At 49.2% G+C, this 141,361-nt stretch overlaps 4 protein-coding genes and 1 non-coding gene across 13 annotated transcripts in view; 4 read left to right on the forward strand and 1 right to left on the reverse strand.

Annotated features, from left to right (window-relative positions):
* Positions 1-5,471, forward strand: part of GNA15 (G protein subunit alpha 15) — a 21,453-nt gene extending 15,982 nt beyond the window's left edge. For 2 of the 3 annotated variants that reach the window (XM_090289274.1, XM_090289276.1), the window contains 3 exons: positions 228-357; positions 1,509-1,662; positions 4,553-5,471. In XM_090289274.1, coding sequence (XP_090145400.1) covers positions 228-357; positions 1,509-1,662; positions 4,553-4,779 — 511 coding nt within the window. In that variant the 3' untranslated portion in view covers positions 4,780-5,471. The remainder of the gene's footprint in view (positions 1-227; positions 358-1,508; positions 1,663-4,552) is intronic. The other variant, XM_090289275.1, reaches the window with a different exon arrangement.
* A 9,879-nt stretch (positions 5,472-15,350) lies between these two features.
* S1PR4 (sphingosine-1-phosphate receptor 4) lies at positions 15,351-16,996 on the forward strand. The gene has a single exon (XM_090288721.1). The coding sequence runs from the start codon at positions 15,445-15,447 to the stop codon at positions 16,600-16,602; it is 1,158 nt and encodes a 385-aa protein (XP_090144847.1). The 5' UTR covers positions 15,351-15,444; the 3' UTR covers positions 16,603-16,996.
* Positions 16,997-21,726: 4,730 nt separating this feature from the next.
* On the forward strand, positions 21,727-41,752 carry NCLN (nicalin). 5 transcript variants are annotated; one of them, XM_090289285.1, is made up of 15 exons: positions 21,727-21,798; positions 27,491-27,681; positions 28,555-28,699; positions 30,695-30,789; positions 32,229-32,309; positions 34,192-34,295; positions 35,430-35,518; positions 35,605-35,744; positions 36,160-36,338; positions 38,000-38,087; positions 38,175-38,213; positions 38,294-38,457; positions 39,629-39,682; positions 39,791-39,869; positions 40,936-41,752. In XM_090289285.1, exons 2-15 carry the CDS (start codon positions 27,565-27,567, stop codon positions 41,062-41,064), a joined length of 1,503 nt encoding a protein of 500 aa, XP_090145411.1. In that variant the 5' UTR covers positions 21,727-21,798; positions 27,491-27,564; the 3' UTR covers positions 41,065-41,752. The 5 variants fall into 5 exon arrangements, with proteins under 5 accessions (XP_090145411.1, XP_090145409.1, XP_090145410.1 ...); XM_090289283.1 differs by lacking the exon at positions 40,936-41,752 and adding an exon at positions 40,032-40,855 and having other exon boundaries at positions 21,739-22,062; XM_090289284.1 differs by lacking the exon at positions 40,936-41,752 and adding an exon at positions 40,032-40,855 and having other exon boundaries at positions 21,739-22,062; positions 38,297-38,457.
* Positions 41,753-54,629: 12,877 nt separating this feature from the next.
* LOC149999653 (U4 spliceosomal RNA) lies at positions 54,630-54,770 on the reverse strand. Its single transcript, XR_016513797.1, has one exon. It is a non-coding gene; the product is annotated as a U4 spliceosomal RNA (small nuclear RNA).
* Positions 54,771-58,847: 4,077 nt separating this feature from the next.
* Positions 58,848-99,196, forward strand: CELF5 (CUGBP Elav-like family member 5). Of its 3 annotated transcripts, none has more exons than XM_090289288.1 (13): positions 58,848-59,133; positions 74,903-74,985; positions 84,267-84,318; positions 86,047-86,175; positions 87,233-87,312; positions 89,011-89,157; positions 89,832-89,973; positions 90,058-90,204; positions 91,690-91,752; positions 92,236-92,322; positions 94,550-94,693; positions 97,042-97,209; positions 98,551-99,196. In XM_090289288.1, exons 1-12 carry the CDS (start codon positions 58,875-58,877, stop codon positions 97,167-97,169), a joined length of 1,461 nt encoding a protein of 486 aa, XP_090145414.1. In that variant the 5' UTR covers positions 58,848-58,874; the 3' UTR covers positions 97,170-97,209; positions 98,551-99,196. The 3 variants fall into 3 exon arrangements, with proteins under 3 accessions (XP_090145414.1, XP_090145415.1, XP_090145413.1); XM_090289287.1 differs by having other exon boundaries at positions 58,875-59,133; positions 84,267-84,315; XM_090289289.1 differs by lacking the exon at positions 98,551-99,196 and having other exon boundaries at positions 94,591-94,693; positions 97,042-97,131.
* The last annotated feature ends 42,165 nt before the right edge of the window (positions 99,197-141,361 follow it).

Genomic DNA, 141,361 nt, shown 5'->3' on the forward strand with positions numbered 1-141,361 from the left:
CCCCTCTCCTCTGTGTACCTCAGTTTCCTCATCTGTATAATGGGTGTAATAGTGATACCATGGGGGGTGAAATGCAATACTACACGAGAGGTGTGGTGCAGTGGCTGGCCCCTGTGCTTGCTACTTGTCATGTTGATCTTGGCATGTCCCAGATGTGACTGGGGTCTGGGGTGCCATGCTGTGGGGTTCTGATCAAGCTTGAGCTCTGAAAGGGGGCAATTTGGTAGGATTGTTGATGTCGGGGGCCAGAGGTCAGAACGCAAGAAGTGGATCCACTGCTTTGAGAACGTCATCGCCCTCATCTACCTGGCCTCGCTGAGTGAATATGACCAGTGCCTGGAGGAGAACAACCAAGAGGTGAGGGGCCTCTGAGGGTGCAGGACTGCCGTCTTCTCTGCTCTTCTCCTCCCATTGGCCCAGGGACCCACAGCTGGCAGGAGGCCTCAGGGCCACTCTCGTGCAGGCCTGTGTGGGTCTGGTGTGGCTTTGAGCCTCACTTTTCATTCTTTCATGATCGATCATTGAGCCCTGAAATTCTGATCCATAAGCATTTGTGTTGCCAGAGACACTCACATGTGCCATGCTTGCACACACAAACACACACACAGGGACAGTTGTGTCCTGAGACAAAGAGCCCTGGAAATATTGTCACAGTGCAGGGACAGCATCACACTTTTATTCAGAAACGCTGGTGAGGATCAATCTTTTTTTGTGACCTCTTCTCCTAATTGACATCCAGCACGAACGTTGGGCACACTGTCCTCTCTGACATGTGCACTTTTAGTGGGTGAAGTGTCACATAGACAGTTTGGGCATTTGGGAGGGAGATATTATAATTTTGACTTTCAGACTGAATCAGAGAGGACGTGTTTGAGGTCGTTTTGACAGCTCTTGCTTGAATCCAGCTACGTGAGATGTCCTAGTTTGCTGAGGTGGCTGTAACAAATGACCACAGACTGGGGGATGAGACAACAGAAAAGTATTCTCTTCCGGTTCTGGAGACTGAAGTCTGAGTTCAGGGTGTCAGCAGGGCCGGTTCCTCCAGGGCCCTGAGGGAGAATCTGCTCCACACTCCCTCAGCTGCTGGTGACGCTGACGGCCCCTGGCATTCCTTGCCTTGTAGATGCATCACCCCATCTCTGCCTCCATCATCACATGGCATCCTCCTTATATGCGTCTGTGTCCTCATTTCCCCTTTTTATAAGGACACCATTCATTGGATTTGGGGCCACCCAATTCCAGTATGACCTCTTCTTAACGAATTACATCTTTAAAGACCCTATTACCAGATTAGGTCACATTCTGAAGTTCCAGGTGGACATGAATGGGGAGCGGGTAACTAGTCAAACCAGGTGAGGCACAAAACCACGTTGGGCGCACATAGGCAGCTGGGCGCACATAGGCAGCCAGCCACACCTCCTCAGACCCATCTCCACTTGGTGGGAGGGCTCCTGTTTGGGCCAAGCTGGCCGACCTGAGCAATGAACTGCCTGTGTCCCCCAACCCAGAACAGAATGAAGGAGAGTCTGGCCCTGTTTGGCACGATCCTGGAACTGCCCTGGTTCAAAAGCACATCCGTCATCCTCTTCCTCAACAAAACCGACATACTGGAGGAGAAGATCTCCACCTCCCACCTAGCTACCTACTTCCCCAGTTTCCAGGGTGAGTGTTCTAGAACTTTCGATACCTACCTCCCAAAAGCAGTTCCAAGAGAGATGCTCGTCCAGACCCTGCCCCGGGCTGGAGTCAGTTGTTTCAAATACGATTGGACAGGCCTGAGTTCTAGACCCAGATCTTTTCCTTGCCCAACCTCTCCCTGTTCTCGTTTTTCCCATCTGTAGAATGGAGATAAATAACAGATGCCTCATACTCGATGTAATTGCTTAAAGTGGAGGATTCTCAAAAGACATATATTGTAGATCTTGTGAGGGTGGGTCTGCTGGATGGAGTTCATTGTCATAAAGCATACCCAGAAGGCATCAACAATTATTTCCAGAATCTGCTTCGATTTTTGACACTTTTCTTTTTTTAGCTTTTGTGATTGGCTCATCTATACTTAATTGTAGAGCAATTTTATTTTTATACCTGTGACTGACCTCCAAACAAGTCTTTCCAAAGCACACGGCTCAGTTTTCAAAAATACAACAACCTTCTTTGATGCTGTGCTTGTAGCTAATAGATTTGTGTAAGGTCTCATTAAGTGTTTTAATCGGAAGGAATACAACAGGTCTGGGAGCAAACCTTTGGTGCAACCTGAGGCCCTAAGGGCCCCGCTAACTAGAGCAGAGTACAGTAAGTGCTGGGCACCATGTATTTCTCTTCCAGGGGAGACGTCGGGTTTTGGTGAATCTGGGGAAAGCATGTGTTAGCTGGCACTTTTCCCAGAGTGCCACTGTGAAGGTAAAGAGAGCTGCTAGAAGAATTCCAGCTGAGTATCACTTGTCCTCCAAAGCTAGGGGCTTACCAGCCATTTCACTGTGCCCCTCAATCTCTCCCTTCCTCCTCCTCCTCCTTTCACTGTGTGTCTTTCTCTCCCTCCCTCTCCATCTCTATCTTTCTTCCTCTTTCTTCCCCTCTTCCTCCCCGCCACCTGGTGTCTCCTAATCCAGGGTTAGCTCACAGCATGGCTGTCTCAGGCTGGTCGGACTTCAGCCCAGGTGGAAGCCTCTGCTCCTGACCTTGCTTCCGAAGTCCCCATTCTATTAGTCAAGAAAATCACTCAGGCCAGCCCAGACGGAAATGGAGGCAAACAGAGTCTACCTTATAATGGCCCAATGACATTCGCCTGCAGGGAGGGAAGGAAGCAATGGCAGCCATCTTGGAGACAAGCTTTCTTGTTTCCTTGGTCTGCTGGGACAAATGGCCACAGAAAGGGGGGCTGAAAACAGCAGGCATTTATTCCCTCACAGTCTAGAGGTGAGAAGTCTGAAACCAAGGTGTCAGCCAGTGAGTGGCAGAGGAGGGTCAGTTCCTTCAGGAGGCTTTGAGGGAGAATCTGTCCCAGGCCTCTTCTAGTTTCTGGTGATTGCCTGTAATCCTTAGCATTCCTTGATTTACAGATGCATCACTCCAGTCTCTTCCTCAGTCATCACATGGCCTTCTCTGGTCATCTCTCCTCTTTTTATAAGGACACAAGTCATGGAATTTAGGGTCCAACCTAATTCAGTATGACCTCATTTCAACTTAATTCATTACATCTACAGAGGCCCTATTTCCAAATAAGATCATATTCTGAGGTTCTCAGTAGACATGAATTTGAATGGGGGACACTATTCACCCCAATACACAATCGAACATGGTAGAAGAAGCCCTTAATTCACATGTACTAAGCTTTGGTGGCATCACCATGGGTATGTGACCCCCTGACCTTGTCAGAGCCCATGTAACCAATTTCAGCCAATTATACCCACAAGACTCGATCTGGGTGACAGATGTCAACTTGTTCCAGGATGGTGGCCTGGACACCCCTCACCCCCATTCCTAGCCCAGCAGCACTTGGAAAGTTTGGGAACAGAAATGAAGTAGATAGTTTTGAATATTGTTTGCTTTCCTTAATGTCAAAAGGAACCACCACGACTCATCCTTTTCTCCCAGCCAAGGAGGCTGGAGCACCTAGTATACTGAACTTCTGGCTCTTGGCCTTTCCCTCTTGTGTACTAAATAATACTGATGACAACAATAAACCAATGACAACTAACACATATAACACTGATGGAAGCATCCTTATGTAGTGACTTGCTTAATCCTCATTAAGAAAAAACAATGACCCTGTGAAGTAGAACTTATTCTTCTCACCACCCTAGAGATGGGGAAACTGAGGCACAGAGAGGTACAGTCACTTGCCAGAAGTCATAGAGCCAGTGACAGGGGCAGGATTCCAACCCAGGCTATCTGGATTCAGATATGGCAGGTCTTACCCACTATGCTAACCTGCCTTTTTGAAAGAATGATGTTAGCACACACTTGTGAAGCTTTCTGATCATTGAGCACGGAGCCCTGGACATGATTGCATTGAACCCTCACAACTCTGGGAGTCCCGAGACTGTTCTGATCCCGATTTTACAAACGAGGAAACTGAGGCTCACAGTGGATACATGGATTAACATGTAACCAGACCAGAAAGTAGCAGAGCCAGGCGTTGAACCCTTAACTCACATTATGCTTTCAACACAGTGGCCCATGTACTCACCAGTGTATCCATCCCTCCCCTCCTCTTGGCTTCAGTATCCTGTCTGCACCAGCCTCTGTCTTTGCTGCTCACGTTGCCCTCCCTCCAGCTCCAAACCCAGTAAAGAAATAGGGTCATTGGTACATCCCAGGTCATGTGACTCATCCAGCCTGATGCTCCCAAAGTCTGAGCTGGAGTCATGTGGCCTGCTAGATGGTGTCCACGAACTGGAAATGTAGTGGGTAGGTGGTTGCTGGGGTCTCTGCTGCCCTGAGTGCCCATATTGGGAAGAGGATCTACAGAGCCCCCCTTGGTCTCAGGAGGGAGGGTCCCCACATGACTTAGAAACCTTAGGCATTGACTTCCCTTACCTCTGCCCCGTAGGCCCGAAGCAGGACACAGAGGCAGCCAAGAGGTTCATTCTGGACATGTACACCTGCATGTACACCGGCTGTGTGAGCGGCGCTGATGAGGGCAGGAAGGGCTCGCGGTCCCGGCGCCTCTTCAGCCACTACACATGTGCCACGGACACTCAGAACATCCGCAAGGTCTTCAAGGACGTGCGGGACTCTGTCCTGGCCCGCTACCTTGATGAGATCAACCTGCTGTGACCCAGGCCCCGCCTCCCCCAGGCTGGGATGAAAGTGTGGCAGGCAGGACCTGCGGGCAGAGACAGAGCTCAGAGAGCCCAGATACCTCAATTGTCGCTTCAGGCCCAGGTGGCAGGAGGGCCACGATTGAGTTTGGGATGGAAGGCCAGTCGCTGCCCCTCTCCATCCAGGACCGCCCCTGAGGTCCCCTCTCGACTCAATTTACCTCCTCAAAAAGAGAGCACAATGTCCATTTGGGATGCCAGGGTGGAGAACAAGGTGAAGAGAGCAGGAGATGGAGGACTTGGGTGAGTGGGCTTTCTTAGGATCCCCACCTCTGGGTGTGCCCCTTCCTGGGCAGGAGTTTGGACCCCTCTGGGGGTGATGCACAACCCCAGGGATGGGGCTGTGGTTCTTCAGGCCCAGGAACCAGACTCTGGCGCCCCCTAGCGGACAGGAGACGGTATCTCCCAGCCTGAAGTCTGGGTAGCTCAGAAACCTCCCTTTGGGGTGTGTCTCTTTAAGAGTCTGGTGGCTCAAATGTGTCTTGTTCGGGTTTGCAGACAAGGGAAACAGGCCCACAGGCATTTCCCCTTCCTTTCCAGGCTGGGGGCCGAGTGCACTGCATCTTAAAACCTACTGTATTTATTCCCTCACCTGCAGAGCCACTTGCAGGTTGAACATTAAAGAAAAGACATTCTGGAGACCTGTGATTTCTTAGGGGTGTCCTGTTTACCCACCCGCGGTCCCTTCTCAGGTCTCCTGTCCCAAGTGTGGTGGAAACATGGAGAAGGAAGGGAAAAAGTTCTACTTGTTCACACACTGGTGCTGGGTAAGTTACCCAGAGCTCTCAGGGAAGGTGTGCACTTTGAGCCAGGAGGTGGAATCCAACCTCTGTCCCTGGAAGGGGGGCACATTTAAACCCACCCCATGTTGCTGTTCACCAAAATTCCAGCAGCTGCTCCCACCCATCTCTGATGAAGATGAAAATAATGGCTCCACTTATGCCAGATCATAGTGTCCCAACATCCTCAGGGATGCTCCGTGTAGCACAAACCCTATCACTCCCATTTTTAATTTTTTAAATTTATTGATTTAAAAGAGGGGGGGGCATTGATTTGTTTTTTTCCCCCCTTATTTATGCATTCATTGGTTGATTCTTGTATGTGCCCTGACCAGGGATGAAACCCGAAACCAGAGGATGCTCTAACCAACTGAGCTACCTGGACAGGGCTCTATCACTCCCATTTTACAGATAAGGAAACTGAGGCATGGAGAAACAGAACAATTTGACTAGGGTCACAAACCTGGGAGATCACAGAGCCAAGATTCTAGTCATTAAGTAGGTTTTTTTTTTTTTTTAACTTAATCTTTGTATTTAGAATAGTTTGATTTACAGAAAAATTGTGAGGGTAGTACAGAGAATTGCTTTATAAAAAACTGTCCCCAATTTCCCCTACTATTAACAGCTTACATTAATATGGTACTTTTTGTTTTACAGTTAATGAACCAGTATTGACACATTATTAACTAAAATTTGTACTCTTCAGATTTCCTTGGTTTTTCCCTAATGTCCTTTTTTTGTCCCAGTACCCCATCCAGGACCCCATATGACATTTAGCCGTCACATCTTCTGAAGCTCCTCTTGGCTGTGATGGTTTCTCTGATTTTCCCTGTTTTTGATTACCTTGACAGTTTCAAGGAGTGCTGGTATTTTTCCTGGGGTTGCTATAACAAAGTACCACAGACTGGATGGCTTAAAAGAACAGAAATGTATTCTCCCAATTCTAGAGGCCAGAAGTTTGAGATCAAGGCATCAGCAGGGCCACACTCCCTCTGCGGGCCCTAGGGCAATATCCTTCCTGCTTCTTTCAGCTTCGGATAGTCCCAGGCACTCCTTGGCCAGTGGCCAGCGGAACCTCTTTGAGTGGGTTCCTCAGTCCCCTTGACATGACCCCAGTGGTCTTAAGAGTTCATAGTTCTGGCACAGGGACATGCTTTTTGGCTTGTCCTATACTTTCCCAGCACCAGCTCTGCATTTGGCCATTTCTCCGAGAAGCCCTGATTTCTTTTAACAGAAGATATTCAGAGACCATACTCTGACCACAAAGTTAGGAAATCCATATTTTCTTCATTTATCTTTTTATTTTGAAAATAATTCAAACGTACAGAAGTTACAAAACTATTGCAATGAACTCCCATCTACCCTTCATCTAGGTCAGGGTTCAGCAAACCATCTGCTCTATGCCTGTTTTTGTAAATAAAGTTTTATTGGCACACAACCACACCTATTCATTTACATATTGTGTCTGGTAGTTTTTCCAATGGGACCAGAGTTTCTGCAGACACTGTCTGGCTCTCAAGCTGAAATTATTTGCTCTTTGGCCCTTTGCAGAAAAAATTTGCTGACCCGAGCTAGATCTGTCCATGGGTAACTTTTGCTTTATATTTCTCTATAAACATAATATAAAAGAGTGTTATATACTCCATAGAGAATATACACATTCTTTTCTTAATTTTCTAAATAATTTGAGAGTAAGTTGGACCTTTACTCCAGAACACTATATATTTCTTATGAAAAAAAACTTCTGTTACATTAGCAGAGGGCAATAGTCAAATTCAGGAAATCTGTCATATATACAATAATATCTCATATACAGTCCATGTGAAAATTTCCTCAATATTGTCTTTTACAGCAACTCCCCCTCCCCCATCTGATTATCTAGTTGGGGATCACTCATTGCATTTAGTTTCATGTGTCTTAGGTATTCTTTTGTCCAAGACAGGCTTAGCCTTTTTTGTCTTTCATGACTTTCATGACCTTGACTCTTTCAAAGTATAGGCCAATTATTCTGTGAGATGTCCTCAGTGTGTTTGTCTGATGCCTCTTCATGATCTGATGCAGGTGATATACTTTGACAGGAATATCATAAAAGTGATGTGTCCTCCTCAGTGTGTTGTATCAGGAGGCCAGCCGTGTTTATTTATTGCATTTCTGGTGATGTTTTAACTTGGATCTCTTGGTTAAGATGATATTCTTAACCAAGGGGTTTCTCAAGTAGGATATTTTTTCTCCTTGTAATTAATGTGTACTCTGCTCCCCAACAAAACTCCATTTTAGCACTCATTGTTGATTCTAGCCTGGATCAATTAATGCTATGATGATTACAAAAGAATGATTTTTCTGCTATTGGAAAGATGCCTAAGAATGGAATTAATTGCTAGATCATATGGAAGATTTTTTTCCATTTTTTTATTGTGGTAAAATACACATACTATAAAATTGACCATTTTAACCATTTTAAGTGCACAGTTCAGCAGCATTAAGCATATTCGCATTATTGTGCAGTCATCACCACCATCCATCCATCTCCAGAACTTTTCGTCTTGTAAAACTGAAACGGTCCTCATTGAACACTAACTGCCCATCCCCCTTCCCCAGACCCTCTCACCCACCATCTACTTCCTGTCTCTCTGATTTTAAGATCATTCATGGCTGGTGCTGAGAAAGCTCCAGGTTTGGTCAGCAGCCCCTCAGGCTGGCTCCTGCATCTCTGTGGCAGGTCCCCATCCTCCTGGGAGCACTTTCTTCTTTCCTGACACACCAACATGTCCCAGGCTCATTTTGCAAACTCCCTGCCTCACTCCTTCCTTCCTTTCTTTCTTTTTTTTTAAGGAGGTGATATTCAGAAGCCAAGATTTGGTGTCTGATGCTTTCGTTGATGTTGGGAAGTTTCAGTGGAGAGTCAGGAAACAGATTTTTTTAAAAAATTTTATTTATTTACTTTTAGAGAGGGGGGAAGGGAGGGAGGGAAACATCAATGTGCTAGAGATATGTCAATGGGCGGCCCCTTGCACGCCCCCAACCAGGGACCCAGCCAGCAACCCAGGCACGTGCCCTGGTGCCCTGACTGGGAATCGGACCGGTGACCCTTTGATTCCCAGGCTGGTACTCAACCCACTGAGCTTCAGCAGCCTTTTTTTTTTTTTTTAATTTAATTAGGAAACAGATTTTTTTTAAAAATAATTTGTTTGTTGATTTTTTGTTTGTTTTTAGAGAGAGGGGAAAGGAGAAAGAGAGGGAGAGAAACATCACTGTGTGGTTGCCTCTCACTTGCGCCCCAAACTAGGGACCTGCCGTGCAACCTAGTCATGTGCCCTGACTGGGAATCGAACCAGTGACACTTGGCTCGCAGGCCGGCGCTCTATCCACTGAGCCACAGCAGCCAGGGCAGGAAACAGATTTTTGTTTAAACCATGAGTCCACCCTGACGCTTGAAATCGTGCTGGATTCCAGTGGGGTTCTTCTGTGTGCTCCCATTCCATAGTTACACCTTATCCCCTAGGGAAGACCTGGCTTTTAATGTCAATACACTTACTACTGTGCTCATTCCCACAATGCACATGATGATAGCTTCAGAATCATTACCCCCATTACATTCCCCAAAACAAATCTCCTAAACAAAGTTCAAAATCTCTTTGCAGTTTCTTTTTGTCTTTAGAGCTAGGACTGTGTCCAAAGGTTGTATGGGCTGGTTCTTTTCTATTTCTGTGTGATTGTTTTTAATTTGAAATGCAATTACGTTAATTAAAAAAAAAAAAAAAAAAAAAACCTCCACTGCCTTGCGGCATACCTCTTTAGGGGAAGGCTAGGGGAGTAAACCCCGACAGAAAATCCGGAGCCGGAGTCCCTAAGGCGGTTTGACGTTGTAGTCAACGCCGGCAACTCCTGCGGCACACCTGAAGCCAAGCTGTATTGACTCCGTCTTTCCCTTGGACCCTTCAGCTGCGAAGAGAGGGGGGGTCTGCTGCATGGGCAACAGCAGACCCTCCATATCACCCTGCCCAGGCTCTGTAGCTTCAGCTTCTCAACACGGGAGGAGACAGATACCGTGTCACTCCCGAGTCGGACTGCACAGCCATTCTCGGCGGTGCAGAGAGACTCTTAAGAAGCTACACCATTGTCTCTCGAGACGGACGGCTGCCGACGAATTACGTTAATTTCTATTTCTAGCCCATCTTAAAGCTCTTTTTCTCCAACCTCGTTGATTTAATTTCATTGTTGACTATAGGAAGCATTCACTGAGTTCAAAAACTTCAAAGAGGGACACTCACAGGGTGTCATTCCCTCTTGTCAATTTCAACCCCACCCCCCACCCCCTACCCCCCCCCCGCCATAGGCAACCAGTCTTACTGGCTGGCTCCTGGTTTACCTTTCCTGTGTTTGTATTGCAAAGGCAAACAGATATGTGTATATTTTACCCCCCCCTTCTTTATTACACAAAAGGTACCATATGGCCTAAGCTCTTTTGTATCCCACCCCCACCACTTAATAATATGACCTGGAAATCACTCCATTCCATTCACAGAGATCATTCTCATTGTTTTTCACAGCTGTGTAGTGCTCTACTCTGGGTGCAGCATAATTTATCAGCCTCTTTCCTGTGTACATGTTACAGAAACAAGGGAGTCCAAAAAATCCCCAGAGCTTGCAGCTGGGGGATGGGGAGAAGGAAGCAGCTTTTGGAATGCCTCCACATGCCTGAGGCTGGTGGCTAGTGTCTTTCTTATGCAAATGGTTTAATGCATCCAAAGCCTCAGGCAGATGGGAGGAGTCTTCAACCAGGGGACGGTATGGAGAAAGCACACAGAGCCTACGTAAGGACCTGTGAATGGTCAGAACTGTTTGCAACGCCCACTGCGTCAGATGACGCAGTCAGGGATATATAAGCAGCTGCAGACATTTTAGCTGAGACTCTCTCTGGCTCTCGCTCGTGCTCTCACTCTGAGACTCTCTCGCTCTCTGACTCAGGCTCTCACTCTTGCTCTCTCTCTGGCTCTGGCGCTCTGACTCGCTCGCTCTCGGGCTCTAGTTCTCTCTCTCTCTCTCTCTCTCTCTCTCTCTCTCTCTGGCACGCTTGCTCTGGAGCTCTCGCTCTCTCGCTCTCTCGCTCTCTCGCTCTCTCATGTGCTGCTCCCTCCACGGGGCTTGGTGAAGGGGCCTTCTCCATGTGGCTTGGAGAAGGGGTCTCCAGGCTGCTTTAAGAGGCTCTCACCATACGGTTTTGAGAAGGAGAGAAGATCCACGTGGTTTGCAGGAAGAAGGCAGTTTGCAAGGAGGCTGAGAATCCAGGTGGTTCTGCATTGAGAGCTGGAGGGCACCACAGCACAGAAAGGACCTCCCCAATCAGATTGAATGATTGGCAGCTGCTGGTAAAGCTGAACTGTGTTGGGAAAGTAGGGAAACGGTTTCTCTGACTTCCCTAAAACTAACCTGGTTTGGAAGGGGGGGGAGGCAAGGATATGTGTTTGTGAGTATTTTAAAGAGCATAAGACTTAACAACAGAAATCCGCAAATAACTAAATCTATATAACTGTTAAATAAACAATTCTTTTTCTTTTCACCAAACTCTGGTATTGAGAGTTATAATTTTGGCGGCGGGCAATCGCGCCCCTAACTAAAGAGCCCGTGGGTTTGTTTTCAACTGGAGCAGCCCAGGGGTTCTGTAACATACAGACACTTGGGATACTTTTATTTTTCATTTACAAACAAGAATGGTGACCTCCTGTGAATGAACTTGCATATTGTTAGAGCTGTGTCTTCAGGGCAGGTTCTAGAGGACGCTTGTTCTTCTGCCACACAGAGATAACTGTGAGATTAAATAAGCTATGATGTGTTTATGTCCTTCTCCCATGCAGCCAGCAATTCATGGGAGAGGTCGTTGTTGGACAGCTCTGCCTTGTTAGTCAAACTGTTACAGAGCAAAAGGGAGGGGGTTCTTTCACATGGCGCCTTGGTATAAAACCCAACAATTAGTGTTGAGGAAAACAGGTCTTTATTTACAGTATTCCTGTGAGAAACGCTCACAATAAAAACTGGGACACAGGACTTAAGCAGTAAAGGGAGGCCTTTATTCACGAGTCTGCAGAGCCGGGCGCATCCTCACAGCCAGGAGAATTTGCAAATGTGGGCGCCAAGTAGACAAAGGAAACTGGTTTTACAGTCTTAGCTTCCCCACCCTGAAATTGCCACCCTAAAGGGATTATCTTCCTTGCCCTAAAGTGAGAGCGATTAGCTTCCCCGCCCTAATGCAATTAGCTCCCCCTCCCCTGTCCTTCCCAGTTTCTCCATTACTGGTTACTCCCGAGTTACAATCTAACACGGTTATCTAAATGCCCCTTCTGTGGTTTGTAGATATGCCAGTGCTGTCAGCTCCCTTCTCAGAGACCCTCTAATTACATTTACCCTTAAGACTCTTTCATTACATTTGCCCTTTGTTACTAATGACTTTCTACTGGTTTGGGAGTCACTATGTCCTTGTTTCTAACATTCCCACCTGGGGGAGAGGGGGCTGTGAGCACTTCAGCTCAGAGCCCTGTTCTGCCACAGGACCCAGCACTGCCCTTGCTCCCCAAAAAGCTATAAGCCAAAAATATGCCCAGAAGTTCCCCATCCCTTATCTGTCAGCTCTCTCCTTCAGGATCTGGGGTATGATGTCATCAGCCTCCTTATAATAGTCCAGGAAAGCATGTGCCATGTTGTACTGGATTCTGGTGAAATCCAGTAAAGGCACAAGTCCCAATGTTACAGAGTGAGGGTATCCAAAAATCCCCAGAGCCTGTGGGTTGGGGGATGGGGAAAAGGGAACAGCTTTTAAGATGCCTTTGCATGACTATGGCTAGTAGCTAGTGTCTTAGTTATGCAAATGATTTTGGTTCTTCCAAGGCCCCAAGAAAATGAGAGGGGTTTTCACCATGGAATGGTGTGGAAAGAGCACACAGAGCCTGCACAAGGTTCTGTGAATGGTCAGAACTGGTTACCACATCCACTGCCTCAGAAGATGTAGTCAGAGGTTTAAAAATAGGCGGCAGACATTTTAGAAAGGAGAGAGAGAGGAGATCCATGTGGTTTGCAAGGAGGACAGAGGAGAACTCCATGCGGCTTGGAAAGGGAGAATACCATGAGGCTTTGAAAGGGCAAAGCACATGTTTTCCTAGACTGTTATAGGGAGGCTGATGACATCGTACCCCAGATCCTGACGGAGACAGCTGACAGATAAGGGATGGGGAACTTCTGGCCATGCTTTTGGCTTCTAGCCTTTTGGGGAGCAAGGGCAATGCTGGGTCCCATGGAAGAACAGGGCTCTGAGCTGAAGTGCTCAATGCCCTCCCCGGGTTGGAATATTGTAAATAAAGACCTGTTTTCCTCAACACTAGTTGTTGGGTTTTACACCAAGGTGCCATGTGAAAGAACCCCCTTTTGCTCTGTAACACCAAGAGAGTCCTCTCTGCATGTAAAAGTTCTGAAAGTCCAGGTGGGCAAAGCGGAGTCCTTTGTGGCTTGGAGTCCGCTGAAGTCGGCATGATTAAAGCAGCAGCCTGCTTGCTTTTTACTAGACAAGGCCGCATGGCCGAATCATCCCTATGAACTGCATAACTGCTCCTTCCTCCTCAAACCACATGGCTTTCTCTGGCTTAACGGCTAACACCTTATTTTTAAATACCTGAGTGAGGCCTGTGACACAGTGGGTGTGGTAACCTGGTTCTGGCCATTAGCAGAACTTTGTGCAGCACACCCCCTTCAAGCTCTTTCATCACCATTCTACTGTCAAAACCCCTCCCATCTCCTTTGTGCCTTAGAAGGATCATGACTATTTGCATAACTGGGACATTAGCTACTCACCATAGATCTGCAAAGGCATCTCCTAGGAAAAAATGGCTTTGCTCCACTGAGTCCTGTCCCCCAAATTTTGGGGCTTCCTTTTTCCACCCTGTAACAAAACTGCTGTCTCATAGTGGACATACATTACTCCTGAATCTACTCTCTAGGCTAGAGGTCTGGGGCTCAGCTGGGGTTGGGGTTTAGTTGAGGTTAGGGCTCAGCTAGAGTTGGGGCTCAGCTTGGGATTAGTGCTCAGTCCAGGGCCGGGTCTCATCCATGGTCATGGATCAGGGTCATGGTCAGCTTATGGTCACAGGTTCAGGGTTCATCCTGGAATCAAAGCTCAGTCTAGGATTAGGGCTCAACCTGGGACCAGGGCTCAGCCAAGGTCAGGGTTCAGTCTGGGATCAGAGCTCAGCCTAGGATCAAGGCTCAGCCTGGGATTAGAGTTTTGTTCAAAGTTCAGACTCAGTTTGGAATCAGGACTCAATCTGGGGTACAGGCTTAGCCTCAGAACACACAGTGTGTCTCTCTGTTAATGTGCTCAAGTCAGGTGCTCCCTTGTAAGGCCAGCAATCACGGTCAACTGTCTTACTGCACAGAGTGGTAACTGGGAAAGATTTGGCTGAGTTTCCCACTTTACCCCTGGCCTCAAACCCCAGCTGTCTGCACAGCTGCCAGTGTGGCCCCTCCTCCCAAAACCTCTGCTTTAGGACCATTTTTGCTTGTCACCTCCAGTGACAATATGCTACCGCCTCCTAAGGCAGTGCCTTAATCTGAGCTTCCCTATAATGGTCCTGCTACCAGAGGTGTATAGTGAACGAAGAGAGGAAGGCTGGTCAGGGGCCACAGTCACCCGGACTGCCCTCCCCGATCTCCTGCCCACCCTGCCTCTCATGGGCACACCTGCTCCCCTTGTGGGCCTGGCAAGGGAGCCTGACTCACCCTTTCAGGTCCCCCAGGACTGCTCTACTTCCCCTAATTCTCCCCCTCCCCCCAAGAGAGGGGAAGGGAGGGAGAAAGAGTGGGAGAGAAGATTGATCAGTTGCCTCTCATATGTCCCCAACTGAGAACTCAACTTGCAACCCAGGTATGTGCCCTAACCAGGAATCAAACCGGTGACCTTTCACTTTGTGGAAAAATGCCCAACCAACTGAGCCACACGCATCAGGGCTACTCCTCCCATTTCTCACCCCCACTTGTTGCCCATACCTCAGTCCTCAACCATTTCAGGTTGAGTCAGCTTGAGCTCAGTCAGATGGACATGGGTGGGGGTGAAGGGAGCTCCTCCATTTTTCCTGTGAGCTCTTCCCAGAGGTGAGGGACTGCTCTGGGAGGAGGTTCCCAATTCTGCTCCTAGTAGGGTCTAGCTCAGGGAGCGGAAGAGACAACTGAAAACTCTGGTGAGGGGGGGGTCCTGCCTGTAGGTGGTCACCACCCACTTTGTGACCCACGACAGCTGGTTCCACCTCTTCAGGCCTCAGGTTCCCCTCTTGTGAACAGGTGTACTACAGGTCTGTTCTGGCCCTGTCATGGGGATAAAATGGGGTGTATTTGCATCTTCAACAAGGAGGCCAGCAGTGCTCATGCTCATGTGTGTGCAGTTACTTTATAAACGCTTATTAAGCACCTACTGTGTTCTAGGCACAGTTGGAGCAACTGGGGAGACAGTGATGGAATTGCTCAGTCCTGGAGGGAGTTGCCTAGCCAGTAGGGGTACCAGATGCTTTTGGGGGGTGCACTTTCCCTAACTCTGGGTCCCTCACCGCTCAGGCTTTCGAGGAACAGAAGCAGGACATAGGCTGGAGACTTGCTGCAGGGGTGGCTACAGCGCCCTCCTGGGTCCCCGGGTTAGAGCAGACCGTTGGGATGCTCCTCCCCGCCCGGGCCTCACCCCCACCCTGGGGGTACCTCGAACATAACAGGAAATTTCAAATAACAGGAAACCAAGACAAGGCAAGGCAGCAGCTCCACCCTGCCTGGGGCCAGCCACCCTGGGCCTCAGTCTGCCCCAGGGGACTGCCATGAATGCTACAGGGTCCCCATTGGAGGCCTATGATGCCTGCCAGCAGTTGGCAGCCGGTGGGCACAGCCAGCTCATTATCCTGCACTACAACCACTCAGGCCGGCTATTGGGACGGGCTGAGAGCGAGGACAGGAGTCTGGGGGTCCTGCAGGGGCTCTTTGTGGCTGTGAGCTGTCTGGTGGTGCTGGAGAACCTTCTGGTGCTGGTGGCCATCGTAACCCGCATGCAGTCCCGGCGTTGGGTCTACTACTGCCTGGTCAACATCACACTGAGTGATCTGCTCACTGGCTTGGCCTACCTAGTCAACGTCCTGCTGTCTGGGGCCCACACTTTCCACCTGACACCGGCCTCCTGGTTCCTGCGGGAGGGCATACTCTTCATGGCCTTGGCTGCATCTACCTTCAGCCTGCTTTTTACTGCTGGTGAGCGCTTTGCTACCATGGTGCGGCCGGTGGCTGAGAGCGGGGACACCAAGCGGGGCCGCGTCCTGGGCTTCATCGGGCTTGGTTGGCTGCTGGCCGCCCTGCTGGGCCTGCTGCCCCTGCTCGGCTGGAACTGCGTGTGCTCTTTCCAGAGCTGTTCCAGCCTGCTCCCACTCTACTCCAAGGCCTACATCCTCTTCTGCGTGGTCATCTTTGCCTGTATCCTGGCCACCATCATGGTGCTCTACGGGGCCATCTTCCGGGTGGTACGGGCCAATGGGCAGAAGGCCTCGCGCCCCCCAGTCCGCCGCAAGGCCCGCCGACTGCTCAACACAGTGCTTATGATCCTGGTGGCTTTCGTGGTCTGCTGGGGTCCACTCTTTGGTCTGCTGCTGGCTGACATCTTTGGCTCAAACATCTGGGCACAGGAGTACCTGAGGGGCATGGACTGGATCCTGGCACTGGCTGTGCTGAACTCAGCCGTCAACCCGCTCATCTACTCCTTCCGCAGCCGGGAAGTGTGCCGGGCCGTGCTGGGCTTCCTCTGCTGCGGGTGTCTCAGGCTGGGCCTGCGAGGGCCCGATGACTGCCTGGCCCGGGCTGCAGAAGCCCACTCGGGAGCCTCCACCACCGACAGCTCTCTGAGGCCTAGGGACAGCTTTCGTGGCTCCAGGTCGCTCAGCTTTCGGATGCGGGAGCCACTGACTAGTATCTCCAGTGTGAGGAGTGTCTGAGCCACGGCTGGGGAAGATGGTCCACCCACCAGTGCATGCCCACACAGGTCCTCCTCCTGGCCTGGAGGAGGCCCAGGATGGGTGGGCCAGGAGCCACAGGGAGCATGCAGAGGCAGCGGGCAGGCCCAGATGGAGAGGACAGAGCAGGGAACCAGCCAGGTGTCCCAAGGCCCTGTGTTCCTCCTAGCAGCCTCCAGGTCTGTGGGTATTTCACGGTCTTCTCTGAGAAGGAAACAACTGCTCATTGGAACAGAGAGTGCTCTGGAATGGGGATAAATGGGGTTACTATGTATGCCCCAGTTCCTCTCTGGATTTCAGTGGAACTCCCAGGCGACGAGGGGCAGTCTGTGGGGTTAATGCCTTGGCAACATGGAAATACAATGATGGTATGAGATATCTCAGCCTTCTTCTTATTCATGTTATGCAGAGGGACAATAGCATGGGGGCTATGGGTCTGTTGGGAGCCTGTATCCTTGTCTCTGTCCAGGGAAGGCCTTGGGTCTGTGTGCTTGGTGGGGCGTGGGGCTGTGAGGGCAGGTGGGGTGTGTGTGTGTGTGTGTGTGTGTGTGTGTGTGAAAGAGAGGAAGGTGGGGGGAAGAACGTTGTGCTGTGAGCATAAGCTGCGCTTCTGTGTGTGCACAGACATCTTGTGTGGTAGGCCTCTAGCCTGAGGGTGTGTGTGTGCACACACCTCTGTGTGACTGGATCACTCTGCTGAAAGTATTTGAGCATTACAAGGCTATCAGGGTGGAGCACAGCAAGAGTTGACACCTGCCCCTTCTCACTTCCCTTTTCCCACCCTATCTTTCATCTTGGTCCCCCGGCAGCCTCCTTCTTCCACCTCTGGGCTCTGCATCACTTGGGAACCCAGGCTGCAGGTCAGCAGAGGGGTAGCAGTCTGATTTTTCTGACCTTGGGAACCTTGCCTACTCTCTAGAATTCCCTTTAGCACTAACAGCCTCGTCCACATCCTTCCCCGTCTAAAGTGGGCTGGGAACACAGAATCCACAGAATGAGATTGTTGTTACATGCTCAGTGCTTGCCACAGAAAGGGGCATCCATGTGTCCGCAAAATATCAGGTGATAGTGAAAGATTCTGCACGTGTTGGCCACTACAGGAGCCCCATGTGGCTATTGAGCATTCAATAAGTGGCCAGTGCAACGGAAGAACTGAACTTTGAATTAATTTGCATTTAAATAGTCCATGGGACTTGTGGCAGCCATATTGGACAGTGCAGGTGCACACCCTCAATATGTGGCCACCTTTGACTGGTAGGTTGTTCTCTTTCTCCGTCCTCCCAGGACTGAGCCAGTGCCCGTGGGTCTTCCTGTCTCTGTCTTTCTAAGTTCTCAGGGCAGCCCCTGACCTCTGTTTTACCTCCGCGTGATGGAGGGCACAGTGACTAGAAACCATTTATCACACTGTCCAATATAGCAGCCACTAGCCATGTGCAGCTATTTATAATTTACTAAAATGAAATGAAATTTGAAACATCAGTTTCTCGCCCTGGTTGGTGTGGCTCAGTGAATTGAGCCCCAGCCTGTGAGACAAAAGGTCGCCGGTTCGATTCCCAGTCAGGGCACATGCCTGGGTTTCAGGCTGGGTCCCCAGTTGGTGGCGTGCGAGAGACAGCCACACATTGATGTTTCTCTCCCTCTCTTTCTTCCTCCCTTCCTGACTCTAAAAATAAACAAAAATTTAAAAAACCCACTAGTTTAAAAATAAATTCAGTTTCTCCGTGTATTGGTTTGCTGGAGCCACCATCTCAAAGTTCCATAGACTGGAGGGCTTAACAGCAGACATTTATTCTCTCCTGGTTCTGAAGACTGGAAGTCTGAAATCAAGATGCCAGCAGGGCTGGCTTCTTCTGAGGCCATGAGAATTCTGGTATTTGCTGGCAATCTTTGCTGTGCCTTAGCTTGTAGACCCATCATTTTCATCTTTCCCTTCACATTTACACCACATTCTCCCTATGTGTGTGTGTGTGTGTCCTAATTTCCTTTTTTTTTTTTTTTTTTTTTTCATAAGGACACCAGTCATATTGGATTAGGGCCATCTTAACTCATGACATCTACAATGACCCTATTTTCCAAATAAGGTCACATTCAGGGTTTTGGGGGTTAGGACTTCAACATATAAATTCCATCCACGGCAGTCATGCTATCACATTTCAAGCACTCAGTAGTGACATGTGGCTCATGGCAACTGTTTTGGACGCTGTAGAGGCAGAATGTTTTCATCATCATAGGAAGTTCTGCTGGACAAAGCTGGAAGAGTTCCTGACATGTATCTGGGTGCACAGTAAGCTGGAATGATTCTTACATTTTCCCAATGCCTGTTTCAGATGTGTTTATCTGAGGTGGCAGTAGGCAGGTTGGGGGCTTGGTGAAATTTGAGGTGAGTGGAGCTTGGACTGCCCCCAAAGCTCTCAGCCTGCATTCTGGGCCCATGTTGAGCTGGTTTAGTTGCCCCATCTGCCCTGCCTATTTTTGTTTTAGCTTTAGCATCACCTCCTCCAGGAAGTCTCTTCTTTTTTTCTCCCCCCTCCCTAATCCTCCTCTGAACTCCCACAGCTGCTTGTGAATCCCATTGTAGCCCTGATCACCCCTGTACTGGGATCTCTGTGATGATGGAGATTGTGGTAATGTCCGGGAACCACTCTGTCCCCAGCACTTGGCACAGAGCTCAGCATACAGCAGGTACTCAGTGACCAGGAATTTTGGAAGCACTGGAGTCAGCGGCATGCCTTCTGCTGAACCTCGGGAATCTCTTCCCTCTCCTTTCCTACCCCAGCCTTCCTCCCTGACAGTGGCATAATCATTCCCAAGAATCCTTGTCTTCTGCTTGTTAGATGGCTCAGACATCCATAACCCATTACTATTCCTCAGCTCTGCCAAACACCATGAACCTTAGCTTCTTCATCTGTCAAATGAGGACAGTGATAGCCCCTGCCCTCCTGAGGTGTTGATAACTCAAAGCATAAAAAGGCCCTTGAATTATTATGTACATATTCATAAATGAATAATAGTAACAACAATGCTTTATATATCACTCGGTCCCTGGTGTGTAATCAACTTCATATTAACTCATTTAAATCCTCACAAAACCTCTCCATTATCTCCAATTTATAGATGGAGAAACTGAAGCCCAGAGATATTAGGTGACTTATTCAAGGTCACACAGCTGGGAAGAAGCAGAGCTGGGATTCAAACCCAGGAAGATGGCTTCTTGATCCCTGTGTCTTGCTGCCTCTTCAATGATTGATTGAATGAACAAATGAATACCAGTCCTTGGCTCCTTGGAAAACTCAGAACAAATGTTACATATCACTCTTTGGGTTGCCCATGGTTTCATTTCCACAGATAACACTCCACATTTTAGACAGAAAAACCAAGGCTCAGGAGAGGAGGCAGGATGAGGAGCTCTAGGGTTCAAGCCTCATTGTCTGACCCATATTCAGGCCCCTATGTTAGCCTGTCTCTGGGTGTGTATGTGTGTGTATCTTGTGTGTTCATAATGTGACCTGGGAGAATGGGAGGCAGATGGAAAAAGCAGGTAATAAACATTTGCTGATGAAGAGCATGTGGGCCAGGATGACTTCTCATCTCTTTCTCTACTTTGACAGGGCACTCCTGACTCCTCAGGCCTAGGATCTCCCTGGACAGGCCTGAGGAATGGCTGATAGCAAGGGAGTAAGAAGAATGGCTAGGAAGGGTGCGCTGGTGTGTTGGAGCTTTCACTACTCATTAGTTCATTCACTCACTTATTCATTCACGTAACCACTGTACGTTAGGCTCTATTCTGGGCACCAAGGTTCCAGCTATAAACAACCTGGTTTCTGCCCTTATAAAGCTCCTACTTTGGCGGGGGTGACAAACACTGAGCTAAGAAGTGCCCAACAACATTTCAGTAAGGAATTAACCATGCAGCAAAGCTGGGGAGAGTGTTCTGCAGGCAGAGCAGATGCAATAGTCCCGGGACTGCACGAGTGGGTGCATTCTCATTATATCAACACTTATTGAGAGATTTATGTGTGCCTTCCTCTTTCTGAGTTAGTTCATGTGGATTATCTGATTGAATTATTACACACCGCTGCGGGGTGCGGTAGAGTTTTTGAATACATATCGTATTTGGCAGGTGAGGAAACTGAGGCTCAGAGAGGTGCCCAAGGTTACACATCTGGGAAGTGGAGCAGGTGGGACTTGAACCCAATGCTGTTAATCAGCACAAATGCTACCATATTGGAGCCTGGGATGTCAACTCGCGGTGGGCCAGGGCTGTTGTATTCTTTACCCTGGTTGTGACCTCAGTCTTCCTATCTATAGAAGGGGGTATGAGTTACTCATGATCGTCAAGATCTCTGACCTGAGACAGGGTGTTCTTAGGGTTTCCAGATTAGAAAATACAAATCTGAGACACGCAGTTAAATTTCAGTTTCTGATGAATAACAAATAATCTTTCAGTATGAGTGAAATGAATAAGCATGTCATCAACCTCCGCACGAACGCCAGGTCCCAGACTACAAGTCCCATAATCTATTGCGTCATCCTTTTAGGAACCTTCTATCATGATTTCTACATTCATTCATCCCAAAATTGTATAGCCCAGCCACTGTGTGCCAGGCCTTGTGTTAGGTTCTGGGGATACATAAATGCACAAAGCAGACCAAAGTCTTTGCCTCTCGTGGAGTTTAACATTTACATTCCTTGGAAGTTTTAAGTGATTTTTTTTTTTTTTCCGGCGTTCTACCAGGAAGACTACAGCTCCCATGATCCCTTGTGCTTGCTCTATGGGACTACAATTCCCAGGAGACCCAGCTCACCAAACAGACCTCTCTCTTCATTTCCAACGATTTGCTCAGTTGCAAGGTCAAGTTTTACATCCACAGTTGCCTCCCCCTCCTCCCACAACAAAGAGAGGGTTTAAGTAAGTTCCACTGTAAATAGTTTTATTTTAAGTCTCCATAGTTTCTGACGGGGAGTTTATGTGAAACTTTAGCAGTTCAGCCGAACAGCCAACTACAGCTTGCACTCTGGAGTAATTGAATGGACAACTCCTAGGTGGTGCCGCGCGTCATGAGAACTACAGCTCCCAGGAGGCAGCGCGGCGAGTGGGGCGGTCCGCAGCAGTGCCTGTAGGACCCCGGGGCTGTCCGGCGCAGTGGCCGCAGGACCCCGGCGGCTACCCATGCTGAGGTGAGTCTGCTAGAGTCTCTGCTGTCGGTGTCCCTGTCCCATTTCCGTCGCCGCCCCACGCGGCTCCCCCGCCAGCCAGGATGCTGGAGGAAGCGGGCGAGATGCTGGAGAACATGCTGAAGGCGTCGTGCCTGCCACTCGGCTTCATCGTCTTCCTGCCCGCAGTGTTGCTGCTGGTGGCGCCGCCGCTGCCCGCTGCCGATGCGGCGCACGAGTTCACAGTCTACCGTATGCAGCAATACGACCTGCAGGGGCAGCCCTACGGTGCGTGGACCCCGGCCTCCCTCCTGGGCCTCCCTCGGGCGCCCGCCTCCCTCAGCCCCTACTCCTCGGCCTCTGGCCCAGCCGGCCTCCTCCCAGCCTTGCCCAGGCCCAGCCTCCCCGAGTCAAGATGCCCCTTTCTCTCAGCCGGTTCCCTGCCCCTCTTTCCCTAGGACCCGCCACTCCGGCCTGTTCAGAAGCCAGACCCTCACCCAGGCCCAGGCAAGTCAGAGCCTGGATGCCTGGACCTCCGCTCGGTCCCTAGGTCTCCGCTCAGTACCCCCGGGAACTCTCCACCTCCCCGCCGCACTGGCTCCCACATCTTCCCGTCCCAGACAAGGGCTTCATGTCCCAGAACCCATAGCTCCGACTCTCAGGCCAAGCTTCTCCTGCTCCTGGACTCCTGGGTCCTCTCTCCAAGTTCCCAGCTGGGCCAGAGACTCGTTCCCCAGGCCCCTCCCTGGGACACCACCCTGGTGCCCGTCCTCACTGGGTCATACTCTGCACCCAGAACTTCAGCCTCTGACCTGGTTGATTTGGAGGTGAGCCTGCCTGCTCAGTGTCTGCCAGGTGAGCAGCCCAATGTGGTGTTCCAACCAGCCCTGGCTCCGCACAGCCCCTGGGTTTCCATGGTGCTCTTTGTGCAAGGCCTGGTCCCATGTCAGGGCCCATTTCTGTCCAGGCTCTCAGCTCTGCCAGGTCCCCAGCTCATCAGCCAGATCCCTCAAAATTCCTTAGCCAGTTTAGTCCCTGTGCCTTCAGGTTCCTGAGGATTCCTTGGACCCATGTCTTGTTCTCTTCTTTGGGGAATACCCCCCTCAGTCTATCTTCCTATACCCAGTTTCTTGGAACACCACTTGCTCCCTCCCCAGGATTTCTGTATTGTCTCTGACCCCCGGACCTGGGTCCTGCGCAGCTCCTTGTTCCTCACTCCTGCTTCTTCACCTGCCTGTGGTAGTTCTGACTCCAGTGCCCAAGTAATCTTAAATTCCTTTGTCTCTGTTGTTCCAGAACCTTCTGGTCTCTAGGTTTCTCTTACAGCTCGGTGCCTAGGTTCCCCTTGAGTCAAAGCCTGATTTCCTCATAAAGGAGCCTCCCTCTCCAGTTTTCCTTGTCCCTTCATCTCTGAGGGGTCTGCCTCAGTTCTCTTCGACTGACCTTTCCTTTTAGAACATCTCAGACAACCTGAGACCCCTGATTCCTGAGCCACTGCCAGGCCTTTGAAGAGCCTCAGGCTCTGGAGATATGTCCAGACTTCCCCTGAGATCCCACCTCTCCACAGAGTTTTGTCGTTTCTGTTCAAAGCAGTGGTTATCAACCCAGGGTCATTGGGTGATGACTTTATGATTGTCACATTGAGGATGTTCCTGGTTTCTAGTGGGTGAAGGCCAGGGGTCCTGCCCATCACCTCACAGTGCCCAGGATGGCCCCCCACAGAGAAGGATCCAGCCCCAGTGCTTAGGGGAGAAACTCAGGGTTACAACGATGGTTCTGAACCTAAAGCCTCAGGCTCTGGAGGGGTGGGGATGGGGGGCCAGGAGCCCCTAATATTGTGGGCATGTTTCTGTGCAATGACATTTTCCTGGGAGAAGGATCAGTGCTGTGCACTGGAACTTTCTGTGACTGTCAATGGGTTTTGTATTTTCACTGATATGGAGGCCGCCAGCCACAGCTGGACACTGAGCACGTGAAATGTGGCTCATGCAACAGAAGAAGGGAATTTTTAGTGTTATTTATTTGTAATAAAGAGAAATAGTCATGTGTGACTGGTAGCTGCTGTCCTGGTCTAGTTTTTCTTGGTTTCCCAAAGGAATCCATAGTCCAAAAGGCCCAGATCCTAAAACTCGATATAATGAATTTTTCCAGATCCTGAGTCTCAGTTCCTTCATTTACTCCTGTCATTCAGTCCCAACTCAGATGACTTACACTCGGAAGCCTTACCAAGAGCCTCTTGCCCTGCTCCTCCCAGCACACCCAGCTTCTCTTTCTGGCCCCTTTGACAGCTGTAATCCGCAGCCTGGATCCCCCCAGCTCTCCTTTGTACCTCTCAACACTGTCCTGCTTGCACCTGGTGTGGCCTCCTCTCTTTCCTCCAAACCTGCCCAGGAAATGCTGGCTGGATTTGTGGAGGAACCAGGTGCCAAGTGACCATCTTTCTGAATGCAGAGCCATGTTCTCCCTTTATTGCAGATCCTTGGGCATCTTCTCTGTCCTTGATCTCTTCTCTCCTTTCCCTAAACTTTTTTTCCCCCCTTTTCCCTCCTTTCTTTGAGTCCTTTGCTCCTGATCCTGGGATTCCTTCCTATTTTTCTGACTTGATCTGCACCCCCACATGCCCTCCTTCCTGGCCCCCCCATTTTTGTTGCTCCTTGTTAGAAACCTAAACATAGCCTGCTCTACATGGGGCATTTATAGAGACTTTAGGTTCCTGGGGTGGTCAGAGGGGGCCTGGTGGGGCACCCACCCATCTTAGCCAAGTGCTTCTTGTCTGCAGAGCAGGGAGACAGAGGCCTGGCTTGAGAAACTTTGATGAGGCCCCACGAGTGGGGCTTGCATATTCACACTGGTCATAGCAAGCGACCAGCATAGATGTGGGGTGGACCATTGCTGCCTGGGGAGAAGCTGGTGGGACAGTTGGTGCTGTGGAGGAGGCTTGGTTATTGGAAGGAAGGCCCCTCAGGGGTCTGAGGCGTTGCTGCTTGTTCTCCAGCAACAGGAAGACCCAGTGTGGCTGGAAGAAGTCCCGGGTTGCTCTCTGCTGGTGGTGCCTTTGAGAGCTGGTCTGCTAGGTCACTGCTGATTGCAGTCTCCCAGGTATCTTTGACACCCTCACCTAGAGCACACGCCCCAGGCTCCCCACCTCTGGTGCAATTCTGACTCTGGGTCTTTGGTTTCCCAACTTCCTGTTCACTCCTGTTGAGAAACAGGGCTGGGCAGCTGCCCAGGAAGGAAAGGCGTGTGCTCTTTGTGCTGTGCTGTGAATTGTGCTGAGGGAAATACACCAGGTACAGGGAGGGCTGCAGATGTGGCCTTGCTCCCCTACCAGGTGGACTCTGGCCTTCCTGAGGTGACTGCTGCTTCAGTGGCGCTTGCTGTGTGCTCGTGTGCTGTGGTTAGCAGCCCGCTCATGCCTATCTCAGTCTTAATACCATAGGCTCAACAAGGCCCTAGGAGGTGGGGGTGTTAGCACCCCAGACTGTCAGGGCTTCCTCACCTGGGATTGCCCTTCAGCCCTTGTAAGTAAAGTTTTACTGGCACGCAGCCACACCCACTGGTTGATGTGTCTCTGACCCCAGAACTAAGTAGTCATGACAGAGCTGGTGTGGCCCAGTCAGGCCAGAGGTTTGATCCTTTGGCCCTCGATAGAACAGTTTGCAGGCTCCACTCAGGTTTGGTCCCACTGTGGGAACCAGCGACTTCTGTGTCCAGTGCTGTCCACCGAGCCCGAATCTCCGCTGGTATGGAGTGGGGGTGTGGGAGTCACATCAGCAAAGATGACCTCTGCCCTTGGGGCACTCAGAATCTGGGGGACAGTCCCTGGCTTGCTCTTTTTCCCTTCCTTCTCTGGCCTTGCCTCCTCCCTCTGGAAATCAGGGTCCTGATTCCTGCCCTGCAGAAGCACCAGGCCCAGAGGGAAGGTGCACACAGTTGACTCCATAGGCTGCCCTCCATGTTTTCACCCCTGGGTGACATTTGAGGCTGTGGGCCCCTGGGAGACTGAGGGCCTGAAACAAGTGGGGCATGGAGGAGGGGCCTTCCAGGCATTCCAAGACCTTTAAGGGCAACCTGAAGGTCTTTGTTGCCTTCTCCCTGCCTAAAGTAGAGAATAGTTTGTTAGAGGATTATGGCCCACCTTTATTCCTTGGTTGCAGGCCGCCTGCTGCAGAGATGGCCTCCCCCTATTCCCACATGGGAAGCGGTCCCTACTGTGTCCTTCCAGCCTCCTCTCCCCACCATCCACTTAGGGCACTCCAGTGGAAGCAGCTTTTCTCCCGTCCGCTCACTTTCCCAGAGAGCTCATTCCTGGAAAGCAGAGGCAGGGATCTAGGCTCCTGGCCCTGAGCCTGAGGCTTAGTGTAGCCTAGCATAGGTCCCCATCTCTTAGTATATGGATGACGCCTTCCCTGAGCTTCCACCTCCAGGACGGCGCGGGGGCTGGCTCCCCGGGGAAGCCAGATCACTTCTGTGTCCTCCTCTGTGCTCACTGCCTAGGTCTCAAACTGGAGGCCCTGGGGGCCCCATCTAGTCCCCATATGGTTAGGGTTTGCTCGCTTGCTCAGCCTGGGTCAGCCTGCAGTGTGCGAAGCGTTCTGGACCCCTTGCTTGCCTGTGCCAGTGGTCCCCATGTCCTGCTGCTAACATCATCAGGGCTCCTCCGGGGGTGCCTTTCTCCCCCAGAACTCTCAGGGCGGCAGTGTTTGCATGCTGTGTGCCCAAGGGGACCAAGCTCTCTGCGACATTCTGGCTCTGACCCCACCACTTTTGGTTAGGTGCGGGGTGGAGAGATTTATTTGCCTGGGGGAAGCTTGTGAGTGGCCGGAGTCCATGCGCGTTCTGGGACTCAGGCTCTTCCGCTCTGAGTCTCTGGAGCTTTCTCAAGCTCTTAAAAGAGAGGTAGAAGTTGGCACTTGGGTGTAGAGCAGGGAGAAGTTTCTACCTGGGGTGACTGTCCCCAGGGGACTCTTGGTGATGTTTAGGGACATTTGTGGTTATTGTCTAGGGACATCTGTGTTTGTCTCAGCTGGGGTTGCTCTTGCCATTGAGGGGTGGAAGCCAGGGATGCTGCTCAACCCTTGGCAGTGCCCAAAATACCCCTCCACAGAGGATGACCGGGACTGGCCTGTCTGGAGCTTTCTGAGGGTCACTGAGGGAACTTAGTGTTTGCTTATTTGTTCTCCCGGCTGGTGTTCATCAAGAATCCGTGGGGTCAGGAGTAGCTGTCAGTGCTAGTTTTACACTGCAGTGAATGAGGCCTCTGCCCCCAGGACCCCACTCTAAGTAGAAGAATAGATAGGCATAAACATTCTAGGTGTTGCTGAGGGAAATGACCAAGGCAGCATTAGAGCCCTGGAGGGCAGGGGGCACCTGGCAGGAGCGGCCAGAGAGAGCAGGACAGGGCCACCAGGCTCAGGTCAGCCAGGCTAGGGTTTGGGTTTGCCCCAGGGTTCTGGGAGCCTTGGAGGGCAGGCCTGTGAACTTGTGCAAGAGGAAGGGTCTCAGCTTTCCTTCAGGTCTCAAAAGGTGCTGCAACTCTCCAGGGTTCAAGTGGGCACTGCATTCATGGGCAGTGGGATGCTGGCCGTGGTAGACACATGTTGGGGTGTGTGGGCAGAGGGCTGGTGGGACTCTGGGGGTTTCTGAGTCAGTGGTCTCTGGGCAAAGGTTTTGGACCACACTGAGGGAGTGGCCGCCTTCTTTGTTCCTCCCACAGGCACGCGGAATGCAGTGCTTAACACAGAGGCACGAACCATCGATGCAGATGTGCTGAGCCGCCGCTGCGTGCTCATGCGGCTGCTAGACTTCTCCTACGAGCAGTACCAGAAGGCCCTGAGGCAGTCGGCTGGTGCTGTGGTCATCATCCTGCCAGGAGCCATGGCTGCTGTGCCCCAGGATGTCATCCGGGTGAGCCCCCACCCCCCACCTTCTGCACAGGCCAGACCAGAAGCTTCTGTGAAAAAAAGAATGCTTGGGTTTGGAGTCAGTTCTATGGCAAGTCATTTTACCTCCCTGCGCCCTTGCCCTTCAGGAAGCAGATGGTGCCTGTTCCCCTTCATCATGGGTCCCTATCCCCCTTGGGTAACTCTGTAGGCAAGGGGCACTGGGTGGTATTTGGGGACATCTGTGGTTGTCACAACTGGAGGTGCTCTTGGCATCAAGTGGGTAGGAGCCAGGGATGCTGCTTAGCACCCCACAGTCTCCAGGACCGTTCCTACAGAGAGTGACCCAGCCCTGATGTCAGCAGTGCGAAGGGGCAGAGATCTGCTTTCAATGAACAGATTTTGATATGATCCCCCAAAATTTGGTGCTAAAGATGCTTTTGCAGATGAGAAGAGGGTGTGGGGCAGTGCTGGGCAGGTGGTTCATGCCCACTGACCATGTGGGTCTCTGCCATCAGTTTGGAAAGCCAGCACCCATTGCCCACTTACAGCTGAGGAGGTGATGGCCAGTAACGGCAGGACGGGCCCACAGTAACACGAAACCTGACCCAGCCTGGCTGGCTCCAACGCCTGTTCTCCCAGCCCACTTCTTCCATGTTGGGCACCATCCAGGGGACCCCTGGGTGTCGCCACACTTCACCTGTCCCTCCCTCTTCATCACACTCCCCTGTCCCCCTCCTGCCCCTTCCTCTTCTCTTGCACAGTCCTAGCCTCATTAGCTGCCTCAGAGGAGGTATTCTTTCAGGCACTGGCCTACCTGCCCTCCAGGGAGAGCCATTGGGCACCCCACCCCCACCCCCCAGGGCTTTAATCACCTAAACGTGTGTCTCTTCTACAGCAATTCATGGAGATTGAGCCTGAGATGCTGGCCATGGAGACCATTGTTCCTGTGTACTTTGCTGTAGAAGATGAGGCCCTGCTCTCCATCTATGAGCAGACTCAGGCCGCCTCCGCCTCCCAGGGCTCTGCTTCTGCTGCTGAAGGTGGGCCAGGGGCTGCAGCAGCGGAGTGGGTTTGTGGAGAGCCTTCCCTTTTAAAGGCCAAGGCACGCTGTGCCACTTCTGAGACCAGACCCTTAACACATCACCCATACTTAACAGTGCAGGTTATCAGGGCCTGCCCCAGACCCGCTGTGCCACAGTCTTGGGGCTGGGGGCCAGGACTCTGCATTTTATAGCCCCCACCTCACCACACTGCTGCTTTTCATGCAAACAAAAGCTTGAGAACCACTAATTTGGGGGGAGGTGTTTTCCATCTTTAGCCTTTGAGTGTTTATGAAAAACACATTCCGTTTTCTCTGTCAGTCCTACGTGCTGAATACTTCGAGGTCGGTCAGCAGCATTCTTGGGGGAAGGAGAAAACCCCTTTCTTCCTATCAGGGACTGGGGATGCTGTGGTGACCTGGGAGCAGGAGCGGGTTGCTGTTGGGAGTGAAATAGCAAAATTAGTCAAAGAAATGCAGCCAGAAGGAGCCACCCAATGCTCTGTTTCTACCAATTGAAATGTCAGGTGTGACAGGAAAAAAGACCCAGACCTGACAGGAGTGGACAGGCAGGCGGGCTTGTCCATACTAGGAGACTCGGCCAGCTCCTTGGGGAAGTAGTTTGGCGCTGTGTGTTTTAGCTGTAGACAAAGGTTTGATCCTCCTGACCAGATGGTTAGCTGCAGAGGATCTAGATTGAGGGCTGGCAAACCTAGAGCCCTCAGCTGCCTGTTTGTATAAATAAAGTTTTATTGTCACTCAGCTGTATCCATTTTTTATGTATTTATGGTGGCTTTCACGCTACAACAGCACAGTTGGGTGGCTGTGCAGAGCAGAGTAGAAAATATTGCCTCTCTGGCTTTTTATAGAGAAAGTTTGTCAACCCCTAGTCTAGATCAAAATCTAGACAACAGTGACCTGTGTTGTGGCAGCAAAGGAATGAATTTTTGGAAACACCTAATTTCCAGTTAGAATGGAAAGGAGGAGGAACCTTCTACTTAGTGGAATATTGTATAGTCATTAAAAATGACATCAAAAATGACATCAGGCCCTCGCTGGTGTGGGTCAGTGGATTGAGTGCTGGCCTGCAGACTGAGGGGTTGCTGGTTTGATTCCAGGTCAGGGCACATGCCTAGGTTGTAGACCAGTCTCCAGTTGGGGGTGTGTAAAAGGCAGCTGGTCGATGTTTTTCTCGCACATTGATGTCTCCCTCTCTTTCTCCGTCCCTCCCCGCTTCTCTCTAAAAAATAAATAAAATCTTTAAAAAAAAATGACATTGGGGTAGAATTTTAGCAGCATGGGAAAATGCTTATTTAACATTGGTAAATGGAAAAAACAATATAAATTCATAAATATTGATTACAGTTGTCTTTCTTAGAAAAACGTTAAGACTTGGTAATTGCAAAAATATTACAGTTCCTGAGGGTACCTTTCTCCCGGCTTCCCCCAGTGATGATATCTTACGTACCCATTAAAATTGTATTTTTAAACACGTAAATAACAGAAGCAGATGCAAGATGGGGAATTCATAGCTATTTTTAGTCTCTGACCTGAAATGAAAAGGTAGTTGTTTCTAGTCATGAGCAAGCAGGTTACAAACCTCTGGGAGCTCAGGCTTTTTTGGCCTTTGGCGTGGGGTTGGTGGATCATGAGCCATCCGATGGGAGTCTCCTGTTCCTGAGTTGCCTCTAGGGTGACTGTCTCACAGAAGCTGGGTCAGTCCTCGGGAAGCTGGGTCAGTCCTTGGGAGGCTGGGTCAGAGGCTATGCACGTGCCTCTAAATTTGGAATGGAATTTGCCTAAGGGTCCTGCCTGGGGTAGGGGTGACCTTTACCAGCTCTTATCCTGGACACCCAGGCTCTTTCCCATGTCCAATCTTTGTTTTGTGTTGTAGTTTGTGTGGTCAGTTCTACATGCAGCTTTGCGTAGACTGAACACATAGGGTCCAGGGTGTTGGGGAACCCTTGGGCTGACCCCTCCCTACTCCTATTCCCAGTGCTGCTCCACACTGCCACCGCCAACGGCTTCCAGATGGTTACCAGCGGGGTCCAGAGCAAGGCTGTGAGTGACTGGCTCATCACCAGTGTGGAGGTGAGTTCCAGCTCTGTTGCTGTGCTGAGACCCCTGTCTCATCCTCAGAGTCTACCCCGGGGCCCAGTGCACAGAAGGCCATCAGTAAGCACTTGTAGCTGAGCACGCTGGTCTCCGTAGCCCTCTGCTTGGGCCAGGCACTGCCTTTAGTATTAATGGGGCTTCTGTGGGCCCAAATCTCCAGGGGTTTACACCAGATGGTGAAAAGCTGCTTGGCATTGCCCCCCATGTCTGTGCAGCCTCTGGTAAATGTTGGGGTACAGCCACATTGTCAGACACCCCTCCCCCTTCAGGACCTCAGGGCTGTTAAACACACATAGTCATTTGAAAATCACATGCCTTTCTGTGAGTAATTGTTGAGCCCCTGCTGTATGCAGGAGGCAGTGGTGAGCAAGATGCCATCCCTCCCTAGAATTTCTCCTGCATTTTCTGGGAGGCACTTAGGGACACCTAGGCTGAGAGTCCGGGGACCGAGGGAAGTGGCAGTCAGGATAGGACTGGGGTTCTGGGTAGAGTGGGCTGCCCTGCAGAGACTGGGGTGGAGAAGATATGGCAGCCGACAGGGCTGGACAGGCTGATTCAGGATGAGGGGAAGCCGCTACAGCCTCTGAGCAATCACTACAACAGTCAGATGAATATGTTTTTTGAAACTGCATAAGAGATAGTGGTGATTTGGGCAGAGAAAACCTGCACTGGCCAGAGACCTTGTTATTAGACTCCCAGTCAGACCAGGAATAGAGCCCAGGGTGTCTGTCTGGGTCCCAGTGATTGAGTTCAGTTGCAGTTGATCTGGGTTCCTGAGGAGGTCACAGCAGATGAGCCACTGAGGGTCTGGTGGGCCCTGCTCACCATTTGGGGCTCTCTTTTAAACTGCCAGCCTGGTTGCCATGGCCTTTGGTTCTGGAATTGTCTGTGCTGCCATGAGCCCTCTGCCATCCCTGTTATTCACCTGAGAAGCAGTGTCAGGGAGGAAGTGGGGATGCTCAGATTCCCTCCCACTGTCCCCAGCTAATGCTGGCACCCTCTTTGGAGCCCTAGGGATTTCATTGCCAACTGCACTGTTTCTCCTCATCATCAGAGTTCTGCCCTCTGAAACAGTGGCTTGTAGCTCGGCCTGTGAAGGGTGGGCTTGGTTTCCAGGGCAAGAAGCATGCTGTAAGAAGAGTGAGCAGATTTTCGTCTCTAGAGCCATAGTCAGCAAACTGCAGCCCTTGGCCAAGTATGGCCCCCATCCTGTTTCTATAAATAAAGTTTTATTGGCACACAGCCATGCCCATTCGTTGACATATCACCCACAACTGACTAGTCATGACAGACCATAGAGCCAGCAAAACTAAAAATACTACCCTCACTCCACTCCCACTGGGTGTGGGTAGCCTGGACTCTTCTGGTGATCAGGACCTCAGCTGGCTGGTACTTCACAGACTGTCTTTCCACAGGGGCGGCTGACAGGCCTGGGTGGAGAGGACCTTCCCACCATTGTCATTGTGGCTCACTACGATGCCTTTGGAGTGGCCCCTGTACGTATACGCTTGCCTCGGAGGAGGGGAGGTGGGCGCCTTTGCTCCCACACTGCTGCAGTCAAGGTCAGAGGTGGAAGTGGCTGTCTGTGGACAGCAGCCGCAGTCAGCGCGGCAGCTGCTATTCAGAGGACCCTTTAGGCATTACCTCAGTTCCCCATGAGGACCCTGCAGAGTGGGTGGCCTTGTGGAGCTGAGACAGAGGCTAAGCTGGGGTGGGGCTCATGGCCAGGGTCTCATTGCAGATAGGTGGTCAGGCCAGGAATAGAGCCTGGGGTGTCTCTCTGGGTCTCCAAGATAATTCGCTGGGAGGACTCCGGACTCAGCAAATGGTCATCCTCATGGCCATGGTTTGTAGAGATAGGACAGAGAAAAATGAGCCAAGGAAAACTGCATTGAGCAGATCGAGGTGGGGACCAGGTGTAAGCTTCCAGAGCCCTCTCCTGGTGGCGTCCACAGGACACACTTATTCCCACAAAACAAGATGTGACAATGAGTGTGAATGTGGTCCCCATAGGACTCACATAGACCCAGTGCCCAGGGTTCTCACTGGGGGCCAGTCATACGGACCCCTGTGCCTGGCACATACGAGATCCCAGACTCTAGGAGGAGAACATATGCACATGATGAACCATGTGTTTGCATAGGCAGTTTATGGTCAGGGAGCCTCACCCCCCTGTTGGTGAGGGTGGCGGGAGCCCCCAGAGTTCAGTTCCAGATGCCACTGAGGGCCAGCCTGAAGTCAAAGGTGCATGTAGCCCTGCCCCAGGTTGCAGGCATCCGTGGGGCCATACTCTCAGAGCACGCAGCACAGTGAGATCGGGGCTTATGCCTAAGTGTAAATCTGCTTCCTTCATCAAGGAAGTCTTGCTTTGAAAGAACAACCACCTGGACCAAACAGGGTACGGAGGGTGGGTGGAACTGCAGCCTGGTGCGAGCTCCTGACTGCGCCACAGACCAGTAACAGCTGTTCCAGAGGCCACACCACCTAGAAGGTCAGGGCCATCCTTGAGGACACCTGGACCTGTCGGGGTCTGGAAACTGGCCCTGACCAGTCAGCTGAGAACAACGCTTCTCAACTTGTTCATTATTCCTTTTCAGACATTTTTGTCCTAATTTTTCACTGTCTATTAACTCTAAAAAATATTTTGAAATGTAATTCCCATAATGTAAAACTGACTCTTTTAAAGCATACAATTCAGTGGTTTTTTAATATAGTCACAAGATTGTATAACCATCACCACTGTCTAATTCGAGAACATCCCATCATCCCAAAAAGAAATTACGTATGTAGCCTTTGGTGTCTGGCTCCTTTCTTTGAACATCATGAACTTTAATGCATTGATATAGTGTATGTTGGTTTATGGACTGTGACCTTGGGAGGGTCCCAAGCCATTATGGAATCCAAGATTTTTTTTCTTTCCACAAGAACCTGTCATTGCCTTATTGGAGTCTTGCTTTTGATCATAGAACCCAGATGACTGGGGCGGGGGGAGGCTTTCAAGGCACAGAAGGCGGTGGTCTGGCTGGAGGGAACCTGGGGTCTCTGATTCCCCCCACAATGATGGGTGTGAGGGTCTGGGTGTACATGCTGAGGCTGACAGAGGCTACCCTGGTGACACGGCTACCTGCCGGGCACAAGACAGAGTTGCTGTGAGCAAGGAGACTCAGAAGGGCCTCAAGTGTCCAGGATCTCATCCTTGTGGACGTCAGGGTGCTGTCAGGGTGGGGTTCTAAGCAGAGGAGGGCAGCTATCCCAATTGTGTTCTAAATGGGGTCCAGGGACAGGCAAAGTGGGCTGCAGTGCTGTGGGAAGGGGATAACGAGGTGCTGTGCGTGGCCGTGGGGGCATAACTGCCAGCCTTGTCTTGCCCGCCCACAGTGGCTGTCTCACGGTGCGGACTCCAATGGGAGTGGCATCTCGGTGCTGCTGGAGCTCGCCCGCCTCTTCTCCAGGCTGTACACCTACAAGCGCACCCATGCAGCGTAAGTGATGGCCAGGTGGGAGGGACCATGGGCCAGGTGAGGCCACATGCTAATGGAGCCACCTGGTTACATTTGAGCCTCATGGTCCACGTGCAGTTCCAACCCAAGGAATAACAGTGCTTGTATTTTGAGGGCTACCATGGGCCAGGCCTCTCCCTTTCATCCCCTGGAATCCCACTCAGGAGGCCCAGCTGCTGTTAGTCCCGGCAAGTGTTGTGGATCCTTTCAGCTGCAAGTAATAAAAACCCTTGAAAAAAATAGCCACTTAAACTAGCGTCCTTATCTTGGCACTGTGGAGGCCATCTTCTGTTTGTTCACCCACACACTGCACTGCCCTGGGGCAGAAAGGGACTCAGTGAGAGTGTCAGGTCTTCTAGAGCTGTTGTCACCAAGCTCTGCACACAGGGTAGCTGAGTAGCAGACATTTATGTTCCCAATTCTGGAGGCCAGAAGGCCAAGATCAAGGTGCCACAGGGCCGTGTTCCCCACTAAGGCTCTGGGGCAGGGCCCTTCCTGCCTTCCCCAGCTTCTGGGAGCTGCCTGCAGTCCTCAGAGTTCCTTGGCTTTGGCTCTGTAACTCCAGTCTCTGCCTCCCTCCTCACGTGGTCCATCCTTCTGTCTTTTTTTCTCTCCCATGAAGACCTTTGTGGCCCTGGTGGAATGGGTGCGGTGGATGAGGGAGGCTGGGGATATGGGCCTTTGTCATAGCCCTGGACTCAGTCCCGCTTCAGCAAAAAGCAGTGCTCAATTCCTTCCACTTTTTATCTTCTGGGCCTGTTTCCTGGTTACTTGAAACCAGGTTGTCTCCTGGTTTTGAGAACTCAGAAGCCTCTGGGGCAGTGGTTCTCACCTGGAGGTGAGACTGCCCTAGGGAATACTGGACCATTTCTGGGGACATCCATGGTTGTTGCAACTTGGGGTGCTTCTGACATCAAGTGGGGGGGCTGGGAATGCTCTCCACACGCCAAGGATGGCCCCCCACAGACATGACCCGGCCCTGATAGCAGCAATGTGTAATAGGGAAACCCTGCCTTGAGGGCTGGGTAGGATTTTGCACTTGGGGGAGAGCACCTCCTCCTTGTTGAGATCTGAACAATCATCTGCCCAAGCTGACATCTCTGCTCTCCCCACCAGGTATAATCTCCTGTTCTTTGCCTCCGGAGGGGGCAAGTTTAACTATCAGGGGACCAAGCGCTGGTTAGAAGACAACCTGGACCACACAGGTTAGTGGCCCCCAGCTGGTACAGGACCACGGGGTCAGGGGCCCGGGTTTCCCCCCACCCTGAGTCAGCTCCTGCTGCTCCCACAGATTCCAGCCTGCTCCAGGACAATGTGGCTTTCGTCCTCTGCCTGGACACACTGGGCCGAGGGAACAGCCTCCACCTGCACGTGTCCAAGCCACCCAGGGAGGGGACCCTGCAGCACGCATTCTTGCGGGAACTGGAGATGGTAGGTTCCCCTGGAAGCAAGGGAGCCTTCTGGGCAGCAGCTTGGCCCAGTGCCAGGCATGTGCCCATTTCACAGAAAGGCTCCTTCTCAGGAGAAGGGACTCAGGTCAGGCCGGGTTATCTACGCTACTGTCCCTCATTAGCTAGTGTTCACCATCAGCCAGGCGTCAGACCAGGTGCTTTGCAAACGTTGGGACCTTCCGTGAGCCTCAGTTGAGTTCCTGGGGGATAAGTGGGTTTCTCCTCATTTCCAGATGTGGGAGGTTCAGGGAGGGACATGGGACCATCCTGGCTCTCAGAGCCCTGTGTGAACATTTGTGGAACGAGCTCAGTGTGAGGGGTCTCTGGCAGACTTGGTGGGGTATGGCCAGCACCCCAGGGCAGTGGGTGGATCCCTGAGTGTGCCACCCACACAGGTGGCCGCGCACCAGTTCCCGGAGGTACGCTTCTCTATGGTGCACAAGAAGATCAACCTAGCGGAGGACATCCTGGCCTGGGAGCACGAACGCTTCGCCATCCGCCGGCTGCCTGCCTTCACCCTGTCTCACCTGGAGAGCCACCGTGATGGCCAGCGCAGCAGCATTATGGACGTGCGGTGAGTGGGGCCCTGAGGCCTCCCACTTTATCTCTTAGCTATCTCCCTGCCATCTGGGTCCTACGAACACAACGGCTTCTTCCAGAATGGGGGGCTAGTGGTAGGCATGGGTGCCTGGAGGGAATGAACCTGCCATGTGGATGGTGGGGGCAGGGCTGGAACTAGCCTGACAGCTCAATAAACAGGAGGTTCACCTGCACTAAGTAAGGGAGTCCTGGAGACAGGGAGGACACAGTGAATGGTCTGCCCCCACCCCCGGCCCTTATGCATGACTTTTAGACCCTGAGCACCTCGGTTCACCCTGTGGCTTCTGCCGCAGGCCTTTGCACGGCTGTGCTGTGGCCTAGAGAGCTATGCCCCGTCTCCCTGGCCCCTTGTGCCTCCGTGGGAGCCCTTCCAAGCAACTCCTCACTTTCTCGTCCTCTGTGTTGATAGGTAGCTCTGGCTTCCATAATTTTAGGACCTCACATCCCATTACTTCCCCTGCTGGCATGGCAGCCCTCTGTGGAGCCAGGTTTTATGGTGGTGTCAGCTGCCAAACCCTGTCCTGGGATAGTCTTCCTCTGCCCTCTCATTGGCCAACCCTGGGCAATGGCCTAGCTACTGGACATGCGTCAGCTGGGTTTTCAGGGGGGCAGAGAAAAGGTGGTCCTGAAGGGAGGAGGTGGCACTGAAGCCAAGAGACCTGAGTCAGGAGAAGGGCGTTCCATGGCAGAGGGTGCTGAGGGCAAAGGGGAGTTGAAGGGAAGGAGAAACAGACACCAGGGAGCGAGCCAGGCCACCCCTCCACTTGCCCCTCTCAGGGCGATTCCAGCATCTCACACCCACTTGGATCAGTGACGTTTTGCCTCCAAATTTCCGTTTTTTGGGTCTGTGTTGCCGGCAGTCCTCGGTGTTCCTTGGCTTGGGGCTGCATCACCCCAGTCTCTGCCCATGTTGTTACAGATTACCCTCTTACAGGGACAGCAGCCATTGGCTGTAGGGCTACCCTGCTTTAGTGTCAGCTCACCCTAACTATCTGCAAAGTGCCTGCCTCCACATCAGGTCACATTCCCAGGTTCTGACCCTCCTCCTGGGTGTTGAATTGACTCTGCCCTCAACAAACTATGGAGACAGGTGCCCTGATCACCTCCATCGCGTGATCTAGATGGGGAAACTGAGGCTTAGAGGGGTTTGGTCATTTCAGGCAGACATAAGGAGCCAGGCCTGCTTCTCTGCACCTACAAATAACCCTCGAACGTGCTAGACAGCCTTTTCAGGAGGGCAGGGCCCCAATTTTAAAGCAGAATCTGGCTCTGGCCAGGCGGCTCAGTTGGTTGGAGTATTGTCCCACACACCGAAAGGCTGTAGGTTTGACCCCCGGTCAAGGCACTTACCTAAATGGGTTTCCTACAGGAGGCAACTGATTGATGCTTTTCTCTCTTCTCAACCCCTCTTCCTCTCTCTCTAAAATCAGTAAACATATCCTCAGGTGAGGATTAAAAAAAAAAAAAGAAAAAAAAGCAGAATCTCAAGTGCAGAGAGGTACCTGCATTGTCTGAGAAGGCTGTGACTTCTCTTACTTTTACTATCATTAGATATGTGATTGCTTTTGTTTTTTTGGTTATAAATGATGAAAATTCCAAATAGACATAGATATTTTTTCACATCTGCCCATGAAGGTCCCGGGTTGATTCTAAAACCCTGACCCGCAACACAAGACTCATTGCAGAGGCCCTGACGCGAGTCATCTATAACCTGACAGAGAAGGTGAGACCTTCACTGTGGCCGCGAGCCCTCCACCCCAGTGCACCAGGTGGGTCTGGACTGAAGATCTGCCCCTTCCTCTGTTTGCAGGGGACCCCCCCGGACATGCCTGTCTTCACAGAGCAGATGGTAACCACTGGACCAGGTGGGCAGGGGGCCTGGGGCAGTGGTGGGCAGGGGTCCCATGAGCATGGCCATGTCCCTCGTAGCAGATCCAGCAGGAACAGCTGGATTCAGTGATGGATTGGCTCACCAACCAGCCCCGGGCTGCCCAGTTGGTGGATAAAGATGGCACATTCCTCAACACGCTGGAGCACTACCTGAGCCGCTACCTGAAGGAGGTGAAGCAGCACCACATCAAGGCCGACAAACGGTGAGGTGCCGACAGGCCCCATCCCGTCCCAGGCTTGTGAGAGGTGTAGCTTGCCAGTGATCATGCTCTTCTAGAGCCTTCTACACCTCTCCCAGTGCCAGATTGAACAAAAATAAAATACTGTTGTCCTTTACAAGATTACAAAGGGTCTTAATATCTGAGAGGGGGCGATAGTTATTTTTTATGAACCAGGGGAATGGACTTGGGGGGGGGATTGCTGGGGGAGGGAGATGCTGGGTGGAGGGGAGTAAAGGGGAGAAAATTGGAACTGTTGTAACAATATAATCAATAAAATACATTAAAAAAAATAAAATAAAATACAATACTGGATGAAAAATAAAATGATAAAAAGGACAGGGTGCCAGTTAAATTTGAGTTCCAGATAAATAACAAATTGTTTTTTAGTGTAAGTATATCCCATAGAGTATTTGTGATGTATTTCACTAAAAACCTATTTTTCGTTTATCTGAATCCACAGAGAATGGGAGTCCTGTGTTTATCTGGCAGCCCTGTACACCCATCCACACTCTGGTCCTTTTGTACTCCACAGCAGGTGGCTTATAGCTGGCCCCTGTCTGCCCGCAGGGTGCTCCTCCCCACTGCGACCTCCCTGGGTTTTATCTTTGTTCTTCTCAAGGCTCCCCAGCTCCCAGTTGTGCTGAGCAGGCCCCTCAGGACCTGTGGAAGAAGGGGCACCTGTGGGTGTCCACAGGCAGGAGCTGTCCTCCAGACTGCTCGTTGCCCTTGCTGGCCTCCGCCTTCCTCCCAGCTCATGGCAGTCTTAGGAGACAGAGAACTTAGATGAAATTGAGACTCAAAGTGGATCCACAGCCATGGAGCCAGGGTCTCTGATTCCCAGGCCATGGTTACCCGCCCTGTCAAGAAATGCTTTCTAGACCAGTAAAGTTTCTCTAGTCACCATATTTCATTTTTACAGAGTACATTTTAACACCAAAAAAAGCAATAGGAAAGAGAAGACTTCAGAATAAAGGGCAGTTCTTTCCCAGGAGGAACAGTAGCAGCCTCGAGGAAGCACACACACGGGGTGTTCCCTGCTGTGTTGCTGGGCTGGTGGGACCTCTGGGTGGTCTAGTGTCTGGGGGTGGCAGGGGGGCCACAGGACCTGGCCCGGCTGTCGGGACGAGTCCACTGAGAACACACTCTCTCCCAGGGACCCCGAGTTTGTGTTCTACGACCAGCTGAAGCAGGTGATGAATGCCTACAGGTGAGCTGCTCTGGCCCAGGAACCCGTCCAGGGGACTGTGGTCCACAGGACGGCCAGGGAGCGGCAAGTCCCACACCCTCCCCTGACCCCTGACTCGCCTCTCTCCAGGGTCAAACCAGCCATTTTCGACCTACTCCTGGCAGTCTGCATTGGCGCCTACCTCGGCATGGCCTACACGGCGGTCCAGGTGAGCACATGGGGCTCAGATGGGAGGGTTGGACTGGCCAAGTGAGTTCTTGCCCCCATTCTGCCTAAAAGCAGGTGACTCCACAGGTCCCTGGGCCTCCCTTGGTGGGGTTTGTCCCCGGCCTCATTCATGACCTCACTTGCGCCCTCCTGCTGCCCCCAGCACTTCGACCTCCTGTACAAAACAGTTCAGAGACTTCTCCTGAAGGCCAAGACACAGTGACATGGCCCTGCCAGCACCATGGGCCCCCCGCCTGCCACCCTCACCACCCTCGGTCTGCAGGGGCTTGCTGAAACCTTGAATTACAGAGCTTTTCCGTGTTGCTCTTGAGAATTTGGGGGATTCTTTCTCTTTTTTTGTCCTTTGAACTCCGTTGGAGGAGCATTTGGAGTTCTGGGGCCAGGCCATGGACTTGGGAACTAGCTGCGGCTGAGCCTTTGGCCCGGGAGATGGCCCTGCAGCCCACAAGGCGCTAAGCCATGCTACAAAAGGAAACTTATCCAGCGCAGCCTTGGGGTCACTCCTGCTTGTGATGCTGACCGTAGCTGGCACTGGCTCTGCGTCTGTCCTCCGCGCTGTCTCCATCCCCCTTGGTGACTCGGATACTCTCTTCATGTTTGTCTGAAGAGGGCAGCACCGGCCTCTGTGGTCCCCAGGATGTAGCTCCTCCCTTGGAAGGTTGTGTGTCCTCCCCAAGCCAGGGCTGAGGGACGTGCCTCCCCTAAATTGCAGCTGGTGCCCTGAAGACCCAGTGACCTGGCAGCCTCTCCCACTCGGCCACCTCCCCATCCAGGCCCTGCATCATTGCCCCTCACTGGAGCCTCTAGCCTCTGCTCCCTCTCACTGTGCCCTGGGGAGAATCAGCTTCTCCCCTAGGTTGTCTTCTCTGTTGGCTCCTGGGCTACCAACCCCTGGCTCTCAGGACAAAACAGGTACCTTGGGAGGCCCCAGGGCCAGAGGCAGTCCTAGAAGAGGCCCTGGAGGAGAGGCCCTGGGTTGGAGGCCCACTGGCCCCTCTGCTAACTCACTTCTTAGCCCATCTCCCTCCGCCTGTTTTCTCATCTAGGAAAAGGAAGATGTGTCCTGGGGGAGCAACATCCACATTGGGGAGGGGAGGGCATCAGGGAAGAGTGTTTGCTGGAGATGTGACTGTGGAATCCATAGGGGGAAGCTACAGGCTCCGTGGGAGCCTTGACTGAGCCCTCACCCCACAAACCAGGTGCCTCATGGGGTGTGAGCTTCTCCCGTGGTGGGGAGGAGGCCTCCAGCACCGGATGGACCTCAGGGAGATGCAGGTGTACCAATTCATGAGCAATAGAATCAATCAAGTGTTAAGTGCTAGGGGAGGGTCGGGACAGGGGAAAAGGGGCTCCAAGGGCTCCAGGGAGGTCTGAAGTGGTCTAAAGGGGCAGGAGGACTGGCTGTCCCACCCCTCACTGAGCCTGCTGCTGCATCTTCCCCAAAGCCCTTCAGCAGGAGGGACTGGGCTACTCTGGGGACTCTTGTCTCTGCCTTCACCTCTGGCCTCCCACCTTTGCCAACCAGTCTTTCCCTCCTTGAGCATGTCTGGCTGTCCTGTCCAGCCTTCCAGGCTCTGAATGTTGGCTAAGCCAGGCCTATGGAAGGGTCACCGTGGGGGCCACGGAATCTTCTGCCTCATTTCTCCTCTGCCTTGCCTGGTGGACCGACTTCCCCCAGAGACTGTTCACCAAATGCCCGGCAACCTCTCGGGGCTCATCTTTCCCCTTGTGACAGTGATGGGTGTACCATCTGGGGTTGCCCAGCGAGTGTCCTCCCTCCCCAGGGTGGCTGACTGTTTAGAGCTCAGGCTGGTTGTGGGATGCAGCCAGATGATCAGAAAATAAAGCCATATCGAACAATCATCCTTGAGTGTCCTTTCTGGGGGCTCCTGGGGGTGCGATCAGGGCTGATTCCTTGAGGCTATGAGGGGGTCTGTTCCTTGGCTTGTGGATGTATGGCTCCTGTCTGCCTCCACCTTCATATATGTGTGTGTATCTAATAAGGATACCACCCTGGCTGGTGTGGCTCAGTGGATTGAGTGCTGGACTGTGAACCAAAGGGTCGCCAGTTCGATTCCCAGTCAGGGCACATTACTGGGTTGCAGGCCAGGTCCCCAGTTGGGGGAGTGCAAGAGGTAACCACACATTGATGTTTCTCTCTCTCTCTTCCCTCCCCTTCCTCTAAATAAATAAATAAAATATTTAAAAAAGAAAAAGGATACTGATCATTGTATTCAGGACCCACCCTACTCTAGTACAACCTCACTGCAACTAATATCAGTGAATACCCTCTTTTCAAATAAGGTTTCATTCTGAGGTTCTTATAGGACATGAATTTGAGGGGACACCATTCAACCCAATATGTGGAGGGTGGGTGCCAGGCTGTGTGGAGACCCCTTCCACTGGCCAGACCCAACCCTGGCCTCACACCAGGCCCTGGGGCTGTCTTGGTTTGGGCACAGCTTCTGGGATACTCAGGGTATATGGGGTGCTGTTGTTCTGGGTATGGGGAGAGGGTCACGGCTGTCCTCTCCCCTGCCCTCCCCCCTGGTAAGTGGCTTTGGCATCAGCATGGATGCAGGTAAAAAAAAAACACACACACATTTCAGAGGAATGGCCAGCCTGTCACCTCTTATTAACATAGTCTCATGTTTCCTTTACTCTTTTTGCACAAAAAGTTCCACTGATTGTAACCAAGAAATTGAGAGCCACCAGTGGCCCAGCTGGCAAAGATGGCTGCCATCGACGTGCCTGTGTGCTTTCACCCCAGCTCCCAGTGTATGCGGGGGTGTGAGACTAAGTACACGCCATCTCATTTTCAAAGTAGGACTCATACACAACATTTTAAAGTATTTTTCTTTTTAGACAGCTCTTTGCAGAATGCTGTGGCAGGTGCGTGGTGTCACGTATGCACCGTGAAGCCATCACCACATTGAAGTGAATGTTTCCTTGGTCCCCTTTGCAACCTCTCCCTGTGCCCTCCCTGTCCCCAGGCAACCACTGGTCATGTCTCATTCAACTGTGAAGTCAACCAATATTTGCCCCTCTGCTGTATGTTGAGAACAAGAGACCCTGTCCCAGCTACCTTGAGGCCTGCAGTCCACTGAGGAAGACAGGTAACAAAAATAGTGGGGGGGCGGGGGGTGGACAGTGATGGCTCCCTGAGGAGGAGGCTTTTGAGTGAAGTCAAAATGACAAGAAGGATTACGCTGTGTGGAAATCCAGATCCATGGTCCAGGCAGAGGGTACAGGCTGTGCAAAGGCCTTGGGGCAGGATGGTGCCTGGTGTGTTGGAGGAACAGTGATGAGACCCATGTGGCTGGAGCAGAGAGGGAGGAGATGTCAGTCCACTCAGAAGGGTCTTGGTGAGGTGTTCGCATTTTACTCTCAGCGTGATGGGGAGCTGTGGGGAGGAGTGACCCAAGGAGAGGAGGATGGGGCCTGACTTGCACTGGGAAGGGTCACTTGCTCCCCAAGGATGATTATGAAAATGACATGAGATCAGGCTGCCCATGCCAGACACATGAGGGATTGTTCCCTGGGCTCCCTTGGTGCCCGTGAGCATGACTTTCATCCCCATCATTTCCTGGGTGGCAGCAAACAGTTTGGGCCCTAAGGTATCCTCCAAGGAGGGTACTGCATCCTCCACCAGGACTCCAACCAGTGACTTGGACCTCTTCCCTGGGGGTCTTTAAGGCAATAAAACACAAACTAATGTCCCTTGTGACCATTTCAGTCTCTCCCAAAGGCATAATCCACTGTCCACATCCTTTTCATTCTTTAAAACATTTTTGACTTACATATTTATGAATACACGAACAATAGTCAACGTTTTTTCTGTATGTCTTAAACATTTTATATAGATACCATACTGTCCTTATCTTGCATTGTCTTTTTTTTTTAACCTCTAAAACAGCTTTATTGATCTCTAATCAAATACAGTCAAAATGATGAACAGAGAGTCCTCACCCTTAAATTTTTCTTTTCTTTTTTCATAGTTTCTCCCTTTATCCCTTCCCAGGCAACCACTGATCTGTGGTCACTACACATTAGTTGGCATTTCTTAGATTTTTATACAAATGGAATCATGCCCTATGTGACCTTTTTTACCTGGCTTCTCTCACTCAGCATAATTATTTTGAGATTCATGTTGCAGCATGTATCAATAGTTCATTCCTTTTTATTCCAAGTAGTATTCCATTGCGTTGATAGATATACAGCAGGTACTTGAGTAATGTCATTTCATTGAATGTCAGTTCATTCAATGTCATTTCCTTATAATGTTGGGATGCAGCCTGTGGTAAACTGATTTTGTTATACGTTGTTTCGCTGAAAGTCACAGAATTATTGACGACATTAAGTGAAGACTTACTGTACCATAATTTGTGACCAATTCACCTGTTGAAAGTTAGTTAAGTGGTTTCCAAATTTTGGCTATTACCAGTCAGCCGCTGTAAATATTTGTATACATTTAAATGTATGGACACGTGCTTTCATTTCTCTTTGGTAAATACCTAGGAGTGGAATGGTTGGGTCACATCATAGGCATCTGACTTTATTTGAAGATGATTGTATCGTTTTATGTTCCTAACACCAGTTCCTCCACATCCTTGCCAATGCTCAGTATGATCAGCCTTGTGTGATATCTCATTGTAGTTTTAATTTATATCTTCCTATTGACTGTTCACATGTTTGTATTTGTCTTCCACCTCTTTGGTGTGTCTTTCTTTGGTGACATGTCTGTTGAAAGCTTTTGCCCATTTTTTATGGGTTTTCTTTTATTGAGTTTTGAGAATTTTTTATATATGCTTGATACAATCCCCTTTTCAGTTATATCTTTGTAAATGTTTTCTTCCAGTCTGTGGCTTGTCTTTTCAATTACTAAGGTATCTTTCAAAGAGCAAAAGTTCTTAATTTTTTAAAAATGTTTTATTGATTATGCTGTTACAGTTGTCCCAATTTCTTTTCCCTTTGTTCCCTTCCACCCAGTGACCTCCCTTCTTCCAGTTGTTCCTCCTTAGTCCATGCCCATTGGTTGTGCTTATGGTTCTTCTAAACATCTTCCTGTCTACTCCACTCCCTCCTACTATGCTTAATTCCTGCATCATCTCCCTCCCTTTCCTCACTTCCCCCCTCCCTGCTGACCTCCCCACTATATGTTCCCCATACCCATAATTCTTTTTCAAGTCTCGTTGCCTACTTAGTTTGCCTTTGTTTCAATTCCCTAGCTTCTGTTGTTGGTTGTTGTCATGCAGTTTTCATTTTAATGTTCATAGTTTTGATCCTCTTTCTCCTGAACAAATCCCTTTAACATCTCATATAACAGTGGTTTGGATCTAATGAACTCCTTCAGTTTTACTTTGTCCTGGAAGCACTTTCTCTGCCCTTGTATTCTGAATGACAGCTTCACTGGATAGAGTATTCGTGGCTGTAGGTTTTTGATTTTCATTACTTTGACTATTTCTTGCCAGTCCCTTCTTGCCTGCAAACTCTCCTTTGAGAAATCAGCTGATAGTCTAATTGGGACCCCTTTGTACATAATTCTCTTCTCTCTTGCTGCTTTTAAGATTCTCTCTTTATCCTTAATTTTTGACATTTTGGTTATAATGTGTCTTGGCGTGGTTCTCCCTGGGTCCAGTTGTTTTGGAACTTTGTGCTTCCTGGACCTGTAAGTCTATTTCCTTCCCCAAGTTAGCAAAGTTCTGCTTCATTATTTTTTCACATACTTTTTCCATTTCTAGTTCTTCTTCTTCACCTTCTGGCAACCCTATGATTTGGATGTTGGCCTGCGTATAGCTGTCCCATAGGTTTCTGAGCCTCTCCTCATTTTCCTCACTTCTCATTTCCTCTTTCTGCACTGGTTGACTGTTTGTTCCTTCCCTATGTTCCGATTTGTTGATTTGATCCCTGGTTTTCCTTCCCTAACCACTTGTTTTGTATGTGTTTTTGTTCATTTCAGCATCTTGATTAAGTCCCGCTATTATTTCTTTAAGCTGTCTTATAACTATAGCTCTGAACTGAGCCTCAGAAAGGTTATATATCTGTTCGTCCATTAATTCATGTATTTGCTTTCTGGTCAGCTGCGTGATTGGGATCTCTGTCATTATCCCTGCCATCCTGACCGTTTTGTGTTTACCTTTGCTTCCTGGGCGGGGCTGTCATACCTCCTATGCTATAAGGGGCGGAGCCCCATGCACTCGTCACAACTGGGGGACCCTTCTCACCATGCTGTGGTGCTTTGTGTGGGGGCAGGGGTCCAAGATGGATTCCTGCCGTTCACTCTCCACTGAGAGACCGGGAGCCTCCTCCTCTGTCCCCATGCCCTCTGGGCCTCAGTCCGAGGCAATGGGGATCTGCCTTCCCCGGCACTGGAATCGCGAGCTGACGGGTTTGGTCTGCAGCCAGGGGTGCTCCCCAGGCGCTTCTCGCCTCCCCTTAAATACAGGTGTCTGTGCTTACCGCACTCCTGCCGCCGTCACTGCAGCTGCCACCACCAGCACAGCTTGACCTCTCTGCCCCGGCTTCACCCCTCCTACTTGTCCGGACGAGCACCACTTGTTTATAACTTCATACGTTGGACTTCCATGTAGCTTTATTTTCTGGAACTTCTGTTTATATCTGGTTTTGCGGTAGTTGTAGTCCTTAGTTGTGGCAGGAGATGGAGCGTGTCAGTCTAGGCCTCCATCTTGGTCAGAAGTAAAAGTTCTTAATTTTTATCAAGTCCAATGTATCATAATTCTTTTATGAATTATGCTTCTGGTGTAATACCTAAGAACTTTTTTCCTAACTCAAGGTCACAAAGATTTCTTTCTGTTTTCTTCTAAAAGTGTTATAGCTTTAGGTTTTATGTTTAGATGTATGATCTATTCTGTGCTTTTTTTTTTTAGACATTGCTTTGATGTATTTACTAATGTTTAAAAATTTAAGCCCTTAAATTCATACTTATTTTTACTTGGCACGTTTGTTATTTAGCTACAAAAATGTCTATTTTCTTTGCTAACAATGATAATAACATGAAAATTAAAAGAAAAAATGAAACTGATGCAATGAAAAAAAACAAGGGACAGAAGAGACCAACCCCTACCATTTAAAAAATATGTTGCAAAATATGGGACAAGTTTAGATTTTTACATATGGATATCCAGTTGTCCCAGCACCATTTGTTAAAAAGACCATCTTTTCTCCACTGAATTGCCTTTGCACCTGTTTTTTTTTTTTTTTTTAATCGATGAATGCATGTGAATTAATTTCTGGACTAGATACTGTTCCATTGATCTCTGTTTATTCTTTCACTAATACCACGCTGTTTTAATTACCTTGGCTTCCTAGTAAGTCTTGAAATTAGGTAGTGTGAATCCTTTTGATCTTCTTTTTCAAAGTTGTTTTGACTTTCTCAGTCTCTTTGCACTTCCATATGAATTTTGGAATTGCCCTGTCAATTGTTTTTCTTTTTTTAAGCCTTGGATTTTAATTGGGATTACAATGAATCTATAGATCAGTTTGAAAAGAACTGTAAACTGACAAGTTACCAATTGTGATGGTTAATTTTCTATGTTAACTTGACTAGGCTATGGTATCTAGCTGTTTGGCCAAGCATCAATCTAGATGTTGCTGTGAAAGTATTTTTGGGTGTGATTAATATTTAAAACAGTTGACTGAGTAAACATCACCGTCTATAACATGGGTGGGCCCCATCCAATCAGTTGAAGAGAAAAGACTGTTCCATGAGAAGGAAGGAATTGTCCCTCAGATTGCCTCTGTCTACAACATTGACTTTTACTGGAATTTCTAGACTGTGGGCTTCCCCTGTGGATTTCAGACTTCCCAGTCCCCACAACCTCTCTCTGTAAACACACATCCTATTGGTTCTCTTTCCCAGGAGATTCCAGACTAACACAACAATATTGAGTTTTCTAATACATGTTCATGGCTGGGGAAAGAGGCCAACCTAGGGGAGGAGACAGCACCTTATATACCCAGGCCTCTAGACCATCATAAGTCATGTGTGCAGTGTGCCAAACTTCTGCCTGGCAGTGTGGGCTCCCCCACCCGGGGCCACACAGTGTGTCCTCCAGGTGGGCCCAACTCTTGCTTTTTATATGTTTCACTTACACATACACACTCCTTTTCATTGCTATGCAGTATTCCATGCTCAGTACCTTGAGCTGTCCACCCAATCTCATGCTAATGGACATGCTGTTTATGCCCAACTTTCCTCCACCATAAATATTTAGAGGTGCTTCTTGGCACACCAGGAGGGAGTGTGCTTAACCAGAAATCAGCAAACTGCACCCGTGGCCTACTCGGCACTCTTCCTATAGTAAATGAAGTTTTATTAGCACACGGCCAAGCCCACTTGCATCCTTTCTGGAGCTGCTTTCATATGCAAGGGCAGAACTGAACAGTTGCAGCAGAGACCTTAGGGCCCACCAAACCCAAAATGCTTATGACCCAGCTCTTTACAGGAAAATTCTAGACTCTTGTTTTTCTTCTATTTCATAGTGGCTAAGCTTTGGCAACTGGATCCATTTTGCAATGGACACACATTTTTAGCTTCTTTTGACATTTCAGTCTCAGTTCTGAGGGTTACTAATGATTTTAATCACCCTTTTGACATACAGAAAGGTCCAGAGCAAATTGAACAGGGGTGCCAGGTGGGGCATAAAAGAAATTCCAAAGGTCTGCACAAGCTTCTCCACCATTGGCCCAAATTGCAAGGGCATCCTTAATCCATGCCTGGCACCTTCCCAGGGACCAGAGATGTCAGGACCCAGGGGAGAGGAAAGCAATAGTGATACTTGCAGCTGGGGTTCAGGACAGATGCCAGCCCATAGCCAGGCAGCAGGGCAGCTGGGCCACAGGCCAACTTACCTGATGGCTTTAAAGGAAGAAATTGGGTATGTTGCCCAGCATTCCACAAGATTTATTTTCTTACTTTTTATTTTGACATAACTTCAGATTTACAGAAATCATGCAAAGAACTTTCTAAATCCTTTATACATCCTGCAAATGTTAACATTTTACCACCTTTGTTTTGTTCTTTTCTCTGTCCTTCTCTGTCTCCTTTCCCTCTGTCTCTCTCTCCACCCCTTCACTCCTAAATATGCCAAGGTGTATTTCCTAAACTCTGAGGCATTCTCCTCCCTCCTCACAGAACAATCACCCAGATCAGAACATTGACACCAACACAACAGTGTTAACAAATTACAGACTTAACTGACATGTTGACCCTTGTCCCCAACAGCGTCCTTCACAGTAAAGAACATTCCAGATCACTCACTGCATCCCGGAGTCCTGTCTTTCTAGCCATCTTTACCCTGGAATGGTTCCCCATTTTTGTGTCTCACGACATTGACATTTTTTATGAGTCCTGGCCAGGCTGTTGTAGTATGCCCTTCACTTTGGGTTTCCCGATGTTTCCATATGATTGGGTTCAGCTTACGCATTTTACAGAGGAGAAGGTGGGCCTATCACAGAATGAAGAAAAGTTGGGGATAGTGTGTCTTCGCTAGAGCATTTCTGGGGTGTGAGCCCTAGTTGCGTGGATAATGGGGTGTCTGCTGGCTCTCTCCCCTGGAGTCACTATCTTCCCCCAATAAGCAAGTTGTGGGGAGATACTTTCAGGTGCTGCAAATAACCTGTCACTCTTCAAATGTCACCCTCTAGTTTTCAAAGTCACTGGTGATTCCTGTGAAATCGTGATCATGCTGGTGGTTGCCATGTGGGGATTTTTCTCATTGTATCCCTTATTGGAATTATCTAATATATATCTGCTTTTATTTCCAACTTACAGAGAATGAAAGGGACATTCAGACAGGTGAACTATCTTGCCTTAAAGTCTTAGGGCAGAAAGGATGCAGAGTCTGCATTCAAACACTTTTTTTTAGAACAGCTTTATTGGGATATATTCACTTACCATAAAATTAACCACTCAGTGGTTTTTATACATTCATAGAGTTCTGAAACCGTCATCTCTATCTAGTTCCAGAACATTCCATTACTTCCAAAAGAAGCTCCATCACCCTCGGCAGTCATCCCCCAGCCCCTCCCAGCCCCTCAACAACCACTGATCCACACTTTTCTGTCTCTGGATTTGCCTGTTCTGGACATTTTACATAAATGGAATCCTACAATATATGGACCCATGAAGTTTTGATAGCAAGTTATAGGAACACACTGGGGCTGGCTTATTCAGAAATAATGTGTTTTTCTCCATCTGAACATTGGGAAAAAAATCCAAGTTCAATGTGGTACACCCTCAGCTCCAAGGATGGGGAGGCATCCACTCTTCTTGTTCCCAGGGAAACAATTCATCGGCCTTGCAGGGCAGGTGTCCCCTCCTGGTCCCATGGGCTATGGCCAGAGGGGTGGAATCACATAGAAGGAGGGATGGGGGAGAAGGGGCCACAACCCCTGAGTGTGGGGCATGGCCAGATCTTGACCCCTGTATTCCCTTCCTGTCCTTCCCCCTATCCCCAGACTGGCTTAGGGGTGGCCAAGCTGTGCCTTAGACTTCATACAACCCCAACCCATCCAGGGATTGGAGTTTGTTTAGAGGGAGCAATAAGGGATTGTCTCAATGAGGAAGTCTTTCCCATCCCTGAAACCATATGGTGGGGCATGGACCTGGGAGAACCCAGGCAAAAATTGGGGTTCCTGCAAGGGGATAAATGGAGGGGAGGTGGTGGAGTTGGGGATATGGCAACCAGAGATCTCTTGTCTGCTTTGTGTCTGTAGATGTGCGGAGGCGGGAAGCATCTGGAGCAGGTGGGGACTGTGGGGCAGTGTTCCCAGGGGACGCGTCTTGAGTCCCTAGGCCTTGGTAGCATGGGGGTGCTTCAGCTCCTGAGGATGTGCTAGAAGAGCTGTAGGCAGCAAGGAGGGACTTGGGGGCACAGGGGGGCAAGGCCAAAGGGCATCACTGCTGAGGAGTCAGGGCAAGGCTGCCCATTACTCAGGAAGACACTCAGTTGGCTGTGCAGAGACCACCAAAGAACAGAGGCCCTCACCCACTGACCCTGCCCCAGCGATGACACTGACCCCACTGTTGACCTTTCCACCTCCACCTCCACCCCCGCAAGCAAGAAAGCTAAGATGTTGGCAGAGGGAGAAAGGGCTGGGGGGACCCAGAAAGGACCAGAAGCCAGTTCTCGCTCCTCCCTGTGGGGCTCAGCCCTTTTCACACCCACGGCCTATGAAAGAAGCATCTTGCTTTGAGAAGCCAGAATGTGGAACATGCCAGACACCTCCCCAGACCTTTACTGCTTGCCTCCTGAAGGCTTGCTAGAAAATGCAGTCCCAGGCCCCACCTCAGACCTGCCAGATCAGATTCTGCACTCTTAACAGGATGCCCAGGAGGACACATGCACATATGCAGTGTGGACCCTGCCGCTGACCCCACCCCACTCCCGACCCCACCCCACCCCCTGCCAGGTAAGCACCTTACCTGTCTATGTCAGCAGTTCATACCCAGGGAGTTTTTGCCCCACAAAGGGCATCTGTGCTTTTCACAGCTGGGGCTGTTCCTGGCATTAAGTGGATGGAGACAGGGATGCTGTTTAATCACCTCCAGGTGGGCCCCCCATAGAGAACACCCAGATGTCCACAGTTTTCCTTTAAGATAAATGTATTCAAGTTTGTGCAAGTATTTTGAGAAGCCCTATTCTGGGAGATGAACATGGAGCAAGTGCAAAGGTTCTGGGGCAGGATAATGAGGAAACATGTGCAGAAGCCAAGTGACTTTCCGGAAGTTTCCCAGCCCCTGGCTTTCACCACAGGCTCTGCTCCCACCCTCGGTGCTTCTTCAATAGCAGCAGCCCAAACCATGGGCCTCCTGCAATGGTGCCCACGTGGCCAGGCTTCCTCTGGCTAATACTATGTCAGAAAAGTGGCCTCCTAGGCTCCAAATGCTTTCAGGCGCACAGCCATGAAAGTTTTCTTTGCCTTGACCTTGAGTTGCGTCAGCTGGGTCAGGGAATAAATTCCAGAGACAAGTATCATTCAGGAGGCGGAATGCTTAATTTACATTACTGAAGGTCACACTCAAGCTGGACTGAGATCCTCCTCACTCATTCCCCCCAGTTTATTTTGGGTGTTAAGTAAGAATCTGAGAAAATACATCTTTGGCTCAGAGGAGGGCTGGTGCATTTTCATTTTTATTATTTTTCACAACTCTCCAGCCCATCAGGCCCACAGAGCTTCGAGCATCCTGATGGAGACAGAGTGGATGGCCTCCTACAGAGCCCCACCATCCCAGCCTGGGGCTGCAAGCTGAGAACCAGAGACCAGGGGTGGCTCTGCTCCTCACCTAACCCTGACACCCTGCTCCTGTCTGGGGCTGGGCAGGGGGCTGCCTGTAACAGTCATGACAATAGCCATTTATTGAGCACTAAGGACATCCCAGGTGCTATGCTAAGCCTCCCCTATCAGTTCACCAAATCCACACTAAGGGCTTCATACTATTCACTCTTTAGTCTCACTTGGCAAATAAGAAAACCAAGGCTTGGCTGCCTGAAATGTGGGAAAGAGGGTGTGAGATGGTGGGAAGTGTGTGGGCTCCAGTGTGAGTCTGGGTTAAAATCCTAGCACTCTCACTCTGTAACCTTGCAAAAGTGACTCAGGTCTCTGTTTGCCTCTCTGTAATAAGGATATAAGAACAGTACTAACCTCTTCATGGTTGCTATGAAGAATGGGTAGGAACCAGGGTGAGCTCACCCAGGGAGCAAAGTTTACAGCGATGCCAAAAAAACTTCATAATCAAGATAAAGAATATTTTAATGCAATATTTAAAAAAAATAAAATTAAATATCCCCCAAATTCATGATAAATAAAAGGTCAACATTTTAAATAGAATCAGTATTACTGAGTTTTCCTGTGGCTCAGCATGGCATTGTCACTGATCCTGTCTTTGTTTTAAAATAAAGAAAATAAATTTAAAATTTAATTCAGAATTGATAGACTGTGTCCCAGTCACTCAGTGTGGCACTCTCCCTGCTACAGTTTCCTCTCTGTTTCTCCAGTCTGTCAGGACACTACTTGCCTCAGGGCCTTTGCACTTGCTACCCTAGCCTTTTTTTTTTTAAGTATATTTTATTGATTATGTTGTTACAGTAGTCCCAACTTTTTGCCCTTTGCTCCCATCTGCCTAGTACTCCCCTTCCCTCCAGCAATCCCAACCCCGCTACCAGTCTTGTCTCAACTCAAAGTCACTGTGTTACCAGCCTTCCCTGAATTGCCTGCTAAAGCCTCCTCCCCACTCATCTGTGTTTCCTTCATTGTATTTATCATAGTCTAAAAGTATCTTGTTTATTTATTTATAACCACCCAGGGGTTTGTTGTGTGGATTGAATGAGTTTGTACATGTCAAGAATTTAGCACAGCATATCAGAATTAAATTACATTAAAATAGGTATAAATATTATGGAAGAAAAAGGAAGCCTGAGAAAGGAGCTAATGGTGGCTGTATGATTTTAGATAGGATGGATAGAGAAAGTGTTGGGGATTGAAGGAGTAAGCCATGCACCGTTTTGGGGAAGGGTAATCCAGGCAGTGCCTGGTATATTGGAAAAAAGTCCAGGAGGCCTGTGTGGCTGGAGCAGAGTGAGCGAGGGGGAGAGAGGGAGGAGGTGAGCGCAGGGAGGGGACAGGGGCAGGTCATGTAGGGCATTGGGGGCTGCACAAAGGACTCAACTTTAATTTTAGGAAAATTTTGGAGCGTTTAAGCAAGGGCGACATAATGTCCATAGAATTCTTGGCCCAGATGCATCAATATCCTTGGAAGTATTTTGCACACTGTGTGCACATAGCAAGTATGACAAAAATATGTTCCTCTCATTGCTGTTGATGTAACACGATTGCTATTTCTAAGATATAAACCTTAAAGTGCTGAGCACAATGCCGAGCACATAGTATTATCAAAAGTGTTCTTTCTTATTGCTATTATTATTATCATTACTATTTTGTTAATGCTACTTTAGTCAACCTCCCTTATTTTACAGCTGCTATGAAATACTATATCAATGGCTATGTCATTTGTAGACAACTAACAAATGTCTCTCATTGACCCAGATAGTTAACCTGTGAATTTCCTCCCCTTGTGTGTATTGGAAACTATCAATGGAAGATATATGATAGGCTTTAGATCTTTATTTAAAACTCTTGGTTTATTTACTATTTTTGGGGGTGGGGTGGATGAGAATAATTTTAATTTCAATAAAACAAATAAATGACCAATTTTAGTATTCTTCTGTTAGAGGATATATTTATAGTGGTTGAGAAATGATTGAGTTAATCATTTCTCTCAAATATATCACAAGGGATCACTCTAGGCCATGCCTTCAAGGCTAGTTTATATGCTATAATGTCTTTTTTGATTAAACTTGTTGGGGTGACATTGGTTCATATGGTCATATAGGTTTCAGGTATACATTTCTATGATACATGATCTGTATATTGCATTGTGTGCCCACAACCCAAAGTCAAATCATCTTCCATCACCATACATTTGGCCCCTTTTACTGTTTACTACCCCCACCCCCTTCTCTCTGGTAACCACCATGCTGTTCTCTGTCTGTGTCTATGAGTTTCAGTTTTATATCCCACATATGAGTGAAATAATGTGGTTCTTAGCTTTTTCCCACCTAACATCCATTCATGTTGTCATATATAGCAGTATTTCATCTTACAGCTGAGTAGTATTCCATTGTATATATGTACCATATCTTTTTTTTTTTTTAATCTGTCTCTGTAGAGACTATCAAAAATTGCCAATGCTGACTATATTTGAAGTCGTCATGGCAGGGTATTGGGAAAAGTTTTCAATTAACAATAATCACAGCTCGGATAAACCTCATTGGCTTCAATACTGCCACTGCTCAAAGCTGTACCACATCTTCTTTACCCAGTTCTCTACTCAAGAACACTTTAGTTGTCTCCATGTCTTGACCACCATGAGTAATGCTGCAGTGGACATAGGAGTGCATATGTCTTTGAGAATAAATGTTTTCAAGTTTTTTGAGTAGATACCCAGAAGAGGGATTGCTGGGTCACATGGTAACTCTATTCTTAATTTTTTTAGGCAATGCCATACTGTTTTCCACAGTGGCTGTACCAGTTTATATTCCCACCAGCAGTAAGTGAGGATTCCTTTTTTCTTTGCAACCTTTCCAACACTTTTTTACATGTTTGGTTGATAATAGCCATTCTAAGAGGTGTGAGGTGGTATCCTATTGTAGTTTTGATTTGCATTTCTCTAATAGCTAGTGAAGTTGAACATCTTTTCATATATCTGTTGGCCATCTGTATGTCTTCTTGGGAGAGGTATCTGTTCAGGTCCTCTGCCCATTTTTTAATTGGATTGTTTGTTTGGTGTTGAGCTGTGTGAGTTCTTTATATATTTTGTATGTTAACCCCTTGTTGTAACTGTTGTTTGCAAATATCATCTCCCTTTTTTTTTCTTTCCAGCGCACACTTTGTGGTGTGGCCGCTGCATCTGAGACCCTGTGTTAGGGCTGCAGAAGGAAACCAGTGTGGTCCCCATCACTGCCTAGTCACATCGCCTAAGCCCGTTTTCTTCATGGCTCTCAGTATCCCTCGAAACACAACGGTGTTCTAGTTGGCCTGTCTCCCAGCCCTCTCAGCACCTGAAAGGTGGGCTGTGCAGATCCCGCCCCCGAGACACAGGCACACCCAGGGCCACAGAGGACCACATGGCACACACTTCTGATATCGTGACATTTCATCCCCGTGTTCAAACCAATTCATCAACATAGGCTTCCTCACACCTCTCTACAACATCTCCAATAAATAAATGCCCCGATGAAAGCAACCCTTTTACTCTTTTGTCCCACCTGCGTGTCAATATTTGGTTCAGACACGCAGGTGCCGCTCTGTGAGCGGCCTCGTAGAGGGAGAGGGTCCTGACTGCAGACAGGTTCACACCAGGATGTGCCTCCTGTCCCCCATCCCCACAGGCCAGCCCCGTGGCCTCCGCCAGCCACCTGACTCTGGTGTTGCTTCTGGCAGGGCTGGTGAGGGCTGAGCATGTGGTCTGAGGTCCGCCGAGCCGGCCAAGCTCAGGGGGCTGTGGCTGGACCGAGGCGCATAGCCCCCAGGCAGGAGAGGTGGCTCCACCAGAGTGACCATGCAACCTCACCCCAGGGTGAGAGCCTGAGAGCCGTCTCTCCCACCCCGCGCCCGGCCTGCCCCAGGCTGCGCAGGCCCAGTCCCTCGGCCCTACAAGCAGAGCTGCCAGACACAGGCGATCAGAAACAAAACACCGCCCAAGACACATGACCATAGGAAGATCACCCGCTGTTTATCTGAAATTCAAATTTAATGGGCACCGTAGTGACACAGCCTCGGAGTCCAGGGCACCAGGAACCCAGCCCCAGATCTGGAGCCTGGGTGCCTCACGAGAAACCAGCCGCCCCTGCAGGCCTCAGTCTCCCAGTCTGCCAGGTGGGATGGGACAGACAGCCTTCACACAATTCAGGCCTCATCTCCCATTTTATTGATTGTCTTTTTATTTTGTTATCAGTTTCTTTTGCTGTTAAGAAGCTTTTTAGTTTGATATAGTCTTATTCGTTTATTTTTGCCTTTACTTCCCCTGCCTTTGGGGTCAAATTCATAAAATGTTCTTTATGACCAAGGTCCATAAGTTTAGTACCTATGTTTTCTTCTATGCACTTTATTGTTTCAGATCTTATATTTAGATCTTTGATCCATTCTGAATTAATTTTTTGTACAAGGAGACAAACTACAATCTAGTTTCATTCTTTTGCATGTGGCTTTCCAATTCTCTAAGTACCATTTATTGAAGAGACTTTCTTTTCTCCATTTTTTTTTTTTTTTTAGCTCTTTTGTGAACAATTATTTGCCCATATGCCTGTGTCTTTATTTCCGGGCTCTCAATTCTGTTCCATTGGTTTGTGTCTGTTTTTCTGCCAATACCATGCTGTTTTGATGATCATAGCTCTGTAGTATAATTTGAAGTCAGGTAGTGTGATACCTCTGGCTTTGTTCTTTTTTCTCAGGATTGTTTTGTCTGTTCAGTGTCTTGTGGTTCCATACAAATCTGATGATTTTTTTTTTTTTTTGCTCTGTTTCTTTAAAAAATGACATTGGACCCTCGCTAGTGTGGCTCAGTGGATTGAGCATGGGCCTGTGAACTGAACGGTCACCAGTTCAATTCCCAGTCAGGGCACATGCCTGGGTTGTGGGCCAGGTCCCCATTTGGGGGTGTGTGAGAAGCAACCAACTTATGTTTCTCTCGCACATCCTCTCCCTCTCTTTCTCCCTCCCTTCCTCCCCCTCTCTCTAAAAATAAATAAAATATTGAAAAAATGATATTGAGATTTTGATGGGGATTGTATTAAATCTCTATATTGCTTTGGGTAATATGGCCATTTTAAACTACATTGATTCTTCCAATCTTTGAACACAGAATATGTTTCCATTATATTGTGTCTTTTTCAATCTCTTGATTTTCAGTACATAGGTCCTCACATCCTTTGTTAAGTTTATTCCTAGGTATTTTATTCTTTTGGTTGCAACTGCAAAAGGAATTGTGTTTTTCATTTCTTTTCCTGAAGTTTCATTGTTAGTGTATTAGAACTCATTGGATTTTGTACATTGATTTTGTATCCTGCAACTTTACTATATATACCTATTGTTTTTAATAGCTTTTTTTTTTTTTTTTTTTTTGGTGGAGTCTTTAGGGTTTTCTATATACAAAATCATGTCATCTGCAAAAAGTGACACGTTTACTCCTTCCTTCCCAATTTGGGTATCTTTTATTTCTTTATCTTGTCTGATTGCTCTATCTAGGACTTCTGATACTATGTTAAGTAAGTGGTGAGAGTGGGCATCCTTGTCTTGATCCTGATTTTAGAGGGAAAACGTTTAGTGTTTCACCACTGAGTATGATAGCTGAGGGTTTGTCATATACAACCTTCATTATGTTGAGGTACTTTCCCCCTATACCCATTTTATTGAGTGTTAATAATAAGTGGATATTATATCTTATCAAATTCTTTTTCTGTATTTATTGATAAGAGCATATGATCTTTATCCTTTGCTTTGTTAATGTGGTATATTACATTAATCGATTTGTGTATGTTGAACCATCCTTGTGCCCCTGAAATGAACCCCACTTGATTGTGGCATATTATTTTTGTAATGTATTGTTATATTCAATGTGCTTGTATTTTGTTTAGGATTTTTGCATCTATATTCATCAGAGATATTGCTTTATAGTTTTCTTTTCTAGTGTTATCCTTGTCAGGTTTTGGTATCAGGGTTATGCTGGCCTCATAAAATGTGTTAGGGAGTATTGTCTCTTCAATTTTTTGGAAGAGTTTGAAAAGGATAGGTATTAAATCTTTGAATGCTTGGTAAAGTTCACCAGTGAAGCCATCTGCTCCTGGACTTCTTTTGGAAGTTTTTTGAACTTTTTGCTATAGTAATGATAATAATAATAATTATTATTACTATAATTATTATTAATGAGCTGTATTCTTAAAAGTGCCAAGAGCAGCTCAGTAAATAGTAATTGCTAGGCTCTACTTTTAGTGCTTTTCCTGTTGTTATCAGTGTGAGGAGCTAGTGACAACTGGAAATCAGATCAGTCCTGCTCGAAGCTTCGCCGTCACCCACCCAGAAGGCGGGGTTTGTGAGCCAGTTGGCCTCAGTTTCCCGGTCTGGACTGGGGGCGGGGACACGGATGCGGAATGAGGGACGAGACGTGCAGGATGCGCGCGAGAGGCAGGAGGTGGGGTGGCTATGTGCGCATTGACCGCTAGGGGACGCTGCGGAGCCGCCCTTTTGTGGTCCTGATGCTGGAGCGAGTGGGCGCGGAGGAGGGAGGAGGGCGCGGGGACCGGGCTGGAGGGAGGCGGGAGGCGGCGTCCGTCGCTCTAGCTGCGAGTCCGCCTGCTGCCCGCCGCCGCTGGCTCGGTCCCGCGCCCGCCGCCTGCCTTCGCTCACCATGGCCCGCCTCACGGAAAGCGAGGCGCGCCGGCAGCAGCAGCAGCTCCTGCAGCCGCGGCCCTCGCCGGTGGGCAGCAGCGGGCCTGAACCCCCCGGGGGGCAGCCCGACGGCATGAAGGACCTGGACGCCATCAAGCTGTTCGTGGGCCAGATCCCACGCAACCTGGACGAGAAAGACCTGAAGCCGCTATTCGAGCAGTTTGGCCGCATCTATGAGCTCACGGTGCTCAAAGACCCCTACACGGGCATGCACAAAGGTGGGCGCCCCAGCCCCCTCCCTCCCTTCCCTTCCCCACCCTACCTTCCGGCATCTTCTCTCCCCCAACCCTCCTCGCCTAACCTCCTCCCTCTACTTGCTTCTGCCACAGCATCATTCCTCCCCCCCCTTCCACCCACCCTCTCCTCCCCCCTCTGGGGGTGCAGCTGACAGATACGATTTGGCCCCCTCCCCTCCTCCGCCCCCTCTCCCTCCCTCTCCACCTTCCGGCATTCATTCTCTCTCTCTCTCTCTCTCTCTCTCTCTCTCTCTCTCTCTCTCTCTCTCTCTCTCCCCCCTCCCTCTCCCTCTCTGTCTCTCTCTCTCTTCCTTTCTCTACTCCCATTTTCCTTTACCACCCATTCTCCACCCCCCAGCATCTATCTCTCTCTTCCTTCCCTCCCATTTTCCCAGACCCCCACCTCTTACCCCTCATCCACTCTTTCCTGCCCCTTTTCTGGGGGAGCTGCCTGAACACTGCCACCCCTCTCTGCTCTACCCCCCCGCCCATTCATTCGGCCTCCCCAGGCCCCGTCGGGGAACTTTGCGCTTCTGGACTGCATTGCTTTGGCCATTTTCACAAAGCCAGGCCGGTGGGGCAGGTCCAGCTGGCCTCTGGGGACACACGGATGCCCAGGACCCCCAGCTAATCGGTAACTACAAAGAAAGCAGGAGGGGGGTTGTGGGGCGCAGGAAGCTGAGCCAGGCTGAGGGGGGAGCACCAGCATCGGGTGGCTCAAATGCTATCGTTCATCCTCCCCACTTCCTACCCTCTCTGTTTGGATCAGCATCCCTCCTCCATTTCTCTGCCCTTCCCCTTCCCGTCTCCACCTTTGGCTCAAGTTAAAACTGGCCGATCCTGTCAGCAATGTGTTGAGGTCTGAGGCCAATGATGATGAGCCTGGGCTGTCCATCTGGCAGAGCCCAGATCCTGGGGCGGACAGGGGAGGCGTGGGCAGCCTGCAAACCCAGCTGGGAGGCAGGTGGGGTGAGAAGGCCTGCCTTCCTTCCCCCAACCTGATTCTCTCTCTGATGGCATGCTGAGAGCAGGTGCCCAGGGACTGTGGCCCCAGCCCTGGGCTCTGATCATGAGCCCAATCTGAATTGGGGTTGCTTTGATGGCCTTCCTGTTGAGTGCTCGGGACTGGGGGTGGAGATGGTGAAGGCTTTGTGCTGGACACCCATGACAACACCTTGGAGGGATCTTAGGGGTGGACCAGAGCCCATGACCTATTTCAGACCCATTTATCCCCATCCTCCCCTCAGTGTTGCAGGCATGGTAATCATTAATACATGTTTGTTGAATGAATGAATGAATGAGAGTCTAGTAGGATGGAGCAGAGGCCTGTCACTTCAGCTAGACCCTCAGCTGATACACTATGGAGGAAAGAAACCCCTCCCACCCTTAACCTTTTTTCAAATTCTACCATCACCAAAAAAAAAGGTGGGGGGGTACTAGAAAATCTAACTCCTCCATGAGGCCTAGGAGGGCAGAAGGTTCACTCTTGCCAATGAATCCAGCTCAGGGATCCATACACCCCAAACCCCTAGTATGTCTGAAGGGCCCATTTCTAGAAGGATTCTGATGGGAGTCGGGGGGGTGTCCATGTGGCCCCTCAGATGTTGGATTGGAAGACTTGCTGGTGAGCTCTGGGTCAGGGAAACAAATGGGTTACAGAGGTGCCCCCTTTCTCATTTTTAAATCTCCCATGGAAATCCCCCCAAAGAGATGGGGTGGGGGTGCTTGGCTGAGTGTTCACCTGGACTAGAGTCTCAGTTTCCCCACTACCAGTAAAGTAGGGCCCCATGCATGTGAGGTTATTTTTTCTGGCTGGAGAATGTTGGGATTGAGCGGGTGGGTCTCAGGATGTTTCCTATTTTCCATCTTTTCTTGGAGGCTTAAAATTAGGAACCAGGGCCCTGGCTGGTGTGGCTCAGTGGATTGAGTGCCTGCCTGAGAACCAAAGGGTCGCCAGTTCAATACCTGGTTGGAGCACATGTCTGGGTTGCAGGCCAGGTCCCCAGTTGGGGGCGCATGAGAGGCAACCACACATTGATGTTTCTCTCCCTCTCTTTCTTTCTCCCTTCCCCTCTCTCTAAAAATAAATAAATAAAATCTTTTTAAAAATTAGGAACCAGGGTGTCCATGGCACTTAGTCCTTACCCTCCTTTTTGCAGGGGTCTTGGGCTGGTCTGAGCCCTGGATACAGGGCCTGAGAGTAACAAGAGGGTGGGCGGTTTTCCCTGCTGTCTGCCCTCACCCAGTACCCTCAGGTCAAGAATAGATTCCCTTCCTGGTCCCACCTGTTCGGGGCCTTGAGGGAACTAATTGTGGGAGGCAAGCTGGAGGTGAGATTGTCTCAGGGGTCAGCAGCTGGGATGGAGGCCTGTGTGACCTGTGGCCACTGGCTGCCCCTCTCTGGGCCTCAAGTAAAGGGAGGTAAAATAGTAAATGGGATGTTGGGGGGGGGGGCGGTCCTGATACTTCCACCAAAACACTTATCTGGTGTAATTTCTGGGGAGCCAACTGAATGGTGACTGCTGTTGGTGCTGGAGGACAGTGGGGGGGGGGGGTCTGGGCCCCAGGGGTGGGGTGAATCCCCCTCCCAGAGCCTTCTGGGCCTTCTAATGCTGAGGGAGTCTGGGCACCAGGGCAGCTGAAAGGGCCAGAATGGGGTGAAGTAAAAACATCACTGGCCAACATGCCCCCATCCCACTGTTGTCATGTCCCCATGATCATCTATCTCATCCTTAATTCCTTAACTTTCATGTTCAGGAGCCTGTCTGATCCATCACCAAAGGGATCACCAGCGAGGGAGGCTTGGGAGAATTACTACATTTCATACAAAAGGGAAACTGAGGCTCAGAGGGCCAACTACTTGGTCCCAGGGACCAACTAGAACTGTCCTCCCCACGGTCACTCACCTGCTTCCCTCCCAGGCCAGGGGAAGCAGAAGTATATGTTTGTGATGAAGGAGTGCAGTTTCCCCCAAGCTGAGAATGAGGCTCCCCAAAGATGGTATTGGGGAAGCAGCTGTGACATCTGACAGCCACAGCCAGTGGTGGGGCAGGGCCTGTGCAGTGGGGGTCTTTCTAGGACCAAAAAGAAAGGCAGAGGGTTCAGGGAGTCCTTGGGGCTCTGGGGATTGGACAGCAGTTGGCAGAGAGGGTGGGAAGTGAGGGGTTCTCAGAAAAAAGGTAGGTCCATGGGTGCTTTTTTTTTTTTTAAGAGAGGTGGAGACAGAGACAGAGAGAGGGGGAAAGAGAGGGAGAGACAGAGGGAGCCCTTCCCCCTCCACACACACACAGGGAGAGGCAGAGAGAGGGTGGGAGCCAGGGAGAGAAATGGAGAAGGGGAAGCAGGAGGCCACAATGCTGCTTCGTACCCCCATCTCCCAGATCTGTACCTCATCTGGAGGAAGGGGACCTCCCTCGGTGCCCCCAGTCAAGCCAGGGGCTCAGGCCAGGAATTGAGGGCTGGGATGGGTCTCCCAGTGGCCGGTGTCCAGACATTACCCTCCTCTAGTCTCCTGCTCAGAGACAGGATCCCTCCAGGACCCTCACTCTGAGGGGGCTGGGTGCCTGTAGGGGCCCTGAAGTGCCTCTCTCCCCTCCCTGGTCAGGGCTGAATGTTAATGCCCATCCTGGTGATAAGGTTCGCTGGCCGCTACTGCTGCTGACCCCTCCCATTTATGGTAATCACATATGCATTTGCATGTTAATGACAATATTTATCTTAAAGCGGAGGTTGTGAGGGGGGCTGGTGCAGGTGGGGGGGCATGGGGGGGGCTCTGGTTTCCATGGGAGCACCAGCTGCTCTGCTCAGAGGCAGGAGGGGAGGCTGGAGCATGCTGAGCTCTGAGGCGTGAGATTCCGTGTGTGACGTGCCAGCCCCAGGGAGACAACGGGTTGGGCTGGGCTGGGCGGCTGACAGGAACTGCCTTGGGTGGGGGACTGAGGGAGGAGTTGCTATCCCTGAGGCAGCTGAGGGGACAGTGGCTGGGGGCGGGGGCTGAGCAGGAGCCACCAAGGCTGGCTGTGTGTCTCTGAGCCAAGCACCCCATTCTGTGCCTCAGTTTCCCCAAATTCCCATTCTCCTTTGATTTAACAGGCTTTTACGAGGCTCCTGGAGCCTTACAAGTGACTGTAACATGTTTTCTGCCCTCCTTCAGGCAGAGGACATTGATTGAGCACCTACTGTGTGCCCACATTTAAGCAGAGCTGGAATTTTATGCAAACAGGAATCTCTGTGAGAGTAAGAAACACATGAATTCATCTACACATATGACCAACTTTTACTGGGCACTTACTGTGTGTCAGGCCCTGGTCTAGACCTGTTGAACTAAAGAGATAGATACCCACCCCCCAGACCCATCCAAAGACCAGAACCAGTATGGTTGGGGAACACAGTGTGAAACCAGGAGGTTTACAAGGTGTTGATATCAAGGCTGCAATGGCAGAAACGCATACTGGCAGAGACACCCTGGAGGAGGATTTGTATGCCTGAGGGCCAAGAGGGTTTCCTGGAGGAGGCAGTGTGGGAGAGCACTTAAGAGCTTATTGTTGAGATGAATCTGGTTTCTCTGCATCTTACCAGATATGTGGACTTGGGTAGCCACCTTTGTCTCTCCAAGCCCCATTGTTGTCCTCTGTAGAATTGGGAGGGTAGAGAAGCCTCCTGTATCGGGATCGGGGGAGATGGGGGTGTGAACAGCAGTTAAAGTTTTTGACACAGAGTTCATGCTTGGTTAGTAGGACTTGGGCATACTATGTGACTAAGCTGAGACCTGAAGGGTGAGAAGGATCTGTTGATGGGGAAAGGTATTTCTGGTGTAGATAACAGCATGTGTAAAGGCCCAGAGGAGCTCTAACTCTGGTAGCTTCAGGTGAGGGGAGGATGGAGCTTTTGCCCTGGTTGGAAAGGAAAAAGGCTCTTGGGAGCCCCAGAGTCCCCTTCTGATGTGGGGCTAAGCTGGCAGGTCTCTTCTATAAAATTCTGGCATTGGAATTGGACCCATGAGCTATCTCTGAAATAGACTCATGTCTCTTTCTTTCACCCCTGCTGCTGGCAGGTGAGAACCTAGCTATAAGGAACACTTAGTAGGACCACACTCTTGCATTCAGTCAGTCAGTCAGTCAGTCAACACTTCCTAAAAACCTTTTGGGGACTTGCCTTATACTGGGAAAGGGAGGTCCAAGGGTGCTCCATGTATAGACAGAGCCAGACATTGGCACCTACAGCCATAGTGGTCAGTGTTGGGTCTGAGGGAAGGATGCAGGGCTGAGGGAACTAGATAGGGAATCAGGGATTCTGCCTGGGAAATCCTGCTGCATGCAAGAGGGGCATTAGAACTGGGGCTTTGAAGGATGAATAGGAGCTAACCAGGTAGAGAAATATTTCATTTACGTATTAAGATAAGTACTTTAACTGTGTTCTGGGCCCTATGATGGATGTGAAACACAGCAGTGAGACAACTGGATAGATCTCTGTCCTTACAGATATGGGCAGAAGGAACTGGGTTTGCAAAGTCCTGAAGGTATGAAGGGGTATCACTGGAGTCGAGAAGGAATTAGGTGAGACATGGGAGATGAGGCCAGAGTGTCATCATAGACTGGATCTTGAAGAGCCTCTGATGCTGAACTGAGCTTGGATTCTTTCCTGAGGGCACTTGGGAGCCATGGCAGAATTTAGAGCAGGGGAGGGTGTCAGACCTGCATGGAAAGGGAGCTTCATATCTTGTATTCTGCCATTGCTACCACCTGCCTCTTTCATACCAGCCTTATTCAGGATATGCCCACTTCCTACACATCTGCATGAATAAAAGAGAAACTTTCCCTTGGAGTGAGGCCCACAGTGTACGAAGAGAGGGATGAAAAGGAGCAGACATGTGTTCAGGTTGCAGTGGTTCTTAGAAAACCAGGTTCCCCTCTGCCACATGGATCAGGTGAGGAGTTGGGGCTCTGAGAGGGACAACACCCAGCCCCACGTCACACAGCAATATAGCTAGGCATCACACTTCCCAGCCTGAGCCTTGACCCACTTTAGAAGGTTAATAGAGGAGCCCTAGCCAGTGTGGCTCAATTGGTTGGGCATTGTCCCACAAACCTAAAGGTCACGGGTTCAATCCCTGGTTAGGGCATATGCTGGGTTGTGTGTTCGGTCCCTAGTCGGGGCACATATGGGAGGCAACCAATCAATATTCCTCTCTCACATCAATGTTTCTCTCCCTCTCTTTCTCCCAACCTTCCCCTCTCTCTAAAAAAAAAAAAAAAAAAAAAAAAAAAAAAAAGAGGCAGAGAAAGAGATGTGGTTGTGAGACAGAGAGTCAGGATGAAAGCCATCCAGGGAGGCTGGCTGTCCTTGGACTGAAGGTGACCAAGGCCAGAGGGAGGGGCTGCTGGGTTTGGGAGACACTGACTTAGCAATAGTCTTGTTGGTCTTGAATCATGGTGATCACCATTGAGACATAAGGTCTATGAGGACAGGGACTGTGTTTTATCTACTATTTAGAAGTGGAGCATGTGGATGAATGAGGGCAAAAAGATGAATGGGGGAATCAGAGGATTGGGATGGCTGATAGATGGGTAAGTGAGTAGATGAATGTAGGTATGGATGGATGGATGGATGCCAATGACTCAGTGGATATATGAATGTGTTGGTGGATCAAAGAATGGGTAGATGGATAGAATGCTGAATGGATTGATGGATGAGTGGGTGGGTGAATGGGTGGATAAATATGTAGATGGATGGAGGAATAGATGGATGGGTAGAGGAATGGGTAGATGGTTGGGAAGATGGATTAATGATGGGTAGATGAGTAGAGGATGGATGGAAAGACAGGTGGATGGATGGATGCACAGGTGAGTGGTGGCTGAACGAATAGATGGAAGGGTGGATTGAAGGATGGAAGATGGACACCTCCCCAACATTTACGACCTTCCTCCTCACCTGGTGAATAGGAATGGCCACTAGCTTTATAGGCCAACAGACTTGATTTCCACTTCTGTCTCTGTTTTTTATTTTGTGTGATCTTGGACAAGCCACCTCATCTTTTCTTAGCTTCTTCATTTGTAAAAGAGAAAGGATATTGATAGCTGTCTTACAGAATAGTTATAAAAATTAGAATTCACTTATATAATATGATTAATGTAATTATTCTAAGGAATGTCTTGAATATTGTAGGTGTCAATACAGTCAGGCAGTCAGAGAGTCAACATCATATCAGGTCTCTATGATGTGCCAGACACTGAGCTAGGCTCCGGGGACACCTAGAAATCCAGAGGGGAGGAGAGACTGACAATAAACTAGTAAAGACAGGAGTAAGATTTAGATAGGAATGAGTTGCTATGAGGAAATAAAACCAGATGTGTGTTAGGGGGTGACAGCTTACCTTGGGGTGGCCAAAGATGACCTCTTTGAGGAGGTGACATGTAGGATGGGACCTGAATGACAGATGAGAAAGCTGTTATTCCAAAGCCAAGAGAAAGGCATTCCAGGAGGAGGATGCAGCATGTGCAAAGGCCCTGAGGTCAGAATGAGTTTGACATGTTGCAAGAACAGTGAGGAGGCCTGTGTAGCTGGAGCAGAGTGAGAAAGGGAGAGAGAGGGAGGAGGAGGAGGCAGGGAGGTGATGGGGACAGGTTGCGCAGAGCCATGTGGGCCTCAGGAGAACTTGAGCTATTACCCCAAAGGAGATGGGAGCCCTGGAGGGCTGTGGGCAAGGGAAAGATAGGATCCAGATCATTCTTCAGAATCTGGAGAATGTGGACTCTAGGTCTTCCATTTACTAGATGGAAAAATTAAGGCACAGAGAGTCCTAGACATGGCTGGATATTTAGGAGGGATTAGAATTCCAGAGTCAGGTACCTGGAGGCATGAAGGGGGGCTACATGTGTGTCTGGGAAATTATAAGGGGGTTGAATTTAAGGGCAGTGGAGGGAAATGTTGAGGGAAGAGGTCATAAGACAGCAGTGATTAGGTTGGGAAGGGCTGTACAGCTGACAACCTTGGCTTTGATCTGAGGACACTGGGGAGTTATGGAAGGGTTTAGAGCTAGGGAGGGGCATAATTCACAGATAAATGTGGGTATATTCCTTTGGTAGTTTGTGTGGAAGAAGAATGGGGGCAGGATGGGAGGCCAAAGATCAGAGGGGCAGCCAACCTATGGTTCAGGTGGAAGAGGGTGAGGCCTGAGCTCTGCCTGGGCTGTGGGCATGGAGTGGAGGGGATTTCAGGAGACATGATTAAGATGTCATATTATCAGCTCTTGGCAGGGGAGGGTGGAAGATGAGGAAGAGGGAGGATTCCTGAGAAAGGGGTGTCACCCAGGGTGACCCTGCTCCCAGGGGTCATTGGACGATGTCTGAAGACATCTATGATTGTCAGGATTGGGGGTGTTCCTGGCCTTGAGTGTGTGGGGTCAGGAATGCTGCTGAACACTCCACAGTGCTCAGGACAGCCCCACAGAGAGTGACCCAACCCCAGTGTCAGCAGTGCCAAGGGGAGAGACTCTGCTCTAAGGTGAATGGAAAAGTGTATGGATGGATGGATGGATGGATGGATGGATGGATGGATAGGTAGATGGACAGGTGGATACGTGGGTGCAAGGATGGGTGAGTTACTGGTGCAGCAATTGTGACTAGAACCCTGGGAGGAGTCAAGATGGCTGTGGGCAGGAGATTAGGGGAGTGGGGTCCAGAAGAACCCTGAGAGACTCTGACATGGAAGGCTGGGGAAGAGCAGAAGTCAGCAAAGGAGGCTGAGGAATGGCAGCCAGGGAGGCAGGCGATCAGCCTGGAAATGGTGCGCCCAATGGAGGGCCTTGCCCTCTTGACAGGAAATGATGAGTTTATAAGTGTGGGGAGGGACAGTGAGTATAGGAGAGGGCCGTCAGCCCCACTGTTCTCAGTGAACAGCCTCAGGCTGAGATTAGGAAGAGGATGTGGAGAGGGTGGCCAGGGACAGGTGAGTGTTGGAGAGGTGGTCCTACAGCAGAAGAGAGTGTCTCCTATAATCCTTAATAGATAGTATTATGACTCCTATTTTATGGATGAGAAAGTGGGGGCTCAGAGAGGTTAGGTGGTAAGCCCAAGATCACACAGCAGAAAGACACTGGGCCTAGATTAGCCACTAGATTAGAAAGCTAAAGTTAAAAATCAAGAATGTGGGGTACCAGTATACAGGGGGTTTGGGATCAAAGGGATTTGGAATGGGGGTTCACACAATTGGTTATGGTTGGGGTCTGACTGGGGACAGAACGAGATGTTGGGAATCAAAGAGAAGATCAATCAAAGTTGTCTTGCCTGTGTCTGTTTCCCCAGCAAACCTAGCACATAATAGGTACTCAGAAAATATTGACTGGTGGGGGGAAGGTGACGGATAAAAATGAATCAAATATGGTCACTGCCCTCAAGGAGGTGGTCTTGATATTAGCAGATCAGTTTGGAAACAAAATAAATTTATTCAGTCAGTCAACAAGCATTTTTTGAGCACCTACTGCATGCCTGGCACTACTTAGGTTCTGGGGACCCAGCACTGAACAAAACTCCAGTCCTCACAGAAGCTGCATTTCAGTGGGGGAGACAGATAGCTATATGGCATGTGATGGTGATAAGGGCTCTGAGCAAAAAAGAACAGGGTGGGAGATGGTTGAGGGCTATAATTTTAAATAGGGTGATCAAAGTTAAGTTTTCACTAAGGGGGTGACATTTGAGCTAGTACCTGGAGGAAGTGAGAGTGAACTGTGCAAAGATTTGGGGGCAGCACATTTCAGAACAGCATGTGCAAAGATCACGGGACAGGACCATGGCTGGTGTGATGGAGGAGTGAGGAGTGAGGAGGCCCATGTGGCTGGAGCAGAGTAAGTGAGGGAGCAAGGGAGGAGGTGAGGGTGCAAAGTGGATGGGGGCAAGTTGTGCAAGGCCATGTTGGCTTCAGGGAGAACTTGGGCTTTTACATTGAAGGAGGTGGGAGCCCTGGACGACTGTGAGCAATGGTGGGAAAGATCCTGACTCAGGTGCTCACAGTCGCCCTCTGGTGGCTTCTGTAGGGATGACAGACTAGGGGGCCAGGATAGAAGCTGGGGACCAGGGTAGAAGCAACTGCCCTGGCCCAGGTGGGAGATGATGGGGCTGGACTAGGATGAAGGCATGATCAGTGGCCAAATTCTTACTGAGCACACACTGTATACTGGGCCCAATGCTAGGCACTGGGGACATGTTGGTGACTGGGACACAACCTGGCCCCACCCTCAGGGTGCCCACAGTCCTGTGGGGCCAAATAACACATGACTAGACAGTTAACAGCATGAGAGAGCAGAGCTGTGATGGGGAACACACAGGCACAGAAAAAGTCTATGACGTGCCTCACCCAATATCAGTTGGGGGTGGGGAGGCTCCCCAGAAGAGGGGGTGACTCAGTTGGGACCTAAGGTTGAGAAGAAATGAGCCAAAGGTAAGGATCAGTGTGTGTGAACCCAGGCAATGTGGTGCTCAGAGACAGTCAGTGAGAGGCTGAGCATGGGTGTGGCTTGAGTCAGGGTGAAAGCCAGGGACATGTCCAGCCAGAGTCAGTCCCCAGACCTACCAAGCTCCACAAGAAGTGGCAAAAATCCCAGATTTATGCATGAGAGTAAGGATTATAAATAGTAAGAAGGAAAAACCATTTTTCCTTTTTCTTTTAAAACATTTTTTAGGCCATTTGATCAGTATAACAAACTTCGGCAACTTTAGTCCCCATTGTGCTGGGATTTTCTGAAATTCAGAAGCCTCTGGCCCTGCTGCTCTGTGACATCGGACAGATGACTCAATGGCTGGTGTCTCAGTTTCCCCATCTGTAAAATGGGGTACTAATGGAAACAGCAGCACCATTCTCTTGGGCTAGTCTGAGGACGCAAAGGGCAGCATGGGTGGCATGCCCCCATAAGGTGCCTGGTGCTCAGTGGACATCGACTATTATTTTTTATTACAATTCCAACATGAAACCCCAAAAGACCAAATCTCAGAGCAGAGAGCAGAGGGTCTTGGCATGAGGATGGACCCTAAGGATTCCCTGGCAAAGAAGTTTCCTCTTTGTGGAGACACTGCTTCCTTACTTTTAGAGGTAGGGAGCCCTGTCCTTATTAAGAGAACTGTGATGAGGCAGATCTAGTTACAGGGAAACTTTCATACATGGAGGAAATATTTTGCTCCCCAAGGATCCCCCCATTGATGCCACTCTGCCCTTGGTTCTTGAGAGATCTGTGGGCACTGATGTCCCCCTCCCCGCCAAATCAGCTCTGGTCCTAGCTTTGTCAATGGAGGTGGGTGTAAAGGGAACCATAGGATTGTCAAGTGGTAAACATTCTGTCTGTGGGTCTTGCAGGTGGGATTGCCCTTTCCACCTGCCCCACCCCTCAGTTAACCATTCAGGGTTCAGCCAGGTTGAGGAAGGGCTGCTGCACACCCAACTCAAGCACCCATGTCATGAATGGGGCTGGTGTGTGGGGTGGGGGTGACCAGGGCAGGAACCAGGGTGAGAAGCTCACCCAGTGTGTGTATTGGGAGGGCTGAGGTTTCCTTCAGAGGGTCCAGTTCTGGAAGTTGGAAGTCTGAGATCAAGGTTTGGGTTGAGTTGGTTCCTTCTGAGACTCTGGGGGAGAATCTGATCAAGGCCCCTCTCCGAGCCTCTGGTGCTGCTGGCAATCCTCATTGTCCCTTGGCTTGATGATACATCACCTGAATTTCTGCCTTTGTGTTCACATGGGCTTCACATGGACTGCATGCATTTCTCTGTGTCCATATTTCCTCCCTTTTATGAGGACACCGGTTCTACTGCATTAGGTCTCACCCTGATCCAGTATGACCTCATCTTAGCTAATCACATCTGCACCAACTCTATTTCCGAGTAAGGTCACATTCTGAGGTCCCGGGAGTTAGGACAGCAACATATGAATTGGGGGGGAGGAGAAAACAATCCAATTCTTTTAGTCACTGAAAACCAAGGCTCTATTTATCCAGAAACGGATAAATGTCACACGTTTCACCAACTAGAAAAGATTGGGCAAAGAGAGCTGGGAAGCATTTCAGCACCAGGGACAGCGTCCCCTGATTTGGTCATTTTCCTCCTCGCTCAGCAAAATTTCCAGACGCAGAGACTGATGGTATCAAAGGTTGCTTTGAGGTTCATCCCTACCCTCCTAAGGTCAGCAAACTCCATGTTCTGCAGGTAGGGCTCCACAGGCAAGAAAGAACCCAAAGAGGAAGAGGTTTTCCCCTATTTTACACCTCCCTGCAGCCTGATTTCTTGCCAGCCATGCCTAATTTCTCTCAGGTCTTAGGGCTAGTTATCTTAGCACTTCTCATGAAGACCTTGGGGAGTTAAACTCAGAAAATAGAAACACACAGAAAAAGAATAGAATGACAGATCATGGATTGGGAGATGTTTACATCATACATAATAAAAAACAGATAAACACACAATATGTAAAGAACTTTTACAAAGCAATAAAGTGCTTGGCTTCATTAATAACTCTAGGAATGTATGTTAAAATCTCAGTGAAATACAATGGCACACCCACCACAATGATTAACACTTAAAAGTCTGTAAAAACTGAGTTGTTGAGAAGAAAGAAAAAAACACTAATAGGATTATCAGACCCCATTGGAGGGAATATACATTGGGCACAACCCACTTTGGAAAACTGAAAGAATTGATCAAAGTTAAACATATACCAACCTTCTAACCAGCAATCCCATTCCTAGCTATACTTTTGTGCATCAAAATACATATGCAAGAATGTTCCACAGCAGCTTTATTCATGATAGCCCCAAATAGCGAACAGCCTAAATGCCATCCACAGGACAATGGATATCCATTTGTAGCATATTCATAGAATAAAATTGTAGACAGAAGTAAAAAGGAATTAATTCCTGAGACATGCAACCACCCATTGCTGAATGGAAGAAACAAGACACAAAAGTGAGCACATACTCTGATTCCACTTATATAAGTTCAACACAGGGGAGCACTCAACCACATTGATTAGTGATGCATGCAGTGTGGAAACCATAATGAAAGCAATGACCTGGTTATCACAAGGGCCAAGGTAGTTCACTTCTTGGGGTTGGAAGATGGTTGTGGTGTGGGAGGAACATTGGGCCTCTGGTGGCAGCCATGTTCTATTTCTGGATCTGTGCAATGTTCCCATGACTTTATAAGTAATTGTTACATTGTACACTTACATGTTCTGCACTTTTTGAGGGGAGGCAATTTGTAATATATTCTAACTATATACTTATTATTGTGGTAAAAGTTACCATTTTACAAGGCACAGCTCAGTGGCATTGCGCACACTCACATTCTTGGGTAACCATCACCACCATCCGTCTCCAGGACTGTCTCATTTTCCCATTAGACACTGACTCCCCATCTTCCTTCCTCAGCCCCTGGCACCCACCATTCTACTTTGTCTTTTTGGATTTGACTCCTCTAGGAACCTCATGACGTGAAAGCATATAGTATTTGTCCTTCTGTGTCTGGCATATTTCATTGAACATAATGTACCTAGGTTCATCCATGTTGTAGCAGGTGTCAGAATCTGTTCTAAGGCTGAATAAGATCTCATTGTACATATATCCCACATTTCGTTTATCCATTCATCTGTTGATGGATATTTGGGTTGTTTTTACCTTTTGGCTATTGTGAATAATGCTGCTGTGAGCATGGGTGTTTGAACATCTCTTTCAGTCCCTATTTTCAATTCTTTTGGATATCTACTCAGAAGTGGAATTGCTGGATCATATGGTAATTCTACGTTTAATTTTTTTGAGGAACCGCCAAACTGTTCTCCACAGCAGCCACACCATTTTATGTTCTACAAATGCTTTTTAAAATGTGCCCAGCTTCGTGTGGCTCAGTGGATTGAGTGCCAGCCTGTGAACCTAAAGGTCGCCAGTTCAATTCCCAGTCAGGGCACATGCCTGGGTTATGGGCCAGGTCCCTAGTTGGGGGCATGTGACACACAACCGCAACCAGTTGATATGTCTCTTGCACATGGATGTTACTCTCCCTCTCTTTCTCCCTTCCTTCCCCTCTCTAAAAAATAAATAAATAAAATATCTCTAAAAATAAATAAAATCTTTTTCAAAATGCTAGAAACTATCTTCAGCTCTGTCTGGTGCCTGCCCCCATCCTCAGGGTTCCAGGAGACCTCTCAGGCCTGGGGCAGGGACCTCTCCCCATTATCTGGCCCAGCTGGTAGGAACAGCCACTGTGGTGAGTGTTGTCCAGCAGAACTCAGCTTCCATTAGCTCCTGCCTGGAGCAGAAGTGGACACCCCAGAGCTGTTCCCAAGAGCTCTGCCCAGGAGGTCAGAAGTGAAGGGAGGCAGACAGGGACCATGAGTGGGAGAAGTTGGGCATGGGGAAACATAGGGTCCAACTGCATCAGAGCAGCCAATGATGGTCTCATTTCATAGGCAGTGAAAACAAGATCCACAGAGGTTAGAAAGGCAAAGCCCAACTCTGGGCCCAGAGCTCTGTGTCTGTCCCATGGGACCTGACACCTGCCTGCAACTCCCAGCTGTCCCCCTCAAACATCTTTCAAAATACCTTTGACCTCATTAGTTTTCCTCTGGGCATCTCTTTATCCTTGTTTCTCTTTGTCTCTGTCTCTCTCAATGTTTCTTGCTTCTGTGACTCCCAACAGACATTGTGCAATCACACCCTGGTTTTGGACCCCCTTTAGGGGCAGCCCTGACCCCTGGCTCTCTGCAGACAGCCCTTGGTTGGTCCACCCTGTGGCGCTCTCGGACCATTCTCTCTGATGGGGGAAACTGAGGCAAAGATGGGGCAGCGCCCCATTGCAGACCACAAAGCGAGTCAGTGGCAGAGCCCACTGCTCCTTATCCCAGTGGTAGGACCTCTTCTGGCTCCTTGGAGCTGCTGGGACCCTCCCTACTTTCTTCCCCCCACCCCCACCCTTGGCAGCAGCTCTACCCACTCCCCTGACTCCACACCACCCAGCCCACAGTTCTGAGAATGTCTTCATCCAGTGTCAGCCACAGGCTTAATTAACAACTGGGTCTGCTCTCTTCCCTTCCCTGTTTCACTCCTTGGGAAAAAGTGGGGTGTGGGGGTGAACCACTGCTAATGCCCCCCCAAAAAGGTAGCTTCAGGGTTCTCATTTTTGTTATTGTAGTAAAATATACATAATGTAAAATCTACCATTTTAACCATTTTCCTTCTTTTTTCCCCCAATTTTTTTTACTGTAGTAATATACTCATAATATTAAATTTACAGTCTTAGCCATTTTTCAATGCACAGCTCAGTGGCATTAAGTACACGCCTATTGTTGTGCAGCCAACTCCACCATCCATCTCTAGGACTTTCTCATCTTCCCAAACTGACTCTCTGTCCCTATTAAACACTGACTCCCCATCCTTCTACCCCAGCCCCTGGCTCCCACCATCTACTTTCTGTCTCTGTGGCTTTGACTCCTATGGGGACCTCCTATGAGTGGAATTATACAATATTTGTCCTTTTGTGTCTGGCTTATTTCACTGAGAAAAATAGCCTCAAAGTCCATCCATGTTGTAGAGGGTGTGAGAATTTCCCTTTTTATAAGACTGAATCATATTCCATGGTATGGATGGACCACACCATGTTTGTCCGTTCATCCATCCATGGACACTTGGGTTGTTCCCAACTCTTGGCTATTGTGAATTATGCTGTTATGAACATGGGTGTACAGCATCCTTTCCTCTTAACACTCCCATTCTCTCCCTTCCAGGCTGTGCCTTTCTCACTTACTGTGCCAGGGACTCTGCCATCAAAGCTCAGACTGCTCTGCACGAACAGAAGACCTTGCCCGGGGTGAGTCTGGAGAAGGGGGTGGGGGATGGTGAGGCTGCTCTCAGCCCTGGGATTGCTGAGGCCCCTCTTGGGGTCAGCTGTGAGACCCATGTGTCTTTGGACTCAGAAAAAGATGTAAGGTGCAGAGGTACAGAAATGATCACCACAATGAGCATTTATTAAGTGCCTACTGCATATCAGGCCCTATGCGGCACGCCAGAGTGGTTGTGCATGGTTACACAGGTGGCACCTTGCCCAGGGTGCAAGTATTATTGGCTTGAGACTTGAAGATGAGGAAGAACTAGCAGGCAGCGGGAGCAGAATGTGCAAAGGCCCTGAGGCAGGACTGTGCCTGGTGTGTTGGAGAAACATTGAAGCAAATAGAGCTACAGTCCCTGGATCCAGGGGTTGTTTGGGCGGTATTTCCATCCCCAGAGGAGGCCAGCCCAGGCTCTGTTCCTGCCAGGTCTCTCTTGTCGACCTTGTCCTCTGGGTGGGCAGGAGGTCCCTCCAATGAAGGATGGGGATCCTATGAACCAAGTGAGCCTGGTTTCCAGGAAGCACCTCCCAATGGAAAGTGGCTCTTGGGGTGGGGCTTGCCCTTCCCTCTGGAATTCTCAGGGTCCCTTCAGCATCAAAAGCACTCAGGGGCTGCTTGGGGCATCTGTAGCCATTGATGCTGGGAATGTGGGCACAGCACAGCTGGTAGTGAGAAGTCTGGGGTGTGCCTGCCAAGTGGGTTCTAGATAAACCAGGTGGTTAGGGAAGGTCTCTCTGAGGAGGTGACCTGATGGGGATGAGGGAGGGAGCTATGCACTTTCTGCAGGATGGGCATTCCTGGCAGAGGCAGAAGCAGAGGCAGTGCAAGCCTCTGAGGCTGGACCAAACTCAATGCATTTGAGGAGCAGCGAGGTCAGCAAAGTGAAACCATGGGACTGAGGAGGATGGAAGAAGGATGGGGAAGAGGAAAGGGGAAGGACCACAAGAGGAGTTTGGATTTTATTCCACGGGGGGCTAGGGCCATAGGAGGGTGGCAAGCAGAGGAATGACCTGGTTTGATTTTTACTTTCAAAACCGTCTTCCGCCCTGACTGGTGTGGCTCAGTTAGTTGGGCATCGTCCCACAAAGCAAAAGGTTGCTGGTTCGATTCCTGGCCAGGGTACATGCCTGGGTTCTGGCTTTGGTCCCTGGTCAGAGCATGTACAAGAGGCAACCAATTAATGTTTCTCTCTCACATTGGTGTTTCTCTCCCTCTCTTCCTCCCTCCCATACCCTCTCTCTAAAAATAAATAAATAAAATATTTTTTAAAAACCCTCTTCCAACTTCTGGAGTCCTGGGACGGCTTAACAAAGCACCATAAACAGAGGGCTTAAAGCAACAGAAACATATTGTCTTACAGTTCTGTAGGTCAGAAATCTGCAATCAAGGTGACAACAGGGCTGTACACCCTCTGAGAGAATCCTTTCTACAACCTTCTCCCAACTTCTGGTGGCTGCCAGTAGTTCCTTGGCTTGTAGACTCATTGCTCCAATAATTTCTGCCTCTCTTGTCACATGGCCTTCTCCTTTGGGTCCATGTTTCTCCAATATCTCTCTGCCTTTCTTTTATAAGGGCACCTGCCATTCGATTTAGAGCTCACCCTAAATCCAGGCTGACCTCATTTCCATATCTGTCACTTAATTCCATTTGTAAAGAACCCTTTCCCAAATAAGGTCCCATTTTTTTCACAGGTTCCAGTGGTTAGGACTTGGACATATTTTAGGGGGACTACCATTCAACCCACTAGAAAGGGTTACTGCAAAACCAGTGGCCAGATGGAAGGGCAACTGGGGGCAGCATCACCAAGGAGAACCAGCTGACCTGCATGAAGGACTTAGTAGAGAACTAACAGGATGGCTTCTTGGATCAGGGAGCATTTGAGCTGAGTCTTGAGAGATGGGGAGGACTGTGGCAGATGGAGATGAAGATGGGGGTGGTATGAGGATGGAGTGTACAAAGTCTTGGAGGCAGGAATGTGCCTGGTGTGCTGTCGAGAACACATGAGAGCCTCTGTAATCTAACAGAAGTTTATATTAGGTTAGGAGGAGTGTTCAACACAGAGTGATTCTGCTCTCAGGAGACACTGGGTGATGTCTGGGGACATTTGTCATGGTCAAGACAGGAAGATGCCATGTGTAGAGGCCAGGAATGCTGCTCAGCACCCTACAGGGCACAAGATGGTCTCCCACAACAAAGAATTATCCACCCCAAATCAACAGAGCCCAGGTGGATGAACCCTGGTTAGGAGAATAAGGAACTGGTAAACAGTGCTAATAGAAATATAATGCAAGCCACATAGAGCACTTAAAATTTCTAGTAGCAACTCTTAAAAAGGAAAACGAAACAGGTAAAATGAACTTAATACTTATTTCATTTTAACCCAGTATCTCTGAGATCTTATTTCAGCAGGCAGTCAATATAATTTATTAATTATAATTAAACAAAATTTAAAATCCCAATCTCCAGTGACAAAAGCCACATTTCAAGGGCTCAGTGGCCAAGTGTGGCTGGCGGCTACCATATTGGACAGTATAGTTCTAAACTGTTCTAAGCCCAGGGTCAGCAAAGTTCTTATGCAGAGGATAAGAGAGGTCATATTTTTGGCTTTGCCGGCCATATGGCCACTGTCATAGCCACATGAAAGCCTCAGACAACATGTAAATGAATGGATGTGGCTGTGTGATAATAAAACTTTATTTATAAAAATAGACAGGGCATCAGAATAAGGCTATAATGTGCCAAATCCCATTCTAGACCATTGACGTCCAATTGGACTTTCTCCAGTGATGGACATGTCCTTCCTGTCTGTGTTGTTCAATGTGGTGGCCACTAGGTCCATGTGGCTCTTGACCCTTTAAAATGTGGCAATTATGACTCAGGAACTGAATTTTAACAAATGTAAATTTAAGCTTAAACAGCTGTATGTGGCTAGACAGCTAAAATCTAAAATGCTCTACATCAGGGTCAGCTACTGTGTTATACAGCACAGACCTAGAATGTTCTAGACTGAGGAATATGATGCAGTGACATCATCATATGTCTAGATTGTAGGGTTCAAGGTCTCTCTCTGATACTTGCTCACAGTTGAGTGGTGAGGAGTCTCAGGCAATACCCTCTGGGCCTTAGTTTCCCCAGCCTCCACACAGGGCCTGGACTGTGAATTATCACCATAGCCCAGCACTTCTGGGGCCCCTCATCTAGATGCCATGTCCACGAGGGGGGCTGGGGCTGCTGCCAGCCATGTTCAACAGAGGGGGAGACTGTGGGTAAGAGAGAAGGGGCTCATGTGATGTCACCCAGCAGGGTGAGGATGGCAGCTCCATCTACCCCACTCCACAGGCCTTGAACATCTGGCTTGTCTGGTTCAGTTTCCTGCAAGCTGGTTCCTGTGGTCCTTGCCCTCCTGGAGATGAGGGCTGATGTTTTTTGTTTTGTTTTTTTAATAATTTATTTGTTTGTTTATTTTATTTTTAGAGAGAGGGAAAAGAGAAAGAGAGGGAGAGAATCATTATTGTATGGTTGCCTCTCACTTGCGCTCCCAACTGGGGACCTGACATGCAACCTAGTCGTGTGCCCTGACTGGGAATCGAGCCAGCGACACTTGGCTCTAAGTCTGATGCTCAATCCACGGAGCCACAGCAGCCAGGCGGGGCTGATGTTTGATAAATAAGGTGGTTCAGAGCTGGACCCTAGGGATGCAGGGATCCCTGGGGACCACCCCCAGGCCTGGGCAGCATCCTCTGGGAGTACAGCCTGATTAAAAAAAAAATTCTTAAAGTTTACAAAATATTACACACTTAGAGAAAAGTATATCCAACACAAATAATTAGAAAGCAAGCACCCCCGTTATTACTACATAGTTGGCACACAGAAACCACTGTACCATGTCCCTAAGCCCCAGCCTCTTGCTTCCTGTTGGAGGAACCACTATTATGACTTTTATGGTACCCAAGCCCTGCTCTTCTCTGTGGTCTCAGTACTTATAAATACATTCCTAAAATATTAGATGGCTGTTGTCTGTTTTTCTATATGATATGAATGGAATAATGTTATATGTAGGCTTTTCCATCTGCATTTTTTCCCCACTTAGTATGATGCTAATGACAGTTAGCATTGCATTCATCCATAACTGGTGCTTTATCATTGCCATGTAGTATTCCATGATATGAATACACAGTTTATTTGTTCATCCTCCTGTTGGTGGATATTTGGGTTGTTTCCAGTTTTTGCTGTTTCAAATAGAGATCCTTGTTCGTGTTTTGGTTCTGGTGGGTATGTGCCACGCTCCCATCAGTTACATACCCTAGAGTTCCGTTCTCTAAGTGTGTATTTTGGCTTCTGATTAGTGAAGGGGCTGACTTTCTAAGTAAGTCACCCTGCCCTGAGGACCACCACAGACAATGGATCAGCCCTTCAGAACCAGAGCTGGAGGTTCATGTGTAGATTGCACAGCAGGGGATGGTGGCTGCTGGAGCAGAAGGCCCCCCTCTCCTGTCAGCTACTTCTTGTTCCCCACCCAAGGTGTCTCCACCAGAGGATGAACCCACATGAGATTTACCGTGTGCCGGAAAAACCCACCCTGCGGGCTCTTGTGCCTGCACGTGTCTGCGTGCACAGCCAGGGAGCTGGGGGCCAGAGCTGAGTCATTCTAGAGATGAAGACAGCCCCATCTCTCCTGTCCCCGGCATCCCCTCAAAAAAACAATCCAACCCATGTGCATGTGTATGTCGGGGAAGGCAGTGTGGAGTGGACACTTCTGTCTTTTTATCTCTTGATAAACCAGGAAGGGAGTGATCCAGGTCATTGGCTTGCCATGTGGACCACCCCCCATGGCACAACCGAGCTCCCCCTCCCCTAATGCTGCTTCCTGGGGTCAGAATGGCTCTCCTTTCCAGTTTCCTCCTTGACTGTGCCAGCGGCGTCTGTGAGGGACATAGTATAATTAATCAAATTCAGCATTCTGGAGTAGAATCCTAAATTGAATAACAGAGTCCCAGAATAAAACCCAGAATGGACCGTCGACCCTGAATCCAGGCTGGGCAGGTGCCTCAGGTTCCAGTGGAGGATCTCTGCTGGGCTCTCAACCCTCAGGCTGGATAGTGAGGGGAAAGCTTCAGGGGATGGTGGCATTTGAGGGGGCCTCTTCAAGGTGAGGATGGGATGCAGAGAGGTGCATTTTAGCCCAGTTAGTGCAACAGCAGTGTCCTGCTGGCATGGGAGAAATACCTGGGGCTAAGCAGTGAAGGTGGCTCAAATGCCAGGATGAGGAACTGACATGCTTCCCCAAGGGCAACAGGGAGCTGTGGCAGCACCTAGACCAGGAGGAAGGCTTGGTCTGGGTCCAGGTGGAAGAGGAGGAGGCTGGAATAGTGGCCTGGGCAGCCCAGATAGGGTGCCCACCTTGCTTCTTTCCTCTCTACACCTCCAGAAACAAACCAGTTGGAGCTTCCCTTGGGGTCCACACATTTTCTAAAGTCACAGCTTTGAAAATTCAGGAGACTCTTTGGGGCCCCAGCCTGACCACTAGAGACTCCTCCTGCAGTCTCTCCCCGCAGCGGCCTCAGTTTCCTCATCTGTAATATACACAGGTCAGACTTAAGGGGCCCTGTTTTCCCAATGGTGTATGGCTTGGTGAAGTCACCCAGCAAAAGCTTGGGGCAGGGCAAGGACTGAATCCCAGCCACTTCATATGTGCCCACCCCAAAGACATAGGCACTCCCAGAGCCCTAGCCCACAGGACCCTTGGCTGGAGGCATGGCTGGGTCCTCAGAGGACCCAGAGGAAATCTGGGTCCTCTGAGTCTGATTCTTTCCCTTTCTGATTTGCTCATCCATAAAATGATAATGTTTACATCCCATAAAGTTGTTTGGAGATGAAATGAGTCAGTGGATATACATATTGCTATAACCTGAGAAACGGTCTCCCCCTCAAACTCCTATTCACTTTAAAACCCACCACAGATCTTCCGTCTTCAATGCAGCACCAGGATTGCCTTTGGCTCTTTGCTGTTTTTTACTCTAGGCTCTCCCAGCGCTGATTCTGCCTGCTGCTCCAACGCTGACCCAGTGTGCCTGGGAGTGCCTGTATCTGCCTCTGGTTCCCCCTCCACCAGCCCAGTGGGCTCCTCCCTGGGACTGCGAAATTACTCAACATGGGGCACATTGGGAATGTTGTTGAATAAGTGAAGAGAGGAAGGGAGAGGGTAGGGAAGGAAGAGATGCAGCATTGGGGAGCCAGAGAAGGTGGAGGAAGGAGGGAGGACACTGGGCAGAGAAGTTGGTGGGACAGATGGAGAAAAAGAGCTGGAGCAGAGCTAGATGGGCAGGCAGGAGTGACTGGAGAGGTGGGGTATGGGGAGACTTGGCTCCCCCCATTCCCTGCACACCTTCTCTGGGCTCCATTGGGTGGATAGGGCCTGGCCAGTAGCTGGGGAATTGCCTGGGTGTGAAGCACAGGGAGTGAAGTGCTGGGCCTCAGCTTGTGTGTGACTTAAGCACCCCTGTGCACTCAGGACCACTGTGCAGACCACAGCACATGGATGCCAGCCTGGTGTGAGTTTCCAGGTTGGTGGGTAAGGTGGGGTGCAGGGCTGTGAGGTGTGGACAGCTGGGCCTCCGAGCCTTAGAGCTGGGAGCTGGAAAGGAGGAGACTGTCCACCTGGCTTCAGCGACCAGACCAGGACCTCCTCCCCCTGCCAATCTGACCCAGGAGGAGGAAGGACCCTCCCAGTAGGAGGTGAAAGGTCCCAGGCTCTACAGATGGTGAGCAGGTAACCAGGCCATGAGAATGGGGATAAGGGATGAGGATGCTGTGATGAGGGCAGGTTCCCTCCCTGTGGCCCCCTCCCTAGTTCCTTCTCTTGGCCCATCCATCTCCAGAAGATTATATTTAAATATCTCTTTTGTGCAAGGCAGGAGCTGGTCTCGCCCCTAAGAGGCAGTTTCCATGGCAACAACAATTGCCAGCTTCCAAGTGGTGAATCAGCGTTGCCATGGAAACCCCATCCTCATCTGCCCAAGGTACTGGGAGGGTGGAAGATGTGAGGGCCAGTGGAGGTGAGGTGGGAGGGGTGGGGGAGCAGGAGGCTGATGCTCAGATTTCCCCTACCCCTCACCACTTCCCTTCACCATCTCAGTCCAGAATCTGGTTCCATCTGGCTGAAATAATCTCCTCTCCTTCCTCCAGCTAGGACGGTGTGGTACCCAGGTGGAGAAGGCTCTGTTCTGTGTGTGTGTGTGTGTGTGTGTGTGTGTGTGTAGTGGGGAAAGGGAGACTTTCTGCTTTTCTCTGGGGTGAGGCTGGGTGGCAGAAAGATTGGGCCATGGGAATGAGGGACACTGGATAGGGGAGACTAAGGCCTCTCTGGTTCTGGAGCTCCCAAGCTGAGTTCAAATTGCAGCAGCTGGGCCCATATGTGCCTGGAACACATACTCACAGAGGGGGAGGGTATCTGAAGTGGGAAGGGCTCAGATAGGAGAGGGGGAGCAAAGAGAAGGGAAGAACTCAGAATGGGATGGGGCTTGGGAGGGGAAGGAAGCTAGAAAGAGGAATCTACTGGGGGAGGATAGTCAGGGAAAGAGGGTACTGAGTGAGGGAGGGGGTTCAGAGCTGGGACAGGGTATGAGAGAAGGGGAAGGAGTTCTGAGGGGAAGAGACATGGGACTTTCAAAGTTGGGGAGGGGTCTATACTCATGGAAGTAGGTGGAAAGCCCTCTAAATTTGACCTCTAGGAATCCTTAGTGCCTGGATTCATCTACCATGGCCTTGGTGGGTATAGTAGATAACTTCTCTCTGGGCCTCGATGTTGACATCTATAAAAATGGGTGAAAACTGAACCTTTCTCTTGAGCTTGCTGGGCAGCTGCATTATGATTAGAGCATTGTCATTTATCAAGCACCTCCTCTGGATGGGTGGGGATCTTTTACAAGATTGTCTGACCTAGGACAAGCACTCGCTGACCCCAGGCCTGTTGGGAAGGGATGAGGTACGTTTCTGTGATGGTGGACATTGGCCACTTTCTTCTGGTCAGCTCAGTTCAGCAGGCTCCTATGATTCTCCCATGTACTCTGCCCTGTGTGAGGTGAAGCTATAGTCCCCAGTCTCCAGGAGGAAGAACAACACATAGACATGTCCTGCCCTGAGGAAGGAGGGGTAGAAGGATTGCTCATGTGGGGACTTTAGAGTTGGGTTTTGAAGAATGAGTAGGAGTTCACCAGAGACACTGGGTTGGGAGGATTCTGTCCTAGTACCAATGGAGAAGCAAATGTCACCCCCATCCCATATTCCTCAAGTCTGTTGTCAGATATTCACGCTAGCTCTTATCATACCCATGGCTGGGTAAGTTTGGGGATGGGAGCTAGGGGAGGATTTCTTTCATTGAACGTCATTTTAAGTGCTAGGGTTGGAGGATAGAAGTGTTCAGAACAATGAGCTTGTATTTCAGTCTGGTCCACTCAGGTATGATAGTCCATCCACCTAAGGCTCATGGAGCTGACTAAAAGTAGCAGTCTTAGTGTATTAGCCAGCTACTTCTGAGTCTCAAACCACCCTGACCATTTTATTTGTTCAGGATTCTGTGGGTTGGTAATGCTGGCCTGGTTCAGCTGGGTGGTTCTTCTGCTGGTCATTAATGCAGCTGCAGTCATCTGGAGCTTGATTGGGGCAAGCTGGGCCAGAACAACCTCACTCCTATGTGCTGTGTATCAGTGGGGCCTCTCTGTGCTGAAGTCTACTATCCTCCAGTTGCTTGTCTGGGCATATTCACCTGGTAAACTCAGGATCCCAAGAGTGGAAGCTGCAAGGTCTCTTGAGGCCAAGGTTGGAACTTCCACAACTTCACTTCCACTACATTCTATTGGTCAGAGTAAGTCATAAGTCCAAGTCCAGATGCAAAAGGAAGATAGACTCCAGTTCTTGATGAGAGGAACCACAAAGTCATATCACATACAGGGACTGGAGGAGTTGATCCATCTTTGTAAGTAGTCTATTGCACTTGGGGAGGCAAGGAGGCTTCCTGGAGGAAGGAATATTGTTACTGAGTTTTAAAGGCAAAATAAGAGTTTTCCAGACAGCATGAGCAAAGCCCGTAGGTGGGACCATGTGTTGTTTGGTTTGAGTGGAGTGTTAGTTGCTGCCGGGTGGTTGATGGGATGCTGAGGCTGGGGAGGTAGGCAGGGTTGCCTGGCAGAGCTCATGTTACCCTTACCCATATTACTCCTGCTGCTGACCTTGACCTCGAGATTCCCTCCCCCTCTCTCCACAGATGGCACGGCCAATCCAGGTGAAGCCTGCGGACAGCGAAAGTCGTGGAGGTAGTTGTCATCTCTCCCTGACCTCCAGGCTGGGGGTGGGCAGAGGAATGGGGAAAGTGGGGAAGATCCCTTCACAAAGGCTGCAGTCACCACCTGCCTGCTCACACACCTAATGGGTTAGAGACAGGATAGCAGGGGGGCTGTGCCCCCTCTTCCCAACCATAGAGCCACAGGCCAGGTCCAGCTGCTTTCCCCTGGAGTTTGAAATACCCGATTTCTCTCAGGGAGCAGAAATGGGGATCTTCAGATGCAGAGGGGATGGCATCTCTGAAGGGCTGTGGATTGATCTCTAGTGTGTGTGTGTGTTTGCCCATCTGGACAAGTACATGTGTGTGTAAGCATGCATACTTTGACACACCTGTATGCAGACATGTACAAGTGTGTGCACATATGCATACGTGTTTCTGCAGCAAATGTGGGGGTGCATGCACAATTGCACATCCAGCCTGTGCGCGGGCGTATATGTTCGAGTGTGTGTTTGACTGTAACAGGCTGAGCACGTGGGAGTGCAGGTTGGAGACCTGGTGTCTGTGTGAGGACCGCGTGGTGGGGGTTTGCCTATGGGGGGTGCTTTTGATTCCAGTGGAAATCAACAGTCTTAGAGATTCCCCCCTCCTCATCTCAGGTGGATTAGGGGCTAAGGGAGAACAGCCAGCCTTGGGGATGGTCTGTGGGGCAGGGCTGTTAGGACCCGGTGTATGTGTAGGAGCCTGGTAAAGCCCTTATGGGCTGTGAACCTGTTTTCATACTCTCCAACCTGACTGCCAGTATGGTTCAGGGACTAGAGAGATAGGGTCTGCAGGTCTCAATCTCTTTATCCTCTCTCTCTATTCCTCTCCCTCCATATCTGTTTCTCTCTCCTCTATCTTTTTCTCTCCTGCCTCTCTGGTTCTCTCTCTGCTGCTCTCCGTGTCTCTCTTTGCCTGTCTCTGTCTGTCTCACTCATCTTTCTCTCCCTGATTCTAAGTCTCTCTGCTTTTTTCTCCCACCCACCCCCATGAATGACAGCTGCCAGAAAACTGGTCTCCATAGTAACCCAACTCACCATCTCAGGGAGAGGAAGCTGCCACATTCCTGATTATAGGGGTGCAGCACAATTATCCCAGGGGGCAGGGTTCTGGTGTCTCACACAGGAGAGGCTGGCCTTAGACTTGGGCAGGTCCCAGCCAGGCACCCGGTCAGGCACCCTCTCCAACCCCACCCATTGGGGACTGCAGACTCCCCAGACACTTGGTTCTGTGCACACCTGTGCCCTCATTCATTCAACAAACATTGATTGCCTGGCCCCTCCTGAGCCCTGGCAAGGTTGGGCAGGGAGCTCTGCTGGGCACCGTGAGGATGCAGAGACCATCAGCGCTGACCCCTCCCTGGAAAACCTAGGTGGCAGACAGACAGGCCAACAAGGACCTAGGCCAGGCAAGGCAGTTCTTAACCCTGGCACTATGTGTGGGCTCGGAGGCCACAGCAGAGAGACCATCTTTGCCAGGAGAGTGGGAGCAGTGGAGCAGAGGTCCGGAAGGATTGAAGGGAGGGCATTCCAGATCCGGGGCACTGCATGAGCAAAGGCGTGAAGATGGGATTGTGCAGGAATGTGGGAGGGTGGAGAGACCCAGGGCAAGGAAAATGCCTGGCTGTGACCTCCCCCGCACGCGCAAAACAGGCTGGCTCAGTAGAGAAATTCCTTGAGGCTTTCAAGCCAAGACTAAGCTGAGGTGGTGTCTCCGCCCACAGGGGACCGGAAGCTGTTTGTGGGGATGTTGAACAAGCAGCAATCGGAGGAAGACGTGCTACGGCTGTTCCAGCCCTTTGGTGTTATAGACGAGTGCACAGTACTCCGGGGACCTGATGGCAGCAGCAAAGGTGACAGGCCAGAGTCGGGGCGGACTGGGGAGATGGGGGGCAGGGCGGGGCCAAGGCGGCAGGGTTAGATCCCGGGGTGGGGCTGGCTCTGAGGGCGGGGCCTATGACACAGGGGCGGGGCAAGCACGGAGTGGGACTTTGGGTTGAGGCCCATGGGTGGTCCGGGTCAGATCGGGTCAGCAAGTGAAGTGAGCAGGAGGCTGGTCCTACCTATGCGCCTATGACCATCTGGGGATGCCTGTCTCCACCTGACTGTCCACGGGACTGTTTCCGCCTGGATTTGTCCGTGTCCTGTGGATTGTATTTTTCCTTATATAGCTGTACCTTCTAGGAATGATTGTTTAATGACCTCCAAAGACCTCCAAAGACTTGTTTTCCTGTCTACCCACATGACTGTATGTGACTGGGGTTGAGTACCACTCCTGCATTTCTTAGTCACTGGCTCTTTCTGCCTGGGTGTCCAAATGACTATTTCTGTCTGGGTCTTCACGTGTCTAGTGGTCTCTGGCTATCTGTCCACCTGATTCTGCCTGTGTGACTGACCAGCTGCGTCTGCCCTTGTCTGGTGACTTTATCCCCATTTCCTCAATTCTGGTCACATGGGCCTATCCATTTGGGTCTGAGTTCATCTCTGACTGAATGTGTGCACAGGACTGTATCTCTCTGCATCTGTGTCTCATGATTTGTCACTTTAATTCTGCACATCTGATTATAACTCTGGTGGCTAGTGGGTATCCTCTAAGCCTGTCCCCTTCACTTGATTGTATGTTTTACAAAGAGCTATCTGGGGGCTGGATTTCTGACTGAATAATTGAATAGATAACTGACTGGCTGACTGTCCAACTCTGTGGCTGGCTGTGTGCTTTTCTTACTGTCAGATCCTTCGTTGTCCAGCTCTCTGAGCAAATGGCTGGCTGACTTTGTTGTCCAGATATCTGGCTTTCTGGCTGCGTGTGTCTGATGCTGACTGGTCACCCAGTGCTCCCAACCCCTTCTGGTGGCCCCTGCCTGCCCAGAAAGACCCTGTTGCTTCTCATCTGTTCTTCTCTTGGAGCAGGCTGTGCCTTTGTGAAGTTCTCCTCCCATACAGAGGCTCAGGCGGCTATCCACGCCCTGCATGGCAGCCAGACCATGCCGGTGAGTAGGAGCTGCCCTCGGCCATGGTGGTGTGCATGGGAGAGAGGCAAGGGGGCCCTGTCCCTTCCATCTCAGCCATCTGGTAGTCCCTGGCTCTTCTTCAGAGAGGGCATAGGTAGAAAAAGCAGTTCTTAATGGCGGTGTGAGTGGGTGTATGCATGTGTGTGATTGTGCATGTATGTATATGTGTAAGGATATATTGCCAGTGTGTGTCTGAGAGTAAGTGGAAATACATGTATGTCTGTGAGTGCACATGTGCAAGCATGTTGAGTGCATGAATATGCCTGGGTGGTGTGGGGGAACAAGTGCATGTGTGTGCCTCTGTAGGTATGATGATAAGTATGTGAATATGTGTGTGGGTGAGTGCATGTGTATGAGTATGTGTGGGTGAGGGTTGTGGTTATATGTGCATAGTGACTGTATTATGCTTATGTTATTTCGTACATGAGTATGTGAATGTATGTGTGAGCATGCATCATGAGTGTATGTGTGCTAGGCATGAATGTGAGCATGCATGGTGAGTATAGGTGTGTGAGAGTATGTGTGTATATGTGTGAGTACATAGGAGGGGTGAAACCTGAGGGTGGGTGGAATTTGCCAAGGCCAGCAGGAGAACATGAGGGCTGAGGATTGACAAGATCAAAGGGGGTGGTGGGAATGGGCGCCTCCAAAGGAGCGGAGGATGGGCTGGAGGGGCCTGCAATTCAAGGGTGAGGCACACAGATTCCTCCAATGGCCTTGGAGAGCCATGGCGCGGGGGTGGGGGCAGTCCACAGGGAAGGGAAGGAACCAAGTTGGTTTGAAATGTCTTCTTGGGGCCAGAATAGGGGGTGGACAGAGGCAAGACTGCAGATGGGAGCTTGTGGGTCAGCAGCGGAATAAGGCTGGGGAGGACCACCCAGGCACTGGGGGTGGCCTACCCCCTAGAAAGGAAGCTTCAGGAGCCACCTTCACTGTATGTAAATGTCCAAATCTGCACTGGAAGACAAGCCTTGAAGAGCCAACTTTCCTCTCAGTTGTTCTTGAAAACGGGTGTGAAGTGCAGGGCAGTCGCAGAAGAACAGGCATCAGTTTTAGTCCTTGGACAGGCAAGATTTAGCTTATCACCAGGTTGGGTTCCTCCTACTCCGAGCTGTCCCATGATGTGATGGGGCTGGCAGGCATAGCAGGGAGTGAGCTCTTCATCAAAGGGGGCATGTCAACCTCTCTGATGGCTGGAATCTCCGATGGTTCTCAGATGCAAGGTGTCATTTGCAGGTTTATCTATCTGTGCCCCGTTGTTACTCTCTGGTGACTGGATTCTCACCTGTTCTCAGGTGTGTAGGTGACAATTATAGGGTCCTCCACCCAAGCTGCCATTATTCCTCTACAGCAGCTGGATTCTCCTTTGGTTTTTGAGCGAGAATGTGCCGGAGAGTCAGGGTCCTCCACTGTATCCTAAACACAGCCCCCTGGTCCCGATGCCCCACCTGTGTGCCGGGCTGGCTGCATGGTCAAGTGTGAGACCCAGGACTCTTTGATCTTTAGGTTTTCTCACTGTGGTGCCTGTGGTCTGCAGCTGGGGGCTCATGGACAGGGCCAACAGCTGTTACCATCTACACCCATCACACAAGGACCTGAACTGGTGTGGCTCTGGGGAACCCGAGTCTTCGTTACCTCCCTCCTCTTTTCCCTTCCTGCTCATGGCTGCCCCTGCAGGGTGCCTCCTCCAGCCTGGTGGTGAAGTTTGCTGACACGGACAAGGAACGAACACTACGGCGCATGCAGCAGATGGTGGGCCAGCTGGGCATTCTGACACCATCCCTTACCCTGCCCTTCAACCCCTACAGTGCCTACGCCCAGGCTGTGAGTGACCCCAGCAGACACACTTTTGTCTCCAGTGGGGTTCCCAAGACCACTCTGATGATCTGGCTGTCTCTCTCCATCTAGTATTTGTTGAGAGGTTTGCCACTCTTCCCAGTCTCTCTGACTCAGGGTCCTTTCCTAGCCATGGCTGAGCCCACAAATCCAGGCTGATTCCTGAGCTCCAACCCTAGCTGAGCCCCCAGCCATAAGCTGAGCCCTGAGCCCAAGCTGAACCCCAACTCTGGACTGACATGACCCCATAATGAGACCCCAAATTCAGGCTGAGCTTCAACCCTGAACTGAGACTAAACCTAGACTGAGCTTTTCAGTTTAGCCCAACTCCAAACTGAGTCCTAACCCTGGCTGAGTTCAGTGTTGGTTGATCCCTGATCCCAGACCAAAACCAAATTTCTGACTGAACTCAGATCCCTGGATGAGCCCTGATGCCTATGAACCCTGAATCTAGACTGAGCCCTAACTCCAGGTGGAGCCCTGATCCTAGACTGAGCCTTGACCCCAGGCTGAACCCCAGTTCCTTACTGATCCCTGACCCTGGCCTGAGCCTGACCCTACCCCCACCCCTAGTTACTGAAGGACAAGACCTCCCCCGGGAGCTATGATCTCAGGGCAGGTGCCACCCTGACTGTGCATGTTGACTCCCTCTCCACCCCCAGCTCATGCAGCAGCAGACAACAGTCCTGTCCACTTCGGGCAGCTACCTGAGCCCTGGCGTGGCCTTCTCACCCTGCCACATCCAGCAGATCGGCGCCGTCAGCCTTAATGGGCTGCCTGCTACACCCATTGCTCCTGCCTCTGGTGAGAGTCTGCCAGAGGCCCAAGGATAGGTGGGCAGGGCTGGGGTCAGGCCCAGGCTCCCCATGACATTCTTCTGCTCCACAGGATTGCACTCGCCCCCACTGCTCAGCACTGCTGCTGTACCCGGCCTCGTGGCTCCCATCACCAACAGCTTTGCAGGTGTTGTGCCCTTCCCTGGTGGGCACCCTGCCCTAGAGACTGTTTATGCCAATGGCCTCATGCCCTACCCAGGTAACTCAGGTGGTTCCTCAGGGCCTAGGAGAGCATCATGGGGCAGGATGGTGTCTCTAGGACAAGCATAATTTCCTTTGCCTTGGTGCCCATGGAACAGAGGGGCAGAACAAACGGGGATCTCAGCTGAGCAGATATGTGCTGCGGGCACAGAGAAAATGGTTAAACATAGGAACTTTGGACCCAGACATTTCTGAGTTCATATTCAGGTTTGGTGGCCCTGGGTGATTCTCTTAAGTCTCTGAGTTTCTGTTTGCTCATCTGTGAAATGGGGCAGATAATATCAGTCATCTCATGAGATTGCACTGACAATGAATTCAGTATGTAAAATGCTTAACATGTCACCTAGTACCAAGAATGGCACCATCAATCTCAGTTATTAATCATTACTATTTGGGAAGATATCAGTACCTGTATTCATTCATTCATTCATTCATACACTCAATATTGACCATGCACTGATTTGGGCTGGGCCCTGCCCTCATCACCCTATGCCATGATTTCAAGGCAAACATCTTCCAACACCTTTCTGAGGTGAATTAAGTCATCTGTGTTTCCACCATTGAAGAGAATTTATTTTTATTTTGAAATGATTGGAGGCCCATGGGGAATTGCCAGAATAATACAGAGAAGTCCTGTGTACCGCTCACCCACCTTCTCCCAATGCTAACATTTTACATAATCAAAGGACATTGTCAAAACCAGGAAATTAACATTACTATATACAATGAACTCAACTGGAGTAGGAGAGCTTATTCATATTTCACCACTTTTTACATGTACATGTGTGTATGTGTGTGTGTGTGTGTGTGTGTGTGGTTCTATACCATTTTATCATAGGTATAGATTCGTGTAACCACCGCCACAATCAAGACACAGAATTGTTCCAGCTCTACAAAGTAATTCGTTCATGCAACCCCTTTATAGTCCCATCCCCTCCACACCATTCCATCTTCTAGCAACCTCTCTTCATTTGAGCAGAATCTTGTCTGAATTTTCTCGATTCACCAGACCTGGTGGCCTGTACAAACTCTCCTCTCTCTTACCTCCTGCATTAGGGGCAGTCAGGTCACAACCACATCAAGGGTCCATAGGGTGTCTGATAAATGAGGTGTGGGGAGCTTGAGAGGGGAAGGGAGGGGGTAAGTGGTGGTCTGGAGCAGAGGCTGGAGTCCTGGAGAATCTAGAGAATAAAGGGAAGGAACGAGCGGCCAGGATGGGGAGAGAGAGATGGGAGTGATATTTCAACCTCTCTGGAGCCCAAGAACCTGGATTCCAGTTCAGCTTCTGTCATTTCCTATCTCAGTGCCAGTTACTTCACTTTAGTTTCCCCAGTTGTAAAATGTGAATCATACCTGTAAACCGTTTACACAGGGGTGAAGCTGGGGCAGATGTCTATTGCTCTCCTTCCGGCTCTTAAAAATTGGGGGTGGAAGGAAGTCTTCTACTGCCCCTGCCCCACTCAGCCCTTTCGTCTTCCCGCAGCTCAGAGCCCAACCATGGCTGAGACACTCCATCCAGCCTTTTCCGGAGTCCAGCAGTACGCAGGTAGGGAAGCAGCCCGGCCCGGCCCGCCCCATGGGTGGCCCCACCCTCAAGGAGCCCCGCCCCCAGCGCTCGGCCCCCTTCATCTTTCTTTTTCTAGCCAAGCTTCCTACTCTAGCCCTGGCCCAATCCCAGCTCTTAGCCCTTGTTCCCTTCTCAGCTTCTGGCCCCGCCCCCCAGAACCCACCTTTGGTCCCGCCCTGCCTCTACCAAGGCCCCACCCCATCTCTGGCTCTTCCTAAGGCCTGCGTTGGCCCCTCCCTTAACTCATGGCCCCGCCTCTCAAATCCTGGCCCCGCCCCTCTTTCCTGTTGCCTTGGCTCCACCCTTAGGCCGGCTCTTCGTTGTGGCCACGCCCCTCCTCCTTCCCAAGACCCGGCATTGGCCCCGCCCTCATCTTTGGCCCCTCCCCCTCGAGTCAGTCTGGTCCTGCTCGCGCCGGGCGCCCACTGGCCTCACGCCCGCTTCCGCTCCGGGTCTCTACAGCCATGTACCCTACTGCGGCCATCACGCCTATCGCGCACAGCGTCCCACAGCCGCCGCCTCTCCTGCAGCAGCAGCAGCAGCGAGAAGGTGAGGGGGCCGCGAACTCCCCTGGGCTCCAGCCCTGCCCTCTAACCGTCCCTTCCATCTCTAGGACTTACACCTGGCCAGGCCTCTGGGAACCCGGGGGCCGGACAGACCTGGGTTCAAGTTCTGATGCAGCCCCTGGGTGTTTGGCGGGGGGCGCAACTGAATCTCCTCTGAGCCTCCGTTTCCTCCTCCGGAAAGTGGGAACCTTCTAGCTCGACCCCGTGGGAAGAGAGGTGCCTTCTCCAAAACTGAAGGATTCTCTGAAGTTTTGGAGAGGAAATTCATTTTGAGGTTGGGGATGTGGTGATGAGGTATTTCGGGTAAACAGGCCTTCCCAGTAAAGTCAAGAGATGCAAGAGTTAGATTCTTGAGTCGTCCAACTGGAATTCAGATCCACCTAGTTCTGACTTGTGACCAAAAAAAGGTACCTCACTACCCTGTGCCTAACTTTTCTCATCTGTAACACAGGCTAAGAGACGTTACTGGAAAGTAAGCAGTAGCCATTCCTGACACATAGTGGGCGCTCATCACCCGGGAGTACCTTCTGTCTTTAATCCAGCTAGTAGGGGTGCGGGGGCTGGGGAGAGGTGGCCAAACAGAAAAACCCCAGATCAGCCCATGGCAAGAGAAGCTTGGAGCCTGGCCCACAGACATGTGAAAAAGGACCCTAATAAAAACTGTAGCACAGTTTTATCAATGTTAGATGTCTGAGAAATACATGGATACTACAATAAATATGGCACTTTATCTTGGGAAAGAGCTGGAATTTACACGTGGAAATGACAATGGAAGAGTTGCCGCATGTGAGTTACCGTGAAATAGTAGAAACAGGGTTGTCTGAAATCAGACAGAGTGTTGTAACCACAGATGGGGACAGGTGTGGCTTATAACTCACTTGGGGAACTGAGGAAGTTGGTAGATGTTGAGCCTCGTGTGCGAGCACGTATTTTATTTTCTTATGAGGCATGGTTTAGCTGGGTCTGGATTTTCTGCATTCACCTAGTGTTAGCAAACAAAAAATTTATGTTATGCTCAAAATTGTTCTGTAACACATCAATTATGTCAGAACACACTTGCATTTTAAAAACAAGTATTTTAGCAGAACTGTGGTCCAAATCAGAAAGGTAGAGGTAGGTGCGATTGTGTGATCTTGGATTTTGTATTTTCTGAGGTGGGAAATATTCATTGCTGGATTGGAGCAATTCTTGGTGGTTTGACCATTACCTTTGACCATTACTTTTGTTTTGGGGAGCATGGGAGGAGTTTTGGGAACTGTTTATGGCTTCAGATAATCAGGTTTTTATTTTCACTTTTGATGTATTTTTTAATTTTTATTGAATTTATTGGGATGATAGTCGTTAGAAAAATTATAGGTTTCAGGTGAACAATTCTGTAATACATCATCTCTATGTTGCATGTGTGTTCACCACCCCAAGTTAATTAGGTTTTTAAATGGTATTATTTATAGTTTGTATGTAAACCATGCACTGGGGATTATATGAGGAGGAGGTGATTTTGAGTGTTAGCCATGCTTTAAAAAAACATATTTCTGGTTGGTATAATTTGCCATTTAAAAATTATCCGTGTTTTCAGGATAACTGGGACTTGGGACTGGAGAATTCTCTATTTTACTTTATTTTTGTATCATCCGAGTTAAAAAATAATCCAAAATTGGAAAGATTATCCAACGCTTTGGAAAATATATCTGGATATTTGAGGTTTGGGACCAGAGAATTACCTGTCTTGTATTTTGTGATCATTGGACTTTTAAAAGACAAACATTTTAATTTTATTTTAGAACCAGTTCTAGACTTACAGAATAATTGCAAAGATAGATTATGGTTTTCATATGCCTCTCACCTAGTTAACCTGACTTTTGTAAATAATCTGGAGTTTGAGGCTGAGGGATTTTCTGCGAGTTTGGAGTTCCTGGGATTTCTCTTTGTTTGGGTGGAGAGGAGGGATCATCTGAATTTTGTAAATTATCTGGGGCCTGAGGATCATCAGAGGTTTGGAGTATCTGTGTTTGGGATTATATAGACCAGGGGTCAGGGTGCCCTGCCTCCCCTATGCCCATTTCCACATCCTTCTGGGTATCATAGGGCACGCTTCCCTTGACAGCTGGAGGTGCCAGATACCGGTCTGGACCCGCCCCTCCCCAGGTGAGGGGGGTGGGGTCCGCCTCCTCTCCTTGGGGGCTTTATGTCTTTCTCTTCCCCACCTGCAGGTCCCGAAGGCTGTAACCTGTTTATCTACCACCTCCCCCAGGAGTTTGGAGACACGGAGCTGACGCAGATGTTCCTGCCCTTCGGCAATATCATCTCCTCCAAGGTGTTTATGGATCGGGCCACCAACCAGAGCAAATGTTTTGGTGAGTACCCGCAGAGGGCGCCCCTTCCTGCTGGGGGACAGGGGGTGGTGAGGGGGAGGGGTTGGTCAGCCATGAGACAGGTCTGGTCCAAAAGAATCACATTTACAATCAGAGTAAGCACTTATTAAGTACTTAAGTACCTACTGTATTCTGGGCACTTGCCACACATTCTTTCTGAGACTCACCATTAATTCATTCATTCAACAAATAGATATATTGTGTCCCTGCTGTGTGCCAGGTTCTGTGCTTGGTGCTGGGCATATTGCAATGAAGAAAGCTGACAAACCCCTGCCTTCCAAAAGCTCACAGTCCTCCTGCACTGTCCTACAGAACTTTCTCTGATGAAGGAAATGTTCTACATCCTGGCTGTCTGAGCCATCAGCCCCATGTGGCTACCAAATGCTTGAAATGTGGCCAGAGGACTAAGTTTGAAATTTTAATTTAAATTTTTATATATTTTTTAAAAGATTTATTTATTTTTAGAGAGAGGGGAAGGGAGGGAGAAGGAGAGGGAGAGAAACATCATGTGTGGTTGCCTCTTGTGTGCTTCCAGTTGGGGACCTGGCCCATAACCCAGGCATGTGCCCTGACCAGGAATCGAACCAGCAACCCTTTGGTTCACTGGCCAGTGCTCAATCCACTGAGCCACGCCAGCCACGGTTGGCATTTTATTTTATTTTAATTAATTTAAATTTAAATAACCACTCTAGCTAGTGGCTTCCAAATTGGAAAGCACAGCTTTAGGTGGAGGAGGTGAAAGTAAAGAAACATAGGATATAGGTCAGGGAATTATAAATGATATGAACAAAAATAGACTTGACTGATGAGGAGCCAGCATGGGGAAATCTATAGAAAGAGTGTTCTAGGGAGAGGGAATAGCAGGTGCAAAAGCCCAGGGGCTGGACCATGTGTGTTGGAGGAAGAGCAAGGAGGCCTGTGTGGATGGAACAGAGTGAATGATGGGGAGAGAGGGAGGAATAAGGGTAGGTGGGAGACAGGGGCACATCATGCAGGGCCTTATGAACCTTGGGAAGGATTTCTTTGTCGCCAGAAATAGAGGAAATTAGGGCTCAGAGAGACACTGACATGTTCAAAGTCACACAGCAGCAAAGAGGCAGAACCTGCATTAGAACCAGTATGTTTGACTACAAAATCTGGACTGTTAACCCCACTCTATCCTCTTTGAAGGGCTAACTCTTGACTATTTATTAAGTGCCTTCTGTATGTACTAAGTATCCAACCATAGAAGAGAAGACTTATCCCAATTTGCTGAGGGAGAAAAGAGAGGAATGGAATGGTCAAGCGACACACTTAAAGTCACAAAGCAAGTAAGGGACTCCTACCAGCTCCCAGGCCCCCTGTATATCCTGCTTCCAGGAGGAAGAGGAAATTTCTGGAGGAAAACCTACTCAATCACTTTCAACAATTAGGGGGTCATATGCATTCTGTGAGCCTCAGTTTGCTCATCTACATAGAGGTGACAATTAGAGGAGATATACATGATGACATCAACCCCTAGCTCTAAATTCCCCATGGCTCCCCAAAGGCCTCAGCAGGACCCTTTAACCCTGCCTCCCCTTAGCTCTCTGCTTGACCTTTCACACACTTGGCCTGTCACAAGGTGACCCCCCCTCCAAATGTTTGCACGTGTGGTCCCCACCCCCTGGAGGGCGCCTGGCCTCTGTGGCCTCCACACAGTCCCTTGTGAGGACCAAGAGGTAAGGAGCAGTAGGGCCAGGTGGCCTTGAGGTGGCAGGTGAAGGGAGTTTGGGCTGATGGCAGTTTAAGGAGGGGAAGGCTTAAGTATTTCTGATGATCTCTGGGGAGACTGGGAGTAGAAAACTGACAGAGACAAAGAGAGAGAGAGAGAGATAGGAACTGAGAGAAAAGAGAGAGGGAGGGTGGTAGAGATGGAAAAGGAGATAGAAGAGACAACACACACAGATGCAAGAGTCAGACGGACAGACAAGATCGCAGATGGATAGGGTCCTCAGAGGAGGCAAAGGGTTGGCCTCAGGGCCTAGAAGGAGATAGGCATCCTGGTGGGAGGGAGAATGTGGCCCTCCCAGGACCCCTCAGAGGTCCCACCTGTCCCCAGCTCCACATGAGAAGTCTCAGCACAGCACACCCCAGTTAAGGAGTGGGTGACCTGTTCCAAGATGCATGCTACCCCAGGGGTGTCAGAACCAGGTCAGGCAGGACTGCTGTGTGTCTTCTGGCAAGCCCTGCCACCTCCAGGGGCTGTCTGCCCCTGTGAGTACACACCCCACCCTAGGACCCCAAGCTGGGAAGCCGAGTGGAAGACGCCCACATTGCCCACCATCGCGGGTCCACCCCGGTCTCTGCAGGATTCGTGAGCTTTGACAACCCGGCCAGTGCGCAGACCGCCATCCAGGCCATGAATGGCTTTCAGATTGGCATGAAGAGGCTGAAAGTGCAGCTGAAGCGGCCCAAAGACCCGGGACACCCCTACTGACCATGCCCACAGCCACCCTGAGGCTGTGGGCTTGGCCCAGGTGAGCCGCCAGACGGCCCCAACCCTGCCCTGCCTGTTGTAGCCCACCTCGCCTGATTCTCTAAACCCTCTCTAGGCCCAGTGTGGGGAGGGCGTGGGGGTGTGAGGCTGCTGCAGGAGGCTTCAGGAGGCCCCAGGTTAGATTGGTAGGGACAGAGCTGGATAAAGACACCACCACTTCCTCTCATGGACTGGAGGGTAGGATTGGGGTTGGGAGGTGGGGAAGCCAGTGCTCCCCAAAGGTGATTAGGGAATCCTTCCTGGAGAAGGCTTTGAATAGAAATTTGCTTGAGGGACCAGGTTGATCTTGGATGGGGATGTTGTGGGGAAGGGCTCCTATCCTGTCCTGTGACTCCCAGCTTGGCCCCACTGGCAGCTCCCTTACTTGGTATAATTCATACCCACTGGGTTGAAGGGAAAGTGAGATTTTGCCCCACCCATTGGCATGCCAGAAAAAAATGTCCCCCTAAAAAAACAAATCCTCAAGAGTATTCTGCCATCAGAGCAAACAATTTGATCAACTAATCACCTTCTTTGGGAAACAAATAGCCTAAAGGGCCAATGCGGAAAATTACTGACCTTAAGCTTCCATGAGCCTCATCTGTGAAATGGACTCATAAAAGTCACCTCCTCCAGAAGCAGTGGGGTAGACTCACACAAGGGAAGCACTGTTTTCCTCGTTGAGCCCAGAACCCACCACCTGTAAAGTTCTCGATAATTCCTTTTTTTTTTTTTTTCTTTTTAAATCACCACTACAATTGTCATCAGAGAACCTCGCCTGGGGTCTGGCGCAAAGTGGGTGCTCAGTTAAGGATGGTGGCACCTTTTAGATGCTCTCAGGTCAGCACCCACAGATTTGAGGGTGTGCAGTCGGAGTCCTGCATCTTGGAGCACATGTTTGGAAACCTGCCACGTTTGGAAACCAACTCATAGGCGATCTACACACTTTAAACACACCAGGATAGCACATCCTTCCTGAGCACCTACTATGTGCTAGGCACTGTTTCCAGCACATGGGGAAACAGCTGCAAATGTACAAAAACTGGGGGAGGTGGGAGAGAAACTGCCTCCTGGAGCTTCAGTGGCAGGTAGCAGGGGAGAGGAGACACAAACAGGAATATTTGTCTCCATTTACCAGATAAGGACATGGGCTTAGTGGCTCTAAATCTGTTCCAAGCTGGATTTGTCGGCCTCTGAAGCCCAGAATGGACTTTCTGAAAAGATTGGGGTGTTGGGGTCCCAGACTCCAGCTTGGTCAGGGCAAAGGGGCAGATGGGAGGTGAGGTCATCTGCCTGCGTGCCCTGGCTTGGAGCTCTCTAACGCCCCTCCCTTCTCTGCCAGGTGAGGGACCTTCCACCCCAGGAGGGTCTCCCTGCTTCCAACTGATCCAGGAATTTTCCGTAAATTACAACCGAGTTTGGACACCAGCCCTCCCTCTCCTCTCCTGTCTCCCCTTAGCCCCCTCGCCAAAATGTGAAATGCTACCGAAGGGAGCAGGGGCTGGGGGAGCTCCTGAGTTAGGGTCTGAGGAGTTCACCACTTCCCCCTGGGAGATTTCCTCAGCCCCCTCCCAACAACTTTGGTGGCTTCCCCAAACTAAATCACAACTTTTCCTATATATATATATGCATATATATATAGAAAGCTATAGACATATATATTTTTTGAGTATAGATCATGGGACCAAACTTTTCTGACTTCCTTCCATCCAAGAGAAGGTGACCCTAGGCCGGTCACTCAGCAGGGACATAAGAAGGGCTGAGGCTGGCCGGGCATCCCGGTGTCTCTCCACCTCCCGGCTGTCATGTCAGACCAGGGCGCCAGAGAAACACTGGGCGTCATCAGCCAACCGATATACCTCCAGGACTTTTGGCCGCTGCCACCAACAATTCTCGGGCCTATGGGCTCAGCCGGCTTGAGTGTCCCTGGTCCTAGCTGCAGCTTTTGGGACCCCCCCAACCCCCTCCCTTGTCCTAGAGTCCTGCCTCCCTCAGCACAAGAGACCCCCAGCCTCCCCCCAGCCCCCCCCCCCCAGTCATAGCCTTACTCATGTGACCAATAGCCCTTAGCTTTCTGTCGGGGGTACATGAGGTCTGTGGGAGTCCCCACTCCTCTTGCCCCCTCCCAAGGGCAGGCAGCCAATCCTCCCTGCCTTAGGATCACCAGCCTGGAATTCACAATCTCATAACTAAGATCACCACGCTCGTTGGACAAGCCCAACCTGCACTGGCCAAGCACCCCTTTGCCGAAGATACCTCTTCAAAGAATTTTTTTTTTTTTTAATTTTGATCTTTCTGAGCAGGTACAAAGAAGAAAAGAAGAAAAATAGGGAAAAAATCAAACAACAATGGATTTTTGTTTCCTAGCTGGGGCTGGGAGGGAGATCCTGCGGGGTGCCTCTGTATACCTATCCAAACCATGAAAACCCACCTTAAAGCACAGAGTCAAGTTCTTTTGGTCATCCAGTGGGGCCTATTGCCAAAGGAAGTGCCAGAGAACTTAATAAGCTCAAGAAAAATAATTTTTGGAAAAGAAAAAAGTGTTCCCTTTTGTTTCTACCAAATGTGTTGACTGACCCAGAAAAAAAAAGAAAAACACATAGTAAAAAAAAAAAAAAAAGAAAAGACAAAAAAATCTTCTGACCAACTTGTTTCAATATTCCAGAGTTTGATAATTGTTCCAAGACATTCTCTAGTGTGCCTGTGTCCCGTGCGTCTGCGTGTGCAAGCGTGTGCTCAGGGGCCGAGAGGGGACCTCATCTGTGTCTCTGGCACTCACCAAGCTCCCGCCAGGCCTGGCGTGCAGTGGCGTGTGTCCTTCTGGTCCATGTTTACTGGCTGTAAATACCATTTTTATACTCCACACCGAAGATCTACATGATTTGTACAATGTACTTTATTTCTGCTACTAGTAATTTCATGAAATTTCAACTTAAAAACCAACTTTTGGGAACAAACTGCCACACTCTTATACACACACACACACACACACACACACACACGAACGACAAGAAAAGGACTTAGAAGAAACTCTGGGTTGATGAATTTCGTGGCTGGAGAGGTCCTTGTCACTGTGGCGTGTCTCAGGTGAGAAACTGCAAGCATCATCTTTATGTCCAAAACGCCTCTCTTTGGTCTGGAAAAACTGAAAGTTTATTTAATAAAAGTTTTACTTGATAAAAGACTGAGTCCTCCCTTATTTGCCCTTTTGTGTTGATAAAGATCAAGTATATCTGGCCCCACTGAGTTCTTAAGCTAGAGAAAAATTAGGATTTAGAGTTAGGAGATGCAGGAGGAGATATTCCGAGAAGGCAAGTCTGAAGTTCCCGTAGCCGAAATTTCATCTGATTCATCCAGAATTTAAAGAAATGGAGTGTTATTTCTCAGGAAGAGCAGGTGTTTATGTTTCTTGATTTCCACATTTATTTATTCAGTCATTCAGTCCATAAATGTTTCTTAAACACCTACTGCACATCTGTCTGCTGGCCACCACAGACCCAGCAGTGACCAAATGGCTTTGGTCTCTACCCTGACAGAGGCAACCCAGGAGACTATACAGTATACATTTATTTTTTTAATTGGGGTAAAATTCACCATTTTTACCATTTTAAAACGTACAATTCATTGGCATTAAGTACATCCACAAGGTTGTACAGCTATCACCTCTAATTCCAGATCATCCATCTTAGCGGTCACTCCCCATTCCCCTTTCCCAGCTCCTGGCAACCACTGACCCACTTTCTCTGGATGTGCCTGCTCTGGACATTTCACATAAATGGAATCACACACTGTGTGGCCTTCTGTGTCTGGCTTCTCTCACTGAGCGTCACGTTTTCAACATCCATCCACGTAGTGAGTGGCAGAGCTTCACTCCTTTTCATGGCTGAGTAATATTCCAGCATGTTGATGGACCACATCTTGTGTATCCATTTCATGTATCAATGGACATTTGGGTTGTTACATTTAGGCTATTGCAGATAGTTCCACCATAGATATACATGCACAAGTTTTTGTTTGAACACTTGTTTCAATTCTCTTGGGTAGATATTGATGAGCAGAATTGCTGGGTCATGTAGTAATTCTGTCTTTAGCTCTTTGAGGAATCGCCCAACCATTTTCCGTGACAACTGCCCCATTTTACATCCTACCAGCAGTGCACAAGGGTTCCAGTTTCCACATTTTCACCAGCACTGTTTTACAACAGATTTTGAATTGGAATGCTAAGGGGAAAAGTCCCTGATTGGACTTGTAGCCCAGGACCGAGAAGTGCCCCGAGGAGGTGAGACCAGAGAGAGGATGTGGCTCTGGTTCCTGCCCCGCTCCAATGGAGGCCTCAAAATTCTTAAAAAAAAAAAAAAAAAGAAATTCTGATACCAGGGTTGGGGGACACAGGGCTCCAGGAGAGGGCCTGGGATGGGAGTGTGAATAGTGGAGATGGCCACACCCAAGCTGCGCTTCTTGGAATTGATAGGAGTCATGCTAACCACTCAGTTTAATGAGCTACTTAATATCCGGCCAGATGCTTTGCAGACCCATATCTTTTACTGATAATTTATTCCATTTTATGGTTGAGGAAACTGAGGCTCTGAGGCATGAAGTGCCTACAGAGAGAACAAGGCCCAGATGGGGCATGAGCTGCAAAGATGAATCTGAGTCTGCCTAGAAGGGTTTTCTGGGTGGAAGAAAAGCCTGGACAAAGGCTCGGAGGCTAGAGCTGGAGTGGTGGTTGGACATTGCCTAAGTGTGAAGCACTGGGCAAAGAAACAGATGCAGAGATAATAGGGGCTATATTACAGAGGTCCTTTCATGATGAAGTTCCTACTGTGTGTTAGATGTTGTCCTTGCCGAGGCCTCAGTCAAGGAGAGAGATGGACAAAAAAATAAAAGTACCCCTCCATGCAAGAAAAAGAAATTCTAGAGCATGCTGAAAGTTGTGACCACAATGAGATTAGCAAATCTGGGGCATCACCTTAGGGCAATGGGGAACCACAGAGGGGCTTTGAGAAGAGGAGGGGCATGATCAGATTGGGGTGTTAGGAAGATACCTGGGATGACCTCCAAGCTGGTGAGGTGTAAGTTGACACTCTGGAGGATAATTTTGCAAGATAATATTCCTACCAAGCATTTATCGAGCACTTACTGTTTGCCAAGCATTGTTTCAAGCTTGTATCATCTAATACAATAGGCACTAGCTACATGCGACTATTTAAATTTAAGTCTGTTTTAATTAGCCCTGGCCAGTGTAGCTCTGTTGGTTGGAGTGTCATCCCATAAACCAAAAGCTCGCAGGTTTGATTGCCTCAGTTGCGGGTTCAGTCCCCAGTCGGGACGCATATGGAAGACAACTAATCGATGTTTCTCTCTCTCTATCCCCATTTGTCTCTCTAAAAGTCTATAACAATTAAAAATAAATAAATCAGTTTTAGTTATTATGATTTCACTGCCTCAGTAATACTGAACCACATTTTAAGGGCTCAATAGCCATATGCTCATCGCTGCAGAAAGCTCTACCAAGCAGCATCGGCCTTGGTGTTTTATGTGACTTCACTCACTTAGCCTTCCACCATCCTGTGAGTATGTTCTATTAATAGCACAAATTTTTATGCGTTAGTAAACTGGGACCCACGGAGGTTAAGTGACCTGCCTGAGGCTACACAGCAGGGGTCGAACCTAAGCTCTCAGGCTTGTCTCTTAACTGCTGCGCTATCCCGCTTCCCTGTGCTGTAGTGACTGAAGTTCAAATGTTAGATTATAATTCAAGTTATCTGTAATCATTCAATTTAAGCTTTTAAATTTAACTCAGAGTTGTTAAACATTTAGATTGTGCATCCTTACAACACAGCAGTTCCACCTCTCAGTAAGCAGGGGTGTGCTTGGGACAGCTGAGCCCCGGCTGTGGTGTGGGTGTTCATCCAGGGGGACAGGCTAAGTGGTATTAGTCAGCTATTACTGCATATCGAGTTATCTCCCCATCCCCAATTTTAGCAGATTAAAACAATACACACTCATTATCTCTCACAGTTTCTGCAGGTCAGGAATCCAGAAATTACAGCTGGGTGGTTATGGCTTGAGGTTTCTCATGAAGTCACAGTCAAGACGTCAGCCAGGGCTGCCTCATCTGAAGGCTAGACTGGGGCTGGAGGAGCCCCTTCTAGCTGGTTTCCTCATGTGACTGTTGGCAGTAGGCCCATTTCCTCTCCAGGTGGACCTCTTGGACCCTGTCTTTTGTGACTTGTCTCCAGACCACACCCCATCACCTCTGCCTTATTCTATTTGTTAGAAGCAAGTGACTAAATTTAGCCTACAGCCACAGGAGGGGATTATACACAGGCATGAAACCAGGAGGGTGGCCCTGCAGGGAGTACTCCCACTGTATGTGGCTATTAGATAATGGAATAATCTCCAGGTCACACTGTTAGATGAAAACAAGAGAGATATAGGAAAATACAACAGGAAATAATCCATGAGGAGAGAGAGTGTGTGTGTGTACATGTGTGGTTATATATATATATATATATATATATATATATATATATATATACACACACACACCCACACACATTCTCTCTGGAGTCATGTATATGACTGTAAGAATGAGAGGAATGCCCTGGCCAGTGTGGCTCAGTTGGTTGGAGCATCGTCCTGTAACCAGTAGGCCTCTGGTTCGATTCCTGGTCAGGACACATACCTGGGTTGTGAGCTCCTCGATCCCCAGTTGGGGTGTGTGCTGGAAGCAGCCAGTTGGTGTTTCCCTCTCACATCAATTTTTCTCTCCCTCTCCCATCCCTTCTCTCTTGAATAAAAATAAAATAAACCTAAAAAAAACCCCAAAAATGAGAAGAAAGGACCAGAAGTATATTTACCACAATGATGATGGTGATGCTTTGGGGAGTGAGGAACTGGGGGCCAGGATGAAGCACAGTCCAACCTTAGCTGCAATCTTTACAGGGTGAATATATTCAGGTATTGTTTAGGAAATTAAGATTTTATTCTTAATATATTTTCAAAAGAAGTGTAAAAGGCAGGCATGAGAAATATTTGGGGGAAAGTGCCTACATTTAACACAACTGCCCCACTGTCCTATGGAGAGGCCATGAGGCAAGGGCTGACAGCCAGCCAGGAACTGAGTTCTGCCAACAACCATGAGCTTGGGAGTGGACTGTTCCCCAGTTGGGCCTTCAGATGAGAACCCAGCCCAGTTAACACCTTGAGAAAACCTGTAAGAGACCCTGAAGAAGAGAGCCAAGCTAAGTACCCCTGGATTCCTGATCCACAGACACTGAGATAAATGTTTTACGGTAACTCATTATGTAGCAATGATAACCAACACAAGGCAAAACCTTATCAACTACAATGACAAAAACTACAAAGTACCTGAAATAAACCTCAGGAAAACCTGGAGAACAGGGTAACGTTTTGTTGAAAGACGTAAAAGAAAGAGTGGTGAACTAGATGATGCTGCTACCCAGGGCAACTCATGATTTTAAAGGATCAGTTCTCTCCTGAATGAACCTTGAATTTCTGCCCAGTTCAGATCCCCACAGTGGTTTCCACAGACTGGACAAACTGTTTTTCAAATTCATGTAGATAATTGGATAGTAATGAAAACAAAACTGGAATGGGCTGAAATTAATAGCTGTTTATTAAGCACCTACTGTGTGCCAGACACAGTTCCCAGTGTGTCTAATTTCATTTAATCACCACAGCAGTCCTAGGAGGTAGGGTGTAGTTCACAGATGGAGAAATACAGAGAGATTGGCTGGCTGGCCTCTATGCTCCACTATCCTATAAAACACCAAGACACATTATGAAGTTATAGTAACTAACATAGCATGTCATCGGTGCCTGCTGTGCCTTATTTACTTGTCTGTTCCCTAGAGTCCCATGCATAGTAACTTCGTCCTAAATGTCCTAAAAGCATAGTGGTTAAATCTGGTGGCCAGCTGCCCAGGGTTTGAATCCTGGTTATGACATTCATCAGACCAGTGGCTGATCTCTCTGCGGCTCAGTCCCTGCCCCCCCCACCAACACACACACCCCTTCTGGAAAATGAAGCTAATAGGGCATATGCTTCTGAGGGTTGTTGTTGGGAGTTCATAGTGATAAAGCTTCAAGATAATCCCTTTGACAGAGAAGGAAAACTCTGACTCCAAAAAACCTCCGCTGCCTTGCGGCATACCTCTTCAGGGGAAAGGCTAAGGGAGTAAACCCCGACAGAAAATCCGGAGCCGGAGTCCCTAAGGCGGTTTGACGTTGTAGTCAACACCGGCAACTCCTGCAGCGCACCTGAAGCCAAGCTGTATTGACTCCGTCTTTCCCTTGGACCCTTCAGCTGCGAAGAGAGGGGGGGTCTGCTGCATGGGCAACAGCAGACCCTCCATATCACCCTGCCCAGGCTCTGTAGCTTCAGCTTCACTGGAGAGGACACTCCAGCGTCATCGCAAGATGTCGATTCAACACGGGAGAAGACAGATACCGTGTCACTCCCGAGTCGGACTGCGCAGCCATTCTCGGCGGTGCAGATAGACTCTTAAGAAGCTACACCATCGTCTCTCGAGACGGACGGCTGCCGACAACGACAATCCCTTTGAGAAGTAAAAAAGGTACTTTCCAGAGGCTTTGCCCCTGACCACCAGCAGGGGCCAGCAGAGACCCACGCTTTGTTCAGCCTTCATTTAAAATGCCTCAAGCATTTATTGAGTACCAAGGGTTTGCCACCTGCTGCCTGGCTGGATGAGGTCGTGAGGGGGGACCTCTGGGCTCTCTCCTGGGGCACAAAAGCTCCCTGTGACAATTTCTTAACTTGTCTCTTAAAGCCTGCCCCACCTCCCTTCTCTCCCATCTTCTCTCCAGATTGAATGTGGTCTGAACATTCTCCTTCCCACCCACCCCCAACCCCAACCCCTGGAGTTCTGAGATGCTAAGTTGGGATGGATGCACAGTTATCTTTCAGGCACAGGGAACAGCACTGGCCAAGGTATAGAGATAGGAATTATCTGGGTCCTAGTCAGAGAACAGGGTGCCTTAGCCTGGTTGGCCTCAAGGCTTCACAGGACAGAAGCAGGGCATGTGGTGGTCAGACTGAGATTGACATGGAGCATGAGGCCTAAGAGGACAGAGACTGACATGCTTACCTCTAGGTTCTCAATATTTGCTGAGCAATTCAATGTTTCCATTGCCCTTGAGCAACCTTAATCTTTCTCCAAGCCTCAGTTTCCTCAACTGTAAAATGGGGTTCATGATAATATACACCGTCCAGGTCTGTTTAAATAACCTGGGGAATTAATTAATGCACACAGATAACACCTATGTCATTCTCATATAATATTTGCTAAGGCAAAACAGGGTCTCCTTCAAAATCAAAAAAGCGAACTGTTAGACATCACTCCTATTGGATTCAAATGGCAACGAACATTTATTGAGCACTTGCCATGTGCCAGACCCTGTGACAGGTATCGGAGACACAGCAAGGAACAAAATGCACAAAATTCCCTGACTATGCCCTCAGAGCCCTGCCCCCCCCACTCCGCCTCCTCTTTGCCCCTTTTTCTGAGCCTACCAGCGCAAGTTGGATGTGAGCTAAGTTACGTATTCATGAGGCCATCAACCAATCAATGATCTGAATTCAGGCTTGTCTTGAGAACCTGAGTGATTCTGAAGTCAGGAGTGATGCATCCAGTGGTCCTTAAAGGAGAAGTAAACTGTAAGCTGGAGTCAAACCAACTTAGAGAAACATACCTGCCTCTCTTTGGGGAGATCTGTGCGATGCAGGTTGGGGTGTGTGAGATATACAAACCAGCGCAGACTAAAGGCACCGAATAGCTTTGCCAGCCTGGGTTGAAGTCCAGGCATGCGTTTTGAGCTCTCGCTCCCGTCAGCTTGGGGCACCAGGGTGCAACAGAGAGCTGGAGTTTCAGCACCGGGGGTCGTGGACAGCTCCAGGGTCTGGATCGAGGGCTGCTGTATCAGTGGGTGGATGGGTGTATAGGCAGCTCTGGGAACAGGGTTCAGAAGGAAACCCCAGGCTCTTAGCCTGCCCACGGGGACAAGGGCTTCATCTGCCTGTCTGCTCCCCATCGAAGACTCCTTTGAGCCCAGTCCTAAACCTATGAACTCATCTGACATGTCCTAGCGGATGTTACTCGGGTTGAAACTGTTCCTGGTCCCCAATCCTGATCCTTCACATGGTCTTCATTTCAGCAGATGGCAGTCCCATCCTTCCAGGTGCTGGAGCCACACAGTACCTTTCTTCCTTGCTCACTCCGTATTCAATCTATTAGCAAGTCTTGTTGCCTCTGCCTTCAAAATTCTATCCTGGATCTGCCCACTTCTCCCCACTCCTCTGCCACTACCTGATCCAGCCTCATCATCTCCCACCTACACCTGTGCAGTTCTCTGTTCTGGTCCCTAGGCTTCCCTCCTTGCAACCACTTTGATCTGTTCTCCCCAAAGAAGCCACCAGAGGGCGCATATGAACAACCTCCTCTGCCCCTCTGGCTACAGCTCTCCAGGGCTCCCACTTCCCTGGGGATAAAAGCCAAAGTCCTCCCCTCTACCCACAAGGCCCTCCCTGCATGACCTGCCCCCATCTCCTCTCAGCCCTCATCTTCTCCCTCTTCCCCTTGCTCACTCTGCTCCAGCCTTATGAGCCGTCTTGTTGTTCCTCCAACATGCCAGGCACAGTACTGCCCCAGAGCTATTGCATGGGCTGTGCTCTTTGCCCGGAACCCTCTTCCCCCAGATACTCACCTGCAAACTAGTTCTCACCTGCTTCTCACTCACACGGGTATTCTGGACGGGGAGCGGAGGTGGGACAATCTAGCAGGGGCTAACTATGAAGGTATCACAGGTCCTGGAGACACAATGAAGACGTTGATCTCTATCCCACAGGCAATAGAGAGCCACGGGAGGATTTTACATGGGGTAGAGCTCAAACAGTCACATGTGCATTTTTAAGTCTTCCCCTGGCTGTTGTGTGGAGAACATGTAACAGGGGAAGCTAGGTAAAAAGAAGAGATTTGTGCCGGCTTCTAGGCAAGCAAGGGTGTGATTTAGATAAGGCCAGGGCCCCCCCAGAATTCCCCCAGAATCTGTCACCTTTGTCATTTAAACATTAAGTTTATAGTTATCTACCTAATGTCCATCTCCTCCAGTATACTGTGGGCTCTCCAAGGGCAGGATTGGGGTCTGCCTTGGTCCTGCTATGTTCCCCACAGCTCAATACAGAACCTGGCATACAGCAGGTGCCCAGTAAAAGTCTGATGAATGAATGAAGGAACGTCTCATGCCCAGAGCTCTGGTATGGAGACATCTGATATCACATTAAATCTCACACCAGAGCTGCAAAGAGGGTATAATTGGACCCATTATACAGATGGGAAATTTGAGGCTTAAAGAGGGGAAAGGATTTGCCTGAGCAAACCCAGGCCACAGGAAAGTCTTCTGGTGGTCATGAAAGGTTTCTAGGGGAAGGTGGCATTTGGGTGGGGGCTGGAAGGGCGAGGATGAAGGTCTAGGGTCAGAGGAAGTCACTCCTGGCTACAGGAAGGGCGTAAGCAAGAGTCGAGTCATGCAATTGCAGGAGGATGAAATCCAGCTGGAAACCTGATGGGCAGAATGTGCGGGGCTTGAAGGTCAGAGAGGTGGTCCTGAGTTGGGAAGGTTTGTGGATTGCCAACTACCAGGACATCTGCCTGGCACCACCCTTGAATCAACCCCTCCCCTTAAGCGAAGGTGGGACCTGTAACTTGCTCTAACCAGTAGAATTTGGCAAAAGTGGCAATGTCACTCCCATGATCTGTTTACATCCCTTCCTCCTTATATTTTTTTCAACTGTGGTAAAATACGTGAAATATAAAATTTATCGTTTTAACCAGTTTTAGGTGTACAGCTCAATATCATTAAAGTACATTCACATAATTTATAATATAAACATGTAATTATATATAATATATAAATAGTATTAAGTGCTATAAGCATTTATATGAAATATAATATAAATAACACTAAAAAGTTTAGTTTTTCTCCTAAGCACTGCTTTAGCTGCAACTCATAAAATTTGTTATGTTGTCATTTTTATTTTTATTTTTTTAATATTTTATTTATTTATTTTCAGAGAGAGGGGAAGGGAGGGAGAAAGAGAGGAAGAGAAACATCAATGTGTGAGAGAAACATCGATTGGTTGCCTCTTGCACTCCCCAAACTGGAGACCTGGCCCACAACCCAAGCATGTGCCCTGACTAGAATCAAACTGGCGACCTTTTGGTTTGCAGGGAGGCGAGGCGATCAGTCCACTGAGCCACACCAGTCAGGCGTCATTTTCATTTCCATTGAATTAAAAGTATTTTCTCAAGTCTCTTAAAGATTTCTTCTTTGATCTAGTTTATCAAGAAGGTTGTTGTTTAATTTCCAAATATTTGGAGATTTTTTCATATTTTTTTTGTAATTAATATCTCATTTGATTTTGTTATGCTCAGAGAACATAATTTGGATTTGAATTTTTTTAATTTATTAAAGTTTATTTTATGGCCTATCTCAGTGAATATGATTAAACAGTATGGTCTGTCCTGGTGAATGTTCCATGGTAACTGAAAAAAAAATGTATATACTCTACTGTTGTTAGGTGGAGCATTCTATAAATGTCACTTCAAGTTGGTCTGTAGTGTTAGGTGTTCTGTATCTTTGCAGATTTTCTGTCTGCTTTTTTCGTCAATTTCTGAGAAAATAGTGTCAAAGTCTTCAAGCATAATTACATATTTTCCAGTTTCTCCTTTAAGTTTTATCAGTGTCAGCTTTGTAAATTTTGATTGTATGTTGCTGAATTGTATGTGGTTAGATGCATATACATTTGGGGTCAGTGAACTGACCCTTTTGTTGTTATATATCCCTTGCTATAATGTCTGCTTTGTCTGATTCTTTTAATTTTAATTTTTCAATTACAGTTGCTATACCATTGCTTTGTCTGATTTTAATATATCCACTTTAGTATTTTTTAAATTAGTATTTTCTTGATATATTTCCCATATCCTTTTACTTGTAAAAAGGTGTCTTGCCCTAGCTGAGTAGGTCAGTTGGTTAGAGCATCGTCCTGATACACCAAAGTTGGGGGTTTGATCCTGGGTCAGGACACATGCAAGAATCAACCAATAAGTACATAAATAAGTGGAACAAAAAAGTTAATCTTCCTCTCTCTCCTTTCTCTCTCTAAAATCAAATTTTAATATAAATAAATAAATAAATAAATAAAGTGGGTGTCTTGCTAATCATAAATATTTTCAGCTTTTGATTGCTGAAAAAGCCTTCGTTTCTCCTTCATTTTCAAATGACATTCTCACTGGGTATAAAATTCTGGGTTGAGCATCTTCCTACCAGCACTTTGCATCACTCCGTTGTCTCCTTGTTTGCACATTTTCTAATGACAAGGCTGCTTTTATTCTTGTCTTTGTTCATTTACACAAGGTCTTCATTTTTCTGGCTGCTTTTGATTTTTCTTCTCTTTCTCTTTCACCTTCTACATTTTGAATATTATGTCTGGGAATATGTTTGGGATGATATTTTTCTGATAGGCATTTTCTGAACTTCTTGGATCTGTGACTTGATGCCTTTAATTTTGGAAAATTGTTGGCAATTCTTTCTTAAAATATTCTGCTCCGTTCTCTTTCTTTTCCTTCTGGGATTCTCATTACACATATATTAGATCTTTTGATCTTGTCCCACAGCCCTTGGGTTCTCTTGACCTGTCTGTGACAACTCTTTAATTCTTGAGTATTTTTTTAACAAAGAGAGCAGGCTTCCAGTTTGATCTCTGGGTGGAATTAGATAAGATTGAGGAGGTTTTTATTGCATTTATCTTTATAGCTGACTTTGATTCATGGCAGCCTGTAGTTGTACTTTTCTCTCTAAATACATCCAAGTCTCTTTATTTGAATGGTTTAATTGAAAGAAAAATGTTCAGTAATACCTGCACACAAACAAAATGGGGATGATGGTCTGTGAGTGACAGAAGGCTGAGAGAAGCTTCCCTATCTAGCTTCATCATTTTGAAGCTGGGGAAACTGTGACACAGGGTGGACCAGGGCCCTCTGCCCTTGGTATTGGGGGGTGGGAACTGGAGGAGGAGCTAGGGAGGCCTCACAGAGATCCAGGCCCTGGCCCAGCTCCATTGCTGCAGAAGGTTTGGGCATTGGCCTGTCCCTCAGGGGTCTCAGTTTCCCTGAGTGGAAAATGTAGCTGATAAACTAGGCCTGTCAGGGTGGGAGTATAGCGAGTGTGACCCAGAAGCCCCACAACCTGCACTGTTGTGTAGGGTATGGCTGGGTCTCTGGCCCATCTTGTTCAGTCTCTGTGTGTGTCTGTCCTAGGTGTTTCATTTGTCTCTGTCTCTCCTTGCCTTCATCTCCCCTCTGTATCCCTCTCACCTTTCGTACATCTCTCTGTCCCTCTGTGGGTGTCTGCATTTACCTCTGCGTGCACTTCTCCGTCTCTCTCTGCTTCTCTCTTTTACTGTATGTCTCTCTCTCCCTCCTTCCCTCCCGCTCCCATTCTTCCTCTCTTCCTCTTTGCACCTCCTTGTCTTCTTTTATCTGTGTGTAGTTTCTCTATTTCTTGTTTCTCTGTGTGTCTCTCTTGCCTTCCTCTTTCTGTACCCCCCACTGCTCTCTCTCTGTCTCTGTCAATTTCTCTCTCCCTTTTGCCTCTTTCTCTCTCTCTCTCTCTCTCCATCTCCCTCCCCCTCTTTCTCTCCCTCTTCCTCCCTTCTTTCCCATTTGAAGGCTGCCTCCCACATCTGTCTTCCGCCAAGGCCCAGGCTCTGACCCGCCATCTGAATGCCTCACTCCAACCGCACATCTGTGGGGTAATTGTCTCCTAGACCACAAGGTACTGAGGCAAATTATAGTTACGGGGCGGGGGCCTCCATGTGGGCGAACCGCGTCCGCTGGGCTGGGCTCTGCTGGCCTCAGCTGGGCGAGATGGCCGAGGCGTGGCCCTACTCTGGCCATGGGAGCAGTGCCTGGCTTCTTGCCCTCTCCACCCCCCTTACCAGACCTGCATCTTTTATGCCAACATGTAAATGCCTTTTCTGAAAGTCACCAGGAAATGCCAATGTTTGCAAAACCTTAGATCCATTATTCATTCATTCGTTCATTCATTCCACAGATATACCCGGTGCTGTTCCTGTTTTGGGTACTGAGGCCAAAGCAGTGAATAAGACAGACAAAAACTGACACTCCCTTGGCGGACACAGACAAGAAATAAATACTAGTAATAAAGAAAAATAAAGCTGGAAGAGGTAAATATACCAGGGGAGGGGGACCAATTTTAAACAGGGAGTCAGAGGAGGCTTCCATAGGAAGGTTACAGTTGAGCTGAGATCCGTAGGAGGTGGGGAAGGGAGCTGGGTATTTGGTTCCCCTGCATCTGAGGAGTGAATTATACTCACTGTGCGTCCCTGGGCTCCTGACTAAATGTCTCTGAGCCTCAGTTTCCCTATCTGTAAAATAGAAACAATCAAAGTATTGACCTCATACGGCTCTTGGGAGGGTTGGGTGTGATTGTGCACCTGGCGCGTAGTAGGTGGCCGATCAATGGTGGCTGTTAATAACGATGATGCAAATAACTGGATCTAATCCACATGCTTGCCCTTTGTCAGTGATCAGTGGAGCCTGCTGTGTGCACAGTCTTGTCCTGTGTGATCAGGTGTCCCACTGAGGGCTCAGACTTGGGGCCTGTGCTCAGGGCTGGGGTCTGGGGCTGGAAGGGTGTGTGTTGCACAGATGTCTTTTTCTCAAGGAAAGTATGTCTGATAATCCAGGCCTCTGGAGGGCAGTTAGGAGTGTGTGACCCAGACAATGGGTGGGCATGGCTGGGTGTCCCTCTCTAACTCTCACTGTTCCTCTCACTCTCTCTGTCTCTCTATCTCTGTCTCTTTCTTTGTCTCTGTATCTGTTTTCCTTCTGATCTAACTCTTTCTCCCACTTGGGGTGGGTGGGGAATGTTGGTCCGGGCTTTAAAGGATGCATAGATGATGGAAGGAGAAGGGTGTGCCAGGCAGACGGGATGAGGGGGATGCCAGCCCCAATCCCAGTGGGGCCACTAACCTGGAGACACTGGTGATCAAGCATGGGAGGGAACTGGTCAGAACTCTGTTTTCAGAAGATTCCTCCTGGTCGTTGTGGGACAGAGGAGAAGGGGCAAGCCTGAGGTGGCCACATTCCCACATACCACTCTGTCTTCACTCCTGATTCAGCAGAGCTCAGCCTCAGTCCCATTTATGTCCATCACCTGCTGCTCCACCTCTCCCACTCCCTCTGTCTACTCCTAATTCATAGCCTGCACAGCCACATGCAAACACAGGGACCAAATGCTGTCTAGCCATTTCAGAGTTCATGGGCAGCCCCTCACTGGGAAGTTCTTCCTGCTGTCTATATTTAGTTCCTCTTGCTGCCATGTGAGGTCAGGACATCCAACACACACAGAACAGTGACCAGCTCCTTCTCATCTAGCTTAGGCACACACTCAGTGCTCCATGTATGCACAGTGATGATTAGATCACAAAGACAAAAGAATCCAAGCCCTGGCTGAGTAACTCACTTGGTTAGTGTCGTCCAATATGCCAAGGTTTTGGGTTCAATCCTCAGTCAAGGCAGCAAGAAGCAACCAATGAATGCATCGAGAAGTGGAACAACAAATAGATCTCTCTCTTTCTCTCCCCACCCCTTCTCTCTCTCTAAAACCAATTAATTAAAAAAAAAAATTCCCCTGGCTTGCCTCTGCTCAGAGGTTGGGAGAAGGAAAGAAAGAAAATGAGCCCTCATCTGTATGGCTCAGTTGGTCAGAGCATCATCCTGTAACCAAAGGTTGCAGGTTTGATTCCCAGTCAGGGCACATGCCTGGGTTGCTGGTTCGGGTCCCCTGTCCGGGTATGTATGGAAGGCAACCTATCGATGCTTCTCTCTCACATTGATGTTTCTCTCTCTCCCTTCCTCTCTCTCCAAAAGCAATGAAAAAATGTCCTGAGGTGAGAATAAGGAAGAAAGAAAGAAAGAAAGAAAGAAAGAAAGAAAGGAAGGAAGGAAGGAAGGAAGGAAGGAAGGAAGGAAGGGAAACCATGACAATTACATCCCCTTCTATGAGCTTTATATTTTGTCTCATCACCTACCTCACCCCTCCACTGTTCTCAGTGGTTATCTTCCATTTTTAAGGTAGGTAGAGTGAAGCACAGAGAGGGACAGTGACTTGTCCAAGATCACACAGCCAGAGCCCAATACCCCATCTCTTTCCAAATCCAGGGCCATTGCCTCTGACTCTCTTCACACACTTGAGAGTGCCTTTCTCATTTCTCAAAACCTGTTTACTGTCCCATGACTCCAGGGCCCTGTCTGGAATAACAAGGCCTCGGGGTGCCTTCCCCAGATAGGGTCTAGGACAGGGTGGTGGGTGGGTTGAGGCCCCAGGCTTTCTTCCCTGATGGAGTTGATGGGGAGGCAAAGAGGCAGGGGTGGGGGTGGGGGTAGATGGGACAAGCCACACTCCTTTCAGGGCTGGAATGAGGGGTATTTCCAATCAGAGTCTCATTCACAAATCCATGCTCTGGTATGATCATTCTGACTGCACACACACACACACACGCACACACACACACACACACACACACACATGGCCTTCAACAGCCTCCTCGGGCTGTGGGTGGCCACTTGCATGAGACTGGTGGCCTGGTGCTGGTGTGTCTCAGATTAACGTATCTCCATTCCTCCGCCTCTCTCTCACTCTCTCTCCTCTCTCTCTCCTGCTCGTCTATGATCTCTAGCTCTGAACGTCCCAGGCAACCTCTTCCAACTTCCAGAAGAAAGCCCCCTTGCCCAGGGCCATGGATGTCGGATCCCTGCACCCCAGGCAGCCAGCCCAGCCCTCACTTTTATCTGAATAAGGCGACCTGGGGCTGCCCTCCCCCTCCGTCCAAGCATGGAGGTGCCCGGGGCCTCGGTGTCCAGCAAACCGGGAGAGACCTCGGTCAAATGGCAGCTCTGCTACGACATGACGGCCAAAATGTGGTGGATGGTGAGTGGGGAGGTGCCCACCGGCACCCTAGTGGGGACTCAGGCGGCCATCCTGGAAGCAGGAGGGGACAGCGGGCAGCAAGAAGGCCTCTCAGACCTGTGGACACTTGAGCATGGGTGCTACAGTGCCAGGTGTGGTTGGCAGTGGCAGCGACCCTGCCCTGGGCATTTGAAAATGGGAAAGGTGGTCAGAGGTGGGGAAACCAAGACCAGACAATGGAGAGAAAAGCCATTCCTGAGTCTTGCACTTGAAAGTGTGGCCGAGATGCCCCCGATGCGAGTTAGGGCTGGAGCCTGCCAGTTTCCATGGCCGAGAGGGCGCCAAGGGTGGGTGCTGTCTTGGGAGACTGGCAGTGAGTTAGCTGGACCTGGAGCTCTTGTGAGGGCACATGGTGACTCCCGTGACCCCAGGGCCTGCGGGCCTGCGGTGGGAAGTTGTGAGTGCAGCGAGGTCTATGGGGCTGGAGGGGTTCTGGGGAGCACTAAGGTTAACTGACCGGTAGGCAGGAGGCTCAGAGTCTGAGCCCCTGTGGGACCTTGGTTGTTTCTGTGCACCCCCGACCCTAGGGAGGGAGTGGGCACCCTGCAGCGCCCACCCCTAAGACTTAGCACCCTTCCAGAAGCTTCCCAGACCCAGCCAATGAGGGGAGAAGCCAGAAGCAGTGTAAGAAGCCATGGAGCCTGAGGCTGCAAGTCCATGACTTTCAGGCCAGCATGAGCCACTAGGCCAATGCACTGTTGTTTGCTTTGCTGTCCGTCCATCCCTCTATCCAGGCCTGTCACCCATAGTAGAACTTTGAAACCTTCAGTCAACATGGTTCTACAAGGGATCACACATACCCAGGTTTGAACCTGGGTGTGCTGTGTGACCTTGAGCCAGTGGCTTACCCTCTCTGGCCTTTGGTTTCCTCACTGGGGAAATGGTGTAGGGCCTGAACATCTTGGGCTTTGTGGCCAGTGCTCTGTGAGTCCCCAAGGAGAGCAGAAGGTTACAACCTTCTGCAACCCCCCTTGTAGCTGCCTCAGGCATGTTGGGGACAGTGGGGGTTGTTCCTCCAGTCTTGGAGTATTGAGGCCTCAAGGTCCCTGAGGACAGAGATTTTTCCCACATCCCTGGGGGGTGTCATGAGTCGTTTTCATTTTTCATTCTTCATTCAGCCAGCATTCATTGAACACCTATTGTGTCTCCTGTTATGCTGGGGACATAGCAGTGACCCAGACAGATAAAGATCCCTGTCCTCTTGGGGCTTATGTTCCAGTGGGACAGACAAAATAAAAATATCAGTGCACAGAGCAGGAGTTAGTTATGATTGTGTAAGGGGTTACAGGAGCTGGGCAGGCTTTGAGACTGGGTAACCAAGGAAGGCTTCTCTGGGGAGATGACATTCTATCTGAGACCTGGAAGATGACTGAGTTCACTAGAAGAGGAGGGGGAAGAGTTCTAGTCAGAGGGAAGAGTGTGTGCAAAGGTCCTGAGGCAGGACTATGCTAGGCATTGGTGAAGGAACAGCAAGGAAACCTATGTAGCTGAAGGAGAGTAAGTGAGAGTGAGAGAAGGAGGAGGTGACAGCAGAAAGGGGAAGGTGGGACAGGTTGTACAGGGCCTTGTGGACTGTGGGGACTTAGGTTTTTATACCAGTGAGATGGGGTCCCTGGAGAGCTGTGGGCAGAGGAGGGATGGGGACCTGTTTTACAGTTTTTAAAGCTCCCTTGGGCTTCTATGGGAAGAAGGGATAATCTGGGGCTGATGTGGCAGCCAGAGACCAGAGGAAGGCTGAGACAGAGTCCAGGTCAGTGATGGTGGGAGCCTCGAGGTGGAAGAAAGTGGGTGGGTTCCGTTGAAGAATGGTAGGGACTTAGTGATTTAATTGGAAGCTCAGATAATAGTGTGACCTGCTCAAAGTCACACAGCAAGCAAAGGGCAGAGCTGGTAATGGCAGAAGAGGCCTGGGGTCAGAGGTGAGGGTAGCAATTCCCCATCCCCCATCTCCAGGGTCCTTGGAGAGTCAAGAAGAACAGGCAGTTTGAGAAAAGGACAACATTTCTGTGCAACCTTGTGGTCTTATTAATAGAGGTAAAAACCAATACAGAGGAGGTTATGGACCCACTAACCAGCCAAGGGCCAGTGTCAGACTGAGGTTTATCTGGAAGAAGAAAGAGGATAGAGTTTAGCAGTCTGCAGAGAAAGAAAGAGATTCAGGGCTTCAACCAAAAAAAGGAGATGCTTGGGAGAATCTGGTTCAATTCATCCTGTTCCTCCTGATCTTTCTCTGGGTTCAGCTCCAATTTGTGTCATTGGATTCCCCATAGAAGATCAGTTCCAGCCCCACCCGCAAAAAGCCCTCAATCACAAGAGCTGAAACAGCCAGACTCAAGACAGGTCTCAAATCTTCACGGCAGGGCTGTCCTTGGGCATAGGAAGCCAATGGGGCAGGGACAGGGAGGTGCTGTTCAACCCCAGAAGTCAGAGTTCATCCTCTGCAGGGTCAGTTCAGCTTTCTAGCTGGCTGAAAGGTAATGAGGTTTTCACCGCAAAAGGCATCCAAGCCCCAATTGGTAAGAATTTCATTCTCTTAAGTAGCGTGAACCAGGTGATTCTGAAAAGTCCCTTTATGCTCAAAGCATCAAGGATCCCTAGAGGGTTGGGGGGTCCATGCAGCATTTCAAATGTGGTGCTGAGTTGGGAGAGAGGGTAGAGGTCAGAGATTGCAGCCTCAGCTCCAAATCCCAGACACACTCAACACCTCCCATAACCAGAGGAGGCATGGGACTGGGGGTCTACGAGACTTTCAGGGTCCTCATAAATATTTTAATTTTACTTCTTTTACAATCAGAAGAAGACAGTGAATATGATATACTGAATATATAGAAATGAATCCAGCCTGGATTATATGAATCTGTATACCAATGCAGCCCTAAAAGATAATATTTAATAATTTTATTTTCATAGAGGAAGGCAAAAGTACATCAGGGCCTCAAAAATCATAATCCAGCTAAATTCATTCAATCTCTGTTCATTTGTTCAAAGAGCAAGTTATCTCACCACCTCTCTGTGCCTCAGTTCCCTGATCTGTAAAATGAGGGGTCATGAGTAATAGAATCTCCCCCCAAACAAGGTCTTTGTGGGAAATCCAATGAGCTGATGACCATGGAGGTGTCTTGTAAACTGATAAGGACTGTGTCCAGGTTGGAAACTGTGATATTCATGCAGCTAAAACAAGAGATTGTGGTCAGATTCCAGGAGGACTTTTGTGGTTGCTCCATCTATTCAGTGAGTGTCTGTTACTTGTCTGCAGTGAACAACGTCTACCCAGCCCTGCCTTTCCTGGGCTCATTGCCCAGCATGGGGAACAGTAAAAGAAAAAATGAATAAATGAATGAGATAATTTCCAATTGGGAGGAAGGTTGCAGAGACTTTGGAAGAGGGTGGTGGAAGCTGAGTGGGCAGGGAAGGCCTCTCTGAGGAGGTGACACTGTAGTCTTTGTGATCTCAATGGACCAAAAGGTCTGGAGGCAGTGAGAACAGCATGTGCAAAGGCCCTGGGGTAGGATGTGCCTGGCATGTTGGAGGAACAGTAAGGAGGCCCATGTGGCTGGAACAGAGTGACTGAGGGGGAGAGAGGGAGGCAGTGAAGATAGGTCTGGCAGGGCTTTGTGGGCCACAGGGAGGACTTGGGTTTTATTCAAAGGGTACTAGGGAGCGCTGGGAGTGCTGTGAGCAGGGGAGGGGCTCCCTATCTGCCCAAGCAGGTCCCCCTGCCTGTCTGTGAGTGCCACCCACCACCTCCCCCATCGGGTGCCTGGTGCTAGAGTGGGGGGTCGGGGGTGTGCAGTCTCCCCAGCCCCCGGCCTGCGCCCGCCCAGCCTCCGCCCACTCTGCCCACATCTGAGGCACCGAGGAGCCGGACAGTCTGCTGCAAACCACGGAATGTTTCCCGGAGCGCCCAGGCCGGGAATGTCGGTGGTGAGAAGGGGAGGGGTGGGGAGCCCCAAGAAGAGAGTCGGGGAGACACAGAAAGCAGGGCCAGGGTAGTGGTCAGGCCCAGGCAGTACCAGAGGTCAACATGAAGTTATTGTCACCATGATGCCCCCCTCTTTACAGATGGGGAAACTGAGGCACAGAGTAGCAAATGGACTTGTCCACAGAGCTGTGGAGAGGCAGCACTGGGATTCAAATCCAGACCACCTGGCTGCAGAGCTTGGGGGCTTAACCGCTAAGACATAGTAGTCAGTGCAATTCTTTCAGTGAGTGAATGAATGGGTGAATGAATGATGAAAGTGAGTGACTGAAGGCAGAAAGCGCCAGTTAGCTCAGCCTCCCACTTCAGCCTGATGCAAACCAGAACCCTGATGGCACCATCAGAACCCCGTTCTCCAGTTCCTGGCATTTCTCCTGCCTTCTGGAAGTCCCTCCTCATATCCAACCTCAGTCTCTCCTCGATCCTTTTTTCTCCAGGGGAGACAAATGTGAGGTGTCAGGCCCTCCCCTGGGGGCTCTTGAGGCTTCCCTCCAAGAGAAGGTAGAACTGGGCTGCTGTTCATTCCAGAAGTCATCAGAGAAGGGAGTGACAGCACGTTTTCCAAGATCACAGAGCCAATGGCTGTAAACTCACAATCCTGAGCTGAGACCTCAAGTAATAACCAATTGGAGTCACAGACAGCTGAGCTTCCCTCATTATATTTTGCTCCATCCTCCCAACAAGCTTATGAAAAAAGGAACTATTATTATCACTATCTTATGGGTGGGGAAACTGAGGCCCATAGAGGGGCAGTCACTGTATGAGGTTGCAGGGTAACATGATGGTTCAGGGCTTACCAGCTGGATCAGAGTGAGCAGAGGTATTAGTGTCTGGCTTTGCCATCTGAGAATGAATGATATTCTGGGAGATCGTATCACCCAGAAAGAGTGTGTCACACCCTAGTTTTACACTAAGCACTCATGATTTTCATGATATGGTGCTTTTGTCCAACTTTGCACCTGGTGCCCTTGCAAGCCTCTAAGAGCCTAAAGAGAAGAGAGAAGAGCCACTGGCAGGGTGGAGACACTGGCCCTTTGATAGAAAGTCATAAGCAGGGAGCCACTGGCTTCATGGAGAAGGAACTCCTCAAAAGTATGGAGGTGGGAATGTGCTGGGTGTGATGGCGACAATAGGGAGGAGGTTAGAGAGATGTGCCAAGCCAGACTGTGATGGTCCCTGAATGCCAGATTGTGGAGCCGGGGCTTTATCCCCAGAGCAATAGGGAGTTGTGGGAGGTGTTTGAGTGGCATAGGTAGATCTAAGGCAGGTGTGGGAATTTGAATGGGGACCAGAAGGTGATAGAAGCTGTGATCCAGATGGAAGGCAAAGAGATGTGAGCCGAGACCGGGTTGGTCAGGGGGAGAGTGGGCAGAACATGGATACTGACAGGCCATGGGGACTGATAGGCCGTGGGAAGTGAGAGGGAGGGAGGAAATGAGGCCAACGCTTGGATCCTTGCCTCAGGAGTAGGGACACAGGGAGGAGGGTTTGAGGAGGAAGATTCTGAATTCAGGGCCTCTGGGGGATGTTCTAGGGGGACAATGAGTAAGTGTGGAGAAGACCACTGGGCCTAAAACAGTGCCTGGTACCTCTGATGTGATCAATAACTGCCTGTCAATAGAATGGAGAGAGGAATGGGTGGATAGTAGAGGGATGGAAGGATGGAGGGATGGGTGAATGATAGTTAGATAGATGGATAGATAAACAGATGGACAGATAGAAGGATAGATAAATGAAAGGACCTATAGATGAATGGATGAACCTAAGGATGGATGGATGGATGGATGAAGGATGAAGACAAGAGTGCTTGCTCTCAGTGTGAAAGGCAAAGGGCCCAGCAAAGCCTCAGGAATCTCCCACTTCTGGGCTAGACAGGGGAGATTTGGGGCCCCAGAAACCATGCCAGTTACCCCCATAACTCTCTCTCAGTGAGGTCTCCCCACCCAAGTCCTTTCCTTTGCCCTTACTCCCCATAAACAGCATTGAAACTTGATGTTCCTCTGCACACACACATGGCTCAGCTCTGGGGGGCCCACCGCAGACAAATCAGTGGAAAATTAAAATAGTCCCTGTGTGATGGTGATCGGCGGCTTCAGCTGGGCCACTTAATGACCCCTTTCTGGGGATTGTTACCAGCTGGAGGTGGCTAGGGGAGGGGGTCAGTGCCAAGCCGCCCAATCTGCAAGGGAGAGGGAGGGGGGCTGGAAACAGTGCTGCTATACTGGTGGGAGAGCCATATGGTGGTCGTGATTGATGGGGAAGGTAAAGGAAAACGATGACTCTAGGCTCTTGGGATGGACCCACCTGTGCCCCTGCATTCCTGTGGGTCCTCTCTCAGGTCCTTTGCCCATGCATTTTCTTCTTTCAGGGGTGGCCCTTCTACCCTCATTTACCTGGATAGGTCATCTTTTAGGTCTCAGCTCCAATGTCACCACCTCCATGGAGCCCTCCCAGACTAGATCAATTTCTCCAATCATTTACTCTCAGAAGCATCTGCTCTGATCACCTACAACCTTAACCTCCTAGATACACAGGAATTAAGAGCAAGAACACCACTTTACCACTCACCAGCTGTGTATCCTTGGGAAAGTCACTTTCCCTCTTTGTAAAAAAAAAGGGGGGGGATAATAATAATCCCTTCCTCATAGGGCTGTTGGTGGGGGAGGTTGAGTGAGCTATTCAGGGCAAACTGCTGTTTACTGGCATTTTCTATACTATATGCCAGGCATAGGACTGTCTGGTTACCAAACCCTTGCAATCCTATTTTAGGGATGAGGTCACTGAGACCCTACGAAGTTAGAAAAATTGATCTGATAGCATCATTGTATGCCTGGACTGGTACAATTCCTTCTGCCCTGATCCCCTGATTCCACCCTTGGTCCTTGCAGTCTGTCCTCCCTGAAGCTGCCAGAAGGTGCCCCTGAGCACCTGAGTCAGGTCCTGCCCCTCCTCTGCCCACAGCCTTCCAGGGCTCCCACCTCTCTGGGGTCAAAGCTCAAGTCCCCCCCCACCCCCGCCCATAGGCCCTGCATGACCTGCCCCACTCATATGAGGTCCCTAGAGGAGTCAGACTGAGCAACAGAAAGCAAAAGGGTGGGTACCAGAGGCTGGAGGAGGGAATGGAGAGTTAGTATTTAATGGGGCAGAGTTTTAGTTGAGAAGAGAAAGATCTGCAAATGGACAGTGGTGATACCTGTACAACAATGTGAGTGTACATAATGTCACAGAATTGTGCACTTAAAAATGGTTAAGGTGGAAAATTTTAGGTTAATATATTTTATCACAATTTTAAAACAAACAACAACAAAAAAAAACACCTGTGGTGCATCCATGCAGTAGGCCACTGCAGGCATTAACAGGCTTGAGTTTCAGCTTCTCTGATGAGCAAACAGCCTGTAAAATAAACCAAGTGATACGGGCTGCGATGCTCATGGGCGCCGCTAGAGGGAAGCACACGCGCGGGAGACCTGCCTTCATGCTTCGATCTTCCTTTCGCCTGTTATTGGTTTTTTCCTGTTCCTTTTTCTAAAAAAATTTACCTAAGCACTTCTATTTTTTTTTTCTAATTACCATCCCTCCACAGACGAACGTTTCAATGTTCAGCGTGTGTCTTCTTTATTTCCATGTGTCCTCGAAAAATGTATTTTGTTGTTGTGTGTTGCACATGTTCCTAATATGCCTGAAAAACTGATACCAGGTGAATGGGTGTGGCTGTGTGCCAATAACATTTTATTTATAAAAGCAGGCAATGGGTTGAGTATCAGTCAGGATTCTCCAGAGGAACAGAACCACAGGGGATGTGTTTGTGTGTACATATTGTGTATTATGATGTAAGTGTGGATGAGTAGATAGATAGATAGATAGATAGATAGATAGATAGATAGATAGATAAAGATGAGGCTGGCAGGCCCAAAATTTGTAGGACAGTCCAGCATGTTGAAAATTCGAGTAAGAGTCAGTGTTGTGGTTTTAAGTCTGATATCTGGAAACTCAGGTGGTATTTCTGTGTTACGGTCTTCTGTGTTACAAATCCTTCTTCACCAGGAAATCTGGGTTTTTGCTCTTAAGCACTTCATCTGATTGGATGAGGCCTGCCCACATGACCAAAGGCCATCTCCTTCACTTCAAGTAAACTGACTGTAAATGTGAATTTCACCTACAAAAATCCTGCACAGCAACATCTACATGAGTGTTAGACCAAATAGCTGGACACCATGGTCTGGCCAAGGGGACACTTAAAATTGAACCGTCACAGGTTGGATTTCATCCATGGGCCGTACCTTGCCATATCTGCTTTATTCGTTTCCTGGAGATACTGTAACAAAGACCACAACCTGGGTGGCTTAAACAACAGAAATCGACTGTCACACAGTCCTAGAAGCTAGAAGTCTAAAATCAAGATATCAGCAAGGCTGGTTCCCTCTGAGAGCCATGAGGGAGAACATGACTCAGGCCTCTCTCCTCGGCTTGTAGATGGCCATGTACAGTTTACATGGCATTCTCCTTGGGTGTGCATCTCTGCCCAAATGTTCCCTTTTTACAAGGACACCAGTTAGATTGGATTCGGGCCCACTCTCATTACCACCTCTGTAAAGACCCCATCTCTAAATAGTCATATTCTGAGGTCCTGGAGGTTAAGGCTTCAATATATGAATTTTGTAGGGGCACAATTTGACTCATGACACCCTGTTATAAATATGGATGATTCTTTCTCATTGCTGTATAATACTCTGTCATATGAATATACCTTATTTTTTCATCTGTGCTAGTATGGATGGACATTTACGTTGTTTCTAGTTTGAGGTTTTCATGAATGAAGGTTCTGTGAACATTCCTGTACCTGCCGGCTGGTGGACAGATGCAGCCTTTCTGTTGTGTGTGTACCTATCTGTGTCAACTAGTAGCAACAGACTACTCCCCAGAGGGACTGCCACAGTCCAAACACACGCACACATGCTCCCAGGTTTTCATATTCTGCAACCCTTGGCATCATCTGTCTTTCTCCTATATGCCTCTTTGACAGGTGTAAAGTGATACCTGACTGTTGTGCTCATTTGCATTACTCAGGGAGCACTGCATCTCTTCTTGAGCCTGGTGGTCTTTTAGGCTTCTGTCCTCTGAAAATTGCCTGTTCATACATGTTGTCCACTTTGCTCTAGCAGTGCCATCTTTTTGTAGTAGTTGTGAGGAACAAGGTCATCATACAGCCTACCTCTGGGACAGATATTCCCATTGGGATTTCTTGAAACTCAATTACACTAGAGTGAGAATGGCTCCCTGTGTAACATGTGATACAGCAGCCCTGGGGCAGGGTTTCTTATATACTCCAGCAATCATCTCTGCCATTTCTTTTATCCTGTCATCTCTCTAGTTACTCTGTTCATAGTGTCCTTCATTAGACAGAAGTCTTTCTTATTGTTCGAAAATCAGTAAGAATAAACTTTAATTTTATAACTTACAAAAAAGATAAACACTCTTCAAGTTACTGGCTTGATGTAAAAGTTGGGATAACTACATAGGAAAAGAAAAACAACATAAATAAATACATTAAAAAAATAGAAAAGAAACACATAATAAACTTGGGCATGTCAATGAAATCGTTTGTAAAGGGAAATAGAGCCCCCAGTTTAAATATAATTAAAATACATATTTTAAACATCTTAAGAATAACTCTTACCACTACTAGATTTGGCTATATGAATAAATATTGGAAGTAGTTAAGGGGGTACAATTACCAAGGTATTAGTCTTGTAAAGATAAGTACGAAAGCCTACTTATGTATTAGGGTCTCATATGTATTCTTTTTTAATTTAAAATTTAGGTTTCAATTACAGATTTAAAAAAAAAATTTTATTGATTTTAGAAAGAGAGAAAGAGAGACATTGATTTGTTCTCCTCCTTACTGTGGCATTCATTGGTTGCTTCTTGTATGTGCCCTGACTGGAGATTGAACACACAACCTTGGTGTATTGGCATGATGTTCTAAGCAAACAAGCTACCTAGCCAAGGTTTCAATTACAGTTACATTCAATATTATTTAGTATTAGTTTCAGGTGTACAGCATAATGTTTAGACAATCACATACTATACAAAGTGTCCTCCCTGATATTCTCCAGTGCCCACCTGGCACCAGCCATAGTTATTACGATATTATTGACTATAACCCCCATGCTATACTGTACATCCCTGTGACTGTTTTGTAATTACCAATTTGTACTTCTTAATCCCTTCACATTTTTCACCCAGCACCCCAACCCCCCTCCCCTCTGGCACCCATCAGCCCGTTCTTTCATTGAACAGAAATCTTAAAATTTTAAAAAGATTTTTAAAATTTATTTTTAGAGAGAGGGTAAACGAGGGCAAAAGTGACAGAGAGAAACATCAGTGTGTGGTTGTCTCTCATGTGTCCCCAACTGGAACCAGGCCACAACCCAGGCATGTGCCCTGACTGGGAATCAAACCAGTGATCCTTTGGTTTGCAGGCCTGTGCACAATCCACTGAGCCACACCAGCCGGGGCAGAAATCTTCAATTTTTTTTTTTTTACGTATATTTTATTGGTTATATTGTTATAATAGTTCCAGTCTTTTCCCCTTTGCTCATCTCCATCCAGCACCACCCCTCCTCCAGCAATCTGCCCCCCCGCCCCAGTCCGTTCCCATGGGTCGTACCTATAAGCTCTCTGGCTTCACCCTTTCCTATATTATTCTTTTTTAAAAAAATAATTAATTAAGAAATCTTTAATTTTAATGTCACCAATTTCACACATCTTTTGCCTTCTGGCTTATGCTTCAGAAGTTTTGTTGAAGAAGTTCTTTCTTACCCCCTAGTCATAAAGCTCTTCTGCACTTTCTTCTATTAATGTTCTTGTTTGCTCTTTCACATTTGGGTTTTTAACCCACAGGTGGCACCCACCTCTATAGGTGACTCACTCGGGGAACCAATCTGAGTTTTCTCATGAAGTGAGCCAGTTTTTCCTGATACCATTGACCAAATCACCATCTTTCCTACATCAGCTTGTGTTGTCACCTCTACAGATATTCAAGGATGCCTCTCTGGGCTCTCAAATCTCTCAGTTGGTCCATTTGATTATTGTAAGCATATTGCCCCATCAGATGCTGTTTGTGAGGTCAAGATTCTTACTATCTACATTGACAGGTGGCAAACTGAGGCTCAGGAAAGGGGAGAGTGCTCCCAAGTCATATTGGGGGAGGCTGACGTATGTCCAGTGCCTGGTTGGTACCCATAGGAGAAGATGGAGGAATTGAATGGAGGGCAAGTAGAAGATTGAAGGTTGAAAGGGCTGGAAGAGCCGTGCAGAAACCCCTCCTTCCCACTATCCCTGGGTCTGTGCCAGTCATGGGAGGAGGGGGTCCCCAGGAGATGCTGCCAGTTGGATTCAGTCACTATCAGAGGGTATGAGTTCTGAAGGCTGAAGACAGGTGGCCATGATGGGACTGAGTGGGTTGTGGGGTGGGTCACAGAGGGGCCACCCTGTTGGACAGTCTGGGGCATACCTGGGGTCAAGGAGCCTCTGCCGCCTCTTTCCTGCCTCTGGAAATACTAGACACCTGAAAGGGGCAGCAGGCAGCTAGGCCAGGGGTTGGGGGGGAGCAGTAATTCCGGCCGCTCCCTTGTCTAGTCCAGCTGCTGCTGTTGGCTGAGGCCGTGACCTTTCTCCTAGATCCCAGAGCTGAGTAATCATTACTGGAAAAATAACACAGCCAACTGAGAGGCTGCAGGGCATTCTCCTGTGTGTGTGGAGGGGAGTCAGCTTGGTCCTCAGCCTGGCCTCTGGGGACAAGAGGCCACACCAATGTGTGACAGGGCAGAGTTTCCTCCCTGGCTATCTCATGGGTTTCCTTGCACATTGGTCCCGGAGGACCAAGCGTGTCCAGGAGGAACAAGTTAACAACTTGGTTGGGAGCCTTGACATCAAAAAGGGTTGGGTTCAAATCTCAGCTGTCACTTTTTTTCAGGGTTACTTTAAGAAGGTGACCCCTCTTTCTGAGCCTCAGTTTGCTCCTCTGGAAAATGAGAGTGATGAACCCCCTTTTCCTGGTTTTGTGAGATTCAGATGTGGTACCAATGTTCTGAGCACAAAGCATGATCCGGAGTGGCTATGCAGTACATGCAAACAGCTCAGCCACCTGTGCCCGAAGCGCACACAGGGCGCTTCTGATGTCAGGTCTGTCCTAGATGCTGGTGATACAGCAATAAACAAAACAGATACCTGTCCTGTAGAGCTGGCCTTCCAGAGAGACAGACAACAAACGAAAAAACAGCACATCATGTTGAGGAGTGCTGAGCACCATAAAGAAAACTGAAATGATCATGAGATTTTATTATTGTTGTGGTTACTGTGTTGACACCCCATCAATCGTGTGGATAGTGCCTTCCCAGGTGTGCAACTATTTAGTGCCAATTGTGTACCACACTCCATATGCATAATCCCTCAGAAAGCAAGGTCTCTGGTTCATCAAAGGTCACAGTGAGTTGTGCAGACAGAGTTTAAGAGTGGATCTGCTAGGTGTCATGGTTCCTGGACCCCAAACCCCTCCCCAAGCAGCTCTGGCATCCTCCTAGCTGTACCCACCCTCCTCATGCCAATCTTCCCCAAACAGGGGTCCATGAAGGCTGAGCCTCAGGAGGGAAGTGACTAAGGCAGGCACGGGGGCAGGGCAAGGCAGGCCACAACGGGAGCAGGGTGTCTACCACCCACCCCCAGGGCTGCCTGGGAAACGCCAGTGCCTAATCCTGGCTCAGGAGGACACGTTGTCCTAGAGATTATATAAACCGACCTCTCCCTGTGTTTGTTTGATTCTTGCAGGCTTCCCCTCATCTGTCACTCCTTAATCACCCTGTTACCGGGGTTGGGGGTAGGGTGCTTGGGGCCAGGCATCTTCGAGGAATAGGGTCTGCAATCCAACCTTCCCTACTGCCTGTGCCCCAGCCAACCCCTTTCCTTCTTTGAGAAGATCCAGTGTGTCCAGCTGGTGGGAGGGGTGTGAGGCTGGGTGCGGCTGATGGAGCGTCTTAGACATTGGTGCACAGGCCCAGGCTGAGGGCACCAAAGCCAGGCTCTGGCCCTGCTCTGATCCTGGGCATGTCATCTCCTTGCTCTGCACCTCAGTTTCCTCCTCCAGAAAATGCCTTGGGAATCCCAGCCTCTGGGTTGTTGAGAAGGCCATGCAAGGAATGAGCATGGTATACAGTAAGCACTCAGTTAATGCGGGTTGTTTGCTGTTAAGATGAACCCCAAGAGGTGTCGGTGCCCACACCACACACACATGAGGGACCTGAGCACAGGCCAGCCTCAGGAGTGGCCCCGGGACTGGCCCTGGTGGCCCTCATCAAGACTGAGTGTGCACCTTCCCCTCTAAGCCTCAGGGATGCCCCCACAGGGAGGCTTGGTTCAAATCCCAGCTCCTCCTGTACCAGCTGTGCCATCCCAGTCACTTCACTGCTCTCTCCCTCAGTTTCCCTGTCTGTAAAGTGGGGATCATACTAGTGTCCCCTCTTCTTTCAGGGTCTCTGAGAAGATTAATCTCATTCATCTGTATAAAGCATTTAGAATGGGTGCTGGCACAGGGGAATATATGTGTTGACTAAATAAGTGAAAATTAGAACTAAAAAAAAGAAATAAAAAAAAACCAGGCCCATTGCACAAATTAACAAACCAAGGCTTGGTATGTTAGGGGCAGAGCTGGGAGCTGAGAAACCCAGCTGACTATCTCCCACCTCTCCGCCCTCATGGTGCCCATGACGGGCGTCTGGTCAGATGGAGAAGTGGAGTGAGAGCATCCAGTCCCAGCGGGCCTTGAGTCAAACCCCTACCTGGCTGTCTGAAACTAGTGACCACCCTGTTCTGAACCTCCATTTCCCTCCTCAGTCAGACAGGACCAGGGTGGGCAGCAATGTTGGGTTGCCCGCCCTTCCCACCCTGCCACTCTGCTCCTTTACATAACCCGGCAGCACAGCCGGAAATCACAGTGCCAACGACTCCCTCCCTCTGTAACCGACTTCCTGTCGTTACCCACCCACCTTGGGTACCAGCTACCCGATCCCCAGCCCCCACCCTGGGCCCACAGGGGTGGAGGGCTGCAATTTCACCTCCAGGCTTCCACTCCAGGGAATGAACGCTGGCCCCTACCCCTACCCCCCACAGTGGCACATCTTCCTGAGTGGGTCTGTGGGCTGCTGGTGGCCATTGCCAAGCTCCCTTCTGCCACTTGGCTGGCAGATTGCTTGCTGCCTGCCTTCTGCTTGAAGGTCAGCGGGCAAAGAGCAAAGGCCAAGAAGCCCCCTTTTCAGATGGAGAGAAGCAGGAGTTGCCCCACAGCTTGCAGAAAGGAAACAAACCTCCAGTTCAGCAGGACTTCAGAGTAACTGGCAGCGACAGGGGCTGCCTTCGTGGTTTGCAGGGAGATGAGCCCAGCCCTGGCCTGGAAGTGAATACGAAGGATGTCTGAGGCGGTCTCTGGGACAGCCCTCTAGCCAGCAGCACAGCTGACAGTCACAACCACAGTCACCATAGCACTCTGCCCATCTCATAGATGGGGAAACTGAGGCACAGAGCAAGGATACTACCTGCCCAAGGTCACATGGCCTGTAAGAGGCAGAGCTGGGGTTTGAACCTCCAAAGGCCTGACTGATAGGGAACTTCAGGGGATCAGGGAAGGAGATCTGGGTAGGCTCTGTGGGGTGGAAATCATAATGCCGCTGCCCCCATTTCTGCACAGAATTGATACCTTTTCTTCCCTGCAGCGACCCCTGCCAGGCAGGGAGTTCCTGTGAGACAGTTGGGGGACTGAGGCTCAGATAACAGTGGGAGGTGCCCAGTCTGGGAGGTGCCTGAGTTGGGCAGTAACAGGGGACAAGTCGGCAGTGTTCCCACGCCCCATGTCTTTCAGCAGCTCTTACCCTGTGAGATCCTGGCACCCTTGGGCCTCAGTTTCTTCACCCAGAGGGAGAGACTCCACAGAGCTGGGAGTGGGACTTGGGAGGCTGGCCCTGGGGACCGGCATGTGTGGGCAGGCTCCTGAGTTCCAGGTGGGGCCGAGCCCACACCCAGGTTCTCGAGCCAGGCCCTTGGGCAAGGGGCTGGGCAGAGGCCTCCTCATTATCCCAGTGGAGTCTGGATTTGGCTCTGGCCACCTCACTCCATGGCCTTGTGGTCCCTGAACATGCCAAGTTCAGTCCCACCTCCAGACCTCTGCCCAGAGTCACACAGTCAGTGACAAAACCAGAATTCCATCCCAGCTTAGCCCAGTTCCAGAGCCACTACATCTGGAGAATTTCAAAGGGTTCAAGGACACCAGCACCCCCGCAGCTGGGAGTCCTGCTGCCCATGGGCAAGTGGCTGCAGCTTCCCAAGCAGCAATCGCCCCATCTCCTCCAAAAGAGTCATCACTCGCCTGCTCTTGGCTCAGGTCCACTTTCAAAGCCTTGAAAGTATGCACGGGGGGTAGAAAGAGGGGGTGAATGTCCTGCTCCACAGATCTCCAACCCTGGGAAGTGCTGCCAGGTCTCCTGCTGCTTTGCTTCTCCTCCCAGCTGTTTAGACGGCTCAGGGAGGACATCACCCCTTCTGGGGGGTGTGAGGGGAGAGACTGGGGGACCCAACTTGGCAGAAATGTGGGCAGCAGCTTCTAAGCATGGGACTGGGTCCCACCAAGATGCCCAGGTGCAAGTCAGGTGACCTGGGAACCTACACATTGCATGAAACCATGGAGCCCTAGAAGAGACATGTACGTCTCTGGGCCTTAGTTTTCCTGTCTGTAAAATGGGGATAATAGTGCTATAGTCAGCTTTGAGGATCCATGCATTGAGTATATAAAGGATTTAGTACAGGGTCTGGCCCAGTAGACTCTCCTCGATATTGGCTATTGATATTCCTATTATGATACAAGTGAGTCTATCTACACCATATGCAGGGGTGCCACCAAAGCATTTAACAGCCACCACAGCATGGGATGACTGTGACAACAGATGCTGGTTGTGGACACTGGAAACAGTTTTGACTCTTCAACTCTTCATCCTAGGCAAGCATTAGGGGGCTGGACCACAGGAGCACCCCCCCTACTGTGTGCTCTTGTCAAACCAGGGCAGCCTGCCGAGGTGGGTACAGTGGTCACTGGGGAGAGGACAGAGAGCCTTGGATAGGGCCAGACATTTGGGTGGAGGGAGTCTGAGTTGATCTCGGGCAAAGTGTGTGACCAGGGCACGTGCCTCAGTTTGCACATCTGTGAAATGGGGTGAGGAGAGAGGGCCATGTCCAGGTTGTGATGTGGACTCGCATGTAGAAGAGGCCAGAGCAGTGCCAGACCTCACTGCAAAATAAACCTGTCATGCTTTCATTGTCCCCACCTCCCAAAGCTGTCATGAGGATATACGAAGCTTGCCCAGAAGGGCTGGCCCATAATAACAGGCTAATAGATGCTCGCTGAGTAAATAATAATAACCAGACAGTCCCTTTCTTGTACACAGTCTTCTCCAGTTTCCAAAATGGCTAGACCTCTGTGCAGGGTTTCTCCCCCTCCTCACTGCTAACACTGGGGCCGTTCTGGACACTGTGGGGTGTGGAGCAGCATCCCTGGCCCCACCCACTCAAGTCCAGGAATACCCCCAGTGTCCACACTGTCCCCACAGATGTCCCCAGATGTTGTCCAGTGTCCCCTGGAGGGTCAGAAATGTCCCCCTGAGAAGCCCTGCTTTATGGCCTCATTAACATCCCTGCAACAGGTCTAAGTTCTTTAGCAGAGGAGAGAATTAAGGCTCAGAGAGGAGCAAGGATTTGCTGGAGCGCACAGCACAGGGGGTGGAGCCAGCCCCTGCCCCAGGCTCCCTCACTGCACATGACTCTGGGCCCACATGAGAAGGGGTGGGCAGTCCAAATCCGCAGCTATGCCAGGGTTCCAGGAACTGGCAGAAGGAACCCAGGGCATGCCACAGTTGCAGCATCCAAGGGCAGCATGCCTGGACAGTGCCATCACTTCGGCCCTGTGTGCACCCTCAGGAAAGAGAAAGCAACTCAGAATTGAGCACAAGGACAAATGGTGGAACCCCACGCCTGGGGGTGGCCGCTGGAGAAGAAGGGCTGAGTTAGAGACTGCACCATGCTGCGTGGCCTCTTAGGGCACAGCTGGGTATGTCCTGGCCAATGAGAATGCCCCAGCCAGTCAGGCCACACCTCCAGGTGAAGCCCCTTGGTCCAATGAAAGGGTTTAGGGTGGGTCCTGTAGGTCCCCCAAATCCAGAACTCTTGGTCCCTTTCAGGGAATCCTCTGCTAGTGCTAATATGGAGGCGCCAAGGGTTGGTTTAAGGGAGCTCCCTGCTCAGATATGTGCCCTTGAGCTGCTATTACCTTATCAGAGTGGTATTATACTAAAAATTTCAGTAAATCATTTACTAAACATTCATTGAGAATGTGAAGCCAATTCGAGGAAAAGCCACACTGAAGGGAAAGCTTTCCAGGCAGAGGACATAGCCTATGCAAAGGCCCTGGGGCAGGACCAGGCCCTGGTGTATTGAAGGAATGGCAAGGAGGCCCATGAGGCTGTAGCAGAGTGAGTGAGGGAGAGAAAGGGAAGAAGTGAGGGCAGGGTGGGCATGGGGGCAGTTTGGGCAGGACCTTGTGGGCCGCATGGAGGAGAATGGATTTTATCAAGGGCAACGGGGAGCCTTGGAGAGCTTTAGACAGTGGGAAGATGTGATGTGCCACCTAAAGGCTGTAGGATTTGAGGCAAGTTCTTTTCTGTCTCTGAGCCATAATCTCGTCGTCCATCAAATGAGGAAGTGATAACCCCTACTTGGGGAGCTGATGTGAAGGTAAAGAAAGGGTCCAGCAAGGTGGTTGGCACAAGGTAGGTGCACAGCCTTCATCTGATCCAGCCCCTATCATTGCCCTCCTGGACCTGCATAGTCCCCCTAGTCCTGGTCCCCTGGCTCACATCCTCACCTGCACAGTCTGTCCTCTCCACAATGGCCAGAGAGCACCTATGAACACCAAAGTCAGGTCCCACCTCTCCCTCTGTCCACAGACTTCCAGTGCTCCCACCTCCCTCCGGATAAAAGCCCAAATCCTCCTTGTGGTCCACAGGCCCCACACTGCATGACCTGTTCGCGTCCCCTCCATGCCCTACCTCCTCCCTCTCTCCTCCTCATTTACTCTGCTCCAGCCACATGGGCCTCCTCACGGTTCCTCCAACATGGCAGAACTATTCTTACCCCAGGGCCTTTTCATATGCTGGTTTCCTCTGGAATACTGTTCCCCCAAAGACCCACGTTGTTCCTCTTTCACCACCTTCAGGTCTCAGCTCCTTAAAGTTGCACCCTCAGCCCTGACACACACTTTCTCTGCCCCTGTCTTCCTAGCTTTATTTCTCTTGTCATACCTTCAGCAGCTCTTTGCCACCCTGTCATACTGACAGCCACTTATATGTCCACATAAATCTCTTTCTGAATTAGAAGGGGAGTAAATGTTTGTGTTTGTGGGAAGGTGCCATGATCTGGCCAGGCCTTGCTAAGCGGTTGGCTGGACCTCAGTTCTGGCCAGAATTGAAAGGTGTAGGCCTGGTTCCTGGGGGAACTGAGGAGACAGATCCATGTGGATATGCGCAGATGTGTTAGGGGTCTTAACGCCCCACCCAGCCCAGAAGCCCAGCTTGGATAATCAGGGGCCACTGAGGCCCAGGCCAGCCCTCTCCTCATCCATTTCAGACCCAGGGGCCCTGCTATTAGCTCCAGAACCTCTTTGCCAACAAAACCCCAGTGCTGAGGTTTTCTGAGATGAACAAACAGATGGCCTCAGGCCAAGAAGGGTGGGGTGTTGCACTGATCTCTGGAGGGGACCAGAGGTCCCTGGAGCAGTCCTGTTGCCCTCCCAGAGGGGAAACTGAGTCAGGGAGCTCCTCTGAGCTTCTGTGCCCAGGGCAAGAGGTGCCACTCTCACAGGGACCCCAGGTTTGGCCACGTAGCACTTGGCAGAGGACAGCGTGGGGGAGGGCGGAAACCTGGGCCCGCTGCCATGTCAAATTCCTCCCAGCAGCGGTGGAGGCTGAGGGAGAGAGGTTTTTTTTCCCAACAGAAGCAAAGAGAGAGGGCGGGAAGGAGGGAGGGAGGGAGGGAGGGGGGAGAGAGAGAGAGAGAGATTGAGAGAGAGAGAGAGAGAGAGAGAGAGAGGTGGGGGTAGAGAAGGGAGAGAAGAGAGAGAAAGAACTGTTGGCAGGAAGAAGGTATTGAGCCAAGCCTAGGCAGGATCTCTTGGGTCTCTCGCTCAGTGCTCAGCAGCTGGGAGCGGGGAGATGGGAAGGGAGGCTGGAGAGGCTCATCTTCCACCAGCATCCCTGCATTTTGCAGGAAAGGGGTGGCCTCCCTGAAGGACACCAGGCACAGCCTTCAGGGCTGCCTGGTGGTGGCTCCAGCCCCTCTCCCATCAGTTTCTCAACAGGCTTCATTGCCGGAAGATCTTTTCATAGATGGGATGTCCTTCCCATCTATCTCGGCATACGCCCAGGCCACTTTGGATCTGGCCTTCCATCCCCCTGGACCTACAAGGCCAAAAAAAATTAGTAATATCTATTATGTCTTTATTTAAATATAATTTGTGTTCATCAAGGATTTTCTGCATTCACTTAGATTCTTTAAAAGATGTGTTAAAGGATTAGCTATCTTGATAACTGAGTTTTGGCACCTCCACCCTTAAGTGTTGCACCCCGCACAATAAATGCCTCACTTGCCTCACCCTCATTTTGGCCCTAGGGATCTAGTTTGTGCCAGGGCCAACCCAAAGCACGAGGGAGTTCTGGCCCCCACCCCTGCACACATACCCTTGGGGAAATGACCCCAGCAGATCTGGCCACACCAACTTACCCACTGTGTGATCTTGGCAGGTCAGTTTTCTCTCTGGACCTTGTCTATCAAACAAACTAATAAGGGTTCTCCTGCCTGCCTAGAGGGCTGTGTATCGATCAAATGGTACAATAGCCCTCAAGGGCTGCCTACACAGTGTAAGCTATTATTAGGGCTTCAGGGCCACCTGTGGTCTTCAATTTCCTCATCTATACAATGGGTATAATGATACCTGCTGCTGCTAACTTCCCAGAGTCCCAGAGAATTCAAGGGGTAATTATGATGCTTTGGAGAGGGGACATCTGAAGGCTGAGAAAGTTCTGCAAAGGTGTGGACAGTGGCTTCTTTTGGGAAGTCCAGACCCTCCTCCCCCCATCCCAATTAAAATAACACCTCCTGCAGAAACATTGAAAAGGAAAAATGGCTAACACTATTTTGCAATTTTGACCTCTTTCCTCTTTGTCCATCCCTCCCCCTTCCCTTTATTCCAGCCCTCCCGTTCTTATTGATTTTGAAGAGAGAGAGAAAAAGACAGAGACAAAGACAGAGAAAGAGAACATTGATTTGTTTTGGGATGAGGCTATAACCACTTGTGCTATCTGGCCAAGGGCCTGCCCTTTTTTACAGCTAAGAGCTAAAAGGTGGGACTGTCTAGGTTTAGAAAGATGGGCCTATGAACCAGGTTGCCAAGGTGCAAATCCCAGACTTACCATGTATGGGCTGTGTGACCTTGGGCAACTCCCTCAGCCTCAGCTTCCTCATCTATAAATGGGAATGATAACAGTACCTTTTTTGTGGAGCTGTGGCAATGAGTTAACTTAGATCTAGATCAGCAAACTATATTTACAGGAGCTAGATTTTTTTGTCCAGCATGTGAGCTAAAAATTGTTTTTACATTTTTGAATGGTTGGAAGAAATCAAAAGAATAATATTTTGTGATATGTGAAATTGAATAAAGTTTTATTGGCACAGGGCCCATTTGTTGACATGCCATTTTTTGGTAGGTTTTGGCTTTTGAGCTATAAGGGCAGAGCTGAATAGGTGGGACAGAGACCATCTGGCTAGCAAAGCTAAAATACGTAATCTACCCTGGCTGGTGTGGCTCAGTGGTTTGAGTGCTGGCCTGCAAACCAAAGGGTCACCTGTTCAATTCCCAGTCAGGGCACATGCTTGGGTTGCAGGCCAGGTTCCCCCTTGGGGCCACACAAGAGGCAACCACACACTGATATTTCTCTCCCTCTCTTTCTCCCTCTCTTCCCCTCTCTCTAAAAATAAAATTTTAAAAATCTTTTAAAAAATATGTAATCTGTGGCTCTTTACAAAAAAACCCTGCAATTCCTCGGTTACTTTGAATAGTGCTGGGCACAAAATGAGCTTGGTCCAGGTGTGCTTGCTATTGTTTTTAAATGTGTAGTTCATACAAAAGTCACATGCTATTTTCTCCCTGTAAGCATCACATCACCACACCACTGATAATTCTTAGAAGCCCGCCTTACTCACCAAATGTGAAATCTCCACAGTCCCATTCTTTTGGGCACTTAGGTTGTTCCTAGTGGCTAAGGCAGAGCTGTGGTGAACAGCCTCACTTCTCCAGCTGTTTCTTTCTTTTTTTAATGTAACAACTATTTCTCCGTCATTCACTGGGTGATGGGTCTTGTTTAAGCACTTTGCAAATAACTTATTTAATCCTCCCTATGACTACCGTGATCCTCGTATTTTACAGATGGGCAAACTGAGGCTTAGAGAGTTAAGGTGATTTGTTCAGGGTCACACTGTCACCTTGGGCCACTCTCCTCATTCCTTGAAGTAAAGACCTGAAAGCTGAATCCTTGTATCAAATGACAAAGATTCAAGTATTCAATCACTGGCCAACTACCCACACTGGACATGTATGAAGACCACTTAGGGCCAACCTGAAGTTTGATACTCATGACTCAACTATGGCCTCCTAAGGGCAAACCCTGTACTCAGTCACCAGGAAAATCAGCCATCCTGCCAAGACTGGTAAGTGGCAACCTCTGGTTAGAATCCAGGTGTGGTGGCCCCTCCCCAAGCCTGCAGCCACTCCTTTCCACTAGGCCTGGGAACTGTGGCCAGCAAGCCTCTGCGCAATCTAGCCCCTGCTGGATTTATTCCTCACTTAGCCCACTTCCTCATCCCCTCTTCCCATCACTCACCCAAACGATGCTTCTCGTCCTCTATTTCTTCAGTCTGAGCCTCCGGAAGAGGGGCAGCTGGAACTCCGATCTCTGCTGGTGGGCGTGTCAAATGGTGCAACCACCTTGGAAAACAGTCTGACAGGTTCTTAAAAAGTTAAACACACACCTACCACCATGGGATCCAACCTTTTATTCCTAGGTCTTTACCCAAGAGGAATGAAATGCTATAGTCCTGCAAAGACTTACATAAATGCACTTGGCCTATGACCCATTCCACTCCCAGACATTCACCCAGGAGGAATGAGAGCAAGTGGTCCAATAGAGGCTGTACAATGAGGCTCAGAACCGCTTTAGCTCTAACAGCACGGCTGCCATAATAGGCAGACATAAAGAGACATGAACTGTTGGTACATGCGGTAACGAGGATGAACCCCAAAATAACTATACTAAGTGGAAGAAACCAGACAGGAAAGAATGTGGTGGACACACAGCCATCCATACCCATTCTTTTACTTACTGTCTGTGTTGGCTTGTGTGCTACCAAAGCAGAGTGGAGTAGTAAGTGACTTTGGGTAGTTAGTAAGTAACTCTGGGCCTCAGTTCCCCCATCTGCAAAATGGGGCTGGATATCTGCCACTTTGTACTGTGTGGCTTTGTGTTCTTACTCAAATGTTGGAAGCGTGTCTTTATCATTCAGTGATTTGGGTTTTCTCTTTTTTCCAACCAAAACAAAGCATCTTGGAGACTAGTTCATACCAGTGCTGTGTTTGAGGAAGCCTGGTGTGTGTGCGTGCACATGCATGATCTTGAAAGATGTATATCCACACAGTCAATATATCCACACGTGTGTAATACATGTTGCATATAACATATCGGCGCTTTGTGCATGCATGTTATGTGTGACACTTGATACATATTTAATGCATATGCATTGTATATATAATATATACATATAAACACATATATATGATTCTTTAAAAGTGGTATTTACAAGGCCTTTGGTCCCTCTAAGACTTTCATTAATTCCACAAATATTTATTGAGCATCTACTATGTACCAGGCACTGTCTTCAGTGTCCCAGATGCAACTGTGGACAAGACAGACCCTCTCCCCCCACCCGCCATCATGGAGCTGACAGTCTACTCTCAGCAAATGATTTAATGATTTAACTATTTATTTGAGCTTTGGATGCTGAATTGAATGTAACCCCAGCCTGACTTACAACTTGCTTTCATCATTGTTCCATTTATCAGTAAGTGTAAAAGCTTGCTAATAGAATAACTACCCCAAAACTCAACACCACCAGGATAAACAGAAATTTAGCAATAACCTGCACCCCAAAATACTTTCCCCTCATTCTGCTCTCTGGGCTTCTCTCCCCAAAGTTAACCATACTACTGAATCTGGAATTTATCCTTTCCTTGCTTGAAAGTAATTGTATCTCAAATATGTTAATTCCCCCAAAAAATGTTGTTTTGCTTTAGTTACTATAACTTCATAAAGAAGGCAGAATACTGTGTGAAATATTTGGGAGCTTCTTGTTCCACTCAATGTTATGTTGCTAAATCCATTCATACTGTTTGCCTGTAGCTGAGAACACCACTGTGGCTGCTGATTAATAAAACTTTGGGTGAATTTCCCACAATGCATTTCTCCATTTCCTCAGGTTTTGGTCTTCTTCACAGTACAGTGATGAAAATTCTGGGGCATGTTTCCTGGGGCAACAAACAAGGGTTTCTTGTGGCCATATATCTGGGAGAGGAAAGGCTATGTTATGTGACACATGAGTGTTCACTGTTGTGATTAATGTTTGTCTGTTTTCCAAATTGGTTGCAATGCGGAAAAGCCCTGTGTATTTACAGCCCCACTAACATTTGGTATTTTTGGACATTTTAAATTTCCTGCAATGATATAGGGATAAAATAGGGCCTCCTTGTGGCCTTGTCATGTATTTGTTTGATCCCTAAGGAGGCTGGACATCTCTTCATGCACTTGTTGGCCACTCATGTTTCATTGTTCACCATATGCCTGTTCATGCTTTCTGTACATTTTTCTCTTGAGTAGTTGTCTTTTTCTTATTGGAACTTTGTTTTTTTTAAAGGTCTCTATCATATTTCATCAGAAGGCTATACCTTTATTCATAGCATGCATTTTCAACTGGGGAAAAATTGTTCTTGCAGAGTAAAAAAATAAACTTTTAATGTACAAAACACAGATATACAAACAGTATGTAAACCAATATGCAGTATATCTGTGGTATTAAATTTCATGAGGGGTGATTAGGAAAAAATATCTAAAACTGTTCGGAGGGGGTAGTGATAATGAGAAGAGGCCAAGAAACACTGATCTATAGCAATTTTCACAAGTATTTGACAATGAATGTGTTTAAGGGCATTTATACCTTTTCCCAAGTTCAGGATAGATTCGTGGAAGTTGAACAATATGGTCTGAACTTGTCTTAGACCTCCACCATACTTGCCAAACTGCTTTCCTAATCCATAAAGTTACCTCCAAGCAATTTATGAAACTTTCTGTTTCATCACATTCTCACCAGCACTGGGGTTTATTAATTTTTAAATCTTTACCCATTTTAATGAGTAGCAGCGCATGGTATGTTCCTATTTTTTGTTATCATTTCTTTGGCCTCTGTAAAGCTGAACTTTTAAAATATATGTTTGCTGATCAGTCTGTCTTTTGGGAGTGTTCTAGAATGGAAGGACTTCAGGTGAACACATCTGGAGGAAAGGGGATCTTTATTATAGAGGGGCATAAATTTAGCTGAGTCGTGTCCCAGAGTTACACGGAAAGCAGAACTTGTAAGTAATTGATAAAGTTGGATATCTAGCAGAGGGGGATTTCCTGGTTCCTTCATGCTGCTCATAGTAAATTGTGGGCGGGAAAAACAATTAAGCAAAAGGAAAGCATATTTGATGATTTGGGATCGCAAAAGAAGCTAAAATGAGGAGATCCACTGTCAGGAAAGTGTCTTCCAAACTGTCATCACTTACCAGGTGAACTTGAGCAAGTGTCTAAACCTTTCTGAGCCTGTTTTCTCATTTGTGAAGTGGGGATGGGGGTAACAGCACCCACCTCATAAGGGTGTGAGGACTAAATGAGGAGGCTTGTGTAAAGTGCTTAACACTATGCCTGCAGGCCTTGTGGGGAAAATGATGTGTGGAGGACTGCTTCCATAGGCTTGCTTAGTCCCCTTTGGATCTCAGTCCCTGCTTGACTGCTATTAATTTATCCCTCCCCTCCCTCCTCTCCTCCCAGGTACCTAATTCCCTGAGGCTGGGGTGGGACAGAAGATTCCAGCTCGGGATTAACTGAGGCAGATTAGAGGTGCACTGAGTGGAGGGGGTGGGGGTCTCTATCCTCTTAACCCTTCCCTCGCCAGAGCCGGAGCTAGAGTGCCCACACTGCTTCCTTTGACTTCGGGTTTGGGAGATAGATGGTGGCCGCCTCCAGAACTTCCCCCCACTCCCACCAGCAGAGGACCGTAAGGAAGGCTTGTTGGTTGACCTGGAGAAAATGAGTTTCCCTCCCTGGGCCTCACTTTTCTCCAGAAAAATGGGCAGAAGAATGTGTAGATGAAACAGAAAACCTCGTGTCAGAGTAAATGCCCCTGGATGACTGAGGCTGGCTACACGGAGTCCATACTTAACATCTACTATGCTGGCAGGGCTGTGGTCACCCTATTGGTCTGAGATTTCCCAGTCCCCCAGGGAGGAGGCGGGCAGCATCGCACACAGAATCACAGAATCAACTACCAGACGCCCCCAGAGTCAGCCATGGCTCCAGAAGGGTGGTCCAGGGTCTGATTTTCTTCTCTTGGGGTGCTACCTGTCCTCACCCTAAATCTTGGTGTGCTCCATGGGGGAGCTGGGAACCACTTCCCCAAAGGGGTCCCTGAATTCGGAGGGAACTGGGGTTGCAGGCAAGGGGAAACCCAGACAGTAATATACGGAATCTTCTACAGGAAAGGCCCCCTCCTATGGTCCCCCAGCTGCGCCAGACGCAGAGCCGGGAGGGGGGAAGGGGGCGGTGCCTACTCTGCGGCTGCCAGA

Source organism: Furipterus horrens, unplaced genomic scaffold (genome assembly GCF_987537825.1).
Source record: "Furipterus horrens unplaced genomic scaffold, mFurHor1.1.pri manual_scaffold_10, whole genome shotgun sequence".
Classification (NCBI taxonomy): Eukaryota; Metazoa; Chordata; class Mammalia; order Chiroptera; family Furipteridae; genus Furipterus; species Furipterus horrens.

Coding starts and splice junctions, on each gene's coding strand:
- S1PR4 (XM_090288721.1), top strand. CDS start 15,445: ATGAATGCTACAGGGTCCCCATTGGAGGCCTATGATGCCTGCCAGCAG.
- NCLN (XM_090289281.1), top strand. CDS start 21,879: ATGCTGGAGGAAGCGGGCGAGATGCTGGAGAACATGCTGAAGGCGTCG. Junction 38,088..38,174: donor TCTATAACCTGACAGAGAAG/GTGAGACCTTCA, acceptor CTCTGTTTGCAG/GGGACCCCCCCGGACATGCC. Junction 38,458..39,628: donor CACATCAAGGCCGACAAACG/GTGAGGTGCCGA, acceptor ACTCTCTCCCAG/GGACCCCGAGTTTGTGTTCT.
- CELF5 (XM_090289288.1), top strand. CDS start 58,875: ATGGCCCGCCTCACGGAAAGCGAGGCGCGCCGGCAGCAGCAGCAGCTC. Junction 74,986..84,266: donor AACAGAAGACCTTGCCCGGG/GTGAGTCTGGAG, acceptor CTCTCTCCACAG/ATGGCACGGCCAATCCAGGT. Junction 91,753..92,235: donor CGGAGTCCAGCAGTACGCAG/GTAGGGAAGCAG, acceptor GGGTCTCTACAG/CCATGTACCCTACTGCGGCC.